This window comes from Rhopalosiphum maidis, chromosome 1 (genome assembly GCF_003676215.2).
Source record: "Rhopalosiphum maidis isolate BTI-1 chromosome 1, ASM367621v3, whole genome shotgun sequence".
Lineage (NCBI taxonomy): Eukaryota > Metazoa > Arthropoda > Insecta > Hemiptera > Aphididae > Rhopalosiphum > Rhopalosiphum maidis.
In genome coordinates this window covers 63,892,006-64,013,901 of record NC_040877.1, presented here as the reverse complement: position 1 = coordinate 64,013,901, position 121,896 = coordinate 63,892,006, and the positions used below count along the sequence as shown (strand labels likewise).

Here is a 121,896-nt window from a genome sequence, read left to right as displayed (position 1 = left end):
ATACTTAGTTATTGTGACATATTAAAAATTTAAGTTTTATAATCTTAATAGTAAAATGAAGAAATTCAATAACTGGTTATAGCACCTGTTCATCTATTATTTTATACTAAATAATAAACATGAAAATAAGTGAATTTATCTAGTATTTTTACATATCAATATGTGATAAATACATTTTATTTATTTTATATTAAATATATAATGCAATAAAAAATAAATATTGAAAAAGGTATTTCTTAGTAATAAATCATTAAAATAAAGATTTAGTTTAGAAAAAATTACATAGATATATCAGTCGTATCGTCAAAGTTATCCATGGGGGTAAAAACTATTTTATAAAATGAATCAATACAACTATCGGGTATTGCTTGAGATGGTGATACAAGAGTAAAACCACTTTGAGTTCCAATAGCCAACCAACGAAAAGAATTAAAATTTTGATTCCAAGATACCTGTTGAAAATAAAAATATCATAAATTATACTTTATAACAATATAATAAAAATATTTTTTTAACCTTGGTTATATTATCAAGAGGATATCTTAACAAAGGTTTGCTGTCATCTTGATTGTTCAATTCACTTTCATTGAAAAACTAGCAACAGAACAAACACATAAATTTTTTGGATTTAGAATACTAAAATAAATAATTTACACTTACAAGTTTGGATTCAAGTCCAAATTTTTTTACTGTTTCTTTAAAACGGTAACCATCAGAATACTCTGATTGAGTATTATCATTAGACAATTTTTTTACCATCAATTGAAGTGTTGTCTAAAGTCATAAATAATTATCAAATGCTACTGTTAAAAATTTATTTAGTACATAATATCTTAATATTTTAACAAGTATTTTCAGTATAGTTTAAATTTAATTATTTCTAATAAATTCAGATTGTTTTTATTTCTCAAAAAATTTGTGAATAATATAATTGAAGATATAGAAAAACTACATCTGTTAAATGATTCTAACAAAGACAAAGTAAAATGTACATTATTAGAGCACGCGTAAACAAATTTTTTTTTAATAGATTCCATCAACTTATTAGCACGCGGCTAATCCGTTCCTGGATCTAACGAAGCGATAAGAATTCTAAAAACAGATTTGAATTTGCCGTCAAGTCTATTTGAAATTGACTATCTCACAACTTTGATATTTTTCTCCAAATTCCTAAAAGAATTATGTTAAAAAGAGTAATTAAAAATTGCCGTATTTAAATTTTTGGAGAAGTTAAAATCAAAAAGTCAAAAATCTAGGAAAGTCAATTTCAAGTAGACTCGATGACAAATTCAAATCTATTTTTAGAATTCTTATTGCTTCATTGGATCAATTGGTATGATTGGCAAAGTATCCGTCTAAAATCCTATGTCATGCGTGCGTTAGACAAAAACAGAAAATCACGGTATCGAATCCTCTTAACATATTAGTACCAGATTCTAATTCTCTAAATAAAACTTTCATAAGATATTAAACACTATTATATTTTAATAAAATATTAAATGTCTATAAAAACAGGATACAAATAAATATTATTTAATTTTAATAAACTTACAGAGTTTCCCTTTCTTATATTATTAGTTTCTGATAGAAACAGTTTTTTATAGATAACTCCATTTTCATTTCCAGTTGCTATAACATTCATCCAATCCGAAGTAGAAACAGACTAAACAATTTGTAATAATTAATTAAGATAGTACATCTAAATTCATTCAAAAAAACTATATACAGACCCAATGAGTACTCTTTTGATAAAAAGCAGGACCATAAAAATCTTCCTCATCAATGTTTTTTGGTACGTCTCCAGATTTTCCTACATTATTCGATTTATCTTGATCACTATAAGTACTTGAATCAACGGATTTATATGATTCGTCATCACTACTTATATTGGATTCACGAGAAGTTTTTTTTTCATTAGTATCATCACAATTTATTTTTTCATCATTTTTTATAAGATCACAGTTACCGAGTATTTTATTTTTATTAATTACACTTTTTAAAACATATAACTCGGGATTATAACCTTCAACGTCATCATCACAGTTTGAAAAATTAATAGTCCGAACTTTTGAGAATACAGGGCTAATAAAAAATACATACAAATTAATCAGTAATTATTTTTAATATTACTATGAAACCAATAACTTACTTTACAACTTTACTACAATACACCAATGTGTAACACTGTTGAAGCCAAGTACAATCAGATGGACAATAAGATTTCTTTTGAAAGATTGGATTTTCAGTAGACTTTAAATCCCATAAAGTTACATTACCATCAGTTGCTGAAGTAGCCAAAATTGAAGTATTAAAATAATTCACGGAAAGACCTTAAAAATAAAAATATACTATTTAGTATTTACACAATAAATTAAATTATTTGTATAAAATTAAATAATTATCCAACCTGTTATACTACTTCTACTTGCTATGAAAGTATGACACGGATAAAGAATATCATTATTTAAGAATATTGATTTAAAATTTATGTGGAACACACTTACAACACCATTTGAATATCCACAAATAAGAGTTCTGAAAAATAATTTTAAAATGTAACTATCATTTTCAGATAAAATTAAAAAAATCTACTTCCAATTAACAATATTTTTTATCAGTTCCTTGTCTTCATTGTAAAATTATCAACTAAATATAATTTAAAATAATGTAATATAATGGATAGAATGTTATAATTTTAAAGTTTAGACGATTGAATTATCAGTACTCAGTATGTAATGTTTAGAAATAAATCAGATCTTTCATTCTCTTATAAATTATCATAAATACCAAAATGCACAGTTGATATTATGATGCAAAGGTAAATTGCTATTTATTGCTGAATTTTTTACCAAATTTTTAATTATATAAATGAAATATATCAAATTGTAAAAAATTTATAAAAAAAAGTCATTCTTACTTGAATGGTGAAACAGTCTGCCAACAAACTTTTGTACATTGTACACCACCTTCAATCCATTCACATTCAAAATTTCTCGCTACTATATGCTTGGCCAAATAAATAGAAGACCTAAGTAGGTTAATTTAATATAATTAGTTTTTATTTAATGATAAACTTGTTATCCATTTAAAACAATACATTTCAGAATTTTCATCCACAAAAGGCATAGCAAACACAGGACAATCTCCACAAGATGTACTTAATGCCAACAATCCCATTTTTTGTGGAGGTTCATAAGCTCCAGAAGGACACCATGCCATATCCCATACAGCACCATATTCATGAGCTATACCATAAGACATATGTGGCGTAAAAGAAACGGATTCATTACTGAAAGAAACATTAAAATATTTATGAAGCAATATTTTAAATAATCACATAATATGATTGTATAATTATAATAAACTTGAATAGGTATAAAAATAAAATTTTAGTAAATAAAGTTTACATAATATTCTTTAATGAATCAAATGCCCATAACTGCACAAGAGATGGATATTTGTAAATGTTCATCTCTTTATGTTCCAGATCTGGTTTAGGATGACATGATATTGCTAAATACTGTGTTTGTACCTCTTTTGGGAGAGGACACCATGACATGGCCCAATTAGGACCACCAGTAAACAGCCAATGCATACCTAAAAATAAATTAAGGAATATTTAAAAATATTGAAAGCATATAAACTGTTAATAATATACCATTAACATAAACAGATTTGAAAAGATCAACACACATATGTTCATTATCTGAATTTAATATTTTGCAAGATTGTTGAATAGATGGTATATACTTCAGTGCTTCATCATTTTTTAAGAGCAAAACATCAGATTTAAAGTCTTTGTGACAAACATCCTTCCAAAATGTTTTTGTGAAACTAAAAAATAATGATTTAGATGTTACTAATGAATACATATTAGATTATTAATAATTAAGTTATAATTTTGATCTTACAAATTATAATAATTTAATAAAGGCTTTAAGTATATATTTCTGTGTACTTCATATTTATCTGTTTAAAAAAAATGAATGACAATGTATTAAACGTAAGAATCAATATATAATACAATATTTAATTCAATACATAAATTATAACTTACTAATTGTATAATTGTCTAAACTATCTTTTTTTTTATTGTTTAAAACAATATCATGAACCTTCAAAATATGATCAATTATGTCATTGACACTAATTGTAATAAAATTACACAAACGACACATAAAATCCTATAAAAAGGTAATTTAATAATAAATACTTTCTATATAATTTAAAATAAAAATCTTACATAATATTCAGTAATATATTTAGTATCTGGATGTAAACTTATCACATTTGGGGGCCGTTTTTTACGCCGCAATTTATAATCTCTTTTAGACTAAAAGAATAAAATACAGTTAGTAATACATAAAAACATTATTATAAATATTCAATGTTTCTACTATTTAGAAAAATTACATTTCAGCTCACATTTTCATTTAGGGTGTAGTCATTACCATTTTCTATATTATTCACACCTTTACAATTTTTTTGTTTGTGAGTTATTAATGATGACGGTTTAATTTTATTTCCACAGTCTTCACATCTTATTAATAATTGTGTTATGTCCTAAAAAATAATTTATTGTTTTATTTGGAGAAAGCAAGTTTTGAATGTTCATAATTTGCAAATCTTGTATAATTATTTAATTTAAGCATTGCTATTTAGGTTTTAAATACAATTTGAATTAAAAATAATATATTTTTCATTACACTCAATCTAAAAATTAAGTATTTTAAAATTAACTTATATTTAGATAATTAATACATTATAGAACTATTACAACTATTTAATAGTTAACACATAAAATAATAAATATGTATTCAAATATTTTTCTAGAACACTAATTAAATTAATAGTATAACTTACATTAGGAGTTTTATTGCAAAATATTACATGACTAGCAAATCCTGAAATACTTTTCTTAATAGTTTTACAATCTTCACAACACAACTTAACTGACCGTTTACGAACAGCACTAAAAGGTATGAATTGTTTCAATTTATTTAATACGGTATCATAGTTTTCTAAATCCTAATAAAAAAAAAAATTATATATATGGCACATTATAACAATCATAGTCTTATAATATCATTGTCTAATCAAATTATACTTACTAGTATTACTTCACCATCAATCCAACATAAATTATAATGTTTAGAATAATGATTAGTACGATATTCATTAAGAGTCATTTTTTCTTTACAACGGCCACAAATCACCTTAAAATTAAACTTATGATTCAGAAAATGTATATCTACAATTAAGTATTATCAGCTTACCATTGAATCGTCCCTTTCTTTTGTAATTTCTTTAACAGATTTTTTAGTTATATCATTTCTATCTTCTGTTTCGTTAAACAGTCCCTGTTTATCCTATAAATCCAATATATCCAATATAATATTTATTTATCATTTAATTAAATAATTGAACAGTTTTACCGGTCTAGATTGACATCGTTTAACATGACTAGCAAAACCAGGTACACTTTTTTTTTCTATCTGACACCATTCACAAATAAATTTAACTTTTTTTTGGCGTGCAGCATATTTTGGTAATTTTTGTCGTAGTAAATATTGTACAACATTCTCATCATCAAAATCCTAAAAACAAAAATTTAATCTAAACTATTTAAGTTAATACAAAAAAAGAATCTTTTCAGTTGTGTGTTTCCTACCATTGAATGTAAAAAAAAACATTTATTACACCTACCGATGTATGTTTCCACTTACAAAAGTACCACTTTTTGTAAGGTTAATAAAATTTTAATTGATTTTGTTCTTTTGTAGTTACCAACAGGCAACAATATACATTACATAAAGCACATATTTGTTATTAAAAAGAACAAAATTAACAACGAGAATTAAACAGTAACATTTAAATTAAATATGAAAAACCATAAAATAAGGTAAATATTTATCAAAAAAATTTTAAAAGATTAATAATTGTTGAAAAATTCATTTTTTTTTTTAATTACAACAAAATAAGTAACTAAAATTAATTTTGTTAAAAATTAAGACTATTAAAATATTTGTCATAACCTATTAGTTATCTTGAAATTTAAATCTATTAACTGTATTGTTTCAAAAAGAAAAAGAAAATCTAATACATTCTCATTAATTACTAAACAGTAATCAATATACAAATGCATATTGTAAAGTGCAATTAGTGCTGCAACTACTGGGTGTGCAATGCACACGGGCCCCTCCAGCTCTAAAGGGCCTCTACAACCAAAATTGAAAATTAATTGTCTGTTTCGATATTTTTTTTTTTTCTACAAATATTTATTGATTTTATGTTTTTCCTTTTAAATTAAATTAATTATAGGCATAATTATTAAATGGAGGATAAATATAATATGCAATTGCCAAGTATTACAAAAATAATATTAAGAATTTTATAATGTCTATTATAAAAAAAAAATCCGTTTTACATGGGTATCGATAATCAATATATTATATGCATTATACATATATGATATATTGTCTTATGTGATGAGTAAGGCTATGAATTTAATGCTCTAAAAACCTTAAAATGCAAAAAACTATAGCATAATATATAAAATGCACTTAAAATGGTTTTTAATTTAGTTTTTACTTTTAAATTGATATTACTGTAGGGCTGGAATTTGGATGTAAATACATATTTTTACTAAAACATGATACATTAAGTATTGCGAATGATAAATTCATTTCAAGTGATTTGCAATAAAATAAAACATATTTTATTTTACATGTTTTTACATATTTCGTCATAAATACAAGTTTTAACATATTTGTAAAATATCTAAATTTTGACAATTTCGGTGGTTTTGTAATATTATTATACATTTATATTTCAATAGTACTCGTGAAAATTGTAAGTGTATAATGTACATGGGAAATAAGTATATGAAAGTATTAGTTAAATATTAATAACTTGATTATAGTTTATACTTTATATTCAACAATTATTAGACAAAATATATTTATGAATCTTCAACAGTGTCAGTACTTGCATTTGCATGGCTGTCAAAATATCTTCATATTTTATATTTTTAGAACTAAATTGAATAGAAATTAAAAATAATTAATTGTATATTATGAAAAATTATTTAGAATTTTATTTTAATTGTACACGTTAACATAATTTAAAATTTTTCTTATTACATATTTTTTTATTTTATACTACATATTTTGGCCATTTTAACTGTATATATATGTACAAATTCTTGATTTTTTTATTACATATAAATCCCACTATCCCAGCCATAGATATTATAATATTTTATGCGTAAACACGTATATTATTTGATTGAATTTTAAAAAAATAATATGGGTTTTAGTTCACAAGATAAATCACAGTTTAGAACTTATTGTAGGTTATGATGTTTCTGAAATTCCTGAAAATTGTGGATCAATACAAGGACAAATACCTCACATAAATCAAAGTGAAAATGCTGATATAATATTGTATAATATTTAAATTCAAAGATTGGTTTAATGGAATGAAATGTGTTTCTGATTGTTTTACATTTTTAAGCCCGAAATCAATTTTTTACAATGATAAGTCTTCCCTAATCAAATCTTATGATTTCATTCAATTTTATCAAGATGATATCAATTCAGATTTCACGCGGCAAATTATGTGCAAAAAACAAGAATTCTATCTCAAAATCTAAAAACTATTAAAGATCTATGTGTTATGTGTATTTATTATTGAAATGGATCTGTTATCCAGATATAATATTATCAGCATGTCTTATATTTTTAACTCTACCAATAACATTCGCGTCTGCAGAATGCAGTTTTTCAAAGCTTAAATTAATAAAAAATTATCTTCAAAATTCTTCTAGTCAAGATCGACTGAAAAATATAAGTGTTTTGAATATTGAAAGTAAACGGACCGTCAAACTCAATATTGATAAAATAATAACAGACTTTTCGAACGTAAAAGCCAGAAAAAAAAAATTTTGAAAAAATTTTAATTTAATATAATCTAATAACTACTTTATTTATAATGTGTTAATTTTTAACTACTAACTTATATTTTATGAAAATACTTATGATTTATTAATTACCTATTATATTTTGCTAAAATTACTAAATGAAAATTAAATAGGAATGTTTTTTTTTTTTATATTAGTTATTTTATTAATTATAAATACTATATTATAGAGTCTACAAAATATCATGCGTGTGCTTAATCATAACATTATTAAAATTGGTTCTGGTTTGAAAAAAGTTTCAAATTAATAATATAATAATATAATCAAATTATATAATGTAGGGTAAGCTTCTTGTCTAATTAGTATAATATACGTATAATAACAGAAATTATTCCATACAAGTTAAAATACTAAAAAAGTACTGATTAATTGCCGTACTAATACAAAAAAACAATAATATTAATTTGGGGCCTCCAAATAAATTTTGCACACGGGCTTCAGAGTTAATAGTTGGGGCACTGAGTGCAATATTATTTATTAGCCATAACTTACAATACCATATTATCTTAAATGTATATAAATATATAATTGGAAAAAAAAATCACTTACTGGTTTTTCATCACCAGTTATCCAGCATAGATTGTTATGTGTCGCACTATGTGTACCTTCATACTCCTTGAATGTCATACTTTTATTACAACAGCCACAAATTACCTTAAAGAATAAAATAATAAAATAATAAATTAAAAATTATAATACAGTAAAAATACAAACAATATACATACCATGGAATTGTTTTTATTATTTGATTCTTCTTCATATCTATCTTCATCCATAGGCTGGGGAGAATCAGTCTCATTAGGATGTTGAAGTACATGCTAAAAGAAGATTAATTTAAACCAAAAACAATTTCAATTATAGTTGATTTTTATTTATATCTAACAAGTAGCATGACTTGTGAATCTGGTTACACTTGATGTGAACATACAAGTTATAATGTATTGGGTGATGCAGATTGTATATAATTGTTATCACATCAACTGGCACATTAATAACTCATTCAATAATTTTTTTAAGCTATATACAAAACGTAAATGTTTTGTAACAAAATTTGCATGAAATGAGTAATTTAGTAGTCATATAGAGGAAAAGCAAGTGAATGCAATACTCCTAGGTATGAAAATTCACTGGAAGGGAAGATGAAGAATTGTATTTTATATAATGGTTTATAGCATGTTTGACAGATTAAGAATTCAGTTACATCCCCATCTAGAAATTTTTTGAGAGAAGAATTATGCTTTTGCATAATAATATTTATCTCGATCGCGTTACTTCAAATTTTCACAAAACTGTTTACTGAATTCATTATCAGTGATTATTCGTTCAAGTATAAATTATTTACTTACTGGTCCATATTTTGATTCTATTCTGACTTTTTTTCCCAACTCAAGTTTTTATTACTCTCGAATTATTTTCCATTTGAAAATATAATGGAGTGTATAGTATTAATTTCCAACTCTTTAATCAAACAATATTGTTTAACAGCAGAAAATTTTTAATAACTTATTGGACATTTTTTTTATTCTTTTTGTGTTTTGAAATGTGTGAAAATTTTCTTCAGTTTTACTAATGAAAAGGAGTATAAAATTTATAAAAATGGCATTAAATTTATTATGTTCTTGCTTTTATTGTCAATATTGTCTTTGGATGAAATTATGACAAATACACGCTTTCTTAGTATAAACACTATTATAATAATACTATTAGTATACAAGTAGTATCTCCTATACATAGTCATAGTCTATAATTGGTACCAAAAAAAAAAAAAAATGAAATTTATTTAAAGTTTTTTCTATGGCTTGATCTAGCAGTTACTTGAGTTCACCAACCTTGAACTGAAACAACTGCTAGATTGAGCCACACACCATCATATTATTCACATTATAACAAGTATCTTGCAGATTTTTGACTGATCTCAGCCCAAAAATATATTCATGTAAATAAAATTTTATAAATAAAAATGTGGATAATAGAGTTGAAAAAATTATTACCTTTTGCTCAATTGCACATTTTTTTACATGAGAAGCAAAGCCTACCACACTTTTTTTTAAATCTTTACACCATTCACATATAAACTTTTTTTTAGCAGTAGAGTTTGTTAAGATTTCACGAAGTAATATAACCAATTTGTTCTCGTTTAAGTAGTCCTAAAAAATAAATGTTTAATAATTATTTAACATGTAATTACATACATTACAAATTAAATACAGTGAAAACTCTTTATAATGAATTTGATGGGACCAAGAGATATCTTTCGTTAAAAAGAGTTTTTGTAATAGAGGATTAAAAAAAAATTTTTTTTTAGAAATTATGTCGGTAATAAAATGAATATATACGATGTAGATAATAATGGTATTATTACGACATTAAAAGTAGATAATGAAAGAATTCGTTTTTAGAAATTTCGGCATTTTTGCCGATTATTTTTATAATTTATAATACTTAACAGGTAAATTGTGTTATGAAACATAAAATATTGTTTCGTTATTGAGAGTGACTTTACATTGTAGAGAATGAATTGACTAATGAATTATAAAGCAAAACCAACCATTATTATGTAATGTTTACGTTATACAGTTTTTCAATGTAAAGGGTTTTCACTGCATTACAAATAATAGTTAAACATACTATTTTTTCTTCTCCTTCTATCCAACATAAATTATAGTGAATATGTCTATGTTTACTTTTGTATTCTTCATATGTCATACTTTCTCCACAACGACCACATGATACCTAAACATTAATAACACAATATTTCAAATGAACAGTATAAATCAGTGGTAGGGTTTTAATGATTCCACCGTTTTAATATCAATTCCGACCAATATTTGTTTATATTGATTCCATCAGTTATCGACTCGACCGAACTTTTTTATTTATTGATTCAGCCGGCTATCAATTATACTGGAAATTTGTTTACGTTGATTCCACTGACTAAATTATTTTTAATCATTAGTATTAGTAAAGGTAAGATACACCCGGTTTACCATAAATTTTAGATTCTGAACACTCCGATGAATGTACTGATTTTACAATGATGTGTGTTTTTTTATTTTTTTTGTGTCTATCATCGCGCTTTGGAATAGAAATAATACATTGAGTTTTGACTTCAGCCCCTCTTTGAAAAGGAAGATTCATCAAGTTGGTACTTTGGGGGGTCAAAAATAAAAATTTTTCAATAGTTTTCAAATGCGAAAAACCATAAAAAAAATCCTAAAAAAGTAACGGAAAAACGAGAATTCTTATGCATAACCAGTTTTCGACAAAATCATTTTTTTTTTTTTGCTGTAACTTAAAAATGATAAAATTACGATACACTATAATTTAAATATAGGTAATAATATGATATATCCTACTAATTATTTTATACTGACAAATCATCTCCGTTCAGAATCGTTTTTCGTATAAAATGATACCTGTCATTGCATTCAAATTTAACACATCCATTATAGCGACCTACTCCCCATCTCTACTATACAGCAGAGCAATACCCATTTTAATATACTTAAATCTTTCAATTTTTTTATTTAAATATTCTTCAAATTTTATATTAATTTAAGCCTTTTATATTTTGTTTTTATTAAAATATAAATAATTTACAAATATTAACTGGTGGAATCAATAAATAAAAAACTTTGGCGGAGTCGATATCTGACAGAATCGATATATAAAAAAGCGGAATTAATAGATTTTTTACAGGTAAAAAGGTCATTTTGCTGCAATCGATATACACTCGCAGTGACATACCTAGGGTGTAAAAGTTAGGGATTAAGCCCCCCCCCCTGATTGATTTTTTTTTACTTTCAGAAAAAAACTTTAGATATTAGAGCTGTTATAAAGTTATTACTTTTAATTATTAGTAATTAGTTATTGCTTATAAGTAATTGATTCATAAAGCCCCTAATTTGTATTTTTGGATCACCACATTTCATTTAAATGTATTATTACTTATAATATATATCTCCTTCCACCACTGAAAATTCTTAGGCACACCACTGGTATAACATATTTCAATTTATTGCTGACTATATTAGGTAACACCTAATATTATACAGCAGCTAAATGTATGCAATACAATTATGTACAATTGTGATCAGTGATCACTGTACACAAATTTGAACTATAATATTTTGGTATAGAATATTGATACAAATGTTAAAATGTGGATCTTAATTCAATTATTTTGAAAACTATTTATACACCATAAAACACTATCAGATTAGTAATCATAATTATGTTCAGGAGCACATTTTATAGGAAAAAACATTATTAACATTTTCATTAGCTATATCATATAATATAATGTATACATTTATATATAATTACTTACCATAGTTGCATTATCATGAGTAATAGATGATGTACTGAGATTAACATCAGTTTCATTCAAAATTGTATTATTTACATTCAAAACAGGCTATAAAAAAAAAAAATATTTTTTAAATGTTGATACAATACAGTTTTAAGATTTAAAAATGTATACATTTATATATCATAAAACTACGATATAAAAGTTATCAAGAAAATTTTTAATTTAACGTATTAAATAAGTAGAGTTACCAAGAGCAAATGGTTTACTAAAATTTATTCTGATAAAAATGTTATGTAAAAAATATTAAATTTTTAGTAAAATCATACATTTTCAATACAAATGTCTTTTCACTAAGGTTCCCAACCTTATTAGTTGTGTGGACCACCAGATTTGTAAAAAAAATCTTTAAGGCCCACTAATGATTAAAAGCACACATATTATACCTATTTTATTATTTTATTATTTTTTTTCCCTATTATTATATTATCTGTATAAGGGATAGAACAAAAATATATAATAATATTATTTTAAATATATACATTAGTAATGTACTAATGTTAAAATGTTGGTCCACGGCCTAATTCCACGCTGACCATAGCCAACAAATGGGCTGCGTCCCATAGGTTGTGAACCACTGATATACACAAATTTCACATGTCTTATCGATTAACAGTTAGTAAACCATTTACTTTCCTTACCTCTATGAAAACACATAAAAAAAAAAATAACAATAATAAGAATCACAAATATATAAACCAGTAACTAAACTAAACAGAAACTAAGCTTTAACTTTTCAAAATGGAAAAACTACTCTTAAAACTTAATTAGAAGTATAAAATAATGTTGATAATAATAATAAAAAAAGTAGTCTGATAAAAATTACTTAATTTTAATAATTTTATAAAAATAACTTTGTATAAATAGACAATTATTACTGATTTGAATTAATAATAAAAATTCCACTAATATATTTAAAAAAATATAATATAAAAACAATTTTTTTTTTTTATTAGGTAAGTACCTCAAAAATAATAATACTATTGAAAATAGTTTGACATTCTATTCATAAGTTACAAAAACTTACTTGTTAAACTAACTAGTGAATGAAACTAATATAACATTAGATAAGTACTTACATTTTGTTTACATTTTATTAGATGGTTGGCAAATCCAGAAATTGTCATTTTAACAGCATCACACCATTCACATATAAATTTTGACTTTGTTTTAGAATTCTTTGTAGTTTTCTTTAATATTTCTTGAATTTTTGACGTATTTGTGAAATCCTATAAAATATAATATTAAAAACATTCTAAATTATTTTTAAATATTTATATTTTAAGAGTACAATTTCATCTTCTACACCCGCAATCCAACAGAGGTCATAATGAATCTGACGATGTTTTTCATACTCCTGATATAACATTTGTTTTTTGCATTTACCACAAGTCACCTAAAATAACAAAAAAATAACTAAATAGGTATGTTGTTAATTTTTATAATATTTAGTAACATTTATAATTTTATATTTTATATATTTATCCTTTCTTTAATTCAATTTCAAATTAGTGTTATAACCAATTAAAAAATATACCTAAAATTGGTTTTAAATAATAATATAAATAATTTTACAAATTAAACAAAAGTAATTGATATTAGGATAACCATAAAAGTTATTTAATGGACAGTGTGCAGCAAATTAATAAACATGGTAACCTTAATAGGATAGCAAAATATGGACTGAATAAAGAATAAAATGATTTTTATTTTAATAAAAATTATAAGGCATAAAGTAAATTGAATATTTTTTTTACCTAGATAATTTGTTTATAAATTCAAAACAAAATTGAAGATGAATACACATCATCATTTCATACAAAATGATTTCAATATAGCTTATACTAATACCTACACTAATTTAAATTGTATTTATAAAAGTAATATAGTATTATAAAAACTCTAAAACTCAACAAGTGACAATTATTGTTAAAATAATTTTAAAAAAAATTTTCTCACAACAGAATCATGACTGATTTTATTTGTAGACTCGAAATTCTTCACCGATCCTTGGTCGTCGTCGACTTCAAGTTTGACATCGATAGTATTACTGTCCATCACCGAGGTAATAAGTATACGTTCAGTCAACAATCATCACTAATCTTATTTTGGCATAAAGTTTCAAGACCAAATAAGAATATTCGAAAAAGATTTAAGGTGTTGTTAAATTTAAAAACGCCAATAATGCGAGAAATGAAAATTGGATTTCCGAAAATTTAAACATTCGCGGTAGCGGTATCTGTCGAAATCACAGAGTTCTATGAAATACTGTATTTTATATAAGTCTGTGGTCGAAGTGCCGTTTCAGTTATAGCACGATCCACCTTGAGCACGATTTAAGATAGTATCTTAATTCGTAGTGATAACATTGATAACGACTTAAATTCATCGAGATAAAGCAAAAGAATCGGACATAAACGTACAGAACAATAGTAGTGGTACTATCATTTCCCGCTTAATTTATTAATTTAATCTTTATCTTTATTATAGTTCTGTACGTTTTGATAGGTACCTTGCCGAATTGCAAGTAGCAAAATCCAATTAAATGGTTCATGATGCATTAGTCTTTAATTCTTTATTATATAATTAATATTATATTATGTGCTGAAATTGTAAATTAGAATTTTTTTATTTTTAGATTAAGACATAAGTGAAATCCCGCTGATGTCAGGTATATTAAAATTTTATAATAATTATTGGTTTTATTATTAATTAATAATTATTATTATTTTACATCTGTAACCTTACACATTTCTAGTAGGTACAACATTTAATTTGACTACTTATTTCTTATTTTATAACTATAATCTATTGTATTTAGCATGGACGCTGACTGTTAGGGTACTGCGGTGTTCAAACACCCCTTGACCAGCTTGGCCATGCAAAAATAAATAAAACAATTATACATGTAATATTTATTAAAACATTACATATTAAAAGTTTTGATAACTCGTTGCTAACTTGTGTAATGATATAAAAATATATACCGACAGGCAACAGTTGATTTTAACTTAAATTGCTGGTAACCCCAACAATATTTTGTAGGATTTTAAGCATCCCATGAAATTTGGTTTAGCAAAACCTAACACTTATGGTATCTAGCATAAGCGATTTTAGTTCATTTCAATAGGTTTAGATATTTTGTTTAGTACCATTATATTCATCTCAAAAATTAATTGAATTCAATAAAATAGTTTAAATTTTAATAGTTCATGCTATATCTTTTTTAAATATAATTTTATCTTGATAAACTAAAAGGTACAATGTGTTGTATAATACCTATAATGTAATTATATATATTAAATGCATTATACAAGCTTTTTATATTTCAGAATGAATAAAAAAGTGGACCAGAAAAATAAACCATTAAGTACTACACAAAAAAAACATAGACCTCTAACCGTTCTTACACAAGGTAGTATTCCAAACCGATATGGTAGTAATTCAAATTTAAATAACATTATTAGTACACTAAATAATAATACACCAAAAAATGTGAATCATCGATCCAAAAGTAATTTAACAATAAAAGATAATGGTACTGTTAGTCGACTCAAAAGTAATGTACAATTTTACTAAAAATAAATATTAATTTCAAATGGCGAGTTGTAATAATCCTTATTATGTTATAGATTTTAGTTCAAATGTTACCTTAGAAAGAAATGGTAGTATGCCAAATTTAAATGCAACTGGTAATAGATTACAATTAGACAAAACTACCAAGCTAAGATTTGCATATGACAAATACCTCAGCAGTTTAGAAGCAAAATATGTGTTTCAGATGATAGAAAAAAATATATCTTCAAATATTAATAAACAAAAAAAGGTTTTTAGAGATGAATTTGATACTCTAAAAAATCAATTAGTTACTTTAAGTAAAGAGTTGGAATCAATAAATGGATTAAAAATTGAAAAAAAATTAATTGATCAAAAATTTGAAGTACTTGAAATGCTCAGTAAGCTTATATTGATTTATTTATATTTAAATGATATACTATTAACTAATGTAAATTTATTTTTATTTAAGATAAAGCTCTTGTGTTTAATGATGCAGATGAAGAAATTATGACGTTATACTCTAGTACAGCATCTAAAGTTGTAGTAAAGAATTTTAAACAAATGGATGAAGATGATTTAAGTAAATTAAGTTTTAATAGATATTATAATTTATTTAATTAGTGTTAGTCTTGAAAAGTGGTATATCCACTATTTCTACAATGTCACAACTAAACCTTATCAGGCCTATGAGTGAACATTTGGTTGGTTTATTTTTTTTTATATACAATAGTAAAAATAAATTCAAAATTAATGTAACAGTAGATTTTTGGAGATTTTTAATTATCTTTAATTCAGTTATAAACTTATCTTTAATTAAGATAAAGTATAAGTTATTTATACAACATCAAGATAATAAAAAAAAAAAAGTGCTTTTAAACACTGAAATATTCATCCAGTGAAAAGGTTTTTTTTTTTTTTTGATTCGAAGATTGACTTAAATCCTGATAATTTATTATTTTTCTGTTATATAAAATAATTATAAATAAATAAATCAATTATGCTAAATAATGATGTAATATTAACATCCAATATATAAATAATTATTACTAGTTTATTTTGATCATAGCGACTATGGTAAGTGTTAGACCAGCTGTATACCATAAAATAGTATATAAAATTTAATCTATGCTCAAAAAAACCACATTCATATATATTTTAACTGTTAGTTATTGTTCCGAGTAGTTTATATTTTTAACTAAATGGACTGTTTTATATGTTACTGTGACACAGACCACAGTTGATGAATACTGACTGTGAATATTAAGTGTTGACATATTGATTTAAACTGTTAATATTCAATAGTGAATGTCAACATTTACATAACAATATTGGTGAATGTTAGTGGTGTCAATATTTTTTTTTTTTTAATGTAATGTAATGAGGAAAATGGAAAAGTCACTGTAATCTATAATAGTAAAGTGATTTCTCCAAATACTTTAGTTTTAGTATAAGATATAATAGATAATATTTTTTATAAATTAGCTACCAAACATGATATTATAAACAATTTTATACCAGAAATCAGTTTATGATGTACAAAGGAAATTAATATCAATCACTGATGTACTAATGGATCAACAAATTTCCTTAAAACAAGCTTCTGTATCAAATTCAACTATTATTGAGTAAGGATATACAAGATGGCATAACATAACAGTTTGTTATGTTTCAATAAGTAATTCTTATTAAAAAAAATGATAATTAATTGATTAAATTAAACACATGTTAACATTAACCCATACTGTTATGTGTATATCAACATTAACCAAAATCTTGACGTAAATATTTAAATTTTTTCATTTTTCAATATTCACTAACTGTGGACATTCACAGTAACATAAACACTGAAGGACTGATATACTCAGATTTTGTGGCACTTATTCCATTAAATATATAGAAGTAGGATATATGAATAAATCTAATTTAAGATGAGTGATAAATAAAATGTATGTATCAAAATAATTTTTTTTATTGATAAAAAATATATTTTATTAATACTGTTAATCAATAAATATTCTTAATTGATTATTATTATTACTAATGACAACTATTTAATGTACCTATCTAGTACCTATTTTAAATAACAAAGTTAAAAAATATATTGTTATATTGATAATCATAAGATAAAATATTTCTTGATAAACAATGTATCCTAAGGTCTTGGCATAATATAACAAAATTATCATTTTTATTTTTTGAATAAAAAAAAATTATTTTAAAATTGTTTGTGTTATAGATGCTGTTAAGATTCTGTTGAACGAAATTATAGAACCATTAAAATTACTTGATTATGAAAATAAAATTAATGCACGTATTCAATTAAAAGATTCGCTGATTAAAGTAGCAATGTTAACTAAAGAATTAGATACATTAAAATTGAAGTAAGAATTAACTATTTGTTTTTAAATATTTCAACTATAGATCATATTTATATAAAAAATAAATCAATATCATTATGTTATTTAATTAATTTAATTTATTTATGTTATAAGGTGTGAAGAGCTATTTGATGAACAAGATAGTTTGCTAAATTATAATAAATCATATAAAATATTAAAAGATCAATTTGGAGAAAATCCAGACACAAATTTACTGCCAACAAAAAGTAACTTATTGGAAGAAGTTGAAAATGTATTAAATGAAATGGAATGGTAAATTTATATATTTATATTTGTACTAAATTTTTACTAAAGATTTAAAATTAAAATATTAAATTTTATATAAGTTAAAAAAAAAAAAAATTATTCTATTAAATAATTGAATTACTTCAATTTATTATTCATAATTTTGAATAATAAAATATCTTGGAATTTATTTTTAACTATTAAATTAATAATAAACTATACATTTATACTATTTAAATTATATTGTTATTGATAGTAAAAATGTGTAACCAAATAGTATATACAATTTACTTTTAATTATATTATACTTATTTAATTACTACAGACACATGATAATGAGTTGTCTTTTTTACATGTTCTGTGTTACTGTGTTTTTTTTAATATCTATTACTTATAAGCTAATATTTAAAATGTAATCATTTAATCACCATTTGGCATTTATAAATAAATAATACATATTATTTTATTAAAACTTAAAACAAGATATTTTGTAGTCACAATTTCTATTTTTTTGTTAAAATTAATTTAAGTAATTGTTTGCCTAGCACTAATATAATTTTGCCCCAATCTGTGACACAGATTAATGATGTGTTGATAATGAGAATAATTTGATTATACAAGATAACTGGAAAGAATTTTCTCAGCCCCGAGGAAAACAAACTTTACTTAAAATATCTAATTTATAGTACAAAAATGTAATAGTAATGGGTTGATAAATAAATATATACATCATTTCCGTTAACTTAATAAATGTATTTTAGTTATATTACCATAATTAATTTAAAATAAAAACGAACATAAAATATTTAAATATTTAGGCTAAATTAATAATGCAAAACAATAATACAGAATATTATTTTTTTAATGTAAACGCAAGTATGGCACAAAGATAATTACCGTCATTTTACATCATTGGGTATAGCCATATATCAAAACTAATGGTAAACTAATAACTAGTATGTGGTAATAAATCTGATATGATTATTTAGGATAAACTCTGATCAAAAATTAACATTCATTATTTTGTATTGGTACAATATAATAACTTGTTACTTTTACTAATATTTTTTTACGTGAATTTATGGATCTTGCATTGACGTCAATACAGGAAATTGGAGAAAATGCCCTAATGAAAAACTAATGAACTTGAATCAATGAATAAGTATAATAAAAGAAACTATTATATATTATTATATTCATACATATGAATGGTCAATAAGGAAGATCCGTTTTAGAAGACTGTTTAGTAGACCACGTTTAAGACAGAACAAAAAGAAAGTAGAAGTAGAACCGAACAGACTAAAGAGAGGTGGCGTAAATTTATTTAAAGCGCTGGTCATAAATGTCAAAACCCCCTACTTAGATTCTAAACGCCCTGGTCAATTTATTGATTTTTCAATTACATAAATCCATTATTTTTTAGTGTCAGTTGTTGCCTTTTAGAAAATAAAAAATATTTAAATAGTTGAAGTTAATCTAGTTTATACTTTAGAATAATATAATTTAAAAATAATTCTTAGTATTTTTCAAATAATCAAGAGTGAAAATATATGAAAAAATTGAAATTTTTACACAAAACAAGATTATGAAAAAAACGATTTAGTTTTAGTGTTCTAATTTAAAAACTAATAATTATACTAAAATAAAGTTTAGGAATACCACAACAATCTTGTTAAATAGTCTGATTTTTCAAAGTTTTGACAAAATTATGTATTCATAAGTATAATAACATTAATAACGTAAAATATAGAATGTTGCAGAAACTTGAAACTTTAAACATGCTTCTATTCCATATATTTTTTATACACAAATAAATTTTAAAATATTTTGATTAATTTTAAACATTAGTTTATTCAAAAATCTTGAAATTTTAATGACTATAAGTTGTTCTTATAGTAATTTCAAATTATTGAAAATACATTTGCACAATTATTTAAAAAAAAAATGTTTTCATGATTAAAAAACAATCCAATTGTTTCTATTTCTTTATATTAATAAAAAAATACTTCAGTGTATAAATATTAAATCCCCATTATCACTTTGATTAATATTTATTCTAAATCTATGATAATTTACCTTTACAATATCTATATTTGTAGAATAAATTATTTTTCAACTTTGTCAGGCAAAAAAAAAAATTGAGTTGGTTGAACAACAGTAAAAATGCATTTCATGTATTATATTGTAATAAAGATAATTTCATATAAATTATAGTCATGGATCTCTGTATTTATGAATCAATAATTTAATCTAGCATTTTTCTTATCATGTAGTTCAAAATTCCTCCATGTTTATGATATAGTATATCCACTTCAGTGTCAAAACGCAAAATGGCATTGAATGTGACACCTGTGTTGGTCTAAAAAAATAAAATAAATAATTAAGCTACAAAATAAATTCCCAAAAACATTGTTTTTATTTATTATTTACTTTCACTTGGATTTCTTGCAATGGTTTGCAGTTTTGTGGAATATCTATGTCATATATTTCATGACCAGTAAGTTTTAATGTTTCAGCATTTTCTCCGGAACGGAATTGCAATGGAATTATTCCCATACCAACCAAGTTGGAACGATGAATACGTTCGTAAGATTCAGCAATCACAGCTTTAATTCCCTATAGACAATAAAAACCATATTTTAAAATTAAAAATATTTTTATCATAAGCAATCTATATTAAAAATAGTAAAAATTATAAAAGTATATTACCAGTAAAAACGGTCCTTTTGCTGCCCAATCTCTTGATGAACCTGATCCATAATCTTTGCCAACAATAGCAATGAGCGGTCTTCTCTCTTTAGCATAAATTTGAGCTGCATCAAAGACATCCAACTAAAAATATACAAATAATAATTAGTTCAACAAAAAAGTATTAGATTAAGAATATGTATAACCTCTTGTCCACTAGGAATGTGCAATGTTTTTGGTCCAGTGTTCTTCACCAACTTATTTACTAATCTTATGTTAGCAAACGTTCCTCTGGTCATAATATCATCATTTCCACGTCTTGAGCCATAAGAGTTAAAGTCTTTAGGAGTGATACTAAATATAATTGGGATTTTAGTTTTTAACATATCTAATTATTAAAATTAATAAAATGCTTAAGCTTACTTTCTCGAAGCTAAATAACGAGCTGCAGAACTATTTCTTGCAATACTACCAGCTGGACTGATGTGATCAGTTGTTACAGAATCACCAAGAAATAGTAATACATGGGCCCCTTTCACTGATTGAACACCAGGTAATGTCTAAACAAGAAATATTTGTGTTGAAACTATGAGAATTATTATTCTATTTATAAAGTAAATTGGTTTATACCTTTGTCATGCCATTGAAAAACGGAGGGTTTTTTATGTAAGTAGATGATACATCCCATGGGTATAATTGGCCGTCTGGGGCTTGTAAACATTGCCAAGCATTAGAACCATTTTCAATGCGCGCATAGACATCTTGGAACATTGCAGGAATTACAGTTTGTTTTTCAACAGCTTGGATCAATGCTCTAGATGGCCAAATATTTTTCAAAAATACTGGTTTACCATTTTTATCATTACCTAAAAATATATAAATAATACATTAAATCAATTCTATTTTAATAAAAATGTGTACCTACTAAATTCAATGAAAAATAAAAATAAATATTTTTAAATCAGACCACTGGTAGTACTTCAAAAATGTTTCTCTTTTAACAGTTTAAGTAGATAAAAAGATTTGGTGGCCAATTTAATGGAGCATTTAAAAATGAATATTTTAAAATTGTATGTGATTTTAACTTTGTCATACTAACGTAATAACGTTCTTCAGTGCCATAGCCAAGGGGTCTTACGAGCTTAAGCTCCCCCCAGAAATTTCAGACTACAATAATTTTATTAATTTTATCGAAAATTGATGACCCACTGCCCTGAATACGGAAAATAGCTAAAAAAAAAATCATTAATTGTTTGTGAATTGTGGTGATGAAGCAACACCGTTCTATCACACTTACTTAATAATATATTAATATGTATAATTATATGAATTATATTGTCAGAAATATAATGCAAACTTAATTTGTTGTTATAATTGGCCATCAAAAATTAAGCCTCCCACCGAAAAAAAATTCTGACTATGGCACTGATGTTCTTTATGACAAAAAAAAAGCTTTAATAAAAAACACATACATTCCAAGTACAATAAATTACCAATATTCAAAATATTATACTCCAACAGCCTTAATAGATGATTGTTTAAGGAGCTTGAATGTTTGATGTTTAATTTATATAATTATATGAAAGGGAGAGTTAGAGAATTCGAGAAATATGCAATTTCCCCATAATTTATCTTTTGAGGCATCTAGTCGATGAGAATAAAAAAAGAAGGGGTACTTTAAATAACAACAACCACACAAGTTGGTCAAGTTTCCCAACAATCAGATATAGAGGTTACGTTTTTTATGAAAAATTTTTTAACGCTCACCTATAGGTTCAGTTTCAAAGTCGATGTCCATGCGTCCAGCGATCGCGTATGCAATGACCAACAGCGGTGAAGCTAAATAGTTGGCACGTGTGTTTGGATGAATGCGGCCTTCGAAGTTCCGGTTGCCGGACAAAACTCCACAACATACTAATTCGTTCTGAATTAAGACACAAATAAATATTCAAGTATATTAATATAATTCTTTTTTTAATGTAAACATTATACATTTTATTATATATTGATTTTTTAAACTTAAGACACTATTACTGACAAGACTGTGCCATAAAAATATGTATTTATTAATTTTTTTAATAGTAATATACATTTTAATTTTAAATTCCTAAGCGAATAATTTATTTGGAATATTTCAATGTCAAAAAAATCAAAATCGAATTTTTAATAAGGACTAATATAAGTGAAGTAGTGATAGGAATACCTCGCAAAATGTTTGTCCTCTACACTGCTCATCAAAACTTTAAATAATTCTTATACTTATAACTTAACTAATTGACTTAAACAAATACTAATATTAACTACTCATTTGAAATTTAATTTTTTTACAATGGAATACTTTATGTTATCAGTTCATCAGTGGTATATTATATAGAGGGGGGCCCCTAGTGAAATTTCAGATTCAATCAAGTGTTGAAAAATGCTTAATTTACTATACATATGTATAATTTAATAATAAATATTTATATATAGATTAAAATTACTCTATTAGTATTATTTATGTCATAATTGCTGGTTGTAAATTGGCCCATACTGAAAATAATTCCTATATACGCCTCTCATAAGTCATAGACTATGACGCATTGCAGTTCACAGTCATGTTTATCATACTTATATGCCAACGAAATACACATAATACTGTATACTAGTATACTACATATTATAATGATCGTGTCGAGCACATTAAATTGAATATAATATTTTACATTTATATTTTATTTTATTATTAATCGTCAGTCAGAAATAAAAACATTTATTAACTTTTAAACTGTATTTTTTTACCAAAAACTCTCAAGAGTATCATAAATGACAATCCTTTATCGGCTTAATTAGTAGTCATTGCAAAATAAATAATAACCAATAATAATTTATTAGTTCTGTATTCAACTTACCGACTCAATAGCGTTTACGATTTGTTCAGGCAAGGGTCCTGAATTTCCAATACACGTCATGCAACCGAATCCAACGGTGTCAAAACCAAGTGCTGTCAAAGCTGGGGTAACTCCGCTCTCTCGCAGATAATAAGTAACTACCCCCGAACCAGGTGAAAGACTAGTTTTGATATATGGCGCCACAGATAAACCGGCTTCGACAGCATTTTTAGCCAATAAACCTAAGAAGACGACGATTAGAAAATTATTTAGAAGTTTCATTTTTTAATGTAAAGTTCATTATTTATTTACCAGCTCCAAGCATTACACTGGGGTTGCTTGTATTTGTACATGAAGTAATGGCAGCAATAACAACCGATCCATGTCTTAATGTATATTTTTGATTATTGAATTCAAATTCACAACTGGCATTCAATTTGTCTGGACTAATGTTAAATCCTTTAAATCCAATCTAAAAATAATATAATTTGTGTTACTATAACTAAAAAGCATAAAATGCAATGAAAAATAAATTTAAAAACATTTTTTTTTTTTTTACAAATATTTTCTTAAATATTTTGTTTAAAATAATTTGAATCTATATACGAAATTACATTACTCAAAAGCGTATTACATTGCTGCATAATATAATTTTTTTTTTTAATATATTAAATGTTGAATAATTTGTATTTCTTACAGATTAAAATGATACTAAGTACAACATACTTTTAATACCTAAATAATATAATTTAGAATACCTATTGTAACTTTGTAAATAGCACATTATTACATAATACCATTAATTTTATAAGTTTTAATTATTATAATATTAATACAAAGCGATGGGTAAATAACAAAATTAAAAATAGTTTCTTATAATAATTATAGTTATTGTTTAATATATAAAATAATACCTAATTTTTACACCACATTACGTAACTATTTAAATAACAATTATTCATAATTTAAAGTATACTAGCTAAAGCACAAATCCCTGCCAGGATTACAGTAAAAAATAAGATTGTTGAATAATTATAAAAATGTACATATTATTATACATAATAATGTGCCATTAATGATTAGGAAAACTAAAATTGAGAGTAATTTAATTTCTTAAGTTTTAATAACTATTTTTAGATATACGCAAACATTTTCATAAAGGAAAACTGCAAATATTTCATCCAAAACAAATGAAAATTCCAATGATCTTCTGTATTATTACTATAGAATTTTTTTATGAACTATTCATTATATTTTTTTTGTTGTTTGGTATTATTTGTATTTTTAATTTTTCAAAAGATTTAACTCAGGACATGGCAATAAAAGTTGGTTATCAGAAAAAAAGCCTCGTATCAACAACTAATTACATTATTCGTTATTTTATTATGATTTACATAATTAAATATAATCATTACATTTAATATTATCGATAATTGTCTTGGTACCTACATAATTTAAAAAATAAATAAATTGTCATTTGTATATAATCTAAATAAATTGTTATTTGTATATAATCTAAATAATTTATTTAACATTTTTTTTATTGTATAATATACAAATGACAAATTAAAATTATTTTAAATTTTTACCCTTAAATATTTTTTAAAATATGTAAGTATAAATGACAAATGACAATTATTGACAATGTTAAATGCAGATTTCAGCTATACTTAAAAATATGTTAAAAAATTTTTCCTTGATAAATGTAATGATTACCTATATTTAATTATGTAAATCTTAATAAAATAACGAATAATGTATTTAGTTAGTACGGGGCTTTTTTTCCTAGATTTATTAAGTTAAACATGACTAAATATAGATTGGTGTAGATACAACATTACAACCTTACATTATCCAATGTATGACACTGTGCTTTTATTTGTTGACTTATTGTCATATTCTTGTAGGAATTGACGTTTATACAGTATGCAGTAATGATACAAAAACTATGTAGGAGTAATGGGGGTTGTAAAGATGTGAGTGGGCGCACGGTAATCAAAGCGCATCTCGCCATTCATTGCATAGAGAACTAAATATTTTAAAAAACTATTTAATTGATACATTTTTGGACTTTTCTTATTAAATGGCTCATCTGCTCAGAACTCACTCAGAATTTGCGTTTGGAAAGAAAATCGTGAAAATCGGATATAGCTGTTCAAAGAAATCGTCTCACGTTATAATAATATTTAAAGATTGTCTAATATATTATTTTAAAATAAAGGAATTATTGGAATTTTCTACTAACTATACTACATTACTCATAATACTACTGTCACAATTCACCGGAAATGACGGAAATATTTTCCAATTTATGTTTTCTGAAAACACAGTAATGTTAATATTATGTTATAATACCTAGACATCAATAGGTATTTAAAAATAATAGTTGGTCGACCACACCTTAGATTAAAAACGTATTTATTTTAGATACCTATCGAATATGTCAGTACTCAGTACTAGGAATTTCTAAGATTATTCTGTATTTGTGGGATTCGTATTTTGATTCCGAAAATACCTTTATAGTACACCAAGACCAAGACCTTGAATAACAGTTGTATTTATAAGTGGTAATTGTACGACATCTACAGTGGGAAAGCCTGGAGCATAGGAGGCAAGAGAATTTTTAAATTTATATATATTTTTCATTATCTACGGTCTCTGACATATTGCATAGAAATAAGTAATAACAAAACATTCCAAAATCTAAGTGATGCCAAACGAATACCCGATGCAGAATAGTTTTATTATAAACTGTAGTACAAACTATTATTATTAAATCCATACAGAGTTAAAAGAATAATTGAAATAATGTGATAAAAATGTCTGATGTCAAAATGTTCCTTCGATTACCATTAATACATTATTAAATTGTTCAAAAATGTACCTAAATATTAAATAAACTACAATAAAATAAACCTGACCGAAATTTCAAAAGAATCTCTAAGGTGTTAACTGGTGTAGTATGGGATAAACACTTACCACCTTGCCTTTTTTGTTAATGTACCTCACCGAAAATAAAATTAAAAATACGAACTGCAGGACAGTTTTGAGACGCAGAAACTGTCTTCAAAACAATTTATGGTTTTAGGGATCAATATTTGAAAAAAAAAATACTTAATCCAACAAAATCAATAATAATAGCAAATAATACATTTTATTTATACTACGTCCTATTGCAACCACTTGTAGGTCTTCGTAAGAGGTGAATTGTGCTCCAAAATCCCAACAGAATAAGAAAACATACCTATAATGAAATAAACCACTATATTATGTTATAACCTTATAACACATAGGTGTAATAATATAAAGAATACCTGTGAACGGATTTCTGAGATATATAGCTATCTATTTATATGGATTTTGAGCAAATCAATTACCAAAAAATATATACATTTTTACCTTATAATAGCGAAATAGCCAATAACGTGATTTTATACATTTACATCCATATTCAATTCTGGATTATAAAGATTTGTAAAAATAATATTAATATATAAATATTAATAATTATAGTTATAGTTGAATTCTATGTTAAATTAACACTATTACACTAATGAGAAATGAGTAATAATGCTATTATAATATGAATATTATTACAACAATCATTATTACATTTCAACCATAATAAAATTCTATTTTTGTCGAATTCTATAAGAATACTACAATAATAAATATTCAATAGTCTTATTATTATGTATATTAATAGATCATGGATATATTATTATTATTCATACTATTATCGCATGTTCATAAACAATATTTGTATTTTGTTTATTAAATTAGTAGTTCCGAGTTCGTATCAAATAATAATAATAATAAATTTCACATAGAAAATTAGGAACACAATAATACTTAATATTATATAATTTATATCTACAATCCAATTATTAATTGAATCTTATTACCAATAATTATTAATAAGTTGACCACATTTTTGTTCATTTAATATAAAATTTATATAATAAACGGACTAAAATATAATTAGGTATAATGAACTATTTTAGATGTAATCTTAAATTTTAATCGTGTTGATTCGATATTAAAATAAACTGAGATTCTGAAACTTCAATATGGATTATCATTTATCAGAATATTTTAATTTAATCATAAAACTTTTTGTTCATGATTTATTATTAACTTTCGAAATCTTTGAAAAATAAATATTTTGTACACGAAAACACGTAATTTTTACATAATATGAAGATTGCATATTATCATTTTATGATAGGTAACGGCGTGAATTTTTTCTTTAAGTTAAAAAATTTCTCAATATAATAATCTTCATGCTTTAAAATTAAATTAAATTTTTAAATAAAAAATGTTAAGTTGTTGACTTTTACTCGTTATAATCGTGAATATAATTATCTTTGCAAGACGCAATAGGTAGTAATAAAAATATTTGTTATTAAAAATTGTTTATAGACCGATATACCTAATGGCCAAGTGGCCAACATAATTCAGTAAAACTATACAACAATACATTTATATATAATTTACTTATCAAGCATTTAAATCACAATGATGTGATCAACTATTAGATATAAATGACTATAATATAAATTGTTTTGAAACGATTTTTGTGAAAATTAATAATAATAATAAATTAATTAATAATTGGTACATTTAAGACACTTGCAAAGGGCCAACGAATATAATTTATTAGTATATTATTACGTATTTAGTATTTACTTATACTGGATTCTGATAATAAACGAATTACCTATGGAAATAATTTATACAAGTTACTATAATTCGAAAATACACTGAAGTTTATGATTACGCTCTATACTATACCGTCTATACCTAATCATGATAATTTATAATATTATTGTACCTATATAAATATCCACAAAACATTTTTATCTGATTACTATACAATTGTATAGATTCAATTGTTGGTCATGTGTGTGTTATTATTTTATTAACAACGTTAAAGATACAAAAATATTCTGTAGTATCGTGAAAAATACTGAAATATTTTTATTCATTCGAAATCGTTTATCGTGTAATTTTATCAGAAATGTTTACAGTCAGAACTTAATAATACATTATTTTATTTAATGTGATGGAATATTTATTACGGTATATTGTAAACGAAGAGTTTAAAGCCTCACATGTTACTTACTGATATATACAACAATGCGAATTGAAAAAATATAAAAGGTAGAAAAAAATTAGAAACACATACGCAAAGATTGAGGAGTAAACCCGTGGTAGTAATATTTATTTCTTATGTTTAGCAGGTAGGTATTCTTGACCATGGGTGTGGGTTCTTCCGTCCACGACCATCATATACAATACATATTATTTACAATAAATGTATATAATGTATATATATATATATATATATTATGAAATATTTTGGGCCAAAGGACAGTGTGCCAGTGTGTGTTCACTGTTCAGTGTTCAGTAGTTCATCGTCATTCGTTACAAACGCACATATAGCATCTGCATTTTCAGCATCCTAGTAATACTCATAGAAGAATATCTCTATCGATGATTATATCATACTATGCTCTCCCTAGGTAAGTGTAAATAAACATTAATATTCACCATGAAAGTCGTAATTCGTAATGTTAAACTTCAATCTTAATCTATTATACAACATTAAATGTATTATTTTGTTAATGTTTTTCGTAAACGAACACTGTCGTTTTATAGTATATTTTTCAGTAACATGTGGTAATTGAATTTGTGACTAGAATTATATACTATTAATCTGTAGTGGTGATTCGCAACGATTAGTTTTATTATTGTAACTATTATGCTATTAGTAGATAATAATAATTTTGATATAATATAAACTTAGATATTGTAATAGTATTATGGTCATAATTCATTAGCAAAATAATATATATTAACATCTAATAATTCTAATTCATAAAAATGGTTTGACAATAGATAATATTGTATTTTTAATATATTTTAAGTAAAATAACAACAAATAATAAATTGCTAATTATAGTTATTGGTGTTATGTATTGGTTCACTACGTTTTCAATAATTGTATTTACAGCACATGCGGCATACATTAATTTTGAGTCTAAATACAATTAGTGCTTGCTGATAATAGATAGCAGTGATAGTACTAAAGATGTTAATTACCAAAATTAATTGTGCTGCAATCTGCAATTGTAGCTTGAATACTAACAGGTAACAGATTTGTTTTGTGAGTATCAATTTAAAACTTCCCAGACGAACTCTGTTACCCTATAGTTTCAAGAAATACGGTCATTTATAAAATATTGCGGTATTAATTGGGATTCAAAAATAATTGATTTGATTGTTGATACTATGAAAAAAACATTAAATATTTAAATTACCCGTTTTATCCGCGATTTATGAATAATTTCTTTTGGTAACATGTTTCGTCTTTAGTAATCCAATTTTAAGTCTAAAGACGTTGTTACCTACGAAATTACATAATTATACATCAAACGAAATGGACAATAACTACCTAATAAGGTAATTGTATAATGAATTTTAAAGAATGGTTAATTGTTAATAACTCGTCATCTCTCCATAAGGTAGAACAATAAATAATAATATTATGTCATAGATTATCAAAACTATTATTTCTCACATATAAAAAAAGGTTTTTAATGTTTGATATTATATGAGTTTTCTCTCGTAAATATATATTTTATTCTCTCAAAAATAATGAACTTAAACATATTTTCAAATGAATAAATATAAGGCGACTTAGTCTAAAATTAACGACTAAAATCTTTGTTTATTATTTTATATTTATATTTATGTATCTAAATATCTTTTAAGTAATATGCTTAAATAACTCGTTAATGTAATTTTTGTGTATACTTCAAAGTTATCTCTTCTATAAAATAATAAATTTATAAATACAATAAAATTCACAAAAATATTTTAATTATTAAGATTAATCTGAAAAATCACAAATGCTCTTTAACATTTTCCGTCAGTTGATTAATTATGTAAATGAAAATAACTAGTTTCAAGAAATTCATATATTTGAACTGATACTTGTTAGATACTATTTAATTTAATACATATATTATTTGCTTGAATTTAACCAAAAAATGTTAAGCTATAAAAAATATGAACTACAATTTAAAAAGTAAATGTTTATTTTATTACATGGATAATAGCTATTTGCATTTTTCGTGTGATATACGAAAACAATATTAAGCTTTTATTGTTTTGTATGATTACAAACTTTAAACAATTCGTAGGTTACTACTAATAAAATAATGATATTCATTATATTTTTATTTTTTCAGTCATTATTTATTGTTTTATTGATATTTTAAAATAAATATTTTATCGAATAGTTGATATCTGGTCTAGACATAATGGTATATAAAGATTATAATTATTTTAATTTAGTAGATTATTATCTTTTTGTGTTGATTAGCACATCATACATGGATACAATTAAAGGTTATGAGTTAATGACATATTTTTAATATTTAAATAACTGAAATAAGATAAAAAAAAACGCAGTTTTTAAATTACTACCTTACAATAAATAATGGCTTACGTAACTACAAAACCAGTTTCAAACAATACTTTAAATATGTTTGAAAAATTGAACTTAATAATATTTAAATAGTTACAATAAATATTTGTTTGTAGGAGATATTAGATAGTATAGAAAATCCTTATTTTTTTTCTGAAACTCGTCAACAAAATATTATATATTTTGCTAAAATAACAAAATAAAATGTCTATTAGAAATTATCAAAATATGCCTTATGTGCATAAAATAATGTAGATTAATTCAAAACGCTATACGTTTATTTTGTGCACACTTAGCACACTACAAAATCCAGAACAAGATTTTCAAATATTCCCACAAATCCGTGTTCATAATGATATTATCATGTTTAATGCTTGTACCAGTCGTACCTTTAATGTTATGGAATACCGAAAACGAATAATTATTAATAACTATTAAATGGCTAGGAAAACCAATACCTGGCAACACTAACTAGTGCGCATGACTTCCGAGCATGTAGCTCTGCGTCTGCAATAGTGCAGTCTCTGGAGCTCATCGATACAATGAGGTGGGGGTGCATACTACAACTAGCCCACTAACACCAGGCCAGTCAAGAAGTCGAGTATCAAGAATTTAAGAATCGTTCAGCTTATTTCCGCCAACGTCTAATGCAGTAATGCATGTTCCTAAACCCGACGGATAGGAGGTATCTCAGTTCGCAGTTGTTCGACGTCCACGTGCACGGTGCACTTAACGATTCGCAAGTATTCAAGTACTGAAATTAAATTGTTGATATAAAAAACGTAAATATTTATGTAAAGTACAATTTTTATATTGCTTTAAATGTTATATTACCGTCGACCGTGTGATTTATACTTGGTATATCTAGATATTATATTATTTTAAACTATAAACCGATCTGGTTCCGGAGACCGTGCAACGTTTATTTCACTAGTATAATTGTTATTTTAATATTATTAGTGTTATTTTTCATTTATTTATGTCCGACGTACGTTTTCTTGCTCATCAAAGTCTTAGGTCGTATGCGTCTAGGAACACTTAAAGCTTTGATGACGGGATAGTGTGCGCCGGGGATGTCGTCGATAGTGATGGAGGTGGCGTTCAATGCGGTTTCGTCCGAAAATGTGTCTTTAATTTCCTATTTATATTACTAAATATTTGTAGTTTGTAGTCTTTGGGATTTAGCATAGTCATACATTATTAATGGTGTACGCCGTTTGGTAACATCAACCTCTTTAGCGAATATTAGACGTACTAAAGATGTAAATGTTACCTGCGAAGTTCCCATGAACTATCACTCTACTGACTTCAACTCAATAATAAGTATATGATTATGTTTCTATTATAAGCCTCTATTACTACATTTAATTATGTTAATGTCTAATACTCTTAGTATTATTAATAATTAATTAATTAATTACTATTATTATTAGTATTATTAATATTAAATAGTTTTAATTATTTTTATTGTCTTTTGGATCTATTTTAAGGTAACTAAATCACTATGGGAGTAACATTTACACTTCCCATAGGATATAGGTACTCTGTAGATGATGCAAAATCAGTCTTCGATTATTTTTATTAATATTTAAGTTAGTTATATTATGTACTATCTAATATTAATAGTATATTATTTACCTTACATTATAGAACGTTTAAAAATAATTAGTATTTAGATATTTTTATTTAAAATATAGTTTGTTCAGCGTTGGTCAGAAAATATTGTCAATAGCAGTAGAAACACCAGAAACCTAATATTTATTTTAGCTTTTAGGTACAAACTACAAGGGCAAACCTATTAAATTTAGATTAAGTATTATATATCTGGACAATGAGTTCTATTATAATATGTACATATATATTATATAGCCAGCCTACCAGTACGTTTAGCGATAAGATTTTTTTTCATGTTAAAAGTTTAATATTTTTTTCTAAATTGTATAAATTTTTATATCTTTAACAATATTCTTAAAGTGTATCTTATAATTATAAAGTTTTTTTTTGTAAACATGAATAAATATCATTGCCATGAATTAAAATGTAATTAATACCTAAGAATTAATTAGTAAGTTATAATACTGTCGATGGAGTTACACACACAACAAAGACCAAATTGAAGGTAATGTTTGTAATCGCGATTTAATATTAAAACCATGTATTTATATATATTTTTATATATCCTTCTAGTAGCAAAGTGAAATTGGCACACCAAAGGGGTCAAATCCAAAAAATTCCCAGTACAGTTTTAAATAATTGTGTAAAATGATTTTTTTACAACTACCTTTTGATAAAATAGTATATGTCAAAAATACTCAAACCATAATTTAATGTTAATTATACTTTTTTAAATATTCTTGTTCTCTTTGTGTGGACCCCACCTATTATTTGTGATGTATTTAGTTTAGTTTCCTATGAATGTTGATAGAAACAATAAACTCGGTCAAAAAGATTGGAAAAATAATATGAAAAGTAAATTTATATTAATTTGTGTTAAGCCGTAAAAGTTTAAAGAATTTTGACGAAATTGGGTATAACTTAATTATAATTTAACACTTATTAGTACTAGTTATTTAGTAGTACTCACTGATTTAATTTATGTTCAAAAGATACTTACTATACTATTTGATGAACGGTAAATCCATTTATAAGTATATAAATATATCTCTTTCAGCTAATTTGGTTTTACGATATTGCAAAACCAAAGGACAATACAAGCTTTCCAATCTATCCGTCTCTACATTGCTCACCAAAGCACTGTGGTACGTCTACCAAATCTCTACACAAAGACCTATATTTTCACTATAAAAGACTGACCATTTTTTAAAATCACTCTGAAATGCAAGTCATTTAAACTTATACCCTAACTCAGTGACTGATTTAAAGGGGACACGAAGGGCTTCGCCCCCCTCCCCATTGGCATAATTTAAATACATATTTAAAATTATTGTCTGTATTTGATAATTACCGAAATAATTTAAGATTTGCATTTTAGACTATGCCCACATCCCCAAAAAAAAAAAAAAAAAAAATACTAAATCCTGGATCCGCCACTGCCCCAACTACACTCAAAATTACTTCCATGCAATAGAAATAAACGCCTTAATCGAAACTAGTTTAAATATTTCAATTTTTTATAACTTATTAAAGTATGTACAGTTTTACTGTGAGCTGTGTCACAAGTCAAAATGAAGAGGAATTTCGCCATCCCGTCGTTGTCAATCTTCGTTCAAATGTGCACGAGTATTATAGTCTACATATCAATGTTTTATAGAAAAAAGTATAAATATATCATTCCTTATTTGCTATTATTGAGACTGTTGATACATCGATCTAAAATATTTTTCCGAAAATACGGTTCTTTAAATAAAATAGTCTGCCATCTGTTTACTACGAGAAATTGCCAATTAGAGATACAGTATAAGAATACATAATATTAAACCATAACTAATAACAAGTTTTCTGGGTAACTGATTTAAATTTCAAATGACTGGTGAGTTTATATGAAGTATGTTATAGTCCAATATATAATATAAAAGGTGTATAGCAGCAAGTAACTATAATAATTTAAGTTTTAATAATTTTTTTTTTAATAAATCTGAAGTAAGTACTATTTTATATATGTATGTAAAAAAATTCATAGAAACAAAAGCGACGAGATTTGTTTTTACTTTAATATTGTGTTATATTATTTAATATTTTTCAATTATAAATAAAAGTTACATTTTAAATACAAAATATAATTTAAATAAATATACATCTATAATGTATTATTTAATATTACGATATACAAATAGAAAATATTGCTGGCCAATTAATTTAGAAAAGTGAAAAGATAATTAAGAACTACTATTAAATAATTGGTATCTTTAATACTTATATGTATAGAACTATAGAACAACTATAATATACAATTAATAGAAATTAAATTATTTTTGTAAAATTTGTCTTGCATTAATATAGATTTGCATTAAAGTCTCTGAATTTATATAATATTATTTCTATAAATAAAGTTAATAAACAAGCATTGATTAGATAATATATTTATTAATTGGTAATGACGGTATTGTTAATTAATTTGTATTTATGTGAATGTAAAACGAAAAACTAAACAACTAGGTATAAGAATTTAAATAGAGTAAATGTAATGGAGTGTAGGCATTAGATACTATTATAGTATGTGATCTATGGTTTACCTATGCTGAACAGTAGTTATCAATACAGAAATATTAAAAATGATTAATATGCGTGTTGGGTGATAATAATTCTTGAACTAAATTATATACTCATTAGTCATTACTCAATAATTTAAGTACTGCTTTTAGTCCTAGGAATAATCTAAATAATCCTGTACTATAAAATGAATACATTGCGTTAGTTTATGGCAGAGGTTCCCAACATTTTTTGACTCTCAGCTCCCTTAGTCATTTTCAATAAATCCGGAGACACACTATGGCCTATAGACTTAAAATATATTTCAAATAAGTTTGCGGCACCATGGTTGGGATCTCTGGTCTATAGGGCTTAAATAATAATCCTACAATTTACCTTTCCAGTAATTTATAAACATATTTTAGTATTTTACAATTTATTAGAAAACAATTATTTATGAGATAAAACGTTTTGTATTACAATTATAATTTTAAGGTGTGTTATAGCTATGTAAAATATTACGACTTTAAAATGATAATATCAATAAAAGCATATGATATTTCCTAGATTTCTTACCTTTAAATTTGATAATAGGTAAATTTAGTCTAATATTAAAGCTAATATTACAAAATTAATACTGTAGAACGAAAATGTTCCATATTGTATGTATATGTAAGACAATATACATGGGTTTAACGGTAATCGGTCAAAAAGTTGAATAAAAAGTCCGGATTCAGTTTTTATAGTCTGACAAAAAGAGCGTAAATTTACTATATTACGTACTTTTAAGACGGAGACAAAACATGCGGGTGTGACGCCTATATTATTAGGCCCTCCTAATATACGAGAAAATAAATGATATTGATTATCAATAATTATTAAAACAAAATAATAATACAATTTAAAAATCATTAATATGTTAAAATGGAAGTGTATGTAGAAAAAATAAAAGAACAGATACAGATGAACACAAATATCCAAAGTTCACATAAATATATTATGATGATCAATGTAATCTCATTAAACAAATAAATAATGCAAACAAAACAATCCAGATAATTCTAAAATTCTAACCATTTTATTTTATAAAAGACATAATAATGTAATATTTAACACTATTCAATTTAAAATTAATTCATCAAAAGCATTAAGGAAGAACAGTCTGCAATGAAAAACTAGTTATAAAGTACCTAGTCGCCAGTTGGTAAACCAAAATTAAAATACATATTTTTAGTGATATAGTATTCTTTAAAAAGTTTTAATGACATTTATTTAATTCTATTAATTTATAGTCGAATATAAATAAATATGATGTGAGCACCATGAATTGTTTCTAGTTGGTACTCATAATTAAATTCTATCACTGGTGACAATTCATGAAGCATGCATTTTAATTTTTGACTGATTAAATATTTTATCAGGCTATAAAAGCATTTGCCTAAAAGGTATGTACACCGTTATTTATGTATTAAATTTATTTAAAAAAAGGAATAACTAGTATTGATAAAAAAAAAAAATCTCGTTAGTAATTTTAATAGGTATATTTATATTGCCCATTTTTTATATATTTAATAACTATTGTGCCTCTTAGGTATAGATATGTATATTTCATATGAATATAAATATCTATAAATCTTTAATATGTATTACACGGTGTTAGCACTATAAAAAATAGTTTCATATCAAAATATTATGTAAGTATAGATACTAATTATAAATTATATATATATTTGACAAAAGTAATAAAAATATTATTGAATTATTTGATATTTTGTTTAAATATCTTTATATTTATTATTCGTGTAAAAATAGAAAATTATGCATGTATACATTTAAAATATAATTATTAAACACATTTATATTTTATCAGCAAATATATAAATGTTGAGTTTAAATAAAATATTAAATATGTTAAAATTAAATTAAACAAGTAATGTGAACATCTGTTAAATGCAATTATTGTATGCATAACAAGAATACACTTTAAGAGATTCAATATTATTTTAATAATAATTAATGTTTTATTTTTGATTTGGCTATTAAATAAATGTTAAAGGATGTCTTATTGATTTAAATAAAATGTTTAATGCAGTGTGCAGAACAAATTTTCAAAATAAAGTAAAGAAAAAAATTAAATTATTCATTTAATTGATTAGTAATGAAATACCAGCTAATTTGTAGTTATTTAATACTGATAAAATACCTTCTAATTATTTTTTTTCTCTGAAATGTTTTATACTTGTCTTGTATAGTTGTAAATATTTAAAATTAAACATAACAAAACCAATATTTACTTTTAAGAAATATTTATTTATTAGAAGAATGTTTAAAATGCATTGTAATTATTTTAAGTAAAATATATATTGTAACTTGTAAGTTGAATAATGACTAATATTTTAACATTTTTAACAGTCCTAACATTATGTATACTTATTGAATTAATGAAGACAAAATACTTTTTATTGTAATAAGAATATACTTATTTAAATTACTCATAACCGCGTTAGTATAAATATTAGGTATGTTATTGAAAAATATTAAAATAAATTTAGCATTTAAAAAATATTTACAATATATTAAATAATGAGATCAAAGTTTGTGAGTGAAAACAATTATTTTTATAATGGTTCTAATTTTACACAATATTATATCAGTTATTTGTTTACTCTTTGTATAGGCTAAAACTATAATTCAATAAATTTTTTAGATGCATTCTGTAGTCCTATATTGCCAATGAAAAGAGCCATTTCTAATTTAAATTACTTAGAATTCCTTGGATAAATCAATTAAGTAATCCATTTCCACTTTAAATTAGGTTAATAAAAAATGCAGTATCTATCAAATTTTAAAAATAAAAGTATGTTTTTTGCAGTTAATGTCTATTCTAAAAAATAGAAAATAAACTAATATAGTGCTGAAAGCTCATTATACACTACACTGATTAAATGTATAATAAAAATAATACCTATCTAAAATCTAATAAGTAATTGCCACTTCTAATAAAATCTCCAAACTCACCAATGAATAGTTATTTTTACTATTATTGTATCATATATCATATGATATTAAATATACTAAACACATATTTTTAGTATCTATACAAAATATATTCAATTATAAAAACTACTTACCTTATTTGTAAGACACATTTTAAAATCTTTTTGAGCTTCAGATACAGATACACGATCATGTGGCCTCTTGGGCCCACTGATGGATGGTACCACTTCTCCTAAATCCAAAGTAGTGATTTGACTGAACACTGGATCTTGAGATGGATCATCATAATTTCTTAGCATTTTGGAAGCTTCCAAATAGGCTTTAACAGCAGCTATTTTTTCACTGCTTCGATCTAACAAATAAATAATTAAAACAATGAATAATAAAAAATGTATCATGGGTGAATAGCTATATATTTTATTAGTTTTGTATTATAACTTGTATTTTATTAAAATTGCAAAATATTGAATAGTTGAGCTTGAAACTTACTAAATGTGTTATAAACTGCTTTACTAATAACTAATTAGTAGGGCAAATAATTTGTAAAAATGTATTATTTTTAGCTTACTATAAAACATAGCATTTTTAATACAAAGTGTAATTAAAAGCCATTATTTTGCAATTTTTAAATCATTTTTTTTCATTTTTTCTTAGTCAATATTATTAATAATAATTGTCATAAATATTTTACTCAATAAAAATGTTTTTAATTTAAAATATTACATACTTGATTTTTTTAGCATATACATTATAGTGACTTACTCAACACAAATTATACAGCCGAATAATAGCAATACTCACACTGTATTTTATACTGATTTTTTAGAAATTTTAATAGATTTTAGATTTTTCATAAATTATTTTATTTTATACATTTTAGATACATCACCAAGTAGCAAAAAACCAGTGGCATATTCAGGATGGGGTCATTAGGGACCCAGATGTTTCAAAGACATGTAAAAATTAAAGGTCAACAAAACCACCATCATTACATTAAAAAAAACTTACTGGAAATTTTTTTTTTTAATTATATTTGTTGAAAATAGTTTTAAAATATGGAACTAATTTTATGACATCAGACTCTTTCTAGTATCACTATTTAATAATTTAATTTATATGTTTAAGGAGACCACACCTCTTAAGGCCACCAAGTTTCATATTGCACTACTGTAGAAAACCACATAAACAATTATGAGAAGTTTAAAATCCTATGTTATTCTCAGACGTATATTTTAATAATACACTATATATTGTAAACATTATATTTTAAAGTGAATTAAGAGAAAAATGTACCTAAATGCGATGTATCAATTCTTACTGACGAATAAAATACAATAATATGCATTAAGCAATTCCAATTTTGTGTTGTTAGGTTAAACCATTGACTATAGAATAGACTATTATAATGGTTAAATATTAGAGTGAATTGACCATCATCAAACTAAAAGTTTTTTATTATAATTTAATTTGTATTTGAGCAATAAGGAATTTAATATTAATATTTTACATACTCATGACTTGTTTAAAAAATCAACTTTTGTAAAAAAACTTTAATGATATTTTTACTTATAAGTTTGAAAATAAGTCAATTCTATCTAATACTAAAAATAACTTAAAATGTATCGGTTTTAATATACATTTTTGTATGTTATGCATTGTAAAGACAACATATTGTTGTAGGTTAGATAAAAATGCTCAACATACTTGTTTGTTGAAGATATGAAAGTGTATTTTGATCAACTGGAAAGAAACCTACTGTTGCACCATATTCAGGACACATGTTACTTATTGTTGCTCGATCAGCTATAGATAATTGAGTAACTCCTGGTCCAAAAAATTCAACAAACTTTCCAACTACACCAATTTGTCTTAAGTGCTAAAACAATTGTAATTAATTACTTTATTTTTAATGAAACAATAAATAACATTACAATAATGTCTCTTATATTTTACCTTGGTAATTGTTAAAACCAAATCGGTAGATGTTGCGAATTGATTTAGAGTTCCTGTTAACTGGTAACCAAGAACTTGAGGAAGCAACATTGATATTGCTTGTCCTAACATAACTGCCTCAGCTTCTATGCCTGAAAAAAACAAACAAATCAACATTAAAATATATACTATTTTTCATAATAATAACTTGCTATTTTAATTTGTTCACCTCCAACACCCCATCCTAAAACTCCTAAACCATTGATCATTGTTGTGTGAGAATCTGTGCCAACTAAAGAATCTGGGTATAATGTATCTCTATCAGTGAAGACGACACGTGCTAAATATTCTAAGTTCACTTGATGTACAATACCAGAACCTGGTGGTACAATTAGCATGTTCTTGAAAGCTTTAGCACCCCACTAAAAATGTACACATACAGTTTATTTATTGATTATTAAAGAACCAATATAGTTAAATAATTTACTATCAAAGTACCTTCAAAAAGGTGAATCTTTCTTTATTACGTTCAAATTCAAGATTTTCATTTTTTTGTTGTGCATCAGCTCTAAAATAATCATAGCATTAGAAAAAATTCTTATTTAATGATAACATTGATAGCTTATAAAATTATTTATATTACTCTCTGACAAAATCTGCTTGGATAGAGTGATCAATTACTAAGTCAGAAGGACACACGGGGTTAATTTTTTCGGGATCACCACCTAAGCTTTTGACAGCATCTCTCATGGCAGCAAAATCCACCACAGCTGGTACACCAGTAAAATCCTGTAAATTACTTGCGGAATTAATTTTAAAATTAACAAGTTAATTTTTAAATAAATTGTTTACTTGTAAAATAACTCTAGCAGGTTTAAATGCAACTTCAACACCTCCTTCAATTGTTTGATTAGTTTTCCATTTCAATATATTTTGCACATCATTTTCAGTAACTTGGAAATTATCACAATTTCTAACAGCAGATTCCAAAAGTACTCTGATTGAAAATGGCAGTTGATCTAAAATAAAAAATGTTTTTGTTTTGTCACATATGAAATATTAAAATAATGTATATACTTTTATATTACCATATTCAACACCAAATTTGGGTAAATCAAAAAAAGTGTATTTCTTGTTACTAACATTAATTGTTTTCTTAAAACTTTCAAACGGATCTATAAAAATAAGTTGTAACATTTAATTAAATATAATATAATTTAATTGATTTGATATACGTTTTAAATTTAAAGTATTTTTCACATTTTTTTTAAGAAAAGCTTTCTTAAAAAAAACATGTTTAATATACAAGAAACAAAGAGAGAAACTTAACATAAGCCCTACCTGATTGGAGAAAGTCTAGATTTAAACACACAATGAAACAAATAAATTGAATACTTTAAATTAACCAAAATATTAAACCTACTAATATAGCCAAAAATTATAGCAATATACATAAATATCTAATTATTCAATTTAAAATTGTAATTTTCTTCTTTTTATTCTTAAATGTAATATATATATATATATATATATATAAGTATAATGCTAATGGCTTGAGTTGTCATAGCAGAAACTATATAATTTCAAGACCAATCAAAAAAAATATGTTTTATCAACATATAAACATTTAAACAAATGATTCTTAATTTGCATTTATGGTTATTTTTTGTCACATTTTTAGTTAATGTTTACCACATGAAAAAAAACTCACAATTTCTTTTAGTATTGGTTAAAGTTTCATTGATTCTTGATTGTCCGTTTTAAAAATTTAAGTACTTTTTAGCAATTTCAAAGTCAAATAATTTTCAAACTATAATGAAAACTTTCCATAATAAAACGCGCGTTACAACGAAAAACTCTATATAACTTAAATATTGCATTATAATGGATTTTTTGATTTATAGCCTATTAATCAATTCATTCTCTATACTGTATTAGTCACTCTTAATAACGAAAAAAATATTTTAGGTTTCATAATACAACTTTTGAAAAATACTTATTATTTGATAAAGATGACCCAAAATTATTCAAAGACATGGGACAAGTTCAAAGAAAAATAGAAAAAATATATTGGCTAACCAAGTTCAAACAATGATGGCAGAATATTTAAAATTATTGTATACAATATATCATACATATAGGTGGACGGTTATAGGTGAATTCTAGAAGTTAATGAGTTAATAAGAAATAAGATGTTATTTACATTATAATTATGCCTGATGGCATAAAACATAGCAATTCGAAGTCAAATAGACAACAATTTTAAATTTTGCTTCACAAAAAAAGTTCAGTTCAGCGCTATTGGGTACATAATACTGTTATACAAAAATAATTTAAATTTATTTTTTTTTTATATCCTCTTGATTATGAAAACTCCGTGACAAAAAAAATTTCTTGGTCCCTTCAAATTCATTGTAAAAAATTTTCACTGTATTTAATTGATAAAATATTTTTATTTTTAAATATAAAAGGTAATATTAATGAACTTTATCATAAAAAAAAAAAAATTTTATTATTAATGTTGTTGTATTTTATTATGTAATGTAAGTTCTGATTTATAACATTAATTAGAAAATATATAATTTATCTTGGTATTTACATGGCTTTTAAATTTTTTTGAGCAAATTTTTTTAAAAATATTTAGGTTATTATTATATAATAAAAAAAATGTACTAAAATGTGTTATAATGTTTATGTACTAAAAATGGTTAAATATGCTTGTAAAAACTATGAGTATAAAAATATTGAATATAAAACAAGTTACATTACTTTTAATTTATTAATTAATTATTGTATACTATACATAATTACAATTTCTAATAAAATAATAAAAAAAACAATGGTGAAATGCTGAAAAAAATAATATACTTTAAAACAATAATTGTGTATAAGTAGATGCTTTGAATTTATTGTTTTTACAATAATTGGCTGAATTGGCAGCCTTTATTTCAATTGGAGTTGTACATGAACTATTTACTTAAATTACAAGATAGTGCATATTTAGTGCAATTATTACCATAAGCATAATTTTGATGGTTGAAAAAAAAACAAACCGTAGCCCATCAAAATAGTTTATAGGTATAATTGTATAAATACACATATAAATTATAATAACCCCCTATAATTGTAGAATAACAATTAACAAAAAAAAAAAACCGCAAATGAAAAACTCGGAATAACAATTTTTTAAACCCTAAGAAAAAAATTCCCAGAATACAATATTATAATTGCACACAACCAAATGAAAGTTATTGAACTAGAATATTTTGAGCTTTTACAAATTACAATGTTGTTAATATTTAATTATAAATATATAGGTAGAGGTAGGTAGTAGTTTTGTTATTTTTATCAACTTTAATAAATATAGGAGGAAGTTTTAAAAGTATAGTATTATACTTAAATTACACAAAAGATTAAATAAAAACTTTGATAGTAATTCTATTATAGAAAAAATGCAAATATACCAAATACTTCGATTAACCGTTAAGTTAAATTGAAAATTATTAAACAATAGTTAATGAAGTCACTAATAGTCGTACATAATAATATGTTATTAAAAAAATAAAAGTGGAAGTCATTAAGAGGCCGCCACACCAGCATTTGCTTACTATGTCTATCTCTCACATAATATAGGAACAAAGATACTCCATATTTTCACGATTACGACTCTCTGATTCAGTTTAGTGCAAAAGCACCTATTATATATTTTATAAAAAAGAGTATTTTCTGTGCATTGATCAGATAGATTTTTAATATTTATATTTTTTGTAAATATAAAAGCATATTTTAATTTAAAATAATTTTGATTATTTTTAACCATTAATAATTTGTTGAAAATTATAAATATTAAAAATCTTTCCGATCAATGCACAAGAAATACTTTTCCTTATATAACTATAATATGTGCTTTTGCCCTAAATTGAACCAAAAAGTCGTAATTGTAGAAATACGGAGTATCTTTGTTCCTATATTATGTGAGAGATAGACAGTCACAGAAAAAATAAATGCTAGTGTAGCGGCCCCTTAATTTTATTTTAATGTTATATTAAATTATGACTTAATAAATTGAAATGAAAATATATATTTAATTAATCCCCATATAGTTACTAATGTTACTATTAACAACTAATTGAAAACTAAAACTAAAATACTGATATGTATATTTAAATATCTAATAAATATTAGTATTGATTGGTGGGCAAGCAGTGCTAATTTTCTAAGTAAAGAAATTATATGATTGACTAACAGCGTAAAAAAGTAATATTAATAAGTGTACCTATATTACAAAATAAGACTTATTTTCTAAAAATATTTTAGTGTACTTTTATAATTTTTTTAATTAAACTTTAACTAATGAAAATGTATACCTATGATATTCTTTATCTTACTAAAATATCAATTTCAAAATGAAAAATAATATTATATTAAATAATCCTTATACAACTTAGTTTATGCAGTTAATAAAATCAACATTTGGGAACCTGTATATGAAATAAAATTTTAATTTTAATTTAAATTATTATATATTCAAAATTAATTGCATGAACTCAAATCTTTATGGACATACAAAAAAATATTAGATAATAATAATTATCTTATGCATATGATGAAAAAAAAAATTGTCGCAATCAATAAAATAAAAACTAATCATGATTGAAAAAACCGCCAGTTTCTTACTTAATTGAATGTTCAAAGGTCATTATAATCAATTATAAATGTATAAAATGACAAAGTTAAAATTTACCAGTTCAAAATATGTTTAAAATATTTATAATAATATTATGAACTATAAATTAAAAAAAAAAAAAAAAAATGGTATTCCAGAAAATACTTCAATTTTAATACACAATAACCTTGAATATTAGTTATTAACTCATGCTTTACAATTACAAAGTAATAATTAAAATTAAATATTGACAGTGGACTATTCAATGACAATTGTTCATTCATAATAAGTACTAAGGAAATGTGTACAATATTTTATTTAAAATGTAGAAATTAGGTGTACAATTGTACAGTAATAAAAATCAATATCAAAAAAGAAAAAAACTAATACATTCCGATTCCAATCAATTGTAATTGATTTTTAAGTGATTTATGAATAATAAATACATATTTTTGCGATTCATATACTTACGCGACATTTTTAATATAATTCGTTCTTCTTCCTACACGATAACGATTTAATTAATGTATTATTTATATACAATACAATAAAAATAAAAAATTATTTGTCTTTGAACATTAGAGAAGAAATCTAACGATCAACAAGTAAATGAACTTTCGAAAGTGATTGGTAATTTCCCACTGCCCTGTGGCCAGTACAACGTCTGTATTTTGTACTCTGTAAGTTCATGTACTCTACACTACTACAATCCACTGGTGAAATTAATACAATAATTATTATCGCCGTTAATGATAACTGATAAGGCGACGTGTCAAGCGTTATCAAATCGTTCAGCTGTTTTAACTTCGTATCTAATCATGAGCAATAACACCAATAACCTAATAATATCTTATGTGACCGAAACGAATATTATTATTACTATGTACTTTAACAACATAAATATTATAGTAACTTCTCAATATTACAGCAGCAATAAATGTTTATAGTTTATATATCGAAAATACATTTTAATTCAAATATTAAAAAATAATAAATTAAGAATAAGTTATGAAATCTCACTCTGCGAACATTCTAAATCTCCGGTTTCTAAATGTATTTTAATAAAATAGAATAAACTGCAGTAATTCCGTTTTCAATTTAAAAAGATTTTGCAGAAAACCTTTATATTATCATACCTACTTTTTAAAAATTGGCTTGTATGAATCTGTAATAAATACCTACTCATATTTTATTATTTTTCAGTAACATGGATATATTAATGTGCCTAAACTTATGTTTAGAAATCTAATACGGCGATTCCGTGACGTAGGAATCAAATAGATTAATTTTTCTTGTTTATGTAAAAACTAAAAACTAGCTGTTTCATCACGGCGTTGCCCGTGTATTAAACACGTTAATAATGTGGGTATAATTGCAGTTTAGCTACCACGCGATTTTTTCAATTTTTTTTTTTTGAAACATGTATTTCAACGCGTTAAGAACAATGATACAAAAATTAATTTCCGCAAACTGTTATTTTGGAAGTTACAGCCTTCCAAAGTTTGCGTTTTTAGTTTTAAACGCATGCGCACAACGCTGTACCTACTGCATTGCCGCGCGGAAGTCTTCGAGCTTATACTATACTATAATATAAATACTTATGTTACTTTAACTCGCCATCGAGTCTGTAATAACTGACTACTACTACTGTTGTACTATTATCGGTTTTTGTTTAAAACGTAATGCAACTATGCACAACCTTCCGTGCTATACTGCGTGCTCCTATGGGCCAATATCGTTGCCGAATGGACGCCACGAGGGCCTGTGGACCACTATGTAATAAATTTACATGTTCACTCTGGAACAATAACTGCGTATACCTACTGTCGCGGGGAAGTACATTGGGTATCGCTGAAATTCACTTTTTTTTTTTTTTTTTTAATTATAATAAGACATTCCTAGCCTATAAGGCTATCTACATCTATGGATAAATAACATTAATTTTTTTGACTAATTTTAACATGATAATATAAGTAATTACTATTACAATTAAGAGCGATAATTACAGTAGTGACAACAGTTATTTAATAGCATTATCGAATAAGATCGTGCGGGCAACCTCGTTTTAGACGTCTTTGAGGTGGTGGATGTATGTGTAAATTGAAGTGTATTGAGCCAGTTGATTTATGGAGTGAAGTTTGAAATTTTCAGCTAGAGCTTTTATATGATCTTGAATTTTGATGATTCGGAGGTCTTTATGTAGATTTTCGTTGCGTATGAACCATGGTGCGTTTGTTATTATTCTTAATACTTTATTTTGGAAAATTTGTATTTTTCTTAAGTGTTTCGCTGAGCAGTTTCCCCAGATAGGACAAGCATAGGTAATTAATGAGCGTAATAATTGCTTGTAAATTAATATTGAGCATTTTTTTTTTTTTTGTATAACTGATTTTTTGTTTAGGATAGGGAATAGCATTGAGAGGTGCTGGTATGCTTGTTGTAATTCTAGAAGCTATGTGAGGCCCCCAGGCTCTTGTCTAGCGTGACATCAAGGTACCAAGGTGACAGAAGACTGCCAAGGTATGGAATCGTTACCGAATCTTAGAAGTGGTGGAGTGGAATAGCGACGTAAGCTAAAAATGATTGCTGAGCTTTTTGAAGCGTTTATATGTATTTTCCATCTATTGCACCATGTTGCTAATAGATTTAGGTGATTTTGTAAGTTGTTTGTTATCGCTTCAACGTTGCGGGATTCACTGTAAATTTTTGTGTCGTCTGCAAATAGTGCAATGTTTGTGCGTGGTGACTGTGATATATCAGAAATGAATATATTGAACAATATAGGTCCCAGTTTGGACCCTTGAGGTACACCAGCAGATATGGTCCGGGGACAGAGAAATTATCGTTAATTTTAACTGAGAATTGCCTATTTGTTAGAAAGGAATTGATAATATTAAATAAGTACTTCGGTGTATTGAAAGATTTTAGTTTGTATAAAAGACCTTTTTACCATACTTTATCAAACGCTTTTGAGACGTCTATAAATACAGCACCAGTATGGCAATGTTTTTCAAATGAATTGTTGAAATGTTCAGTTATGCGAAAAAGCTGTTGTACTGTCGAGTGGTTGGATCTAAACCCAAATTGAAATTTTGGGATAACATCTGCGCTGTCCAAATAATTTTGTAGTCTCGTATGAATAACTTTTTCAAAAATTTTTGATAGGGAGGTAAGTAAACTTATCGGTCTGTAGCTATCAGGATTTGATTTACCCTTACCAGGTTTTTTTATTCACTTAATACAGTCGCATTTGCCAATCGTCCTCCTACGCGTAATAGGCCTTTCTCATCACGAAAAGGTCGTAATCGTACCAGCGTCCAGCACACTGTTGCCAGCTACTTGCGCCTTACCTGATTTGAGTTCATTTATTTCTTTTTGGAAATGTTTACTTTGTATCATTTTAATTAAAGCACAATCTGCATATTCTAATTAATTTACGTCTAATTGCCCGACGACACTTTTGTGACTTCTTAATCCGTTATTTCGTCAACGTAAGCAATATGCTGTTATTCGAATAATTTGTTTTAATGACGAATGGGTTGTTAGCAATGGAAAATCCGACGATAACGTACATAACAAATTATTTGTAATTGATGTTACGTTAATCTTTTCTTTGGGCATTTTTTCTATTTCGGATTTGTCGACCTTTTCCAGTTTCGGCCACATATCGGTGTCTTTAGCCATTCCGGGCCAGCTAACCATCAAACTGATTTTTTACCGATGTCTTCGGCATTACATCCGTGCGAAATCACGTCGGCCGCGTTGTCATGAGAGAGGATGTGTGACTATTCACTGCACGCGGTCAACTCTTGTATTTCACCAACCCGGTGCGCAACAAATGTCTTCTATCGACCTGATGGTAATGTTATCCAAGCCAAAACCACTTTAGAATCGGTCCAAAATTGACGTCGATCTATTTTTAAATTTAATTTTGGTATTACTTTATTACTCAATCGGGCTAATACTAACAGCAAGGCGGCGCACAGTTCTAACCACGGCAAAGATACTATTTTTGGCGGAGCAACTTTTGAGTTCGCGCATATTAATTTTACGTCCGTTTCTCCGCGTACACTCATAGTTCTTAAGTATAAACATGCGCCATACGCCTTCTCGGACGCATCCGCGAAACCATGTATTTCCGACTTTCGTAGTAACTACTATTATGTTTGAAATTAATTTCCGTGGTATTCTTAACTTATTTAGCGATGGTAACCCGTCTCAGTACTTTCTCCATTCTGCACAAATGTTATCGGGTAATACGTCATCCCAATTAACCCAATATTTGCCATAAACTTTGTATAATGATTTTCGCGATTATAGTAACAGGTCCGAGTAACCCTAACGGATCGAATATTGTTGTGATTTCGGATAATATTTTTATTTAGTTATTGGGGCATTGATCTCTACCTGCTGCACTGTATAGAATAACATATCATCATCTGATTTCCAATGCAGGCCTAGTATTTTTGTCATTAGCTCGCCCATAGTTCTTATACTGTTGTTATCGGAATACACGTCGACTATTAACTCCGGGTCATTAGATAACCATTTACGCAGCTCTAAACCGGCTTTACTCATAATTGAAATTAGATTGTCTAGTAATTTTATTGTACCGGCTTTTGACATTGCACCACCTAAATAGTCGTCCATATAGAAATCTCTAATAATTGATTCGCTCACCTCTGGACAACTATCACACTCCGTTTTTGCCAAATTTTCGAGACACTCTGTTGCCAAGTACGACGTCGGCACGGTACCGTAAGTTAGTGTATTTAGTCGATATACCTGGATCGGTTGTGTCGGTTCAGGTCGCCACAACACACGTTGAAAATCTCGCTGATCCTCGACGACTAAAAATTGGTGATACATTTTTGTAATTTCTGCCGTAAATACATAATTATAAGTACGAAAGCGTATTAGTATATAAATTAAATCGTCTTGAATAGACGGACCTTTAAGTAAAATATCATTGAGACTAACGCCCGTATCGGTTTTGCTTGACGCGTCAAACACGACCCATAGTTTCGTCGTTGTACTACTGTCGTTACGCACGGTGTGGTGTGGAATATAATATTTGCCTTCTCCGTCTTTGTTTTCGATTTCTTTTTCGACGCGTTCCATATGGTCCCAATGCTTCGTATTCTAACATAAATTTTACATAATCTTGTTTTAATTGCGTATCTCTTTGTAGTCGTTTTTCTAATAATAAAAATCGTCGTTCAGCAATATTGTACGAATTTTAATGCATTTAATTTAAACGGAAGTTGAACTATAAATCGACCGCTTTCATCCCGATTTATATTTTTATTAAAATGTGCCTCGCATTCCTTTTCTTCTTTTGAGTACACTAATTTTGATTCGTATTCTTTTAATTTCCTAAATTTTGTAATTGACTGTTCTAAATCTGTTTCTTTATTCTCAGTTATCGATAGATTTACCGCACTTGCCGCCCATCTACCTGTATTAATTACGTTATTTGCGAAACCCGACACTACCCATCCAAAACGAGTTTCTTGGAATATCGGTCCACCTGCCGCGGGTTTTAATTGTCCCGTACGTAATAATTCGAAAAAATAATCTGCACCAATTAACAAGTCAATTTTTCGTGGTGTATTAAACATAGACGGAATATTTGCCCCGAGAACTAAAAGGCATGGTCGTACCAAACGGATTAAGAGAAATACCATTAGTTTTATCATAAGATTGAGAGAAATAGAACTGTTCTAAGGACAGCCAATTAGAGCGTTTGTTCAATTTTATTATTTTCTAAATGATAAGATAATTATTTGTCATGATAGTAATGATGGAATAAACTATATTCTATATTTTAAAATATAACGTTTTAAGTGTTTCAAGTTAAACCTACATCTATGAATAATATTATTACAATCGTTTATAAATATTTCTATAAGTAATAGATATTTTATTTATATTATAGATATATTTAAATATGAAAAATTATTTCCGCGATTTTTCAACGCCCGAACCTCTAAACAAGCTCTACTCACTTGCACGCGTTATTATAACCAATGTTCCGTCTATTTCTATAAGTCTATGTTATTAAACCATGGGTTAGCCAATTTGATATCACGCGGAATCAAAATATTATTTTTGATTAATTTTGACGGCAAATTATTTGTTATACGTTTCACTACCAAACACGAGGCTGTTAATGTGTTAATGTAAATTTTCTGTCTTAGGTATTGTTGCAACCACTGCTGATGATGCCTTTTGTGTGCTACCACCTATTTCGCATAAATCATGCTTCACATGCTTCTTTTTTAACTTTAGTAGCTGTACGATTTGCTCTGTTATTAAATTACTTTGGGATCCAGAATCTAAAAGTACGCGTCCCGGGACCTATTGCGCTGATTTACTGCGCAATGACACCATCGCCTTCGACAATAATACCTTGTTGTCTTGTATTACCGATGCATGTGCTTAACGATATTGATGCTTCAATAACTTCACTTGTCGATCCATTTGCAACTGTTGATTGAACTGCCATACTATCTTCAATTACTGTATTTCTCCCTCCTAACAGGTGCAATAGTGTGTTATGCCCTTTTGCGCATTTAAAGCAAAATTTAGCATTGCATTTTTTACTCTCGTGTTGGCGTAAACAAATCTTACATAACTTCAACTCCGTTACGCGTTTTATTCGCTCTGGTACAGTCAAACTATAAAATTTAGAATTTTTATAAATCGTATGCACCGATTTACAAACATAGCATTTTAAATTTGACGTTGACGCGAATAATTGTGACGTTCCTCTTTTTTCGATATATTTTTTCTCGTTTGATGTCGTAATTGTACTACTTTTAATATTTATATTTTTTACGCTTCCAATTGATTCTAAAATTTTATATCTCGACTATAAAAATGTAATTAATTCAGATAATTTTGGCACTTCAATACAATGCGCTCTCGATTCCCACTCCTTTAGTGTAATTTTATCTAATTTAATTGATATTACATGTATTAAGTAGTGGTCCCCAATTTGTTGGCTCTTGACCTAGCGCCTCTAACGCACGCATATGTATATTCAGTGCATCTGTAAACTGCCTTAATTTTTTCGCCGAATCACCGCCCACCGTTTCGAGATCATATATCGCTTTTACATGTGCTTCGTGCTTGGACCAACTCCTTTTTATTATTGTAACGTGTGATTAACGATTTCCATGCTATGGTATAATTATTAGCTGTTTCCAAACATTTAATCGAACTTAATGCCTCGCCTGGTAATGATTCGCGTAAATAAAAATACTTTTCTGTCGCCGTTAACGACGTATTGTTATCTATTAGTGCCGAAAATATATCATAAAATGATGCCCATTTTTGATAATTGCCGGTAAATACCTGGTACGTTCAATGACGACAACTTTATCGACGACAATACTTTATTCATACAAGAATTAGGTAAATCGATGTCGGGACTTTTATTTCTATTCTCGTCTTGCGATATAATCGGCCCGTTGCTATTACGATTTTCTCTGCTGTAGCCATAGTTTTAAAGTATAAATCTTCAAACTCCGATCTATACTTGTTTTGTACATTGATACTGGGTCCCGTGGGTGAACTTTACTTCTTTACCTCTGTGGATGAACTTTATTTCTGTGGACTGTATTTTCGCACGATCTTTAACAATTTTCGCTGATCAATACACTTATGATCTTTTCTTGACCGGTAACTGATTGACACAATGACGCATGTAATACTTAATTCGTACTTTGAAACTAATTGACAAATGACGAATGACGATTTTAATCCCGGACGAAGGACCAATGTTCACCACCGCTCAGGTTTATTTAATAAAGTACTAAACCTTAATTAATATTATTTAACTTTTATTTGCCAGTTCACCTATCGAGCGGCTACGACGCATACTTACATACGTACGATTTTATTGTGACTGAACAACGGCCGATCGCTTGTCGCCGATGATCGCTGTATCAGACGTATCTTATCTAACATTTATATTGTACATTTTATAGATAATATTATTACATTTCCCAATTATATAAAATATCTCACGTACACAACAAGTGCAGCTTTTAATAAGATTAAAAACCAGAAACAGAAACAGAAATTATTCTGGAAAACTATGCTTTTCTTGGGTTATTGATGATTGGTACTGACTCACATACACTTAATAGAGGTGGACTTGGTGGCATGTGTATTGGAGTTGGTGGTGCAGACGCTGTTGATGTGATGGCTGATATTCCTTGGGAACTAAAATGTTCCAAGGTTATTGGTGTTCATATAACAGGAAAGATGTCTGGTTGGACTACATCAAAGGATGTAATCCTTAAAGTTGCAGATATTTTGACTGTCAAAGAAGGTACCGGTGCTATAATTGAATATCATGGAACTGGAGTTGTTAATATTTCATGCACAGGTATGGGTACCATCTGTAATATGGGTGCAGAAATTGGAGCTACTAATTCTTTGTTCCCATTTAATTATCGAATGGCAAATTATTTAAAAGCTACATGTCGTGCTGATATTGCTAAAGAAGCAGCCAAGTAAAGTAAGTCATTATTGACTCCTGACAATAACAGTCATTATGACCAGTTAATTGATGAACTTGATTTGACAATACCGGAACCTCATGTCAATGGACCTTTACACCTGATCTTGCACATCCTATTTCAAAACTAGGAAATAATTCCAAAAAAAAACGATTGGCCTGTGGAAATTAAAGTTGGTCTTATTGGAAGCTGCACTAATTCAAGTTATGAATATATGTTGAGATGTGCTACTATTTCAAAAGAAGCCTTAGTTCACGGTCGTAAATCAAAAATTCCATTTAATGTTACTCCTGGATCTGAACAAATTAGGGCAACAATTGAAAGAAATGGAATTGCACAAATATTGAGAGAATTTGGTGGTACTGTATTAGCTATAATGCTTGCGGTCCATGTATTGGTCAATGGGATCGTAAAGATGTCAAAAAGGGCGAAAAGAACACCATTGTCAGTTTATATAACAGAAACTTTATTGGACGTAATGATGCCAATGCAGCAACTCGTGCCTTTGTAACCTCTCTAGAGTTAGTTACGGCTTTAAACATTGAAGCGCGTTTGGACTTCGACCACACGAACGATTCAATCAAGGGAGCTGATGGTAAAGAATTTAAATTAAGCAATCCATTTGGCGATGAATACCCGCAAGAGGATTTGATCCAAGTCAAGATACTTACCAAGCTCCACCTGCTGATGGATCAGCTATGAGTGTGGTAGTTGACCCAAAATCCAATCGTATTCAATTATTAGAACCATTTAAAGTTTGGGATGGAAAAGATTTGTAAGAGGGTCTTACTATACTTATAAAAGTGAAAGAAAAATGTACTACTGATCACATTTCTGCAGCCGGCCTATGGTTGAAATACCGAGGTCATTTAGACAATATATCAAATAACATGTTCTTAACGTGAGTTAGTAAGAAAGCAAGAAGAACGTAAGAAGCACTTTTGCCATTGATATTATAATGAATAAAACCTATTTAATGTTTTTAGGTATATATAACTGTTTATTGTTTAAGCATTTAGACTTTAAATATTTGATTAATCCAATTGATAAAATAATTAAATAATTGTTACGTATTATGGCACTATAATATGTTTACTATTTAGTATTTATACTATTGAACGATTGAACATTGTTATAAATTAAAATAAAACGATGATTCGTTCATTGTTAAGTGTAGACAAATGAAATTCTTGCACTCATTATAATTTATCGGAAGTCATAAATTTCCATTAATATTAGTGTAATTTATTATTACGTTATTAATAATCTACCGCTCAATGCTTAAACGAACATGTCATCGTGGCTTGCTCCATTAATTGCACTAGTTGTACCAGGTTATCTATTGGTCATAGGAATGATAAAATACTGAACGAATGGTATTTAATATTTAATTATAGATTATCAATGTATTTAACTCAAACTAGTGTAGTTAGGTTAGGTACCTATTTGGGCTATATTATAGGTGCCGATATAATATATTTATGTATTTACATCACTGTCCACTGATCTAGTCTATGGAATATTATTTTATGTTTTCAATTTACAAAAATAATATAATTATCTGTTAAGACAGTAACGTTGCTTAATGCTTCCTTTATTATAGTTTTATCTTAGTTTGTAAATCTAATGGAGATCTGATTGTAATTGACAATTGTTGTTTTATGTACAAATATATGTCGAAAATATAGGTAGGTATTATATTTAATTATAGTGGTTAAACCTAGTAAAATAAAAGATTTTATAATATAAATTATCGGCTTATTGTGAATCCCGGCTGTTTTTAAGTTAATTTAATAATTATTATTTAATAGTACGAGTGTACGACCGCCGAATAGATTAAAAAATGTAATCTATTCTTTAGTACGACGCGTGTTTGCCGTGTAGATATAAAATAATTAATATTTTTGCGTGACATTTAGAGTAACATTTATATAATAAACACAAAATTTAGACAATTTTTTGATGAATTTTCAAACATAATATAAAATATTATTTATTAATTTTGTTTTTTTTTTTTACACAAAAACTATTTAATGTTTGATTGAATTAAAATATTAAAAATATTTTTTAAATTTATTTATTGCATATAATTATCAGCCCTAATAATATTATTTTTTTAATTTTTGTTTTTATTAAGGTATTCTATAAAAGCTATTCACAATAAAAACACGTTTTATAGTGTTCATTGGTATTTACCGATAGGCGGGTATAGAGATAATTTTTTATATCTCATAAAAGTGCATAATAATGTTACATAGTATTATATTTTACTACGAGTATTTATGAAAGCCTAGTCATTTAACTACCATTTACATTTAATAGATTAGATATAACACTGTAATGGTGATTTTGTGTTGTTTTTTAAAAGTAGGTACTTAATTCGCGTATTGTCATATAATACCTATTATTATTTATTATTAAAATCTAACAGTTAAAAAAAACAAATAATAAAAATTATTAGTGATTAATTCCTAAAGTTTATACTAATGTGAGCAATTCGCAGTCAACAACAAAACGAGAAACATCCAAAAGCTAGTATAATTGTAATTATTTTTTCATTTATGATCATTATCATTTTGTTATAGGAACATTAGGAACTCCGAACTGCACTCATTGTTACAGATATGAAGTAGCTCTTTAATGGTGAATTGGTATGTAAATAATATAATATTAATAATAATATCGTTGATGATATATCTAGTGAATATCTAGTCGTATAAAAATAGATAAATTTAAGAGGTCGTTTAGTAAAAAACATATTTATTAAATAATTATTGACCAGTAAAGTTGACTACTGTAATAATATCATGTTAAAGAAACTGGGATCGTTAGATTCTATCGCATATTGATTCATTAAATGCTTACTGATCACTGATTAGTGAATGTTTGTGTAACAAGTCAATAACATATTATAATGTCTGACGTATATTTATTGTAGAAAAGTGAATGCTAAACTTTGACCTTGACTGTTTACTACAGAACGCATGTACGTTTGTATGTAGATTGCTAACTTCGTAGCTTTATTGTAGATCATGTACACAATATAAATTTGATCTGTGCTCATAGCTAACACATGTTCGTTATCAGTTACGATAACGGTGACGTTATCAGACGTTACTCTTTAAACAACAGAAAAAAACAATATCGAGCGAAACGATATTATTATTTATTATATCCAATTCGATTTCGTAATACTATTTCAATAGTTTAATACACACCGTCTCAATCACATCACAATTTGCGTTAATGACTGCAGTGTACTGAACAAAAATTACACATCTCAAACATTTCCTGATGTCATTTCTATGTCAAGGACACTGGTGGTTGTCCACAGCTGCCAAATATATTGTCAACCGACTTACTTCAACGTTCATTGCCTGAATGATGGAATACGAGAAATACCTCCGATCACTTCGGCGTGCATGATGGCACACGATATACAGGTAAACAACTGTAAGTTCATTTTTTAATAAGTATAATTTGGTTATAATCATTGTTTGTTTCAGAAACATGATTCCAACTCTACAAACGTGTTGCACAGTTTGGCGGCAGGCGCCATCGCCGGTGCTTTAGCCAAGAGTACAATTGCTCCATTAGATAGAACTAAAATCAATTTTCAAGTGAGTATTGCAATTTTAAAGTTCATGATTGAACATAATTATTTATTTTCCAGTCAGTAATAAATATACTCGTTTATAAATATTGATCAATTTTAATATTTAGATATCTCAAGAACCATATTCAGGTAGAGCTGCGTTAAAATTTTTGTCTGATACTTATGCAAAGGATGGTTTTATATGGTTATGGCGAGGCAATACAGCTACCATGACCAGAATTATCCCATATGCAGCCATCCAATTTACAGCGTTTGAACAATGGCGAAAATTGCTAGAGGTTGATTCTCTAAGCACAAAGTAATATTATTATTTAGGCTTGTTTTTTTGTTCCAATTACATACTAATTAGATGAATAAACATTTTTAAATATATTAATACTTCTATGTTAACATAAATATTTTGTTTGTTAAGTCTAAAATGAGAACTAATTATTCATCACGTTAATTTCAATTTAAGTTTAAAACAAGCAATCTTAATTTTTATAAATATTAACTTCTATTGCTATAAAACCGTATCATTTATTTTTATTTTTGATATTTACTTTTTCTTTGGGTTCTCTTCCCTGATAAATATTTAAGTTATAGTATAATTTGACAATAAATATTATTTATTTATGATAATATACTGTTTTAGCATATAGTTTGCCTATACTGCTATGTACAGAATTATTTTTGACTCTTCAATGATAAAATAGGTATATCTAAATTTTAATTTTAAAATTATGTACACTATAGAAGTACAATTTTAGTTTACTTTATCCTAGTCAAAGTCCTGTTATATAATTAATTTTATAGAATTGTAGTGTAATACTTTTAAAAATATTATAAATATTAGTAAATAGTAAATAAATACTCGTTAGAGCTAAATCTTTCACATTAATAGGACGCTCTATCTGCATGCGTTGCATGCACCAAATTTTCATACTAGAAAGAGAAGATTTTGGAGTATGCGTCATCATTTTTATATTTTTCGATATCAGAACTACAAAAGAAGTTATTCAAGTTTAAAAAAAACTATAATAATGGATTTTGAAACGATAAAAACTTTTTTTATACTGTAGAAATTGTGTTCAATTTTATTTACAGCCCTAGTGATTCTTCCCAACGTGAAACAGTTTTTATTATGTTGTACATGTGTAAGGCGAAGACAACACATGTTGATGATGCGTCTTCTTAAGAATTTCACTGATTACTTTTGTTATTAATAGTAAATAAATAGTAATAAAAGCAGTATTAAATTTAGTTTGAATGTTTAATGGACTTTGGGCCTATCATTTTAATTTTTATAATCTTAAATGTTGTTATAATATGTACATACATTTTAATAGTTATAACTAAAACAATACAGAAATATTAATATTCAATTTAGATTATAATGTAATAAATTAATTTTTCCCTGCATGTTTACAATTTTTTTTGTCAATGTTTTAATAGATTTAAATTTAGATAAATTAGCCAATAAATATAAATTTAGTTTATACTATAGTCTTAACAAACATGTGGGTTTAATTTTAATTTTTATTATTCCTGTTTTATAATTTAATTGTTGTTTATTTTATTGAATTATATATTTTTTAGAAATAATGGAAGTCTTAAGTTTCTTTCTGGATCCTTAGCTGGGGTAACATCACAAACATTAACTTATCCTTTAGACTTGGCAAGAGCAAGAATGGCAGTTTCTACCAAAAATGATTATAAATCGTTGGGAGATGTAAAGTATTTAATTTTAAATGAATTTATTGATATAGTTTATTAATTATTCAGTTAGAAATATTTTTGAGTATAACTAGCAATATAGAATTAATCATAGGTATAACTAACTAGATCTTTAAGTTAGGGAAATCTCCAACCCTAGTATTTTTAAAAGATGTTTCTTAACCTATGTTAAATAAATGATTAAAATTATAATATTGTTTGATTATTATAGTGTGTATGACATATTTTGTTGTGTATATAAAACAAATAATAAAATAGTGGTACTATGGTAATTAAATGATTTAAATATTATTAAGTATTATTTTAGATACAAATTTTAAAGACCTTCTGTCTCAACATCTTGTGAAAAAAAAATTGTAAATCAAATTAATAAATAAATTCATGTGCTGAGTGTTACCACTGGGTAATTTCCCATATTCAAAATTTTCATTATTATTACTTATATTCTTACATCCTAATTATTAAGTGTACATACTATTGTATAGATTGTAGTTTATTTTATAATAATAATAATAATAATAAAAAAAAAATTAAGTTTAACTTTCTTAAAATATAAGTGAAATCTGAAGGATTTTTAAAGGTAACATTATAATAAATACACTAGTAACTATAGTTTAAGCCTCTGTTCAATAGGTATTAGAAAATGTATTTAAAATGTTTTCTTTATTTAGACAATTTGATAAATTTCTTTCAATAGCTATGACAATAACTATAACCAGGACTGTATTGAGGTTTGGGGGTGCCCCTAAACCACTGCATCCCCTTAACACAAAAAAATGGGAATATATGCATTTGACAAGCCACGTACATTTTGTATACATACAGTTAATCTACCTATTTTATAAGTATATTGCATACCATGCATAATGAATTGTCAATATTTCTAATTTTGTGCTCCAAGAGCCTCAACATAAATAATTCTCATACAATAAAAATAGAGCAAGACTCTACTGTAGTAACTTGTTAAATTAAATGTATATTTTTCAAATATTATGTGAAAAAATTATTACAATAATTTTTTTAATTTTTAATTATTATTGAAATTTGCGCTCCTAGCCCTTACCCTCTTGCTTTGCTCTGAATGCAGCCCTGATTATAGCCATAACTTAAAGAAATGATTTGGTAATATAGTAATGACTTATTGTTTAATGATTAATGTTATAAAATTTAAATCTTCATCTTTAGCGTCTTTTCTTCTGAGTTCTAGATAATGAGTGATGACTATTTTTGTGTTTACTTTGACATCTTCTATCTAGTATTTATGTAGAAAATATTACACAACATGATTTTACAGAGGGTCATTACTCATTACATTATATTATTATTTTATGCATTACATACAATAATAGTTTCATATAACCAAAAAAAATAAAATAAAAATTGACTAATGTTGGTAGGGCTAGAAATTATGACATGGGGAGGGGCTAAAATCAAAGTTAGGCGGCTTAGCCCCCTAGTTGCGCCTATGAAAATCAATTATAAATATTTTTTTGCTATAATATTTATTAGTTAACTATTTAAGTGATTGCTATATACCATATTATTTATTTAGGTGTTCAAAAAGACTTTTAAAGTTGAAGGGATAAAAGGCTTTTATCGAGGCTATGTACCAACAATACTAGGCATTATACCTTATGCAGGTACAAGTTTTTTCACATATGGATCATTAAAGTCATTTATGAAAGGTAAATATTCATAAACTGCATACTTGATAAAATAATCTTTAATATCAATATTTAATAATACTTAATACAGAAAAACATGGATATGAAAATACAGTTGTGAATTTAGCATGTGGTGCAGTAGCAGGTATGGCTGGTCAATCATCATCATATCCCCTAGACATTATAAGACGGAAGATGCAAACATCAATTATTACTGGAATAAATTACACAAACCTAAGAACTACATTTATAATGATTTACAAGTAGAGTATTTTTATTTAGTAAAAATACGATTGAGCACATTTTTTTTTCTCAACATTGCTAAATTAAATTTTATTTGTCATAAAGTATTTGTAATATTGATGTCTAAGTTACTGTCTGTATGTAAATTATTCACTTATCTGTACCAAAATATGGATACAAATGTCATCATAATTAAACACAATTTTCTATCTAGTGTTTACAGTGGCGCAACCAGGGGGGGGGCTAAGGGTTGTAACCTCACCCGAAAGGTTAGGTTAGTATAATAACTTATGTACTTATCTTATCTATATATATATTGTAATGGTATTCTTGTCGTATGCCGTCTACCACACATGTTTCTATACGTCATATCAGTGGCACAACTAAAAAATTTGGGCTCCCTGCAAAAAAAAAAAATGGGCCCCGAAAATATTATTATACCAAATATAACTCTTAACTAAAGGCCCCAAATTACTATGGGCTCTCATGCGTCATATGCGGTTTATAACATACTTTTTATACGTAATTAAGTTATGGTAGAATTATATTATATTTAATTTAATGACACACAATATGTATTAAAAATAATTCAATAAAACAATACACGTCACAATCTAATCCTAAATTAGGTTAAGTTAAGTACAAAAAAAATAGGTATAGAAACATAATTATAAAAACAAATAAAATAATATAATATGTCAATGTATCAAAAAATAATCAAAAAATACTATACTATGTCTATATAATCTTCATTTCTATTATTTAAATTAGGTACAATATAACTTAACGTCTCTTAAAAAACATTCAAATATATCATCATTGTTGTTTCTTAGACGCCACCATTATTCGCTAAATACGAGGATAGCAATGATGGTGATGTACCATGCATTTTTTTTACGATTCAAAGTTTTAAACCTTGCCATAAACTTTCTATGCGCTGTATGTGTGCACCATTGATAGGATCGATAAAAAATTGGGAATGGTTTACAGGTTTATATATGTACTCTTTAGTTTCTAATGTCTAATATGCAAGCCATTCATCTGAGTGTATTTCTGTACCAATTTCAATTTCATTTTGAATTATTCTGTGCAGTGTCTGTCTGTCACTTTTTTCTAAAACAAAATATCTTGCCTTAATAACACCATTTTCGTCTTTTTGGCACATTCCTAACACCCATGGACCAGTAAGTTTTTTGCCATAATTTCTAGTAGACTGGTGTGGTAGACCGCATATGACATATAGAAACATGTGTGGGCAGATGACAAGTGTGCGGTAGACCGCATACAACAAGAATACCTATTGTGATAATGTATCCCCTCCCGAAATTTTTTTTTAGATGTGCGACTGAGTGTTTATATATTTAAAATTTAAATATTTTATTTATGTAATTTATTCTAATCAGTAATCATAGACATTACTGTATTGGGTAATTATTAGTGTTATTATATTTTGTAACCAATGATTTAATATATTTTATATTAATACTTTAAAATTTTAGTTATAACCTATATAGTATATTTTTCATTAATCTCCACATAAAGAATATTTAATAGTGTCATTATTTTCCTGAAGAAATAATTGAAAAAGTTAAGGAATTTGTAATTTTAAATGTAGGTAAACTTATTGACCGCTTTAATTGTAACTTGCAATTAAATATAACTAATTGGGTAACTTGATTCCTGATTGTATATCAGAAATATAAGTAAACAGATTTTTCTTAAATTGTTAAAGTTTGACTTGTGACTATGTTCAAACCAAAGAGTAATTTTCCTTACTATAAATAATATGATAATGTTGCAATAAATGTTGTGCTCATTTGTTTTTATTATAGTTTATTTGGTTGGTGGTATGTTATTTATAAAATATGCTAAAGTATTATACAAAACAAGATACAATGTGCTCAATGGTTTGAGAGCCTGTTATTGTTTATAAATAAATAATTATGGTTAAAAATATTTTATGTTTTATCTAGAACTGAAGGCATTAGACAAGGCTTTTTCAAGGGTCTAAGTATGAATTGGATTAAAGGACCGATTGCTACCGGAATTAGTTTTGCTACATACGATTTTGTAAGGAAAACTTTAAAGAACATTTGAAGTTTTCAATATTTTTTTCACCATTAATGTGCCTAATTTAATTATATTGTTACCATTAGATTGTATTGATTTTTTTTTTGTTTGAAGCCATTAATTGTGTATGAACTGTAATATCTAGTCAAATAATTTTAATTTTGATGAGCAAGTTTATAACACCACTATACTTATCATAAAATATACTAAACATTTAAAAAATGTATATAAATACCAATATCAGCAATATTGCTAATAATTTTTGTTATTGTTTAAAAAAAATGTTATGAATATTATGTTAGTTTTGAATAATAATTACAAGAAATGTATTGCTTAGGTTGAATGTACTGTTTAAAACTTTAAAGTGTATTATTTGTTATTTCCACAATTATTTAATTATGTTAACGATTGGAAGGAATAATTCAAAAATATAGCTATATAAACAAATTGACATATATAATATATAAATATTTAAATCATCAGTATTTATTGGCAGAAAAATTAATTTATATGTAGAGTATTATATTTCGTTTAAACAATTGATTTTTTTTCTGTAAATATTGTTATTTATACTTAAACTTGGAAGTTGTTACACTAGAAAGTTAAGTTTTATTCAATGAATTGAAATTAAATAAGTAAATTTTACCATAATGTAGTGTCGTAATAGTTTCAAAAATCAGTAATTAACTAATGTACAATGTTCTTCCTAAATAATTAAATTGATGATGAGATAGTTGGAAGAATGGATTACTAGAACATTTTTTCTCAATCTTTTAAAATTAACCATAATTTAAGATGTCTAGATATTTCAACATGGTGTTTGACTGTAAATAATTAATTTTCAATACCATTTTTGGAAGACCTCTCCCAACACTAATTTTAGTTTATTAAACTATAAAAGATAGTTTTTTTTATGATCAAAATTTTTGTTGTAATTGTTTTTCTTTTTTAAATCTTTACCTTATTTATTATTTGAATCTGAAATTATTATTTAATAAATAAGTTCTAGGGAAATCCAATAAAAAATTAATATTAATGTTCTATGATTGTAAATACTATTGTACATGATAGTTAAAATGTTATTGTATTTAAAAATTGTTGACAATAATATGTTGTAATTTGTAGTAATAGTTACTAATTAGTGATACATACTAGATAAATTATTTGAAAATATTTATTCTTTGCATTCTTGAGCTAATGTATTCATTTGATTGCTAACGTTACTGAACTCTGAAAATAATAACAAATATTTAATATTTTAACGGACAATAATTTAATGTGTATAAAAGTAGTTTTAAAGACTGATTAAAACTGTATAATTTTTGCCAACATGAATTATCTTAATATTTTTTTTTTAAATAAATTTAAAATGGATAATTTAAGTAAAATTATATTTATATTACTTATAAGTTTATATTGTTTATAACTTTATAAGTTATAAGGAATTGGGTTAATGTTATGCACAAGAATTCTTTAGATTTAAAATAGGTATATTAAATATCATGTACATATTTAGGTAAAAAATTATATTAAGCAAGATCTACGAACTGAATGAATAATTAAAAACTAATATTTATAAATTAGGGCATAATGGCGTTGTTTAAGCCATTATAAGGACCATGAACTTATTTAAACTACTGTATTCCAATAGAAAAATAAATATATTATTAAACATCAAGAAACAAATGGAGGTTAACTAAATATTTTGCAGTCAGACAAGGGAACTCGATTTCCTCTTAATTCTCTATACAAGCCGGAGTCCCTCAAGGGAGTGATCTTGCCCCAGACTTATTTAATATATACACATCGGACATTCCCAAAGTTGCAAATACGACTATAGCTACGTACGCAAACGATACAGCTATACTGGCCTCTAACACAGACTTCATACTTACCTCCTCTTACCTTCAAACCCATATTGACCTAATTAACACCTGGGCAACCCAGTGGCGAATAAAAATTAACTTCGAAAAATCATTCAATGTAATATTCACTCTCTGTAAAAACGACTCTCCTCCACTGCAACTGCAGGGAGTTGACATTCCCAAAACTTCTCAAGTAAAATATCTAGGTCTCATACTCAACAAACGTCTAACCTGGGGCCCTCACCTAAACTCCAAACGTCAAACACTAAATAATCGTTTACACTTACTTCGACCTATACTCAAATTAAAAATGTCAATTCACACAAAATCAATTTTATACAAGTCCCTTTTAAGGCCAATCTGGGCTTAAGGAATGCAAATCTGAGGCTGCGCCAAACCTTCCCAAATCCGATCAACTCGAGCCTTCCAATCAATCTCTCTCCGATTTATAGCCTCAGCTTCATGGTATATAACAAATAAAGCACTACATAAAGATATAAAAATTGACACAGTTGACCAACTAGCCAAAAATTACTACACCAAATTTCATGCGTAACTACGACACCATCCAAATCCACTCATCTCACATCTACCGTCACACACGTTACCTGACAACCCTCCACGCCGTCTTAAAAGACAATGGTGTAGAGATCTCCTGAATTAATTGAGTAATCATACTCTGAAGTGTCTGTCAATGGGTAGTCTCCCTCCTCATGTAAATCATGTCGTATTTATAATTATGTTAGTCTCTGCTATTTATCACATTTGCTTATTGTATAAATGATACAGATTGTAAATATATATTTTAATAAAAAAAAAAAAAAAAACTAAAACTAAATACTATATGATTTATTAATTTATTATTGAATTTAAATTTAAAAAGTACATTGCAGTGATCTACTCAAGGACAAATTACTCTCATAATCTTCAAGGTATGGTAGAGCTAGTGCCAATTTTTTTTTTAAATTGACACTTGTTATTAGGTTGTGTTTGCTGACAAAATAGGATTTCCATAATGCTACACCAGTATAGCACCATATAGCTATACTAGTGTTAATTTTTTTTTTTTATGAACTGAATAACGACTGGGTCAGGATTATACAAAAAAAAAAAAAGAAAAAAATAGGTACAACAAATTAAGTAATGCCTATTTAATTTAATTTTTTTTATTGTGAGGCTAGGGAAGTATCCATAAAAAAAAATATTTGCATAACCACAATTTTCAAAAGATTTATTTGAATCACTAGGTAGATATTTTATTTTTCCACCCTCTAAACTTTGGAACTCGGAGCATTGACTTCCGGTACCGGCACACTAAAAATATCATTTTTATGATATTGTAGTTTGACTCAGAACCGAAAAGATGATCATAATTTGTTGTATAAATTATCGATAGTCCGAGATAGTATCTGAACCTTAGATTAGAATTAAAGACTTCAAATTTAATATACATAATTAATAACAATTTTTTTAAATTATTTATTTTTAGGTAATGATAAGAGTTCCACAACTATACGATTATTTGTTTTTAATGTTACGTATGTCTTCTGGTTACAATTTAAAAATATAATAACTCTGTTGAAGTCATAAAAATATTTCTATTTCTTATTGTAGTCAATTCGCTCATCAATGGTAGGAAATAAAATTATAGTTTCTTCAGGTATTCTTTTCGGATTAAAACATAAATAATGTTTATAGCGATCAAACCGTTGAAATGAAGACAGTTTTTCAAGTAACAGTTAACATATTGAAGCTGCTTTGTCTTCTATTACAAATTGGTGAGCCAACAAATAAATTCTATTTTAGTAAATCTCTTTATTGGATCTGTTATTATTTCTAATACAAATTTACTAGTTTTATTTGTTGTGTTGGATAAAATTTGATTGTAGTGTTAACTATTTTTCGCAGAACATCTAAAATCTACAGATAAAAACGAATCTGTAGAACATACTTAATAAAACTTTATTATGGTCTAGCTTGTAAGAATAAATGTTTACTATTGAAGCTAGGACCATTTATTGGTCCTAGTTAATGACAATATACGAAACTACATTTCTTTGAATTATATTACTTGTATTTGTAGTTTCATCGTAAATTTATATTGTGACATATTTTTTTGAATGTTATTATAATAATTAACTAATATTAAAAAAAATATATCAACTCTGATTGGCACAATATGTCTTTACTCCATGTTTTAGATTATTAAAATACTTTTAATTTCACTGCCTTGATAATATGGTTTATTCTCCATAATCAAAAATTCCGACCATAATATTAGACCAGTAAAGGAAAAGTATCATAGAGTTCACCACTAAAGGAACTATTTCAGAAATATATTGCGCATTGTCAAATTCTCCTTCGATATCAATAGTCTTTAAATTAACTCAATGAATCAAAATTATTTATCATATAATCAGTCTTTAATAAAGTGTCTTCAAAATTATTATGTTTTAGTTCATTTCTAACAGTGGCGGCGTGAAATATTGTATACTTAATGTGTCTCATTAGGATTCTGTTCACCCACCCAGCAAATTTAAGGATAGATTGTAGAAATGAGTCACTTTCTTTTAAATATAAATTTATGAATATATAAATTATTTATTAACACTATTCTACTTTATATTACTACTAGTACTATACCAGTGAAATCACTCACCCACTGACTCAAGTCCCAGAACTCAAAAAACTGCCTTCGTGCTGTCATTGTGATTATTAAATACTTCTAAGGTGTGAATGTGTATGTGTGATATTACTACTGATTGAAAACTGGAGAATTATTTAAAATAAATTACATACGAAAATGTACAAAAAAAAATGTGATAAAATACACAGGTGTATTTAGGTTTGTAAAACAAGGGGAGGCTAAATCCCTGTGAGAATTACAAACAAAATTCATACTATTAGTTATAGTACCTACCTCTATTAACAAAAAAAGTATATACAATTTTTTTCTTTAAATACATTATTTTACTTTGATTTTGTCGTTAATTTTGAAATATTATTGTACAAATTACAATTTATAATTTTAATTTTCTTAACTTTTTAGCAAACTCATAAAGAATATTTTCTTTGTTTAAGTTTTTCAATAGGTAAAATCCTTGCCAAATACTGCTTATTATTTTATCAGTAATATCATCACGATCAATTAACAAAATACCAATTTCATATTACAAATATCACCATCAAGGCTGTATCTGAGAGGGGGGTCAAGGGGTCCGAATCTCTCCCAAAATTTTTAAAAGTAGAAATATTTTAGTAGTGAATATAGTTTATTGACTAAAAATTGTCAGCATTTATATTTAAAAAAATGTTGGACCCCCAATTTTTTTTTCAGTTACGCCTTGAATTCATCATAAATTATAATACGCGTGTGATAAAAGCAAATTGTATACATTTACTTTAGTTGGATTAACTGGAGTTATTGCACTTATTAAATTTATGTTTTTCTAATTATCTGATCACACGACAACGACTCACGTTTGTTTGTACCAAATAAATTGCAGAAGATAACTAACTATTTTGGAAATTTAAACTAAAATTGGTTAGGGAGCTTTTCCTAAATAGGGTTAACTACCCTATAAATGCTTCTGATAATATACATTTATTATAAAATCATATAAGTATGATAGGTTGATTACCTAATTACTAATTTAATGTAGAATTGGAAGTTCATCTGTTAAATTAATGTCTCTAATACATTCATAATAGTTACCTATTCAATGATGACATACATTTGAAACACCCCACAGCGTACTACGTGCTTGCAGAGCAATTTCCCTGTTTTTTTTCTTTGTATTGTTTTATTATCTTATTTAATACATTTGTTATAATAATAATAAAAAAAAAAAATGAGTACTTATCAAACACAGCACACATTTTAAATTATAATATTATTAATAAAAAGTAGCAAGGTACAAAACTTGGATATACGACGAAATAAAACAGATTTTGTAGAAAATAACAATGACCTTCCTAAGGATTTCTTACAGGAAAACATTTACTTAAATTATAAGACTTATAGGTAAAAAATTATTACGATTTGGTTACTAGTTTTATAATTTGGTTTAAGTTCCAAATTTTGGATTCGGAATTCCTGGTTATCGTTAGCCTAGTACCCGCAAAAGACACTAATTTAAGGGTTAAGACTTATTAGATTATAAATTCTGATTATTTTGCTTATGAATTATTACGAATTAGATATTAATTTTTCAAAAACAAAAATATGCATAATTGTACTTTTAGGATTTAAGGCTGACAGATCTCTTAATTAAATCAATCATTTTCTAATGCAAAATGCAGTTTCCTCACTATCTATCATATTAAGATTTAAAATACATTTAAAAGGTATAATAAAAACGGAAGAATGAATAGTATTGAAGTTTAAAAATAAATAATACATTTATTTTATTAAAATGTACCTAAGCGATACCTGCAAACAATTTACGGTAGCGAATGTAATATACAAAATTGATTTTAATTATAACAACATAAGGTTAAGAAAACAGTTATTTAAAGTAATTACAATTAAAATTATAATATTCTATAAAAAATTAAATAATTATTAGTCAAAGATGATAATTATTGTCTTGTTTGCATTGCATACGCATAAAAATGCAATTATTTATCAAATAGTACATAAAAAAGAATAAGAATAACGGAACACTGAATTTAATATATCTAAATGTAAATAGATAGGTAGGTAAATTAATAACCAATGTAATAACTAGTAAGTAACAAGATATACTTAATTCAAACATTTCAAACAATCGAATTGTGTATGTAGGTGCTCTTAACTTCTATTGTGTATAGTAAGTACCTATACATATTTTTCAACATACTTTTTATATTATATTATTTTTATTTTTTTGTAATTCAATACTCTTGAGATATTGAGTATTTGATTAAATCTCAATTTCCATATAATAGGTGCACATTTTTACTTAAATTATTATTTGTTTATAACATGTTTCTATAGTGATGTTCTGTATTTATGTTATTTATTAGGTAGATAATATAATGTTTAAAAGAGTTATATATTTATATAATTAATAAACGTATACAAATATCTACTGAAAAAAAGTCAAATATTAAAAAATTTAAATTATTTTAGTTAAAAAAAAAACGAGGTTATAAATGTAGAAAGGAAATTGAAAATAAATTTGGAACCAATTGTTTAAAAAATTGCAGTTTTTTAGGCTGAACAATTTTTATTAAAAATTATTTAAGTTTGAGACAATAATCAAATCAGATTTTTACAAAATAATGTATGTTATATATATTGAAAATATTGACGAAATATAATATCATGATATAATGTTTTGTACAATTCATTAGAACTTATATTGTTTGGATATTTAAATTAGAATAATTATAGTGGAACCTATCCAATTTAAAAGTACTAAATACAAATAAGAATTCAGAGTTTAAGACTAATATAATACATATTTGTGTAATGAAATTTCTTTTCTGAAAATTAAAATATTAAATAACGTACTGAGACTAATTTATATTACAATTGTTGTAATTAATTAGGTACAAAATATTTATTTGATAACAATTATTTTTAAAATATTTGTTCTTTGAATTTTTTAAAATAATAAAAATTGTCATAAAATCGGCACAAGTGGTTTATTAACTATTTCTAAAAGTCAGATTATATTTGTGTGAATACATTATATACTACCTATAAAAATTTTAATTTAATCTATTATTTTGATCGATTGTCGGATTGACCATTGACGAATATGAATATGGTGTTAAAAAAAGTTACGCAACAATAAAAAATCAACGTCCTAGCACAAATCAAAACGGGTGTATTTAATGTTGTTGAATAACGATGTTTCTAATAATTATTAAAGTTGTACAATTATGTAAATTTAATAATGTCGTATTAAAAGTCAAATATACTTCTTGTACACAAAATGTCATTTAACAATTTTAAACTAAACCATTATTTTCTATATCTTGGAATTTGTTTGTTTAATTGCATTTTATTGTGTAATTTATACGAGATAATGTATAGTTTATTTTTATTATTATATTAGATTTATACAGAAAATATAGTGAAAAATGTGAGTTACTGGCTATTTTTTAACAACCATCACTTTTTGTATGCAACGAACCTATACCTACTAAATTTATTTTTATATATATTATTAATCTGACATTGTAATAGACATCGGCGACAACTCTAACAGGGTCTAGTGGGAATATATTATGACAATAGGATAATATTTTGTAGGAGAAAGATTTCTTTACTGTTATATAAGAATAATACAGGATCTTTTTTGTTACTGTTTTAATGCACCTGGGATCGTGATTTTTGGGAAAAAAAATTTACATACCTAGGTGTATACGTAGTACGTACATACATTGCAATATAATATGATATTATTTTAATAGCTACATTTTTGTATGATTAGATATTATAATAATTATGATTTATAAATAATTTAAATAAATAAATTTTCTAAATATGTATAGAATATTTAAAGTAGAATATATTCTATATAAAATTATAAAAATGAAAGGTATTACCTAAACTAGGGGTGGTGAACCTTTTTGGGGTCAAGTGCCAAATTTTTTTAATCAAGGTTTTGAAAATTTTTCACGTGCCCAAAGGAAATTATATTTTTTAAGGATATAAAGTTACGGATTTATTAAATATTATTTTATTAAGGGGATGCCAGCGTGGTATTTGTTATCTCTTTCTAACCCACGCACAACATACTAAATTTTACGTTCACAAAAATTACTATAACCATATTAATTTCTCAAATTAGAGTGAAATGACCTATTATAGAATTTAAAGTTAAGAACATTATCTAGGGCATCTCTTAAGCGTTTTATTATATTTTTATTTTAAAGCGAGTTATGAGTATTTTAAAATTATAAATTGTTTATACATCTTAAAAAACTCATAACTCGCTTTAAAATAAAAACATAATAAAACGCTTAAGAGATGCCCTAGATAATGTTCTTAACTTTAAATTCTATAATAGGTCATTTCACTCTAATTTGAGAAATTAATATGGTTATAGTCATTTTTGTGAACGTAAAATTTAGTATATTGCGCGTGGGTTAGAGAGAGATAACAAATACTACGGTGGCATCCTCTTAAGTAGGCACACCTTTTTTTTTGTAATTATAATTTTTTAAATGTTTATAATTTGTTTCTTTGAACTTCTTATTACAGTTATAATCAAAACTTTATAAATAGCATAACTTTTAATTATTTAAATTTTTCACGTGCCATTGAAATTTGATTAACGTAGCATCTTTGGCACGCGTACCGTAGGTTCGCCACCCCCGATCTAGACTCTTAGAGACAGAATTACAACTGGCAGCATTGGTATAGTGGTATAGCGACTTCACGAGAAACGCCAGATAAAATTAAATCTATCTGCCACATTTCCTATACATATTCATCAATTTATGAAAAATATCTCTCACCAACGTAAAACACAAAAAAAAAAAAAAAATAGAATTTTTCAACAAATGGTAGCTGAAAACACCAAATATTAAAGTATAGATATTTAGCATTAATTTAGTTTGAAATTTAAATGCAGTAATACTATAATAGTACAACTGCAATCTACACAGTACACGCTATGTGTTGAAAAGTGCTGTTCACAAAGTCTAATGTGTCTAATTTTCTTTCTAGAAGATATTTATCGTTTATTATATTTGTGAAATAGTTCTCTAACGATATAGCTTATATATACTTTTGCATTACTGGGTGGGGGTGGATATTCTCTTTATTTTTTTTTTATAGTCATTGTATAGTCATTATAATAGGAATCAATTATTTAGATCCTACATTTTTGAACAACAAAATATAATATATTATTTTATTAATTTGTAAATAAGTCAATTGTAAATATTAATATTAAATAGAGTTGCAGTGTTATTTACTATAGAAAAGAAGAAATAAGCATAAATAAGGTTATTGAAGAACTTTATTTTAAAAAAGAAAATTATAATTTATAATTTTAAGTAAAAAATATGTAATTTTACAATAATATATTACGTTTATTACCTATTGTTATTATTAAATAAATTGAATCACTAAAAATGTGATTTGGCATATATTTTATCCTCTCGTGAAAATATTTAATATTTCCCTGTATACCTACTCTTATTTGAGTAAATTGTTTATAGTATTTACATTAGAAAAATATAATTTACATACCCGCAATTAAAAGTTGAATTTGTTCCTTTGTTAACGTGAATTTATCTTCTTTTGAAATTTTCGATGTATTATTATAATTCAATTTCATCACAAATTCACCATTATTTCCTTTGGATATATCAATATCATTCAAACGACCAATTTGCAAAGATTCGTTCTTCAACACTTTAGTAATTTGTGATAAGTTGTCCAAATATACTCTGCATAGCGCTGAAGCATGTTCACGAGGTAAACCAATCTATAAATGAGTGGTATAATATTAGTAATAAGTTATTTATTCAGTTATAAAAAATATTATTTATATTAATAATATACAAATTAACTGTAGTTCTTAGAAAATATAAAATAGTAACGATTTGTATGATTCTATTGCTTCTATAAAGTTATTCATGATTATTGTCAACTATTGAAATATATATATTACGGTAAAAGTACAAATACCGGTTAAACCTAGAATTTGCCGGTAAATCCTAGATTTTGCCGACTACTGTTGGTAAAACCTAGGATACACAACATCGTTTGGTCAAACTCCGAATGATTTTTGTAGATCGAACTTTTACAAACGAGATTTGGTAAATCTTAGGATAAACAATCAGTGCTAGTAAAGTCCAAACATTTTTACCAAAGTTATTAATTACTATTATTATTTAAGTATATTAGGTAGGTACAACATCAATGACTAATATATTAGTTAGTATATTATTTTATTATTATTATTATTAAGTACTAATGCAAAAATTGACATATTAAATGTACTAGTTACATTTATTACTAGTATATTATTTATTATTATTTTTAATATATTAGATCATTTATATTATTGTTATATATTATGAAAACTAAACTGCGATCGGCTTTTATCTTGATATCATGATTATTATTATTTAAGTATTGACTTTGGCAACAGTATGCCCAAAAAAGGTCTAACTGTTAAACCTATTATACATACCGAAATGAAATTTCCGAATGAGATTTTTATCGCTTGGGTATAAAAGCGGAAACATTCACAACTGTTCACTTGCAATCAGTTCACCTTATGTGAAGAAAATTTTATAGAATTGGCAATTATATCAGATAATGAAATTGGTATTCGACAAGCAGTATCGCAACTGTCTTTGACTGGTGGATAAGGACTAATAAGGTGTGATTGTTTGAAAAAATGTGTAACAAACAGATGTAAATGCCGATCCAAAAATTTATTGTGCAACTCAAGATGTCACAGTAGCCAAGCCTGCATAAATGAATAATTTAATAATACAATTAATTTAATTATAATAAAAATAATATACTAGTAATAAATGTACCTAGTACATTTAATATGTCAATTTTTGCATTAGTATTTAATAATTATAATAATAAAATAATATACTAACTAATATATTAGTCATTGATGTAGTACCTACCTAATATACTTAAATAATAATAGTAATTAATAACTTTGGTAAAAATGTTTGGACTTTTACTAACACTGATTGTTTATCCTAAGGTTTACCAAATCTCGTTTGTAGAAGTCCGAACTACAAAAATCATTTGGGGTTTTACCAAATGATGTTGTGTATCTAGGTTTTACCGAAATCAATTAGTACAGTAGTCGGCGAAATCTAGGAGTTATTGGTAAATTCTAGGTTTAACCGGTATTCGTACTTTTACCGTAACATATATACAAGAAAACAAATTAAGATAAGACTTTTAAAAAACGCGATTTGTATACATTTAATATTTAACTAGGTTTACTCGGGATTAGTATAATAATATTAAAACATTACTGTTTTAGAGAAATTTTAAATTTTATATTTTTAAAGTTTGTATTTCTTAATTCTTATTTACTTGAAATTAAATAAGAAATAATTAAACCTATCAATTTCCAGTGATCTCCAAAGTTTAATTAAGTCTTTTAATAATTTAATTAACTGCTTAAAATAGTAATAGCTAATTATAAATGTATAATATGTATTATTAATATATTTATAACATTTTAGTAACATACTTGTTGTAATTCATTAGAGAGGTAATTTTGAGAAACAGCGTGACAAGCAGCATTTTTTAGAATATATGTGATTGCGGCTACACAAGCTTTACAGTTTTCAACATCTACAAAAATTAAAATAGTTGTTAGAATACCTAAGATTTCTTAGATTAAAATATTCTAGAGGGACATGACGAATATAATTATATTTACTAATATGATATATTAAAAATAATTTATTACATTTTACTATAATTATAATTTAATTAGAATGCATATAACAGAAACCAAGTGTCAAGCAGTCGACTGATCGAGAGTGATCAAATATTATTCTAAACAAGAAAAATATGTAGTTCAATATATCATTTAAATAAATTGTTTGTTTCTTCTGACAAAATTTCTAGGTAAATAAATACTCTTAAGACTTCAAAATATTATAATTGATAATATTTAAAAAATATAGGAATTTAGATATAAGTATGGCCTTTTGACAAGCTTTAATTAATTATTTATTTATTTTATACGCAATCGACAAATTGTTTGAATTAAATTCGTAAAAAATTATATTACGCATTTATAACCAGAAAAATCCTTCAAAAAGAATACAAATATAAAGCTGGTATCTCGTAGTAAATAATTAGTAATTACTTATTCCTTTAACGTGGAGAATTATTGGAGAATATAAGATACCGTGCCTCCAAATTTTATACTATAAATAAATTAGAGCTCAACAATGTATCTAGGTGCATGGGACGTAATATAACACGATACAAAATATAAAAATTGATTTATGGTCTAAAGAAGAAAACACCCTAAAGAGATTCTATAGTGTACAATGAGCATCAAAGAACTGTTAAGTAAAGCCATAATAATAAAATCAAGGTTATTGTGTATGAGTGCAGGACATCCACTCAACATTTTTAATAAGATAAATTCGGGAAAAAATAGATCATTTGTGATTAGGATTAAAAGTTTCTTTGGATGACGGCGGAAGTGTAACCTTATTATAACTACATACAAAAAATTTCGTTTCTACTCAATATCTCACCATAGCATAAATGAACTGCTTCTAATGTTATGTTTGATAAATAAGCTCTTTCTTTAACGTTTAGCCTATGATAATAGAAAATGGAAATAAAAATAAATAACAAGATACCTACTAAAAAAATATATAACTAATACTATACGAGTCTAAGACAATGGTAAATAATAAATTAGAAACTAATATTTTTATTTGTATTACTGCGTAAATGATAATAAGTTGAAAATTATTAAAAGATTATATTTTTAGAAAAACAAGACAGAAAAAGTTGAGTAAAATATTAGCTTAAAAATTAAAATAAATGTTAACAGTATTGTTGAATTTGTTTCAAATATATATAATTTAATTAGTTTTACAGTGTAAATGTATATAATACTGAGTATTAATAAATAAAGACGTATACACTACTTATATTACTTAAGTACATAACAAACATTTGTTATATATTATTCAATTGATTTATTATCTACTTTCTATTTATATACTAATTATCGAAGGTTTTTATATTATATTTATTGACTATTACATTATAATCTTAACCTCAAATATTCATAAACTGGCAAAATATTTAGTAGGATTATATTTTAAGAAAAAAACAATTTAACTTACCCAGTTTAGCATCAGCCATAAGCTCCTTAGCTTTTTCAAACTACAAAACAAAAGCTGTCATTAATTATTCAGTATTGTATCATCGCTCACATAATAGGTTTTCTTAACGATGTATCAAATTCTGCGATCATATAGAAGCGGTGAAAAGTGTGATCTATTGCAATACGTATAAGTTGTTCAACATTAAGCTACTTAGGAAAACTCATTTTTTTAAGACATCAAGCAAAAATGAAAAATTATAAATTCTATCGTAAAGAATATAAGGTCTTTCTAACCGACATAGTCTTATATTTAATCAGTTAATGCTATTATTCCATTAAAAAATGTCCGCTAAAGATAATCAGATTTATTAAGGTCTTTATGAAACATCGGACAAAAATTTACGCACTTACATGGTCCATTACGTAAAAATAAATGATATTATCTGTAATGTTTAGCGGGTATGTCTTAAAAAGGTGAAGAATAAAAGCCGAGTACAGAATTCTTTGTAACAATAAAAAAAATAACTTTCTTTAAAAAAAATAGTGGATGTATACCTAATAATGAAGAATAATAGCTTTTTTTCAAATCCCAATAGATTATATTTTATGAAAAAATAACAGAAATAAAAAAGTTTGTTGGCAACCACCATAAATAAGACCAATCAAGATTAACGAGTTGCTTTGAATTAACTAATTGTATTTTTTTTTGTTTTGTTTTTGTGTTAACATATTTTTTAAGTATAAGACAATGAGTTGCTAAAAAGAGATTTTATACCGCTTTAATAATAATCATAAATAAAAAGACATAATAGCATAGCGTTAACATAGTAATATAAACTTACGTTGAATGGTTCTCCGAGCAATGAATTAACCGTGCACTGGGCTAACAGTTTCATTTTAATTGATGTCTGGGAAAATAATAGAATTTTAATTCAAATTGAATTAAAACCAACATTAAAATTTTAAAACTATACTTCTATAAAATATTTGAAGCATGAATGAGTAATAAGTTAATGTAATTTACATTTACAGTAAAAATATTACGTATTTCTAAAACAAAATTTAACAATCCATATGTAAATTGTTTGTGTATATTTTAAATGGGCAAATAATGTATCAATGATAACATTATATCATTACAATTACTTAACAAGTTTAGTAAATGTAGGAAGTAGATATTTACATAGAAACTTTGTGTACAGTTGGATAAAAAAAAGCAAACATATTTTTACCATTCTTGAAAGTGCATTGATCTGAACCAATAACCATTCTGGGCAGTCACCACCCCCACAGAATTTGAATTTCTATATCAAACATATCAAACAATACCTATTATATCATTATAATAACCATTTTAGACATATTAAATTATCTTAAGTTATAGTGTTAGGACGTGCTTAAGTATCTATATAATCTACAAGAAATGTAGCTGACAGCGATTAACAAGAAGGTTAGATTAATTACAAGACAGTATAAGTATTGTTTTACTCACCATTGTGACACGTTAATGATAAACGCAGCAGAAAAGGCTCCCCAAAGGACCTACAAAGAAAAATAGATTATTTTGAGAGAAAACAAATATAATACAGTAGTATGTTTTTTTTTATTATTTTTTTTAAATTTTATTTGGACATATAATAAAATAACATGTCGTCATATACCTTGCACAATCCTTGTAGACCCTCTAGTCGAAATTCATAAATAGTAGGGGTGACTGTGAGGATCGGGTAGTGTATACAATAACCTAAGGGTGTGTATCTAGCGCCATGAACAAGATTAAAATGGGAGTAGGTACCGATCCCAGAGTTAATCATCGCGATCACCTGGTGTGTCCAAACTAAGGTACGTGTAAACATAATAATGTAAGGGTTGTAAGGTCTATAAATACACGTAGTTCCTAAGAAAAGATGGACATTCGAACTGGACGTCATGGAGCTCATGGACGCAAGAACAAAGTTATACTTAATAGGTGTCGCCTATTTTGTACAGGTACATCGTTTGATATTAAATTATTATTTTTATTATTTGTATTAACAATAATTTTTGATAAATATTAAAACATATTTTATATATAACTAATGAATATACCACAACAGACGCTGATTAAAAAAGAAACATAATTAAATGTAATTCAATGATTTAGCAACATTTTAAAGACTTAAGTACTTAACAAATTTATTTTCAAAAATCTAGAAATATTTACTATTTTAAATATAAAGTTAAATTAAAATAAATTATATTTTTTAAAATATTAGAAATTTGAATTTTGAAAGACGAGTAAGTGGGTATCACTTTTCTGTATAATAGGTGTCTTATAGGTTTTTGTAATGAATGTGTTTAAATTGAATTCAATAATACATAATTTTATACGAAAAATGATTCTGAGAGGAGACTGTCTATCAGGCTATATCACTAAGTATATTTCATGATATGTTTTTTTTTTAATATAGGTAGCTATTAAAGCTACATATTTTATTATTAGTATGTATTACTGTAGGTCGATTTAATTTTTACCGAAAACATTGCATTTATTATATTATTATTTTTTGAGTCAATACCATTTTAGGTACCGTAAAACAGTGTGAATAGATTCGTAGTATAAATGGTAATAATATCTTAAAAGTTAAAAGTAATCTATGAATTGTAAAATGTCATTGAATATAGTCAAATTTATAATACCTACACATAAAATTTTTAAGTCTCCGCAAATAATGTTTTTAATTAAAACAAAACAAGTAATGTTGTCATAAATCATGAAAATAAGTAATTACATCTAAATTTAGACTTAAAATATTTATAAAAAAATAATTATGATTATATATTATATTGTCAGTCTTAGTTATAACAATTGAAGATTTTTTAAATTTTTTATAAAAAAATTTATGTATTTACTAACTAAATGTAAGTAAATGTTCGATGTTTTGACAAATTTTGTTATCATTTTAATTTAAAATGTAGGTATATGAAAAAAAATGTATTTTTAGTGTTTATTTACAAATATAAAAACAACTTATATCTTGTATAAAATGTTCAAGAATATTTACCCAGCAAATAATTTTTTATCGTCATTAATAGAAACATAGACATTTAAAATATCTATGAATAGCTCAAAAAGAATCAAAATATTAAGAAAATTGCATTATGTTTAGGAAATAGAGACATAACAGTTTGGTGAAAATTTCAAGTATCAATAATAATTTGTTTTAAATTAAAACAAAAATTTTTCGAGAAGAAATAGTTATACTACAGATATATGTATAATAATAATATATAATATATTATAATGTCGTAAAAATTTGAACTTAATGGTCCATAAAAAATTAGTGTTACTTTGGGGTTGAAATTTTTTGTTGAATACAGATCGGAGAACTAATCAAAAACCTTGTATTAAATTTTTATATTTTTGGTATAAATATTAAAATTTTTATAAATTTTCTAACTAGAAAGAAAACTGTTGGCTAATTTTCGATTTTTACAAAGTTCATAAAAATGTTTACTACAATTGATTATACAACTTTTCATGGTTTAAAGTTCACTTTAATTGATGTGGTGAATTAATTAAATATTTAATAAGTATTTTTCAATAACTTTTAATTTGAGATTATAATTGTAAGTATTTATAAATATTACCGGATCATTGTATCCAAAAACTTATTTAAAAATATCGATAATTTTTTATTAAACTATTTTATTTCTTTAATAAATTGTAAATAATTATTCTTTGATTATTTTTACAATTTGGTTGTACACCCTTGGATAACAGAATGACGTTTTCGCGTGATAATCATTTTAACAATTTCTATTTTAAAACTATAACAAATATAAATATATTAAATAAAAAACAAAGTTTAATTTATATGTATCGAAGGATAATTTATAAAATATTACAAGTTACACATCGAAAAACATCAATAAATGGAGATCTCTAAAAATTCGAAACAATAATTAAAAAAAAACTATATTCAATCCTATATCTATTTCTCTTTAATATTAAATAAAAAAATGGGTTATAATCATAGACAATAATCATTTTAAATCTAATTTTAACGCTCAGCTCTGTGTTCCTAAACACACATTATAAAAAGCAATTATTAATTATTTTTAATAATTTAAATCATTTTAACATATTATAAATGTAGTACATGACTAAGATTTAAAGAATATATTTTTAGAACCAGACTTTAATAATATAACCCCGTATGTTTAATTCCATTTCATACTCGTAAAATACTATTATACTGTTTCCTTTGCATACACTTCTAATACAAATTCCTGGAGTTGGGTATACATACTCATATATATATATATATAGATACAGAAGATGAAAACCGACTCTCGTGTTTATAAAACAAGATCCAAGACAAAACGTAATACTGAAGCTTTAAACGTGACACCGCTGAATGTCACTGTAGTGAATACTTAAACTTTTGGTAAAAAATCAAATTCGTAATTTTTATAGCTTATAAATGGCGATGCAAGAATTTCAAGAGCCGATATCAGCGCAGTTTTGGGTGAAAACGATGATCCTAATTTTTGGCCTTCACGAGGTCGAAGAAATAGTCCGGAACCTAAATTCAAACAATACTTGGAGAGGAAATATAACATGAATAGTTTAAATGGTAAAATAAATATAATATTAATAGACAATGAACAAGTATTTAAACATAAAGTTGGGTTGTACGGAATAATAAAATTATATTCCTATTATATGAGTTACTTTTTTTTTTAATAAAATAAAATATTTTAATTTATAGTTTTAGTTTAGATAAGATAATTTCGGCACAATATTATTATTCAAACAGTATTTCCAGGGGGGGATTAAAATTAGGTATAATATCTATTAAAATGGATACAATTTTGATAATAATTATCTATTATCGTCGAAAAAAAATAAATATATAATTTAAATTTACTTAAACCTTATTTATGTATGAAATTATTGTGTATAAGTTCATACAAGGCAATCTTTTCACAATAAACACTCATTATATCGACAATTATTGTAATTATTTATGAAGACTGAATTTTGTTTTACACAAGTAATTTAAAATTATTATAAGATAATATTTTTTTAATTTTTTATTCTAAATTAGAATTTCAAAACAAATCGAACCGATACATCTGAATTGCATACAAAAAATAATAATAAATAAATGAATTGGAATGTCTAAATTGCAAGCTATCCTTTAGTGGGGTCTATCCAAATTGCATGCCCTGCATACTTTTACTAAATAAAATAATCTAACTTACTTTTCCGCTGAAGGAACAGTCTTTTGTTACATTAAAATAAAATATATAAATATTGGAGAAGTTAACACAGTAAATATTATTTTATTTATTTTAAGGTCAGCAACGCCATAAATGTCAACTTTTCTACAAATAAAATTCTACTAATTTCATTATTTTTAAATTGTGTCATCACTAAACTTATACATTTTTCTTTTTAGAATATTTCTCAAGTCTCAACGTTTATTATATAAATTTAAACTACGCATTTTTACATGTATCACATTGTACATGCTTTAAAACATCAACTAATTGAAATATACTAGAATTTGGAGAGTAAAACATTCTATTCAGTTTGGAATAAAAAGATTAGTAATAGATTTACGCGTTGTAGAATTAGAAAATTCAGCCAAATAGATGGTGTAAATAAACGGTTAGCCGTCACATAAGTTTCTAAGAAATAGTCACAAAATTCATGTATACGTATGTATCGTTGGATTGAAGTGCCAAATTAGAAAATTCAAAAAAAATTTAAATTATACACATAAGCGCATGATAAATAAACTAGTGAGTACACGGCATACAATTCGGATGTAGTCAATCGAAGGTTTAGTTAATTAGTTATGACTTATAATTATTTTAAGTTAAGACGATTAAAGTAGTTATAACAATTATTTTGTGGAGTACTGTTAGCAGAATTACTCAAGTATATTGAACACTAATGTTGATATAGCAATATGCAATATAAATAAAAATAAAAATAATATTAATGTTATTAATAAAAACAATTCATTTCATGTAGGTACTTATACTTGATTATTAAATAAATGCATTTAATCAAGTAAGTAAAGATCTTATATCAATAAATATGTACTTTTCAATTTGTAAATTATAATAAATATTAAAGCTTTTTGTCAATATAGGTTAAATTTTAAATTATGTATGGTCATAAAATCTATTTTGGCTGTAAACTTTTATAAAATAATATGAAGCATATGATTAACATTACTAAAAATATTTATTAATTATTGATAATGTTTAATTTTTAAGGACATTTAGAAAAGCCACTTTACGTCGATGAGCCAATGTGGCTAACAATCGATAGAAGAGCCGAGGGAGATGATGACTATTTCTGGGTTACAAGAGGACGGAGAGGAAATAGTTGGAAGCATCCGACAGCTTCAAGACTATCAACGAATTCAAATTATCGTTATAGAGACGAGTCTGATAACAAAATTAAATAAAAACTCGTTGTTACTATTTGACAATAAATTATCATGTAGTAATTTATAATTTCTATAATAAATAAAAATAAAATGTTTATTGGTTTATTAATTTGTTTTAATGTTATTGTTTTACTAAAATACTATGTTTCATATAACCAAAATAACTCCAACACATTTGAAACAAATAACATCAAGATTAATAGTCTGTGTACCTACATTATATATTTATTATTTTTGAACAGTTTAACAGCGTATGAACTCATAAAACGATACAAAAATAACTCGTTGAAATAATAATAATCATATAAAAAACCTTAAACAGTATAGAACAATATTACCATATTTTTATTATTATATAAGGGAGTGTATGTGCATTGCAATAAAAATAAATACCAATGCGTGTGACAACACGTCACGCCTACTTGTTGCAAAAGAAATAAAGCGCCACCCATCGCATTCGGAGAGTATATATCTTTAAGCGCTCTCTTGATATCCTTTTAAAAGCTGATCTGGTAGTGGCGATAACTGTAGCCGTAGGGATTCCAGCGCAATAATACAGGTAAGATAAAATTAATAAACATGTAATATATAAAAATTCACAATATCAGTTTGAATTCTTATTTATAAATAATACTGCAGGTTTTTGTTTCATGTAAAGGTTTTAAATTTTCAAATCTAATTATTAGATAAAAATAATACAGATATGTATCCTAAAAGCATTAACATATTTGGTTAAAAGTAAAAATATTACTTCATTTATGAAAAATTAAATTAACATACCGGTCAATAGAAATTAATTATTTTTTAACTTTAGTTAGTTAATAATTAGTATTGTTGTGTTAAATATATAGAAAATAGGTACCAACTTACTATTGTAAGTAATAAATTATTACTAATAATATTTATAAATAGGTATATTATATTGTATTGATAATAATTACACAAAAAAAAAAATTTATATATTATAATTTTATACTAGCTATACGGATTTAATATTCTTTTAAATTCATATTTATAAAAATAGCAACTAAACAATATTTATACAAATTTATTTTGTGTAAAATTGTTTGTTATTATTTTTTTTTTTTGACAAATTAATAAATGGTATAAAATATAAAATAAATACAATTATAACATAATACTGTATAAAATATCAAATATTATGTAGATATTGTAAAAAGTACTTACATTTTACTTTTTAGACGTCAATATAATAAAATCTTAATTTAAACCAATATCGAAAGGGAAAAAAAATATTTAATACATTTTAAACTAATTTCAATAATAGATGGTTTAAAAAAAGATTAATCGAGATTTTCCAAGCTTAAAGTGAAAACCTAATCAAACTAACAATTTCAGAATATGATTAAATAAAATAAACGCGAAATTTTTGTTTATGGTTATAAAACAAAATATTAAAACACAAAACATGAATTATTAATTTATTGTCTATAGTATAGACTCTGAACATAACTTTGTTTTTTTAAACTATTTGCTTTTATTAAGTCATAAGGTTTTATAATATTGAGAATTCTTTGTTAGATAAAATTTTTAAATATAAATAATAATAATAAGGACACTATAGGTAGGTATATAAAAAAAGAATAAATTATTTTTAAATATTGTTATAATCAAAAACATTATATAATTAAACCCTCGCATTTTAAAAGACTTATAGTTTTATCGTTAACTGATTTAAAGTTTGTATAATTAATTATATAAATTATAAATTTTTGTAGTTTAAATATGTCGTGGTTATTGAAATAAAAGTTATAAATTACTTGCACAACTAAACAAAATTGAAAAAAATTAAATAACGATTTAAATTTGATTTACGATATCTGTATATAAGATTAATTAAAAAAGTATTATACTTAGATTTTTAGTTGTACTTATGAATAATTGTACTTAAGTTATATATACAGTCATAAAGTAGCTATTATTTAGGTAATACATAGATAAAAAAAACAATGATCATCTAAACATTTTTTTTTAATTGTTATTGTTTATTAAAGCATATTCATACTTCATAGTAAAAATAATATTATTTCTTCATGTTGAACTCAGAGATAAGTTAGTTCAGAAATTAAGCACAGATTAAACTGTTGAAGTAGATAAAAGCAATTTAAGAATTTTTTAATAGTTTTTGAAAAAATATGATTATTTATTAATTTTTTCATGTTTTCTTGTTTTTGAAAATAAATGTCATTAAATTGTTATAAAATAATTCATTATTTATCAATTATTTAAAAAAAAAATATTCCTTTACTTTTAAAATTCTTAAGAAAAAGTTATTAGCAATTAATTATCTATTTAAAATATTGATCATTATTTTCCTAAAGAACTGAGTGTGATTTTGTTTTTTAATAGATAATAAATTATACTTAAACTTAAAACATAAAATAGTTTAAATAACATATAGATACAATATTGCATACTATTATATTTATATGTCATATATATAATATCGAATTAAAAATAAATCTGTAGAAAATTATTGAATCTTATATAATAAAAAAGTTAAGTTTCTTTAGTAATTAAATTTAATCTTTTACTATTTGCACTATTTTGTTCACTACGTATATATAATTAATATTATTTTATTCCATTTATTTCGAATAATTTGTAAATAATATTGAATCTAATAAATATGTTATACGGATAATCGAAAACACTGTGCACTAAATAAACAAAAACAAAAACGCCTAGAGAATTTGTTATTGTAGTATTTTAGATATTATCTATATTATAATTACATTTTAATTAATTAACAATCTTTCATTTTAAAACGATCCAACAAAATATTTATTGTTTTATTCATAACAATAGGTTTGTCCCAAAAACAATAGTTTTGTTTTAAAACATAAATATCTTTCATAGTTTAACTGCTTCTGAACAGGAAAATTAATATAGGTTTTGTCAAAGTTTTTGATTAAATGAGTTGAGTCAAGTCATTGCAAGGGCTGTAGAGGTCTTCAAATAAACTTTGCAATGACATGATGATTACAGTAATATTATCTAGTGCCTACTGATAAAATCGAGGATATGAAACATATTTAAAGTACCTATATATAAACAACGGTGAATAACACAATAAACGCGGTCATATGATATGCTATGTACTCATTTGTATTTAAAAATGTATTAAGTGGATATGTTTAATATATTATATTGTGTAGATATAATATTACTAAATATTTAGGTACTGGTTTGTTATAACCCAGTCGTGGGGCATGAAAACTTTATCGCCTCAGCACTCAGGTTCGTCAATCGGGATAATTTTCGTATAACCTGTAGTTGAAATAACTTTTAATTTATCAGTATTTTTTAAGAAAATTGTTAATAAAAATGAGAGAATGTTGGTAACCACTCTACTACACAGAAAGTGCCCAGTTGCATCTTGTAATCAAGGAGTATTAAGCCACTGTAATGTATATTTTAAATTTGAGTTCAATGAAAAATCATTGCATATGAAAAATGATTTTGAACGAAGATGTCTGTTTTATAATATATTTATATTAATATTAAAATAATATATTTTAAAATTAGCATTACAGTATGTTGAATTAATTTTTTCCGAAAACATTGCATTTAAAAATAACATGGTGTGTAATTATAAAAAATACAATAGTAAACATTTAAAGTTTAACGTACAAGCTTTATGTTTCATGTACCCGCAAATAGTACTTTAAAATTACAACAAAATAACTATAATATTATATAATTATATTTAGAATATTTTTCGTTTAAATATATAAATTCGACCAAATCAGAATTAAAATATTTTTAAAAAAAATGTGTGTTTAATGTTTATGTATGTTGCATATATTAAGATTTTATGATAGCAGTATGAATTACTTATAAGAAATCTAGTATTTAATTGTCAAGCTCTTTAGTTTTAAATTTTAATCGACATTTATAGAAAAAACCTTCAAACAAATTGAGATTTTCAATAAATAGCTCAGAGTCAATGTACTTTGAAAATTATACCATGTGTCGGAAATTATATTATAATTATTTGGTGATTTCAAGCATCAACAGTAATTAGTTTTTGAATTACATCAAAACCGATTTTGTAAAAAATTGGTTTTGAGTAAAAATATCCATTAGATATACATTCAGGTTATTAAAAAATATTAAGTATTTTTTACTTTTGAACCTTAGTATTGACTAGATCCATTTTTTTAAACAGAAACTACCCTCAAAGTTGGAAATTGAATCATTATTTGTTTTACCCTAGATGATGATTACAGTAAAAATAACAGACAAAATTATAAAATAAATACATTTATATTCGCGATTCCAAAAGCTACTATAATAGAATAATCGCATAAGTAATAATCTTCGAAACTTGGCTTATTATAACATAGATATTTTTTATACTTCTATACTATTATCTGTATCTCATTTCCAGTGTATAAAAAGGTTTTCGAAAAATTTGGAATACTCTTCAGCGACAAATGATTACTTAAAAACGAATATTATTCGTTATAAACACAAGTATAAAATATTTAAAGTGTATATAAACAAAATTTAAAAAAAAATTAATTGTTATTATTCGATAAATAATGTTTTATTTATAATTTGATAAATGATATTTATATACTATTCGTAATCTAGTTTAAGTATATTCTATATATTTATGAACCTAGTTTTAATTTTTTTTTCATAATTTGCTATTTAGTTATACAATCAACTCGTGGTATAACGAATTTCAAGGGACTGTGAATATCGAAGAGTTCGTTACAATGATATTCGATAAGTATCACGGTATTTTGAAGGGATCAACAGTTTCTCGTTGTTATGTCGCGAGTTAACTGTATTTTGAGACACTGACATAAACCATGAAAAATTGATACTAAAAATGCCATTTCATTCAATATTTGAATTTTGCCTTTTATTTATATTTATTTTATTAATTAATAATTTTATTTTATTATATTTATTTTAATGTATATTGTGGGACAACAACTATGATTTTTTTTTGTGTATAGCTATAACATTTTATCTTTTCTAAATAAATGAAAAATATTCTTATGTATTTGTATCTTAGTAAAAGGTATATTATGTTTTAAATTGTTGAATAATTTGCTATTGTAATTAACTTCAGGGGTATAATTTTTTAACTATGATATAATTGAGGACTTTAATTAAAAATAAGTGATTAAATAATATTAAATTAATATTATTTAACTTTACAAAGTATATTCTTCAAGGATCATGATTATTAAATATTAATAGATGCACAACTACGGTAATGGTGTTAAACGGTAAAGGGAGGGTTAGATTAAGTTCCAACGTAAGTTACACGCGTATCTACATCAAAAAGTAATTTACGTTAAAGTGGAAAAGAAAGCAATAAATAAAATAAATAGTTATAAAAGTAAACAATAAGTTAAATAAATAATCATTTACTCATTTGTTTTCCGTTATAACTTTTTAGGGAATGCATTATTTTATTTAGATTTATTTAAGGCAATTGTAGACGTTTTTGAAGTCAATCAAAATACAATTGTTCTTCATATTAGTATCACACAAAAAAAGATAATTAAGTTAGTATCTACTGTACGCATTAGGTGTCAAATTGATTACTGTAATAAGTGTGTTAAATTTTAATTCAATAACATACCATGGTATACGAAAAACGATTCTGAGCGGAGTCGATCTGTCAGTCTTTATCACTAACTATATTTCATGATATATATTTGAAATTGCTAATCAAAAAATTAATTTTACTTTTAGTATTATACGTTAGATTAATCAAAATAATTTAATGAAGAACAATGTATTTAATATTCATATCTAAGCTATACAAATTGAAGATTTTACACATTTTTTACAAAAAAATAATTGTAGTTTGATGTAGTTAAATTCTTGATTTAAAAGAATTTTGTAAAACTTTGAATTTTAAATGCATATAAAAAAATTGTGCATATATAATTTTATAATTTGTATACAGATGAAAGAACAACTTGTGTAATCTTATATTAAATTTTCATGAATTTTGATCCAGTGGATAATTTTTTTATAGACATTTATAAAAAAATCGAAATCTAACCCATAAATAGCTGAGTCAAAATGTTATGAAAATTAAATCATGCATAGAAAATGATAGTATAAATATTTGGTGAAAATATTAGTTATCTAGGTTTCTAGGAATATATATGTTTTTAATTTTAAAGATTTTGATAAATTTTGACAAACTTCTAAATACTGAAATGCTTACTAAATAAAAATGTGATTATAAATTTTCAATATTTTTCAACTGGGAAATTAATCACTTATATTAGTAGCGAATTTTGTATTTTTAAATATTATTACTTAATCGTATTTTTTTTTACTGACATCTATAAAATAAAATCAAAAATTTCGATTTTCTTTAAACAGGTTAAAAAGGATCAAAATATTTAGAAAATAAATTATATCACGTGTAGGAAATGCAACCGTAAACATTTGATAAAAATTTTAAGTATTAACGGTTATTCATTTTTGAATTGTAACAAAATAAAAAACTTAATTAATTGAAAACTGGTTTATCGTAAACATTTTCATTTTCTTTACTTTTTTTAGTATTTTTTCCACCGATTATTTTGTAAAATACTACACATTTTTAAAGTAGGTATATACTACTATACTAGTAAACTAGATAAAATTTTATATCCAAAACCACCTTTTAAATTGAAAATCTAAGCATTTTATCAAATAATAAGTTAAGTAAGTACTAATTATTATTCGGGTGATCATTTGTCCTGAATTCTTGAGTGTTACCAGTTTAGAAACTCATGTCCCAAAGTTCTAGAATTTAATTTGAATAAAATAATTGATATTAATATTATTATTTTTTTTTTTTATATAAATATTCACTGATAATTTATAAATCAAAAATAAATTAATCTCGGGCTAATATGCATTAAACGCTTATATTTTGTGTTTTTTTAATACTGGCTAGTATTCATTTATTCAATTATACAGTATTAAAATATGTGTATGCATGGTAACTAATGGATTGATGAACGGGAGCAACGGAAATATAAAGTGTTCTAAAATTATGTTTGAAAATCTAATTTTATAAATATGATTTTTAATGATTTTTACTGGTACCTATATATGCACTATAATACAATTTAATTAAATTTAATTTTTACTTTATAGAAATTAAAAATAGGGTGAATAAAAACATAACTATATTACGAATATATAGCTTATTATATACACAGATCAGAATTATTTTTGTTCATGAATTAATATTTTGTAAAATTGACGAGTTGAGAAAACAATTTTTCAATTTTAAATCATTCATCAAATTTTGGTACGTAGAAAATTAACTACCTGTCCATATATAGTCTCCAATGACCAAAAAAGGTGAGACACGTCTACAAAAAATATCCTTCCTTGTTAAATTTACACCAGAGGGAATAAAAAAGATCCCCTCGTTTACAAACCCGTGTTATTATTGTATGAATCCGTAAAATATATAAACACACGCACATAATAATAAATATGTATAGGTATAATAGATATATAGCTAAATAATAAATAAGTCATTTTTAATAAGATTAATTTAATTATAATTAGCACTTATATAATAGATAGCTTTAACTTGATAAACAATAATTTTATAGTTAAATTAATTTATTTATTAGAAAAAAGTAGTTTTTGTTTTGCTTTTTAACCACTAGTGACAATTATATAATTATAGTATACAAAATAAGATCATTTTATATGAATGGAATGGTTTATTGTGTATCATTACCATTAACTCAATAAGTATCAATGTTTTGAAAAATATTTTTTCACGTAATATGAAGTTTATTATTTTGTAATAACTGCCCATGTATCAAAATAATCTTGTGGCCCACCGCTCTTAGCGCAGTAGCTTTCCAGCCCAATCCAGGTCTGCTTTTGTGCACTCTACTCTGTTCATTTGATTTAAAATTATAAATGCTCTTATAAAATTTGATTTTTATTTATCAAAATTCTCAAAAAAATATTCGGTTTTAGAATTTGAAATTAAAAATGTTTGCTGTTATTTAAAAATTAAGTAACTTGGAAAATATATGTTTTCAAAAGTTTTGTATTTATGCGGCGTTAAATTGTCTACAAAAATCAATATTAATACTTTTTAAGATATTGAGAGGGTTTACTGATATAAGAATCACTTTGCATACTGTAAAAGTATCTAACAATGTTTATGAATAGAGTTAAAATCTAATAAATATATATAATTGAGTAACGTTAAGTAAATATTGTTTGATTATTAAAATATTTAATAATTGTTTAGTTATTTTTATAAAATTTATGTTCCAGCATGGTAAAAATTGGTTTACCCTGGTTGTTGCTGGTTCTAATGAAACTCACTAACCGGGAAATTAAGTCAGATGAGATTATATCCTTACAAGAAGTGTTTGATATATGCCAAGTAGAACCTAGCACCGATATATGCGATCTACTGGAAAAATCCTCGAGTCTAGTTGATCTAAATAAATTGGATTTACCAGAAAAACGTCGACAGAAGACGGTATTCTCCAGTTGGGGTGGAAAAAGACAAAGCACTTATCCATATGGAGGAAAACGTCCAGCGTTTTCCAGTTGGGGAGGAAAACGAGCATCGGATAAACACGGTCGACCTAAACAAACATTTTCAAGTTGGGGTGGAAAAAGAAGTGAATTAGATGGTTATGATAATGGAGAAATACTTGAACACCAAATGGATAAAAAGGAAATTAATGGGATTAAACAAGATAAAAACAATTATAGAAATAAAATGACCAAAGGAATTCATGCATTGTTTACTATTTTCTCAGACTGGTCAAGGGATCCAGAAGAAAAGAAAGGCATTCGATACGCTGGTATTAAAAGTATGAGGAGAAGTTCCGATTTTTTTCCATGGGGTGGAAAACGATCTACCGGTGATAAATAAATATGATTTCTTTATAGTTGATGATAGGCGCATTCAATTTTGTCAAACTTTACTATAAAAACAAAAATAATTTAATCCTAATCTTACTTAAGTGACGATAAGCTTACTTAGGTAGTGTTAAATTGGTAGAAACGTATATTATGTATTATCAAAATAAACATATTTGTGATTAGATAACGGAATGTAGTTATTGTTCTATATTGTTCTACATTAAGTTAATATTATGATTTATATTATATTGTTAACACTATTTACAAAATCTTCAAGATTTTTAAATAAAAATTAATCTTGAAATTATATTATTTTCTATGTGATAATTGATAAATGTAATTTTCTATGTACCTATAAATAATTTAAATAATTATATTGATCAAGATTCATATTTCATGACACGTTTAGGGTTTAAAAATAAAGATAATGTAGCTTCAACAATTTTTACAAGTATTAAGTATCTATATAATGTACCTATTTACTAAATTTAATATTCATTTTGTACAATATAAAATTAAATGATAAAAACGGTTTGGTAAACTGATTTACGAGGGGGTTATTAAAATTATTAATAAATAAATAAATTAGTTAAAAAGTAATAAAACACTTTAAGTAATAATGACAAGTATACAAGGCAAGCCTTCTCCACCTGACATCTCAAAACAATTAAACCACCTCAAAATTATTAGTAGCTAAATAAAAATTTTTTAGGAGCTGTACTTAAAATAAATTAAAAAATTCAAGTTGCGCTAATAACACACATGTTACCTAATTAAGTAATTTACAACTAAATAATTAACATAGTTATAGCATTTACCATTTACTGTACAAGCTATTGGTGCTGGCAAAGTTCACATTAATTTATATGAGATTTTTTCCCCGCTGTTGTTACATAAATAGACAATAGTATTTCAAGACATTAAAAATAGTGGAAATCCTGGTGGATTAGTAATGAAAAGAAGAGGTTTAATACATTGTAGTTAATGCTTTGACCTCTGTTCTATAATATAATGAACTTATCACAATCCTTTTAAAAGCTGACATATAGATGGCTTAAATAATTATATTATTTTTACTAAATTAGTAATTTAATATTTATTGAGTATAACCAAAGTTGTAGGAATGGACATTACAATTATGTATACATGTATAATATTTATAATTCATAATTTTGTTTGACCCTGTCTATTAGTGTTTTTACCAATTTGAGTACATGTTTTATGTCTTTATACTTATCAATAATTTAAATTTTCATTATTTTTTTTCTTCTGACAAACATTTTGTTATTATTTTTTATACATGGAATAATATTAGATTGAAGAAGAAAAGTATTTTATATTGATGCTTAAAATTTAAATATGATGAATTTATAGGGAAGGGTAAAATACTCCAAAAAACTTAACCTTTATTTCTTAGGCCTCATATATATTTTTGTAATATTACATGGGTGGTGGGTACAATATAGTTATAAAAAATTCTACAGGTAAGGCTTTTTGTATAAAATATTACAAAATATACAAGATTGTCAAATCAAATACAGATCTAAAACATATTTATAGCGGAGGGCATCATGATTAAGTTTAGGCTTATAAATTAAAATATATTATTTTGCATATTCGACCAATATGTACCAATACTAATTAGAAATTAACATATTTGTAGTTTTTACTTAAGCTTACTTGTTATTACTACAATCAAAGATGTCTATTATCTACATCAGTATTTCTCAACCAGTGTGTAATGAGATAATTTCAAATGTATCACAAAGTATATTAAATGACACAAAACGTACAAAATTTACAAATATTAATGGGTATTTGATTAATAAAAATAAGTTATATGTCATCAAAATTTATCATTATTTTTTATGTTATGTTTTTTTTTTATTATTTTTAATTTTAATTTTATATAACCAATTAAAATTAAATATTATCCAATATTCTTATATTTGTATTGTATGTCACAAACTCACAAAGTATGAAATATTTGAATAGTGTGTTGTTATAATACAAAGGTTGAGAAACATTGATCTAAAGTTCAAAGCTATTTGCTAGTGATTAATAAATAATAGTCATAAAAATATGTATATATAATAATTAATAAATATTAACTATAATGATCTATTATTAAGCTATTCTGTTAAAGATTATAAAAAAACACAAAAAATATTTATTTAAATATTATGGTTTAAAAAATTGTTTACAGAGAATTCTGTTATTTTGTGAATTGAATAATTTATTAGTAGTTTCTAATGATGTTCAAGTAGTTAACTGATTTTTGTCAAATTTATTAATTTTTAACTTTTGAGCATAGTATTAAACGAGTGGTTATATTGCTAGTTTCCAGGTAGGTGACCATCTGGGAATTTTAGAAACATGGCATGTTCTAATCTAACCATAATCGTCAAGATAAATAGTATCTAGCAGTATCTCTCTTAACATAAAAAAAACAATATAATTCCTACTACTATGATTATATTTTCTTTTGTATTTTGGTTGTGATTTTATATAATGAATAATCTATAAGTTTAATCAGTATTTAAACTTTATATTAGTTGATTTGGCATAATAACCGGGTCTTTCATAATTTCATCTTAGCTGTAATTAATAGCTTTCAGACATAACCTTTTTTATTTGAAAAATATTTTACATAAATTTTACAGTAATTCTCATTTTGATATATATCTAATACTTTGATTATTGATAATTCAGACACAAAACTTTAAAAATTTTAAAATAGTTATTCAGTTAAAAGTCGAAATAATTGCATACATTGCTGATCGACATTACCATAATATTTATATCATATGTCGACTAAATTTAGAGTAGCCTTACATTAAGGTTTAGCCAGGAATGTATCCATTTTGAACATGACATCCCATTGACCTGATAATGTTTTGCCTTTTTTAGAGTGGTACACAACTTTTACTAAAAACTTATACAAAAGATATTTGTCCTGGTTTAAGTAAAATAAAATACGGCACCTAACCTTAACTAAACTTTAATCTACATTAACAAATTATTACTACAGTATAATAAAATATGTACCACAATCAATTGTACATATATCACATACTCAATAATCATTGCTGCAATTTATAATATTTTACTATTTTTCTTATAGTAATTAAAAGCATGGATAACAAATAACTATTATAAAATGATCAGATAGTCTACACTTTTCATCAATACAAATGTATTTAAAATTATTTTTTTGTTCGATGACATTTGTTCTAGAATTAAATGGTCAATGGAAGAGATATAATCCTTACCACCTACCCTGGTTCATAATCAGTGTCAAACTTGGGATCTAATTTAACTATTTTATAAAAAAAATATTTATACTTTAGCTAGAATATTTTAAAACTACTATACAAAAAAAAAACAACATTTAAATGCAAGAAATCCAGAACCATAGTTATTACTTATTATTAGGCATAATAAGTATTATAGCTCTAAAAAACAATCTAAAGTATATATGATACAATTTTAGAAAATAAAATGCTTCTAGAAAGTTATCATATTTAACTGAATTATTGTAATTGTGGAGATAGAGTTTTTTTTTATTTATTTATATTATTAATTTTTCTTTTTTTGTATAATTATAATGCTTCCATATCAGTGTGATCCAATTTTTAAATAAAAATAACACAATAGGTTAGGTAATATATAAAAATTACATTTTTATCAACTGTTTTTATGGTATTTACATTTGTTTTATAAAATAGATAAAGAAAAATCATCAAGGGTTTTTATTGTTTGACGCTAATATCTATTTAAATATATAAATGTGAATAGCAGAAATCTCTAAGTTTAAATTCATTACTTATTTTATTTTACTATTTAATTTATAATATAACACAACGTATATGCATAAAAAAATACTAATGATATAAAATAAATTTCAAACTAGGTAATTTATAATTTTTTTTTAATTTTTGATGGTTAAATATAGTTTAATAATAAACAATAAATTAAATTGAATAGATAAAAATAAATATTTAATATAAAATTGTTTCTATAGTAGGATCTATACTCTTTTGGAATCTATTAATAAAAAATTATAGCTAATAAATCAGTTAATATATTAATATCCATACACATGACTAGGTGAAGTTTAGCCCCTTTATATATATATATTAGAAAGTCACAAAAATATTTTACATTATTTTCAGACATCATACTAGATATAAATAATTGTAGGTATATTCAATTATTTAATAGTTATTACATTTTAAATAAGGAACATGAATAATTTACCTGAAAAAGCAAGCGTAGTGTTAATTTCAAGAAGAATATCACACAATAAAATAAAAAATAACTTGATTTTGATTAACTTTACAGTTCACAATTAACGGTAAAAAAATAATAGAACTAATAAATATTATTTAAGGTAACAAAGTATGAACATTTTTTCAAAATTATTTCCTTTTGTATTTACTAATTACTGGTCTAAATCTCTAAATCCTTTGATAAGCCAAAAGCCATGGTAATATGGTATTATCACAGAATTTTTTCTGTGGTATTATTGTAAGGATACTATATAAATAAATACAAATAGGTAATATAGAATAATGTAATGTAATGTAAATATGTGTAAATTAATATACTATTACATGTAATAATTCTGTGATAATATCAGGTGAAACGTTATCATTGTATAAGCAGTCTTATCAACAACTCTTATAATTTAATCATAGCAGGACTGTTAATGCACTATTCCCGGGCAGTATTCACGATATTCATGTAGTATGAAACAACAGTTCTGTTTTACCAATATTGCAAGAATTGCACTGACGCAATTATAATGATTTTTATTTATAAGGTAAATACAATTTCTCATAAGTGATAAGTCCTTATTAATAAATATAATTTAGTATATTATTATTAATTTAATTATATATTATCAGGTGATTCTGAATACCCTTTGCGTCAATGGCTACTAACACCAATATCAAATCCTACCATTGAATCCGAGGAATTTTATAATAAAAGGCAAATGTCAACTAGAAGCGTAATTGAACGATGCAATGGAGTGTGAAAAATGCGATTTAGATAAGATCTTTTAAAATTTATTTTTTCACCTAACTTTAACAAACATGTTTATTAAATTTTTAATAATTTTTTTTTACTTGTTAAAAGATAGGACCTTACACTACAAACCAGAGAAAGCATCTTCTATTATAAATGCTTGTATAGTGCTGCACAATATGTGTATCACAAACAATATAGAGCTGATTGATGAACCTGATATCCAAGGGCTTGATGATTTGGGTATGATAGAAGATAAAGATAACTTGGCTGATTTAAACAACAGAAACATAGATTTAAGTCTAGGAAGACAACAAAAAAATAATGTAATAAGATATTCATCACAAAGAAATGTTTAATAAATACATTATTATTATAACTACCTTGTTTTAATATCCTGTCAGAAGATAATTTGCCGTACCTATGCATTAGTGTGTTAATTCAAATTGTCACTTAAGTACAGTCCCTTTAATTTTCGTCCCTTATGGGATAGCTGTCACTTAGGTTTCTCTTAAAATGAAGTTGTGGATAGACCACAATTAATGGTCCGTAAACTATGATTTTTTAAAATCATTTCAGTATAAAAATGGTAATAGAATCATTTGTTAAAATTATTCACAAAATCATCATTCTACAGTGTATTGATTTATATTATTTTTTAAATTCCTAAAGTATAGATAAAAGTATATAAGTATGGATAAAATATTCAAACTTATCGATATTGTGTAGTTTGCCAATGAAGATAAGATAATGCACCTAACAGGTACATCAGATTAAGAAAACCCTACTTGTTTTAATTGTTTTCTCCTCTCCAACTTTACAAGATACTACAGGTAGGTAGCTATTATAGGAACTATTAACTGTACTTCTGTAAATATTTTACTTTATAATAATTATACTGTGAAATAAATATGCAACTCATACATATACAAATCTTTATTATTAAAAATAACAAAAAACAAAATAAAATGTGTAACATGTTTGTAAAAATGAAATAACATCATAAAAAAAGGGTAATCATCTGGTAAAATAAATAACCTCCAAAACTAGTTAAAAATTTAAATAACAAATATAGTAAATAAAATAAAATAGTCATTGCTAACAGAAAAATAATAATTAATAGTAATAACTTACATAACTTTACTATGAAAAAAAAAAAATCAGTCTAATATAATTTTATCAGTCTAGTTTTTTAAAGGAATGTATGCAACTTTGAGTTTACAAATTCAGAATGTTTTTAAATTTTTGAGAGTTACATTTTTTTCTCGTAGTAAACTGCTTTCATGTCACACTTTTTCTCTGCAATATTAGCTAGACAATTTGCCTCTGTATTGCTTTTGCTGAGTTTGGAAGCAACAGTCATTTTTCTTCTCAATTCTATAAACATTACATTAAATTATTGTAATTTTTGTATAAATGACCTTAGCCTGTATTTTAATAATAAATAAAATATAATAATGACTATCCAAAATTAAAAAGGTGGGGAAGTGGATAGATTTGCATCAAAAATTAAAATTTTAGTATTTGAATAAAGCTAGTTTTGAATAAAAATCTCAGTTTTCTACTCTAAACTATTGTGAATTCTTTACTTTTAACACTCCAAAGTACCAACTAGATTCACTTCCCTACTAGAAAAGATGCCAATGAAGAAAAGTTAGGTTACTTACTACTCCAAAAAACGATGAAAGACAAATAAAAATGAGAAAAGGCTTATTCCCTAATCACATTAATGATAAATTGTTTAAGTTAATACTTGGTTGAGTTGGTCTATGAGCATTGATAGTAGATGATAGCTTCAAAGTTGAATGTTTGTAGGTATTTTCATTTTCAGCTATAGTAAAACAATATAAATATTTCAGTAAATTATTCATTAATGTTACGTTTTAAGTATGTGTAAATTTTACTTGAATTAACTGTTTCTTTGGCAATTAATGCAGGATTTTCATTTCCACTGTTATTGCAAATATATGATTCCACAAAATCCAAAATCCATACATAGTTCTTCAGTTTCTAAACACAGCACAATAATAATAATCATTGCTTCTATAATTAATCATTACGTTAATCGTAGGAAAAGCTGGGAGAAATAAATATATTCTTTTTTTTATTAGGTATCAAAAAATATTTATTAATAAACTAATAAAAATATGAAATTACATACACATAAATTATTGATTTAACACATTAGTATAATGTATAAGGTTAGTATTCTATATTCTATTATTTTAATTTAAAAACTATAGTGTGCAATGATTTAAGTAAGACTATTACTAGAATAAATTGATGTGTTAATTTACCAGTTATCACATCTTTGGTAGAGCCATCAAAATCAAACTGGACAATTGATTCAACCGAATTGCTGTGACCACTAATTGATGATTTGCTCAATAAAGGTAACGTTTCTATTTGAATTGCATTTAATTCAACTGAACAACTTGGTCCACCACCTGTACCCCCTAGATGTCGTTTAATAGCTGCAGCTTTTGTTTTTGTAATATTTCTAGTATCTTGCCATGTCTAAAATATAAAAACCACAAATTAGTAAAATATTTAGGAAAAATATGCAAATAAAGTTTTTAAAAAGAAAAAAATTTTTCCAATTTTCATACGTGCTTTTATTTTACAATAATAATTATAGAGTAATATTGTATTATGATTTTGGTTTTTTTTTTGGTACTTAGAGCAAAGATTAAATGTATCAAATAGCAAGAGAACTTAGAGTTTGGTTACAGTATTTTTAACAAAGTTTCAGCCGAGTATAGATTATGGATTCAGAAATAAATACTTGTAATTATAAAATAAATATCTTCACAAAACAAAGTTAACTACTTTTTCCATTTTTGCAAATTTTTCTCTGCTCCTGGTAACGAGTTTAATTGAACAGCAATATTTTCCCATCTCTGTTGGGCGATTTTATGTGTGAATGTTTTAGTAAATTTACTCGAACACAATTGCTGATCGTTGGCCATCTGATCAACCAAAAACTTCATTTGGTTATGAGTTGGTCTCATTCTAGACATTATGAGTATTAGTCGAATTACTGTTAACTTATTACAAACAAATAAATGTAACTTTTTAAACATTAAAACATTTAAAGTTGGTAGGTAACAAATAACAACCAAAGTTTTTGATTTCATAAATATTAAATTAAATTTATCATTGATGACATTCAGTGATAAAGGAATAAAATAATAATATATACATAGACTTATAGAAAGATATATATGTTTATAGGTCTATGGTGGTACTACTATTTAATCTATTCTGTGCTTATAAAAATATAAACCAGATATAGTCAATTAATAGGTCTATATTATAGGCTCTATAATATTATTAAACTGATAGAAAAAAATAAACAAGATATCAAGTGTTATCAACAACTAAATACTTTACACTGCACATCATAAACTTTATCAGTTACTTTGCTGTGGACCGTGGTCATTAGTTAGTACTTACAACTACCTGATATTAGTCCAACTATAATAGTGTTTGGAGAGATATATTTTAAAAGTTATCTTCGTAAACAATTTTTATTTTTTATTTTATTTAGATATATGAGTTGCAATTTTTTTTTATTGTATACAAGTTAATTTTAAATGTATTCTGTACTTTTGTGCATAAATCAGTGCGAACTTGTAATGCAAAAGGATTTTAACAATCAAGAGACACGTGTACAGTATTTGTGAAAGGCAGAAAACAGGTGATAATTTATCAAATTTTCCCACTTATAAACATTTTTGAAAAATAACTGTAAATCATACATGAAAACATTAGCTAACTGTAAACGTAATTATGGAAACGTATTTATGGAAAGTTTCTCTTTTCTCTTTTGAATATTAACCTATTTGGTTTAGTATACGTGTTTTAGTCAATCAATATGGATGTTTCTTTTTTAAAGATTATTTTTGCCTTTATGGCATTTTCAATTGTCATATTAAGTGTTTTAATTAATTTAATTGAATCTAAGTTACCGGTATCTATAGTGCAAACGTTTAGGTATGGTAAATTTTCAAGTGAAAAGAAACATTTTTTGGTCAACTACTTGGAAGTACCAAAAAATTGGTTCAAACATTTTTATGTATTTGCTGCTGTTTGGTCAACACTTGGATTTGTATTAGTAATATTAGCTTTTGTATTCAAAATGCCTATTCCTGGATTCATCACATATTTTCTGGACATAGTAGCTCTAAAGAATCGACGAACTTCATACAATGCAACTGCTGCTACTGTTGCCATGTTCTGTATGCTAATTCAATGCTGGAAGCGTTTTTATGAAACCCATTATTTAAGTATTTTTTCAAATTCAAAAATTAATATTTCTCATTATGCCATTGGTTACATACACTATTTTGGCTGTATAGCAGCCATATTAGCTGAAGCACCATCACCTTTTACCTCACTTTCTGTTGATCATCTATCCTACTTCTTAATTAATGATATAAACATTAGACTGATTATTGGAATTATTATTTTTCTTTGGGCTTTCCAACAACAATATTTGGCAAATGTAAGTTTGGTTAATTTGAGAACAAATAAAGAAGGAAAAGTTATAACATATGAACACAAAATTCCAACTGGTGGTTTATTTGACAAAATATCTTGTCCTCATTTGTTTTGTGAAATGCTTATATATATGGCTATATACATTATGCTTTGGGGAAGTCAGATTTGGCCTTACATTTTTTTTTGGGTATTGAGTAATCAGTGTGAATCTGCAATGCTTAATCATTGGTGGTATCAATCAAAATTCAAAATGTACCCAAAAGAAAGATGTGCATTCATTCCATACATATTGTAAGAGGATTAAGAATTGATTTTAATTTACACTTTTGTTATTTATTAGTTGAATTATTCTAGTTAGTTTAGTTATTTATTAATAATACATCCATTTATATTATTTATACAAAAAGAAATTCATATTTATATTGAGTTAGTGTTTTTTTTTTTTTTCATTAGGAATTTATTTTATGGTGCTACTAATTGTATTTCTTTTATTTATGTTAAATATTGTTATTGCTTAAATTTTAAATTTGTTCAATATTACTTTACTTGTGGATGATTATTTTTTATACATTATTACCCCGATTATTACATTATTTTTGCTCAAAAGTCAAATATATTATATTTATTTTAAAACACACAAGAGCTTTTTTGTAAAGACTACATATTATAAGTTGTATTTATGATGTATGTTTTTTTTATTTGAAAATAAAACAATTTGGAAAAAAAAAGTTATAACCTATTTTGTATATATATATATACACGTCATAAATTGATATTATTATTAAATACTTGCTCATAAAAATAAAATAAAAAATTAATTATCCGATTTTATCTTTAAAGCTGATCAATCCTGTGATTTTCTATATATTTTATAAATTTAAAATTATCTACCGAACATTATATAATATAACTGATACAAGCAAATTACATAAAAATGCTGAAGTACAAATGTTCATATTATATTGTGCTCTGCTAGATATCACCTATTTATATTGTGTTGTAACTTGTAATATTATGTACATGTGATTTATTTACTTTTATAACTCATTAATCTAAACATTTAAGGCAGGTTTTAAAAATTGTGAGGGAACTAAATATGCACCAATCATGTCTGGACCATTAGCCATAAACGATTATGACAATAAAAAGTTCGAACCCGATGCTAAAAAAATTATTTAAACATGTTTGTGGTCTTAGTTCTAAAATGGAGTCAAGTAGATACTATATGTTCCTTGTCATTGAGAAAGTCATTGTAATGTATGTGTACAATTTGAATTCAATGATACATCATTATTCATTACATACAAAAAATGATTCTGAGTGAAGATAGTCTATCAGCAATTAGCCTATACTAATAAGTATATTTTATGATATTGCTATTAAAGTAATTTATTTTTCTATGGTAGGTCAATTAAATTTTTCAAAAACATTGTATTAATTATATTAGTAGTATTTAATGGTTGTAAATGGACAATTAACTAGAATTTTTGTTCTATCTATAACCGTGCACTAGAAATTAAAATAGTGTTAATACAGCTTTACTATAGTAGGGTATGAATAGATTTGTGGTATAAATAGGCAATTGCTTTAAATTAATCTAAATATTTTGAATTTTTTTTTCGTATATAAAATATGATAATATACATAAGTTTCAAGTCCTCGCCAAAAGTATTTATGATTCGAAACAAAATTATTAAAATTCTTTGTTTTAATATCTAATTCAGTCCAAATGTTAACTATGATTTTTGTATAAAAAAAATGTGTTATATTTTTTTTTTTGTTTTAGTATTAAACAACAATGAACAACCTTTATTAAATTTCCAAACTTTAGATATAAATACTAAAAATTTTATATTTTCACCTAAAAAATAATTTTCAAATGTTTGTATTATTTACAACTTTTTTCAAAATCTGTACTTCAAAAGGTTATGATAAAAAAAATCTTGCTTTATTTCTTTGACAATTTTAAATAGTTATAATAACAACTTGAAAAAAATAAATATGATATCTGATTAGATTTCACACTTAATATATTTTATTCTTAACAGTTATTATTATTAAAAGTTTAATTATGTATCATAGAACATGGAATATGTATGGCTTTAGTACTTGAGCAGCATTTCATCCAAGAACTAGTAATTGGAAAGTCTGCTTAAAACTATTTTCAACTATTTCTATAAAAAAATGTAGTAAAAGGTTTTCTACCTTACTATCAAATGATATCTTAGATATTTTTGTTTTATTTAAAATTTTAAAAACATACATTTAGAACAGAACCAAAGTGGTGTTTAATATACTTAATATACATAATAGAAAGAAAACTTAGAAAAACTATTTAAAATACTTATTAGTTATTTTATTACATAGTGTAAAATGTATAAAATCTAGTCAAGGTACAAGTGAGTTGTTTATGTTTTGAAAATATTTTTATTTAATAATATATATTCAGAAATTATTAATTTATGGTGTACATTTTTAGCTACCTTGGAAATAATTGTGGTAAAAATAAATAACATGGTAATGCGACATTTATTTGTGAATCATTCTTAAATCAAATATACAATTTAATATATTATCTTTAAATTCATTATAAAGGTATCATATATTGACTGTGTAATAAAAATTAAATAACCACCAATTTATAATTTCAGTAATACCTTCAGTTTTCTTCAACTTTCTATAGTTTTAAACGATTTTTTAGTACTTCAACTATATACCTAGGTTCATGCTGCAACAAAAATAATTAAATACATCATTATACAATAAGTAATGACAAAGGTAACTTATAATTTTTAATTAAAATTATTAATATATTAATGAATATTAACATATAAAAATATAGATGACTATATTTCATTCAGTTTAAGGAGATATCTGTATTTTTCATTTAAACTGATAAAACCAACAAGTTTTGGTGGTTAAACCTTGTGTTTTTGTGTACTAAAAAAAGTATAGTTTGGTTTTTTTACAAAGTATCAATAGGTAAAAATAATAAAATACATTAATTGTCCTCAAGTTTTAGCATTAAAATTAATATTTTAATATATTAATAAATTTTCATTAGTTAGAATTATTTTAACTATGGTATAAAAAATAAATCAAAACCAAAGTTCCATGTTCTTATGTAATATTATTATTTACAATAGATAACTTACTTTTAAAATATGTATTCCTCTCTCGCTCATTACAACTACATCATTCACTCCTTCGCCAACTATATCTAAGTAACAAATTGTATAAACAGAGTCCCTCATATCAAATTGTTGTTGTTCCACCCAATTGTTATTTTCATAGACATAATTTAAAATATACTAAAACAAAAAGTATTACGCAATTTTATTATATATAATTTTAATATTAGTTATTTTAATGTATGTTTAATATCAATTACATTTCCGTAAGTTCCAAGTAGTATTTCATTTTTGGAATCAAAATTTACATCTGTGATTAAAGCACATACAATAGCTTGGTGCCTATTACTATCAGTTAACGTAATTGCATTTCTTAAATTATTTTCCAACACATTCCTTAAACAAACATGATAAATTTAAAACATAATTTTATTTTATACACCTAAGTTATCAGTACTTGCATATATACAACAGCACTTTCAATTGCACTTCCTACTAGTAAACAGATTTGTTCTTTTTCATTTACAGTATCACAATCTGCTATGAAATCATCTTCAACTATTAAAATTGTACATAAATAATATTAATAAATGTAGTTATTTGATAAAGTACAATAGAACCTTGATAGTCAGCACAAAATCAGACCAAGTCTTGTCCAGATTACTGGATGTATTTCTAGGGTACTTAATGACCAATACATTTTGTTCCATTAACTTTATTTATTGATTCTGATTAAAAATTTAATTTATTGTAAAATGTTATTAATGAGAAAATAATCTGTTTTTTTTTCTTAGTAGTCTCACCTTTAATTTAAAAACAAAAGTGAATAATAGACATGGTATAGCAAGCGTAGAGTGGTGGAAAAAATTTTAAATAACAAAATTGTAATAGATACATTTGATTCATAAGTTTATTGTGTTCCAGGAATTTGGACAAGTTACTAATAATGGATTAATGTGCTTTACAGATTATAGATGGGCTATACTATCAAGGTTCTATTGTAAATATATATTTTTTTAAAGCACCTGAAGGAATATTGTCAATGTCAACAGTTTTTTTGTGTATGTTAAACAATTGCATGACTGTTATTGGTGATTCATAACGTTCTGAAAAACAACGTAGTATCTGATTTTTTTCCGAATCTACAATTGAGAACATTGAATATCCTGTTTCACATCCATAATATGACATTCTTCTAAAAATATAAATGATTGAGATTATGTTATTAAATTTGGAAAATTTAATTTAAAAGTTAATAATTTACTTTTTGTAGTTACTAAATGATTTGGTACCAAAACACAGAACAATGGAGTCTTTTGTATCTTCAAATTCAATAAAATAATCCTCAATTCTTTTTTCAACAATATGTTGTTCATTCTTATAAGCGTGTATTTTTCCATCACTTCCTGATAACAGCCACATGCCCTAAATGTTATGAATTTGGTTATTATTTGTTACTTTAGAAGGTTTAATTAAGCTCATAGCAAGTATGTTGTTGTTTAATATAAAAATAAAATATTAGATACATGAGTTCACAATAATATATTGCCAAATTGGAGAGTTGATAGAGTATAATATCCATAATTTGTTTGCATAAATCCCTGTAACGAAACCATTATTTTATGGGTATGCACTAGATAAAAATATAGTCATCTTCAGTCACTAAATCTTCTACAAAATAATCAATTTTGGTGTAAAAAGATTTTTATTGCAAGTTTTTATTTTTGAATTTTAACATCTTTGATGATCATCAAGTATTGCATATTAGTTTTTAACCAATTTAAATCATTGAATTGTTGATGTATTCAATGAAATTGTGAAAAATATTTTTAAATGCATTAATTCAACAATACACCACTAGACTTACTAGAGGTTTATAAGTATTTGTCTTAAATAACAAAATACTTAAATTCAGTTTTGTAACAACTATAAACTTTAAAGTTAAATAAAAATTTAATAGTAATTTACATTTTTTTGTGTTTCCGACATATAAATGGCATGGTTCAATTGAAATGGAACAAAATCCAATTGAAGTGTTTCACAATTTTCCATTATAGCTTCTAATGATGAACCAGGAAATCCTGAGTATATATTTAAGTATGTTTCAGCTGTTTCAGGATCTTCGTTTTCTATAATCTAGAACATAATACATATTAATTACAAAATAATGATTAATGATATAATCACAAGTATTGTTATTTCTAAACCACTAAACTACCTTTTGTGTTTATTAAAGTATTGCATAATATCCTAAAACTTCTATTTTCTGTCGGTCTTTAAATAAAAAAAACAAAATTTTTTCTATGCATTTCAAAACCTACACAATTTATGTATTATAAATATTTAAGTAGTTTTATTTTCTTTCATATATAATAAATTCTCAAAACAAATTGTCCAGATAAATATATTTAAATGTTTAATTAATATTATAGAATTTTCCTGATTTTACAAAATGATAATTTTAAACAATATTTATATATAAAAAGAGCATTTAAAAAAAATTACTAGGCAATTGTAAATTTGAATCAAAGATAATAAGTACTAACATTATGATATGTGATTTGTAAGATGGATGACAATTAAGTACATTATAATAACTCTAAAGAAATTATAATTCAATGATATAAATATATATATATATATTAAAAGGTTAGGTTAGATATCAAATATATTTTATAAGAAACTTAAAATTTAAGAATAGACCTGAATAAAAATAATACAACTATTTTATAAACTAATTAACCTTATAGGTTGTAATTGATACCTTTAATAATTAAATTCAAAGTATTATTTTAAAAAGTACATACCAATGCAAACGTTATTCCAAAAACAAAATCATCATACTCTTTGCATCTGTTAATGCAGTGTATAGAAATGATTTCAGCATTACCTTTAAAATAGTTCAAACAATGAGATAGTGAAAATCTATTTTTCTAGTATACTCACTTGGAATATTAGAAAAATTGAGTTCTACAATATAAGTTTCGACCTTATTGTCTACTATTTTCGACTCCAGAGTAATCATGTCTTTTTTTGAAGCGATCATAACAATCTTTTGGTCTCCGTCGACTTTACGCATTATTGTTGCTGAATAAATATTCGCAGGGCACGATGTGTCGTACACTACCGACTGTACTAATCCATCCATTTTCTTTAATTTTCCTCAAGACTTGATACACAAATTGTTTGTACTCGTTTTTATAAAATGTATATAAAACGACACGTCTACAGATAAACAGGTCCGACGGCACTCGTTGCGACTTTCGAATGTGCATTTATGGCTTGTGCTATAACGTCAAACGAATGTAAATAACAATATGTATCTAAAATAATTTAATAGTGATAAGTCCCAATTCCATCAGTTGGTTTTTTTTATCACGAATTAAGATACCTTAATTCGTGTTTTATCAATGAATCGTGAGGTAGCGTGATCTATGCATCGTAAAAAATAACAGTCAAAGATGTTTCGTAGTACCGAATGAATCGTATAGAGTGCGCAGTTATAATGTAAATTGCTAAATTTTTACTGTAATGTTATTATTAACTTTATTTATAGGTAGTAGGTACCTATTTTCAGTGGCGGATTTTCAATTTTTTTTTCCTGGGAGTGGTCTTGAAAAATAATATATAAAAATTATATTGATCTGAGGAAGGGTCTAGACTCCATGGAAGCCCTCCCCATAAATCTGTTGCATTATTATTGCACGTATAGTCTTATATTTTGTAAATTAATTAGTAATTAATACTTGGTTGATTATAAACAAACATAAAAGTGTAATTGAAAAATAAAATCACTAAAATAACCGATTCAAGCTCATTTTGGATTAGAGATAATCGCCTACGTTATGTATAATATATGTTTAATTTACCCACATAATAATTATATTTTAAACGTTTCATCTTTATATTTTCCAGTTACGTGGCAGTATATTTACCGATTATTATTATTTAATTATTATCATTACATAATTTAAACTATTGATTATGTTTAGCCCACTTAAAAGCTATGTATATTAAAATTAGGCCTTTACAAATGTATGTATTATTATTTATTCGTGTTGTACACAATAGTGTAAGCATTTTATAGTTGACTTGTTTATTAATGTATAATATAATTTTAGTTAAGTATACCTGCTAGTTGCTAGATAAGCAGATATTAAATGTAATTGCAAATGTGCAATTATATATTTAATGTTATTAGTTGAATATAGTTAATTGGTATTATTTTGTAGTAAAAATAAACTAAAATTAAATAGTGGCACTATTATGGTGCATAAATCTTTGAGGTTATTTACTTTTTAACGCCACTTATACAATTTTGATTACAATATAGTTTTTAATACCTACAAAAGTTGTACATATTTTATAGATTCTATATAATCTGGGATACTGAAATTTTATACGAGACACGAGTGTGTACATTTTTTTCTTTTGAAGAGGGATGTAGAACAGTAGTTGCGCATTTCATGAATAGATTTTTGTCACTGTTTTACCACCCCATTTAGAATCATATTTTTTCGTTTTTGAACTACCGACATCCATCACATGAGGGGGACTGCGTTAGCATTACTTTTCCTCTACATATATACTATTACCTAAATCTTTATAGTCGCGTGTGTGCTGTGTCTAGTACACCTGCATAATAAAATACCATCCGTATTTTATGATAATTCATAAGAGTACCTTTTTGCCAGATTTTATTTATAATGTTATAATCATGCTGAACTATTGTCGGTAATTGTCATCATTAGAATCACCGTTCTCAAAACATTTTGTTACAATTAATTAAGATATATCTATTTTTATTGTGCGCATATAATACGTGGGTGTATTATTAAAATATCAGTTAATAAGTATTGTGAAATCTCGAGGTGGACTGCAATGCATAGAGTGACCATACTGTTTTATACTCGAAATTACTAAATTACTAAAAGTTATCCTATAGTTTTCTTCTTATGTTTCATGAAAAGCGTACACCATCCGTAATTTATTTATATATAAATAAATCATTGACAGAATAGAAAGACTGTTTGTATTATATATAACCAAAGTGTTTTTTTGACAACAACAAAAATAATCATCGCCACAAAACTTTTACAGTTTCGTCGCTCTGCTCGGAAATCGAATTCAATACATTTCACCATTTCGTATAAGCATTTTATATAAGGTCAAATGATGGAAAACATGTATGTTTAAATTTATAATATTATTTATCATTGCGATTCGAGAAAAATGTTGTAAACATGGTTGAACCTACGAAAATAGGTCGACCAAAATATAATTGTATAAACGTCAAATATTATATTTAAAAAACTATTTCACAATTACCACAATTTACATTATATAATTATTTGCGTGTTTTCTCGTGATATGTTTATTAATACATCTAAAACTCTGAAAATCACATTTCTTGATGTTTGTTTGAGTACATAAGGTTACAAGTACTATCATTATACTGTTATTGAACATATAAAAACGTGTCTGACGTCTGTCGTATAAGCTTCTTATTTTTTAATATTTAATTAATTTAAACCTCTCCTTATAGATATTAGGGAACATTTTTTTTAAGTTTATTTATAATATATAATTTAATAATATGCATTTCATTAAATGTAACACGGCGTCCCAGATAGGCATTTTAACTACACTATACCGCTGTCGTGAGTCCTGTAAGGTTTTCCTGGTGTCTTAAAATAATATTTCAATATCTGTAAAACCAAAATTGTAACTATATATTATTGTGTTTTATTTTTATTTCAATAAAAAGTTACAACATGCTCGATTACTACATTTTAGACGATCAACTATATACGTGGCACGTGCCATATTATAGACGACAGCATTGACATTAATTAGACACCAACGTAGTCTATATATTATAAGTATACGCAATTATCCACAGATTAAATACCTACTTTCTTCATTGTTGTGAAAATGATCAGTTAAGTATGTAATCACACGAAAAAATGTACTATAGTTGTATTGTATTGGACTGTACTTGAGTATATCATTCAAAAATGCGTAGTCGCGGAGGAATATGTTTGTATTATACTTATTGCTTCGTTATTAATACACGTGTATAATAATTTTTTAGATATCTTATGTAATCTAATTGAATTTATTAGAATTTAAGTACGTTGTTTAACAGACAATATTATTGTATAATAGGTTTTTGGGTATTTTAAAATTGTGTTGGTCCTAATGAAACCTTTAGAATTCGGTTAGGATTTATTTTTTTATAAGCCTGGTACCACAGGTTTCGCATAAATGGGTGCTTCACCCTTAGTTGTATAAGATATCTATGGGATAATAAGTCTGGTGTATTTTATTAGTTGATGGTTTAGAATAATTTTTTCGTTTCGTTTAAAGTTCAAGTTTTGCCATTTACTAAAGCTGTAATATTGCTATCATAATAGGGTTTTTATATTTTATAGTATTTTTTAAATTAAATAATTTAAATTTGATCTAAAAAGTATGAGTTTGTGCAGGTTATTTTCGCTATTTGGCATATTTTTCAGCAATTTTATTACCTTTATTATCAGGTTTCCCATATGAGTGAAATATGTTTTGATTTGGTTCTGGATTTGTTTAATTTATTTTATGTAAAAATTGCCATGTCATTGAGTTTGTATTGTTTTTTATGCTGTTCATTGTTCTCTAACAGTTGCTTAGGATAACGTAATTATAATATACTTCTCAATATTTAATTTATTGTTTATAAAATATCCATGGTTTCTGCTGTGAAAACTAAGCATTTATTTGATTGTTTATACGCTATGTTTTTGTTTTGGGATATTATAGCGATATCCACTCCTTCCTCACATGTCTTAAAAGCGTCTATGTATATCTTTAGGAGCTCTTTGTATTCTTCCACTGGGCTGATTGAGTGTAAATAAATAAATAAAAAAAATTATAAAAGAATTAAGTTTGGTATTTATTTTGTAGGTGCTTACCCGGGGTTGTTTAATAATGTTGTGTTCTCTGTATATTATATTAAAGACGTAAAATGTATTTCCTTTTCTAACGTTTTTATTTGTGTGTGTGTATGTGAAAATATCAGATTTGCGAATTATCGTCCCCTACACATACAATAGAATAGCGATTTCAAAGAGGCGTTGTGATATTTCATCGTAGAATTTTATTAAATATAATAATAGTGATGAACGCAACAAAGTAGTTTGTGAAAAAAAATCGTTATCCAGTAGGCAGTAAGCCGAACGACAATCGTGTACCTATACAGAAATAGTGAATACTATATGTATTCTATACATAGGAGGGGTTAGATTTATGTACCTCTGCAATGCTAATGTAGTATTATATTAATCATTCTCAAATAAATGAGAAGTATGATATGTATTTTTTTTTTTTGTACTGTCGTATTGTGGGAGACAATCGAATGGGTATTATATACGTTTATACAGCCGTCGGGTTTGTGAGTATAATATAACATTATAATAATATGTAAGACGTATGTAGATTTTGAGGAAAAAAATTTGGATCGCCTTGTCTGGGTTTATTTCTATTACGTTTAATCTTCCACACCCTCTTGGTGGTACGTTGTACTCGTATAGCGACCAACCCCTTTTTCCAGGTCGAAACGCCATGTATATATTTATAAATGGTGTGAACACTTATTTTGCGGTGAATTAAATGCGAAAGCGATCGGGGTAGGGTCGGGCAACGCAAAGGGGTTTGGTTCCAAAAAGATTTACTCATTTTTTTTTTGTTATTATTTTTTTTTCATTCCTACAATCGTTTTTCTCGATTTGGCAATTTTTGTTCATTACACGTAGGTACTCAATAAGTCTTCTGAAACAACCTGAAACGTTCAAATTCGTTCAAGCGTTTTTTATGTATATATATATATATATTACAATTTTAGCATTCAGAGTATAAACGCAAACGATAACTCACGCGTATAAAGCTGTTGAAAAAATTACATTTTTTTATGACGCCTAACTATAAATATATGTACCATAACCGTTTGAGCCGAATTTAGTTTAATTAAATTTATAAATCTGCGAATTCAGCACTGATTTTTGCAGATTTATAAAGTACTAATATTATGTTTTAGATGTTCAGCGTTTTATTTCAATTAACACTTTAATCGGACAGCGCAAGGCAAAAAAAATGTCATTCAATCCCTTTAAGAAATTAGAAACTGAACACAGATTTATTTTTAGATGTGATTTTTTTTTAATTTAACCGGCACATTAGTTTTAAACAAAATCTTTACTCTGTTTTGGGAGAAACTACATAATTGAGAATCGCTTTACGACTATAACGATTTATCATTGCTTTTAGATTATAAGACATCTGCCTTTTCATTGGCCCGCTCACATCCTGTATTTTACTTTTATAAATAGTTTTATGTGTATTATATAAATATATTTACGTAATCGAAAATGTAATAACAATTCATATATTGGATATATTTAGGTCTCAAACCTTCGTAGAAGAATATTCTATTGATATACTGAAGCCTATCCATACTTTATTGTGTGTATAGTACGAATTTTAAAATATATTATCACTCTTATTATACATTGCAGTTTTCATAAAATTGTTTTTAATTTTTGCCTTCCACACACCAAATGTGTGACAGTTATAAAAAAAATGTGCAGTATGATTTTTATTTTAATAGTGACTGCTTTCATCATACGAATATAGATAACCCGTCTAATTTACTTCCGACTACATGATAACTGACATTATTTAACTGAAATTTTATAATTTATTGTGAGCAAAATAAATATTTACGCATAATCAGTTTTTTCACGTTTTAAAATTATGTATTTTCAAAGTTAATATCATTACGGGATGTCATATTTAGGAAGGGGATCTGCATTATTAAGCTCATTTAATACCGGGAGAAATATTAAACAAAAAAAAAGTGATTGGCTTAGCGCTAATCAAAACACGTCGAGGCTTATTATTCATATAGGGGAAACAGGCGTGGATTAACTAAACAAGACTCTTTGGTTTGGTGCATTATTTAAAATTTGTTCCTGACCAAATGTACTATTGATTTAGCCCAAAAGGAGGTATTAAGCTTCTGGGATTAAACATGCACAATGCATTTCAACAAATATTGCGCAACAAAAACGTCCGTTGATCAGATTTAGAAGACTTAAAAAAAATCGGTATACGCTCTACATATTAAACATGTATATAATCATTATAAAATATTGAAATATATTTAAAAACCCCATTTGTTTCAAATGTTTACAATACGCCTTATATTTGAGAGTTTTATATAATGCCATTAGTTTTTATAACGGTTATTGTAACAATAGTAAAAAAAAAACAATGGATAGGTAGTCGCGTTGTAATAATAGTAGTAATAATCTTCATGTATATATATAGGCATTATACCTATAACTCATTCATGTCCTATTGTAACCCTACATGTATATACAAATCGAGTGTACAGAAATATTGTCACATATTTTATATTATTCTTCTTGTTTTTATTATTTTTTTGTCGCGTGCTTACTTTTTGAAATTATATTACGTACACTCATATATAGATAGTATACTGAAATAGTATTACATTTTTGTCATGTCAAGCGTGTACCTATATAATATTATAATACAGTGCGCCCTACCTATAATACACGCGTATATAGGTGGTATGCATATTATATCCATGTACGTATAATAGTGTACAATAGAATTGGTGAATATTTGATTACTCGTTAACCGTACGTGTGTTATAATATTATGTAAAATATATTATTGAATTGTGAAATCCAACTTATCCTCGTTATTTCGATATTAATGTAAAAATATATATTATTATATACATATACACTCTCGCGTATACGTATATATATAGTATATACATATACACACTCGCGTATACATTGACTGGTATTGCTGTGTGGCGTATTCAAATATCGGAGTGTGGTTTTATGTATGGTAAACATTTCGCTGAATAAATCCGAATGAGACTCATATATTAATATTTCTTCGACTTACGTGTATATAGTATATATTAGATATTGTATAATCGCAAACAGACAGACATATAGAGATAGATAGTCAACCCAAACATTTATTCCCTATTCAAATATATATATCGGAAACTTCTGTATAAAACGAGACGTGTATGTATTTATTTATTCTATCATTTTAGACCATTAGTCTGTATCGTTTTATAAAAGCCATTTAAATTGACTCAACGTTCCGAAATGTTACGACGTTATACATGATCATGACGCCGTGATGGAACTCGGTAGTAGCTAGTATATATAATATATTATTATTAATATTTATTGTCCTGTTTTCATCTATTTATTTCTTATGTGCGTACACACCATTTGTCAAGTAGTAAAAGGGATATGTAAAAAAAAAAATACTAATAACAATAAAAGCGACAACGCAACATTCAATCGTGCATCACACACATATATATATATATATATATATATGAGTTTAATAATATAATATAGTTGCGGCAATTCATCGTATTATATATGAACCAAAGTGAAGTATAATACTGACCGTTTACAAAACACGACGTGCTAAAATCAAGTGTGAGGATTATTCTGCGATGGTCTGTAATGTTCGGTATGATCATCTGAATGATCTAGACGTGTATGATGGCGTATAATATGAGACTATATTATATACTATTATACACTATAGTTTGTACAATATTATACTTGTATGAATAGGTAGTGTTTACGAACGACGATATCAAAATCTTCATTACGCGTGGTTTTTCTAAATACCTACATCAGTGTATTTTAAAAATGATGTAGTTCACTACCACATTATATACATACTATATTTTATAGAGTATATTTTTTTATCTCAAAAATGTTTTTGTAGATGTTCGTTTTAAACAGTGTGATGATGGTTTATATAAAAGGTTATTTTGCATTCTGTGTGGAGCAAAGTAGTGTAGGTACAAATATGGTTTTCCAATGATACGTTTTTTTTTTACTTTATTCAGTTACCACTATTTTACTGTACCTAGATGTATACATATTCGCAGTATGGAATTTTTCTCTTATCTCGAGAAAAACGAGTAGAACGTAAAATAAAAACGGCGAATGAATAAATGTAAATAAATGTTAGTTTTTGACAAAATTTGATCATTTTTAGCTTAGGTAAATACACGAGTCGCATTGAGTTTATTTTTCATGAATCAACCACCCTTATCAGGTTGTTTATGTTCTAAAGATGCCTCCCCCCTTAGATCCTAGAGCTGTTACTGTGACACGCACAGTCCTCAGCACACACTTCGACAGCCGACGAGGATCGACTATATAGTGCCTACGGCAATTCCAATAATAACAAGTATACAGTGGTTGCGAATGTGTGTGCGTGCTCAAGCTATATATGGTGTGTACTGTGTAGATAAAATTTGTTTATAATTGAACCGCTAAAGTTTCCAACAAGTTCCGATAACAAAGCGGACTTACGATGTGTTGGAGGGTGCCTGGTAGTCGCTGCGCCTTATATAACGGCATTCGATTCTTATCGCGCACGGCGCATCACATTTTCTATTGCGGTGTGCGATTTATAGTACCTATATATGTATACAGTCGTGTATATAGTGTTTATATAATCGATGTTTTTAATGGTCCCTGCGTATGAGTCGGCTTTCAGCTAAGTCATTATGTGTACATATATACCATTTATAATGTCTACTATATATTTATATCAATTTAATATGTGTTATATTGTGTAATATTTATAGGTATGTATAATCCATGACCCCAACACCATCATAGATTAAATTATAACATACACTTTGGCGTGTATCTTCATACCTACTTTTTATGTATAAATCGTAAAAAGTATACAACATAATATACTTGAGAACCATATGTTTATATAAATAAAATACAGTCTACCACTGTTATAAGCAAGCTCAATAAATCAGTTACTTGTGGCGGAGGTATTTTATATGCGTAGATGATGTAGTAACCCTCTGCTCTGACCGTATTTAAGTTATACTTAACTTTGTGTGTTCCAATACGGTATTAAGTGATAACTGAGTTTGGAATTTGGTTAAAATATAACATTATACCTACGTATTCAAAATTATTTACATACAAGTATATTACGTTAATTGGTTCAGATATTAAATTAATTACTCGAAACTATCAATAACGGAATGCCTACATTATAGTAAATGAATTAATAATACTAATAATATATTTTATATAGTATATTCGTGATGTATTATAAAAAATATTATGAGTGTTAATATTTCTTAATTTCTATTTTCTATACAACTATTTTTAGGTTTTAGTTAACTAAAAACGAAGTGTATGGTGGTAATAAACAGAATACAATTTTTGTTATGATAAATAAAAATGAACGATTTTAATTCGATATGGTCAATATATAGGTACTTTAGATCGGATAAAGAACAGCCATCAAGTCCATATTTGGCATCTCATGCATCACGCAAAGTTTAGTCTTAAATTATAATCAAATGTCAATATAGGTATAAAAATAAAATCTTCCTATGGCGATGATATCAACGTGTACATTACACTATACTACCGACGTCCGCTATGCCTAATAATATTATATTATACATATATTTACGAGCTGCGAAACATCAAAAGTTTTTTTTTTGTTCTGTTGTTCTTACGATTTCGTGTACAGCTAGTGCTTTACGGCCGCGTTGAAATCTAAACCACAGAATGTATGCGCCGTCTCCAAAAATAACATTACTTTCATCTCTTTTAATGTGGTTAAAAACGCTTACACACACACTCACACACACACATTCGCATATACGACTTGTCGTCAACAACTAATTATCTTTATATTATATACGCAGTCTGTCCCACGCAGGATGGGCCCCGCGTGTGTGTATATTTATATTTTAACGAGCCAATTTCGAATGTAACTAGTTGATATTAGATTTTTTGGCTATAAGAGAGATTAGCTCTATACTTTTAATAGTGCAATTAATTGGATAAGTTTTATTTTTACGACTGAAACATAGCGTCGACATTAATCTTTGAGTGAAAAAGATTACGATTATCCTACTATAAAATGAAACGATTAATTATTTCATAGATTTAATCGAGCTTTTTAGTCCAAAAATAATTATAAAACAATTGTGAAAATAGTTTAAAATAAAAATAAAACAATATTAATTCATTTTTATTATTACAAAATTCAATAAGTTCTTATAAAGTTATAAATGCTGGTATTATATTTTTAATTGAACATATAAAGGTATACTTCCGAATAAAAACCTAATATTTTAATTGTTCTTCTAGTTGACTGTTGTATAATTAAAAACGTATTATATTTCCTGAATTTACATTTTTAATGTATTTATTCACATTTAATGTCTGAAAAAGAAATTAAAAGTACAATGATGTTTTGTAATGAGGGTATTATATTACTATAATAATAATTATTTTTACTTATACAACACTATACCTATGTATATGTATAGCCGTGTAGGTATTTTATTTCTCGAGTTATATAGGTCATTTTATGGGTCTAATACAAATTAATAATTTATTGTATGTATTAATATGATACATTATTCAACGAAAAATGTTTTATTTTATGTTTTACTTATATTTATAGAAATATGGTTTTTTTTTAAATAAAGACATTTTACAGTTTTTAATGTCAGCGTTTTAAATGAAATAAACTAGATCTAACATAGGTTATTTATATAGACGTTTGTAAAACAATGCAGGGATTTTTAAATTTTACTTTGTATTTATTAAGTTACGAATATAATTCACACTGTGCGCAATATATACACATATATAATATATATAATATAGCTGTACTGCTATATGGCTAAATTTAATAATTTTATACAATATATTAATAAATAATAATATTATGTTTTTTGTTTTATTTTTCCCGTAGAAAATACACGAACGTACACAATATACCTACACCATAATAATATACCATATTATTATATTATATTCGTCCTAAATAGTAAATACTGCAGACCGACATCTACCTACCTGTACCTGTATATCGATCGAGACCTACAGTGATTGTTGAACTATTACGTGCGTAGGTAAGTGAAAAGCGATACTATAAAAAAAATACTTAGCGACTTTATATAATAAAATATTTAAATATATATACAAACAATATTATCGTGTTTAAAATTTATATTATTATATTATATATAAAAAACCGTAGAAGCGTTTATTAATATTAAATATATTTATTATCTTACTCAGCGTATGTGAATTTATGATTAAGGACCTATATATAATGTAATATTATAATGCCTCTCTACACGTAGGTATCCCTATGGCGATTGTCTGTCGATGACAAAACTAGTTCCTTTGTCTCACAAACTGCCGGTTCTCGTATAACGTACCATGTTCTCCCGGCCAATTATAATGACTTCCAGCGGATTATGATGCATCACATGAAAAATAATATGCATTAGACCAGATCTCAAGTGGTACTTTCTCATGTTTCACTGACTTCCCCTTCGGGTATATATACTATGTAATATAAAGGTGGTGTTCACACGAGAAACAAAGCAAACCCCTATTGATTTTTATTTTTTCCTCTCGTAAAGAAATAACATTGTTCGGGTCCTATTAAACGCTGACTTTCACATACACGCCCCCTCGAAATTGACCACACGTACTCGTATACGCGTAGGTACCTATCTGTTATACGTAGCCATTTTAGGTCCTTTTCAACAAGGGAGACCCGTTTCAGTAAGTGTCTGATATGTCCATATTATGTTCTATAATACAAACGAGCAAGAAAACTTCACAAACACACGACTCGAGCACGCTGGCTATACATAAATGGTCAAATGAAATAGAAAACCATAATAATTTAACGTTTCTTCTGGATTTTATTCTCTGACGTTAGACTTAAGATGCGAACTTGCCTTCGTTGTATGTAATGTAGTTGTCGGTATACATATAGGTAATAATATACACAAGTACAATGTATATAAAGTATAAACGCGTACGCGCATGAGATCGGTTCAAACCATTCGAAACGAAGTCGACCAACTTTGTTTAAGTTACTTGGTGTGGTGCAGAATCAATTCGAATAACTTAGGTCTTAGTTTAACCTCGAGAACGTTTCATCATAAATCTCGCTCGGAAACGTACTCTACAGCGAGCTAGTGTTTTCGGAGTAAGGGGAGGTACATCTGTTTATTTACGTGTTTCCGTGACCGCGTGCTCACTGCAGCATATGTGTGTACTCGGAATTTTGTACAATATAATCAATTTGATTCGACGAGCGTTGTAAAGTTTCACGGACAGAAGTATAGGTTTATTCTAGTCTTATACAAACACACATACACACACATGTATTATATATAACAATCATCCAAACGAAAAAAAAAAGTTTGGCTTCCTAATTTCTAAACCGAGTGTGCTTTGCCCCTATCCCGTCAGCCCACGACCCGTATACGCCGCGCCGTTGAATACACGCTTTACGTGAGTTACTTGTAAGATTTCTTCTCGTTGCCTTTTATACATTTCTCTGCCGCCGCCGCCGCCTCATTACCACTGTCCCTTCCATACCCGTCCGTTCTTCGCGGCGGTCGGTATCGGACGCCGCGTGGGGCTTCTGCTGACGTCCGCACATGCACAACAGCGCGAGGGGGTAAATGACCCTGGGCTCTCATTATTATATATATTATTGGGTTAACTATACTACACTAGGAGGAGCCCCCGTATAGTTGCCGAGCTCCAGCTGTAAATTGAATCAAAGCCCCGGGAACCCATATGGCGCGCAGGAAATTAATATTGTTCGTGGAAAAAAAATATATATATAATAATAATAATAATATGTATATAATATATATGAATACCTATATACACCGGTCGCGAGTGAATTGTGTTATATTAAAGGACAAGAGTTTTTTTTCCCCGACTCCGTTGTACAGTATTACAGTATATGCTCGCGAGCGCGAGTGCGTGTGTGTATAGATTGTAATTATTTGAACGTGATTTATCTCTATTAGTCTGACGGTGGGAGTCCCGACGACGACGAGGAGAGACCTCTAAATGATTGACGAGACGATTTTCATCATCGCTATTATATTATTATATTGTACACCATCTACACTTACCATCTTGACTAATTCATTGTTTCGTTAAAAATATAATAATAACAGTAATAACGACATAGATATAAATTTAAACGGAATACCTTATGCGGGACGTATACCACGGTAGGTTGGTAAGACACTATATACTTCCGATTTGTGCGCCTCGTGGAAAAACAATAGGCGCCTCGTTCTTATTATTAGTGTCATTGTAATCTGTGGGTCACGTCATCTCGAACACACAGGTAAACATGAGCCGCGCGATACCTCGAATGCCGTGCTATATAGGTGCATTATAGGTAGGTAGGTCGGTAGGTGTGTGTTGTGTGCGTATGTTTATATACATTTTACTCCGTGCACCTGAGAAACCACCCAGTCATTTTTCAAGCATTTCCGTCCGAAAATGTTTACATAATATTTTTACGAGCCCGCGAGAAAGGTAAATATTTACCAAGCAACCCAAACACCATTTTTTTTTTTATTACAAGTCCATTATCCATTTGGTTTTTTCTTTCTTATTTTTTTCGTCTGTGTATATGTGTGTGTTCACGTTTTCTTTATTTAGAATATAAAAATTAAAATATTCTAACCGCACTTTGTTTTATGTATACATGGCGCGCACACAAAGGTTTCGGCGGTGTTTTTTTTCTAGTGCATTTTAAAGCATTAATTATTTAAAAGGTTTTAGTATGAACCTAAACGGACCGATTTCGGTTGTTTAAAAGTGTTATAATATAATAATGGATATATATTTATATATATTTACACAATAGTTTTGACTCTGCGTTAAACGAGTGATAGACAATACGTTTAGACGTACGAGTACATTTTCTCTATAAATGTAGAAAAAATCATGAATTCAATTGAAACACGTCGTAGCTGTACATCCATTATTATTAAAGAAGTAATTATATATAGTTAGCATGGCCTTAGTGCTCATGTTCTAGCGTATAGTAATATACAATTTAGATCTCTACGCACATTGTGTCTAAAAA

At 25.9% G+C, this 121,896-nt stretch overlaps 10 protein-coding genes and 2 pseudogenes across 12 annotated transcripts; 7 read left to right on the top strand and 5 right to left on the bottom strand.

Moving 5' to 3' along the window:
- Window positions 1-205: 205 nt before the first annotated feature.
- Window positions 206-14,685, bottom strand: LOC113549591. The gene is made up of 27 exons (XM_026950968.1): window positions 14,310-14,685; window positions 13,642-13,746; window positions 13,430-13,579; window positions 12,312-12,398; window positions 10,610-10,714; window positions 9,973-10,128; window positions 8,707-8,799; window positions 8,531-8,635; window positions 5,436-5,597; window positions 5,277-5,369; window positions 5,112-5,216; window positions 4,864-5,028; window positions 4,426-4,563; window positions 4,244-4,333; window positions 4,058-4,184; window positions 3,912-3,969; window positions 3,659-3,834; window positions 3,408-3,597; window positions 3,098-3,289; window positions 2,918-3,028; window positions 2,408-2,535; window positions 2,150-2,330; window positions 1,731-2,082; window positions 1,553-1,663; window positions 661-774; window positions 517-594; window positions 206-452 (listed from the first exon to the last, which is right to left on the bottom strand). The coding sequence occupies exons 1-27, from the start codon at window positions 14,406-14,408 to the stop codon at window positions 279-281; spliced, it is 3,645 nt and encodes a 1,214-aa protein (XP_026806769.1). The 5' UTR covers window positions 14,409-14,685; the 3' UTR covers window positions 206-278.
- Window positions 14,686-14,814: 129 nt separating this feature from the next.
- LOC113548678 lies at window positions 14,815-18,638 on the top strand. Its single transcript, XM_026949684.1, has 6 exons — window positions 14,815-15,021; window positions 15,683-15,909; window positions 15,983-16,306; window positions 16,378-16,488; window positions 18,145-18,289; window positions 18,401-18,638. The coding sequence occupies exons 2-6, from the start codon at window positions 15,684-15,686 to the stop codon at window positions 18,561-18,563; spliced, it is 969 nt and encodes a 322-aa protein (XP_026805485.1). The 5' UTR covers window positions 14,815-15,021; window position 15,683; the 3' UTR covers window positions 18,564-18,638.
- Window positions 18,639-20,689: 2,051 nt separating this feature from the next.
- Window positions 20,690-46,030, bottom strand: LOC113550487 (cytoplasmic aconitate hydratase-like). The gene is made up of 18 exons (XM_026952362.1): window positions 45,801-46,030; window positions 41,752-41,838; window positions 41,516-41,682; window positions 41,307-41,452; window positions 41,162-41,231; window positions 40,893-41,085; window positions 40,685-40,815; window positions 40,436-40,607; window positions 38,866-39,083; window positions 24,403-24,562; window positions 24,112-24,332; window positions 22,988-23,144; window positions 21,851-22,086; window positions 21,644-21,780; window positions 21,427-21,574; window positions 21,242-21,364; window positions 20,963-21,148; window positions 20,690-20,891 (listed from the first exon to the last, which is right to left on the bottom strand). The coding sequence occupies exons 1-18, from the start codon at window positions 45,805-45,807 to the stop codon at window positions 20,778-20,780; spliced, it is 2,673 nt and encodes an 890-aa protein (XP_026808163.1). The 5' UTR covers window positions 45,808-46,030; the 3' UTR covers window positions 20,690-20,777.
- Window positions 46,031-51,396: 5,366 nt separating this feature from the next.
- On the top strand, window positions 51,397-54,765 carry LOC113550415 (annotated as a pseudogene).
- Window positions 54,766-56,360: 1,595 nt separating this feature from the next.
- On the top strand, window positions 56,361-63,428 carry LOC113550470 (mitochondrial coenzyme A transporter SLC25A42). Its single transcript, XM_026952312.1, has 8 exons — window positions 56,361-56,511; window positions 57,117-57,303; window positions 57,367-57,480; window positions 57,584-57,774; window positions 59,055-59,187; window positions 60,745-60,877; window positions 60,948-61,119; window positions 63,073-63,428. Exons 1-8 carry the CDS (start codon window positions 56,501-56,503, stop codon window positions 63,194-63,196), a joined length of 1,065 nt encoding a protein of 354 aa, XP_026808113.1. The 5' UTR covers window positions 56,361-56,500; the 3' UTR covers window positions 63,197-63,428.
- Window positions 59,775-96,786, bottom strand: LOC113550472 (COMM domain-containing protein 4). 3 transcript variants are annotated; one of them, XM_026952315.2, is made up of 9 exons: window positions 96,449-96,786; window positions 78,319-78,368; window positions 78,059-78,130; window positions 77,669-77,734; window positions 76,846-76,885; window positions 75,216-75,319; window positions 73,229-73,466; window positions 64,322-64,399; window positions 59,775-60,444 (listed from the first exon to the last, which is right to left on the bottom strand). In XM_026952315.2, the coding sequence occupies exons 2-8, from the start codon at window positions 78,319-78,321 to the stop codon at window positions 64,344-64,346; spliced, it is 579 nt and encodes a 192-aa protein (XP_026808116.1). In that variant the 5' UTR covers window positions 78,322-78,368; window positions 96,449-96,786; the 3' UTR covers window positions 59,775-60,444; window positions 64,322-64,343. The 3 variants fall into 3 exon arrangements, with proteins under 3 accessions (XP_026808116.1, XP_026808115.1, XP_026808117.1); XM_026952314.1 differs by lacking the exon at window positions 59,775-60,444 and having other exon boundaries at window positions 64,235-64,399; XM_026952316.1 differs by lacking the exons at window positions 59,775-60,444; window positions 64,322-64,399 and adding an exon at window positions 66,774-66,954.
- Window positions 78,728-83,311, top strand: LOC113550473. The gene is made up of 3 exons (XM_026952317.1): window positions 78,728-78,815; window positions 81,286-81,445; window positions 83,103-83,311. The coding sequence occupies exons 1-3, from the start codon at window positions 78,756-78,758 to the stop codon at window positions 83,294-83,296; spliced, it is 414 nt and encodes a 137-aa protein (XP_026808118.1). The 5' UTR covers window positions 78,728-78,755; the 3' UTR covers window positions 83,297-83,311.
- LOC113550471 lies at window positions 83,709-92,489 on the top strand. The gene is made up of 2 exons (XM_026952313.1): window positions 83,709-83,837; window positions 91,586-92,489. Exon 2 carries the CDS (start codon window positions 91,587-91,589, stop codon window positions 92,196-92,198), a length of 612 nt encoding a protein of 203 aa, XP_026808114.1. The 5' UTR covers window positions 83,709-83,837; window position 91,586; the 3' UTR covers window positions 92,199-92,489.
- Window positions 96,436-97,598, top strand: LOC113550412 (annotated as a pseudogene).
- A 725-nt stretch (window positions 97,599-98,323) lies between these two features.
- LOC113550407 lies at window positions 98,324-100,717 on the bottom strand. Its single transcript, XM_026952210.1, has 5 exons — window positions 100,050-100,717; window positions 99,491-99,738; window positions 99,124-99,229; window positions 98,973-99,050; window positions 98,324-98,596 (listed from the first exon to the last, which is right to left on the bottom strand). The coding sequence occupies exons 1-5, from the start codon at window positions 100,354-100,356 to the stop codon at window positions 98,472-98,474; spliced, it is 864 nt and encodes a 287-aa protein (XP_026808011.1). The 5' UTR covers window positions 100,357-100,717; the 3' UTR covers window positions 98,324-98,471.
- Window positions 100,718-100,926: 209 nt separating this feature from the next.
- On the top strand, window positions 100,927-102,135 carry LOC113560747 (polyprenol reductase). Its single transcript, XM_026966801.1, has one exon. The coding sequence runs from the start codon at window positions 101,097-101,099 to the stop codon at window positions 102,015-102,017; it is 921 nt and encodes a 306-aa protein (XP_026822602.1). The 5' UTR covers window positions 100,927-101,096; the 3' UTR covers window positions 102,018-102,135.
- Window positions 102,136-104,232: 2,097 nt separating this feature from the next.
- On the bottom strand, window positions 104,233-108,164 carry LOC113560745 (KICSTOR complex protein kaptin-like). Its single transcript, XM_026966800.1, has 9 exons — window positions 107,800-108,164; window positions 107,661-107,743; window positions 106,822-106,989; window positions 106,118-106,278; window positions 105,879-106,048; window positions 105,315-105,411; window positions 105,114-105,249; window positions 104,878-105,033; window positions 104,233-104,450 (listed from the first exon to the last, which is right to left on the bottom strand). The coding sequence occupies exons 1-9, from the start codon at window positions 107,999-108,001 to the stop codon at window positions 104,400-104,402; spliced, it is 1,224 nt and encodes a 407-aa protein (XP_026822601.1). The 5' UTR covers window positions 108,002-108,164; the 3' UTR covers window positions 104,233-104,399.
- Window positions 108,165-121,896: the final 13,732 nt, after the last annotated feature.

What these genes read in the sequence shown, in the direction of transcription:
- LOC113550473 (XM_026952317.1), top strand. Translation starts at nt 78,756, where the DNA reads ATGGAGCTCATGGACGCAAGAACAAAGTTATACTTAATAGGTGTCGCC. An exon ending in GTGTCGCCTATTTTGTACAG is followed by an intron (nt 78,816 to 81,285) that starts GTACATCGTTTG and finishes TAATTTTTATAG; the next exon opens with CTTATAAATGGCGATGCAAG. An exon ending in TAACATGAATAGTTTAAATG is followed by an intron (nt 81,446 to 83,102) that starts GTAAAATAAATA and finishes TTAATTTTTAAG; the next exon opens with GACATTTAGAAAAGCCACTT.
- LOC113550470 (XM_026952312.1), top strand. An exon ending in ATTAAAGTCATTTATGAAAG is followed by an intron (nt 60,878 to 60,947) that starts GTAAATATTCAT and finishes TACTTAATACAG; the next exon opens with AAAAACATGGATATGAAAAT. An exon ending in ACATTTATAATGATTTACAA is followed by an intron (nt 61,120 to 63,072) that starts GTAGAGTATTTT and finishes TGTTTTATCTAG; the next exon opens with AACTGAAGGCATTAGACAAG.
- LOC113560747 (XM_026966801.1), top strand. Translation starts at nt 101,097, where the DNA reads ATGGATGTTTCTTTTTTAAAGATTATTTTTGCCTTTATGGCATTTTCA.
- LOC113550471 (XM_026952313.1), top strand. Translation starts at nt 91,587, where the DNA reads ATGGTAAAAATTGGTTTACCCTGGTTGTTGCTGGTTCTAATGAAACTC.
- LOC113550407 (XM_026952210.1), bottom strand. Translation starts at nt 100,356, where the DNA reads ATGAAATCAAAAACTTTGGTTGTTATTTGTTACCTACCAACTTTAAAT. An exon ending in CAAAGAAACAGTTAATTCAA is followed by an intron (nt 99,051 to 99,123) that starts GTAAAATTTACA and finishes GTTTTACTATAG; the next exon opens with CTGAAAATGAAAATACCTAC. An exon ending in TCATAGACCAACTCAACCAA is followed by an intron (nt 98,597 to 98,972) that starts GTATTAACTTAA and finishes TAATGTTTATAG; the next exon opens with AATTGAGAAGAAAAATGACT.
- LOC113550487 (XM_026952362.1), bottom strand. An exon ending in AAAGATTCACCTTTTTGAAG is followed by an intron (nt 41,086 to 41,161) that starts GTACTTTGATAG and finishes GTACATTTTTAG; the next exon opens with TGGGGTGCTAAAGCTTTCAA. An exon ending in CTTTGAAACTGAACCTATAG is followed by an intron (nt 22,087 to 22,987) that starts GTGAGCGTTAAA and finishes ATATATTTTTAG; the next exon opens with GTAATGATAAAAATGGTAAA.
- LOC113560745 (XM_026966800.1), bottom strand. Translation starts at nt 108,001, where the DNA reads ATGGATGGATTAGTACAGTCGGTAGTGTACGACACATCGTGCCCTGCG. An exon ending in CATTGACAATATTCCTTCAG is followed by an intron (nt 105,412 to 105,878) that starts GTGCTTTAAAAA and finishes CAATTTTAATAG; the next exon opens with TTGAAGATGATTTCATAGCA. An exon ending in GAAAGTGCTGTTGTATATAT is followed by an intron (nt 105,250 to 105,314) that starts GCAAGTACTGAT and finishes TGTTTGTTTAAG; the next exon opens with GAATGTGTTGGAAAATAATT.
- LOC113550472 (XM_026952315.2), bottom strand. An exon ending in TCAATGCACTTTCAAGAATG is followed by an intron (nt 77,735 to 78,058) that starts GTAAAAATATGT and finishes TTATTTTCCCAG; the next exon opens with ACATCAATTAAAATGAAACT. An exon ending in TATGGCTGATGCTAAACTGG is followed by an intron (nt 75,320 to 76,845) that starts GTAAGTTAAATT and finishes TAATTTTTGTAG; the next exon opens with ATGTTGAAAACTGTAAAGCT.
- LOC113548678 (XM_026949684.1), top strand. Translation starts at nt 15,684, where the DNA reads ATGAATAAAAAAGTGGACCAGAAAAATAAACCATTAAGTACTACACAA. An exon ending in TGAAGTACTTGAAATGCTCA is followed by an intron (nt 16,307 to 16,377) that starts GTAAGCTTATAT and finishes TTTTTATTTAAG; the next exon opens with ATAAAGCTCTTGTGTTTAAT. An exon ending in AATGGATGAAGATGATTTAA is followed by an intron (nt 16,489 to 18,144) that starts GTAAATTAAGTT and finishes TTTGTGTTATAG; the next exon opens with ATGCTGTTAAGATTCTGTTG.
- LOC113549591 (XM_026950968.1), bottom strand. Translation starts at nt 14,408, where the DNA reads ATGGACAGTAATACTATCGATGTCAAACTTGAAGTCGACGACGACCAA. An exon ending in TAGAAGGAGAAGAAAAAATA is followed by an intron (nt 10,129 to 10,609) that starts GTATGTTTAACT and finishes TTTATTTTTTAG; the next exon opens with GACTACTTAAACGAGAACAA. An exon ending in TTGGACTTGAATCCAAACTT is followed by an intron (nt 595 to 660) that starts GTAAGTGTAAAT and finishes TTCTGTTGCTAG; the next exon opens with TTTTTCAATGAAAGTGAATT.